This window comes from Octopus sinensis, linkage group LG1 (genome assembly GCF_006345805.1).
Source record: "Octopus sinensis linkage group LG1, ASM634580v1, whole genome shotgun sequence".
Classification (NCBI taxonomy): Eukaryota; Metazoa; Mollusca; class Cephalopoda; order Octopoda; family Octopodidae; genus Octopus; species Octopus sinensis.
In genome coordinates this window covers 41,183,019-41,327,197 of record NC_042997.1, presented here as the reverse complement: position 1 = coordinate 41,327,197, position 144,179 = coordinate 41,183,019, and the positions used below count along the sequence as shown (strand labels likewise).

The 144,179-nt window shown below is 39.3% G+C and overlaps 1 protein-coding gene across 1 annotated transcript; it reads left to right on the top strand.

Annotated features, from left to right (window-relative positions):
• Positions 1–22,829: 22,829 nt before the first annotated feature.
• LOC115208759 (protein mono-ADP-ribosyltransferase PARP14-like) lies at positions 22,830–142,519 on the top strand. The gene is given in 22 exon segments (XM_036500243.1): positions 22,830–22,951; positions 31,385–31,419; positions 49,013–49,210; positions 50,769–51,005; positions 55,743–55,976; positions 64,812–66,347; positions 70,897–71,145; positions 77,421–77,600; positions 83,219–83,355; positions 83,636–83,863; positions 84,473–84,700; positions 100,587–100,614; positions 105,430–105,566; positions 105,848–106,075; positions 107,503–107,724; positions 111,881–111,935; positions 117,207–117,397; positions 132,063–132,076; positions 132,078–132,433; positions 137,595–137,728; positions 138,512–138,689; positions 142,244–142,519. Coding segments are annotated over 21 exon segments (5,052 nt in total). The 5' UTR covers positions 22,830–22,951; positions 31,385–31,406; the 3' UTR covers positions 142,513–142,519.
• The last annotated feature ends 1,660 nt before the right edge of the window (positions 142,520–144,179 follow it).

The window sequence follows — 144,179 nt, the reverse complement described above, 5'->3', positions numbered from 1 at the left end:
TGGTCCTCTGGAAGACACTTGTCCTAAGCCACTTTGACTATTGCTCTCAGCTATGGTCACCATCCAGTGTCAAGTTGATCACAGAACTTGAGGCGATCCAACGAAGCTACACAAAGAAGATAGCCTCTATGCAGAATGTAAGCTACTGGGAAAGACTCAAGAGATTAAAATTATATTCCCTGGAGCGTAGGCGGGAAAGATATGCCATAATATACATCTGGAAGATCCTGGAGGGAAGTGTCCTGAACTTTGGCATCGAGAGTTACGCAAATGCCAGAACTGGGCACCACTGTGTGGTGCCTAGGACTCCAAACTTGCCATCAAGATGTAGGACAAGATTCTGTGCTAGCCTGAGCTTCCGAGGCCCACAGCTCTTCAATATCCTCCCGAAGAACCTGAGAGACCTGCATGGGGTGGATACAGATGTCTTTAAAATGGAGCTGGATCTCTTCCTGTCGGGTGTCCCAGATGAACCAACTTCACGGCAGGAGGGGCAGATGAGGGCAGCTGCATCGAACTCTCTCATGCACCAAATAGCAGTTGCTAGAAAGCCTCCATAAAGTGAAACCAAGTAGCAACACCAAATGGCGGTGCCCCAGCATGGCCACAGCTCATAAGCTGAAACTAGAATCAATCAATCAATCATATATATACATGTATATATATATATATACATGTATATATATATATATATACATGTATATATATATATATATACATGTATATATATATATATATACATGTATATATATATATATATATATACATGTATATATATATATATACATGTATATATATATATATATATATATATATACATGTATATATATATACATGTATATATATATATATATATATACATGTATATATATATATATATATATACATGTATTTATATATGTATATATATATACATGTATATATATATATACATGTATATATATATATATATATATACATGTATATATATATATACATGTATATATATATATATATATACATGTATATATATATATACATGATATATATATATACATGTAATATATATATACATGTATATATATATATACATGTATATATATATATATATATATATATATATATATATATACATGTATATATATATATACATGTATATATATATACATGTATATATATATATATACATGTATATATATATATACATGTGTGTATATATATATATACATGTGTTTATATATATATATACATGTATATATATATATATACATGTATATATATATACATGTATATATAGCAATTAAGGACAACTACTTAATAAGGAAAACTTAACAAGAAATTGTCAGGTAGATAGCGTAAAAACCTCATAAGAGAAAAAATTTCGAAAATAATTATTTCTTATTGAACATATTAATTTATATATAGAGGGCATTATACATACATGCCAGGAGGCATTCTACATACACGCCATACGCTAAGAGGGACAATCAGTCATTTCTACCAAAAATATTACTAATCCCACCGAATGCAATTTTTCAAAGAAAGACATTAAAAATATATAGACCTGTATCACAGTGATTTCATACTTACGTAATCATCAGCAGGCCTGAATATACCATAAATAAACAACGACCCCGCTTCGCTTAAGCCGATCAGCTAACTGATCAACATCAACGAAGCACATGGTTGAATTTATATATACTATATCCGGATGAATGGCAAACTTTTACGAATTGCATTTCGGGAGAGGAAAAGTTTTTTCGGAATAAAAATTTAGCAATTAAGGACAACTACTTAATAAGGAAAACTTAACAAGAAATTGTCAGGTAGATAGCGTAAAAACCTCATAAGAGAAAAAATTTCGAAAATAATTATTTCTTATTGAACATATTAATTTATATATAGAGGGCATTATACATACATGCCAGGAGGCATTCTACATACACGCCATACGCTAAGAGGGACAATCAGTCATTTCTACCAAAAATATTACTAATCCCACCGAATGCAATTTTTCAAAGAAAGACATTTAAAAATATATAGACCTGTATCACAGTGATTTCATACTTACGTAATCATCAGCAGGCCTGAATATACCATAAATAAACAACGACCCCGCTTCGCTTAAGCCGATCAGCTAACTGATCAACATCAACGAAGCACATGGTTGAATTTATATATACTATATCCGGATGAATGGCAAACTTTTACGAATTGCATTTCGGGAGAGGAAAAGTTTTTTCGGAATAAAAATTTAGCAATTAAGGACAACTACTTAATAAGGAAAACTTAACAAGAAATTGTCAGGTAGATAGCGTAAAAACCTCATAAGAGAAAAAATTTCGAAAATAATTATTTCTTATTGAACATATTAATTTATATATAGAGGGCATTATACATACATGCCAGGAGGCATTCTACATACACGCCATACGCTAAGAGGGACAATCAGTCATTTCTACCAAAAATATTACTAATCCCACCGAATGCAATTTTTCAAAGAAAGACATTTAAAAATATATAGACCTGTATCACAGTGATTTCATACTTACGTAATCATCAGCAGGCCTGAATATACCATAAATAAACAACGACCCCGCTTCGCTTAAGCCGATCAGCTAACTGATCAACATCAACGAAGCACATGGTTGAATTTATATATACTATATCCGGATGAATGGCAAACTTTTACGAATTGCATTTCGGGAGAGGAAAAGTTTTTTCGGAATAAAAATTTAGCAATTAAGGACAACTACTTAATAAGGAAAACTTAACAAGAAATTGTCATTTATGGTATATTCAGGCCTGCTGATGATTACGTAAGTATGAAATCACTGTGATACAGGTCTATATATTTTTAAATGTCTTTCTTTGAAAAATTGCATTCGGTGGGATTAGTAATATTTTTGGTAGAAATGACTGATTGTCCCTCTTAGCGTATGGCGTGTATGTAGAATGCCTCCTGGCATGTATGTATAATGCCCTCTATATATAAATTAATATGTTCAATAAGAAATAATTATTTTCGAAATTTTTTCTCTTATGAGGTTTTTACGCTATCTACCTGACAATTTCTTGTTAAGTTTTCCTTATTAAGTAGTTGTCCTTAATTGCTAAATTTTTATTCCGAAAAAACTTTTCCTCTCCCGAAATGCAATTCGTAAAAGTTTGCCATTCATCCGGATATAGTATATATAAATTCAACCATGTGCTTCGTTGATGTTGATCAGTTAGCTGATCGGCTTAAGCGAAGCGGGGTCGTTGTTTATTTATGGTATATTCAGGCCTGCTGATGATTACGTAAGTATGAAATCACTGTGATACAGGTCTATATATTTTTAAATGTCTTCTTTGAAAAATTGCATTCGGTGGGATTAGTAATATTTTGGTAGAAATGACTGATTGTCCCTCTTAGCGTATGGCGTGTATGTAGAATGCCTCCTGGCATGTATGTATAATGCCCTCTATATATAAATTTACATGTATATATATATATATATACATTATATATATATATACATGTATATATATATATATACATGTATATATATATATATATATATATATATATATATATACATATACATGTATATATATATATATATATATATATATATATATATATATACATATATATATATATATATATATATATATATATATATATATACATGTTCCCAGGGGCATCCTGGAAGAATTTAAGACAGGACGCCCCTGGGAGCTCCTCTATGCTGATGACCTTGCTCTAATTGCTGAGTCACTATCAGAACTGGAGGAGAAGTTTCATGTGTGGAAACAAGGATTAGAATCGAAGGGCCTTAGAATCAACCTAGCCAAAACCAAAGTCCTAATATGTAGGAAGGTGGACCAACCACAAACGACTTCAGGTAGATGGCCCTGCTCGATCTGTAAAAAAGGTGTAGGTAGAAACTCTATAAGGTGCACCAAGTGTAAGCTATGGACACATAAGAGGTGCAGCAATGTCAAAGGTAGGCTAACTGGGAAGATAGTTTTCGTATGTGGCAGATACTCAGGAGAAATAAACACTGGAAATGTGCAGAGACCAACTTCTACCACGTTCCAGGGAGACAAACTAGAAGTAGTTGATAGCTTCCGCTACCTAGGAGATCAAGTCAGTAGCGGGGGTGGGTGTACTGAAAGTGTAACTGCTAGAGTAAGAATAGCCTGGGCAAAGTTTAGAGAGCTCTTACCCCTGCTGGTGACAAAAGGCCTCTCGCTCAGAGTAAAAGGCAGACTTTATGATGCATGTGTACGTACAGCCATGCTACATGGTAGTGAAACATGGGCCATGACTGCTGAGGATATGCGTAAGCTCACAAGAAATGAAGCCAATATGCTCCGGTGGATGTGTAATGTCAGTGTTCACAATCGTCAGAGTGTAAGTACCTTGAGAGAAAAGTTGAACCTGAGAAGCGTCAGTTGTGGTGTGCAAGAGAGACGGCTGTGCTGGTATGGTCATATGACGAGATTGGCTGAAGATAGTTGTGTGCAAAAGTGCTACACCCTAGCAGTTGAGGTAACCTGTGGAAGAGGTAGACCCAGGAAAACCTGGGACGAAGTGGTGAAGCACGACCTACGAACTTTAGGTCTCACCAAGGAAATGACTAGAGACCGAGACCTATGGAAGTATGCTGTGCGTGAGAAGACCCGGCAAGACAGTCAGGCCATAACCCGTGGCCCCTACCTGGGACGTAGTCAGTTCACCTGTGCATACCTTCCTTCTTGTGACACTTGTGAAGACCTGTTGAGGCAAGTGAAAATCAAACAAAATCAAAATAGATGAACATCAATGGAATTTGTATCTTTGTGGTACCAGTGCCGGTGGCACACAAGAAAACCATCCGAACATGGCCGTAGCCAGTACCGCACCGACTGGCCTCCATGCTGCGGGCATGTAACAATCACCATCCACTCGTGGCCGATCGCCAGCCTAATCTGGCTCCTGTGTCGGTGGCACATAAAAACACCATCCGAGCGTGGTCGTCTGCTAGTCTTGTCTGGCACCTGTGTCGGTGGCACATAAAAACACCATCCGAGCGTGGCCGTTCGCCAGCCTCGTCTGGCACCTGTGTCGGTGGCACATAAAAACACCATCCGAGCGTGGTCGTCTGCTAGCCTTGTCTGGCACCTGTGTCGGTGGCACATAAAATTACCCACTACACTCTCGGAGTGGTTGGCGTTAGGAAGGGCATCCAGCTGTAGAAACACTGCCAGATCTGACTGGCCTGGTGCAGCCTTCGGGCTCCCCAGACCCCAGTTGAACCGTCCAACCCATGCTAGCATGGAAAGCGGACGTTAAATGATGATGATGATGATGATGATATATATATATATACATGTATATATATATATATATATACATGTATATATATATATATATACATGTATATGTATATATATATATATACATGTATATATATATATATATACATGTATATATATATATATACATGTATATATATATATATATATATACATGTATATATATATATATATATATACATGTATATATATATATACATGTATATATATATATACATGTATATATATATATATATATATATATATATATATATATATATATCTAATGTAGGATAAAATAATTTTTTTCTAAAAAAAATTTTATCAATGGCCAGCATATTAAGAAATACCTTTAAAGGTTAAAATTATAAACAATTCATAAATAAGGGCAAACGAAAAAATTTCAAATGTGAAATATGCCGAAAAATTGGACATATTGTCCATTAACCATGTAATTTTTTCACAATACGCACGCCACTCGAAAAAAGGTCAACAGAAATTTCTAAAAAATTCCATTATTACCATATCGGACCGATTTCAGAGTTAGCTACTAAGAGCCCTCTCTTCGTCAGTGATACATGTGGCAAAAGAAATAAATGAGATACTTACTCATACCCATGGAAGAAGCAAACACTAAGTCATGAGCACAACTAAGTACCCCAAATACATCCAAAATAGAAATACTCCAGCCCATTCGAGACACGTGCGATTTGAACTGAGGCTCTCACAGAGTGAGATAGTTCGGAAGTGAACGCTTAAATTTATATCTAATGTGAGGATAAAATTTTTTTTCGAAAAAATGGCCAGCATATTAAAAAATACCTTTAATGGTTAAATTTATAAACAATTCATAAATGAGGGAAAACGAAAAAATTTCTAATGCCAAATATGCTGAAAAATTGGACATATTGTCCATTAGCCATATAATTTTTTCACAATACGCACGCTACTCGAAAAAAGGTCGACAGAAATTTCTAAAAATTCCGTTATTATATATATACAATAATAATATTAGGGAGTAAATCCACACTTACAGGGAAAAAATTATATTTAGGATTAAATAAAATTTCACAGTATAAATATATATTAAATTAGAGATAAAACCACTATTAGGCAAATCAAACAGTGAAAAACATAAACCAAAACTTAAAAATAAATATAATTAATATAATTAGTAAGTAGCTTGTTTACCAACCACATGGTTCCGGGTTCAGTCCCACTGCGTGACACCTTGGGCAAATGTCTTCTACCATAGCCTTGGGCCAACAAAAGCCTTGTGAGTGGATTTGGTAGACGGAAACTGAAAGAAGTCTGTCATATATATGTATATATATGCGTGTGTGTGTTTGTTCCCCGAGCATTGCTTGACAACCGATGCTGGTGTGTTTATGTCTCCGTTACTTAGCGGTTCGGCAAAAGAAACCAATAGAATGAGTACTGTGCTTACAAAATAATAAGTCCCGGGGTCGAGTTGCTTGATTAAAGGTGGTGCTCCAGCATGGCCGCAGTCAAATGACTGAAACATGTAAAAGAGTAATATACAAAATATATAAAACTTTAAATATTTAAATTAAAAATTTTTAATTTATATTTATAAACTGTTTGATTTGCCTAATAGTGGTTTTATCTCTAATTTAATTTATCATCATAAAGGACTTCAACCAGTTATAGAGTTCGTCTCTTACGCCCAACACAGAGAGCTTGTGTAGCACAGAGTCAAAAGCCTTAGCAAAGTCCAGGTAAACCATTCACCCTGGATCTGCGATCAGTGATTTGGGTAACGTCCTCAAGAAACTTGATGAGTTGATTACAGCAGCTGGAGTTAGGAATAAATCCAAATTGTGATGGCTGGATGAGGTTGTGAGACTTCCAGAAGTTCCAGAGGGTTTCCCTGATACAGGATTCCATCAGTTTGGCGATGCAGCTAGTAAGACTAATGGGGCGATAGTTGACAGGTGATGTGCGGTCACCTTTTTTGAACAGAGGGATAACACTGGCAGTTTTCCACTGCTCTGGAGTAATACCATTGTCAAGACAGAATTGGAAGAATAGAGAAAGTTGGCTTAGAAGAAAGTACCCACTGCGTTTGAGAAGTAGGTATGTAACACCATTGAGACCAGGAGAAGCATAGTTACGTTTATTTTTAAGGTGGTGTTGTAGCATTGCTGGTGTAAATTGCATAGTAGATATAGAGTCCGATGTCAGTGGTGATGAAGATGGAACATTTTGGACTTCGACAGTAAAGATGCTGGTATAAGAAATAGGATCATATGCGGTCGTATCATATAGGAGATACGATCGCTCGTGGTTCTACTCTTAACGAATTATTACAAACCATAAATACATACAGTAACAATAGAACATAAGTGGATTGACAACAAGTCTTGCTGTTGGGAGATAAATATTATTTATTTTACATATTTCACAATTGTGTCAACGTCAAGAGCTGGTAAGCGTTAACATGGTTTTGTGTCTGTGTGTCCAACAGAACAATCAAAGTGGATGCGTGAAGCATACCAAAGGTACTGAACATAGAATTAACAATGGAATTTAGTTTACTGTTCATATGGCAAGGTGTTGGAATCTACTCGAGGTAGATACATGATGGTAGCGGTGGACGGCGAATATAGCAGGCTTTCAGTGATTGTATACATTAGCGTAGCAACAGGTAGTAGCAGAGACAATCGCATATCTCTAAGTTGAGCAGCAGGTGGCCTAAGTTAGCTCTTAGAAGAACTAGAACTAAAGATGAAAAGTGTCTGTGAACCCTCCTTTATATACTGTTTGGTTGGCTCACCGAACTTCAGAAATGGAATTTTAATCGAAGGTCGTGATTGGTTGTTTCGAGACTGTGGTGCAAAATAAGTCGAGACAATTCGCGTCACGTGTCAACCAGTGGCGCGGACTACGTAGAGACCCTCGTGTCACATGTCAACCAGTGGCGCAAACTACATAGAGACCACTCCTGTCACCTGTCAACCAATCAAGTTAGTGTTTACAACAAGAACAAGTTGGCCAAAGATGGCTGTAACCTGAAACGAGATCATTTCTGCCTTGCCTTTCAAACAGTGAAGATATTAGAAATCGCTATAGTCATATTTCACAATGGCTGAAACTGCCACGCTACACTGGCATAGCATCCAGCAATGATTTCTGCACATTCTTTGGGATTGCCAGTAATCTGTCCTGTGTGGGGATTGCGAAGAGGACCAACTGGTGAGTGAGGTCTCTGCTTTGAGTGCACATACTTCCAGAACACTTTACTGTCAGGGTTGGTTGCGATGCATTGTTCAAATTCAAGCACTGCCTTTTTTGTCACCTGCTTGAGGTGGTTGGCTGACCTATTGCGCTTTTTCCTGTTGATCTCTGATTTGTGCAATTTGTATTCCTGTTCAGCAGTACAGCGTTCTTTCCTGGCAAGTTGGACTGCTGCAGTCTCCCAAATTGCAATATTGGGTGTTTTTTTTGTGCTTGCGTGGTACTGATGCTGCACATGCCGTCCATATTGAATTCAGAATGTTCTGAAGTATAGTGTTCACATCTCCAGAGGCATAAAATTCGAGCCAGTTTGGGCATCACTGCTCTGTACAATAAGTGTTCCAGTCTGCTTTATTCCAGTCAAAGCGGGCAGTTTGAAGATGGTTGTGGTTTTTGTTACAACCAATCAGAGACAAGTCGGCCATGATCATGGAATGATCAGAGTCACCTAAAGGTTCTTCAGTAGTGACACTAATGATTGTTTCAGGAGAAGCGGTAAGTAGCAGATCCAAAGTGTTGTTACCCCTTGTGGGGGAGGTAACGACTTGGGACCAGTTTGAATTCAGCACCAGTTCAAGGAAATCGTCTGCACTTTGTGGCCAACGGAAGGCCTCCCAGTCAATCTCAGGGAAATTGAAGTCGCCCACAATATAAACATATGCAGCTGTTTTCATGGCAGCAGCTCTGAGGATATCAAAAAGCTGTGCGTCTTGACGATAATTTGGTGGGCGGTAAACAACTCCAAGCAGAAGTGTTGACATGGTCATCTGTATATTGCAGAAAAATACTTCCCACTGAGATTGGTTCAAATCATCATAGGGGATTGCCGATAGATTTGATCGAACATAAATCATCACACCCCCTCCACGGCGATTAATGCGGTCTTTGCGGAACAGTTTGTAGCCGGCTATGCTGAAAACTCCATCACAGAGTGCAGAATGTGCCCATGTTTCCATGACTGTTATGAAATCTGGGTTGATACTTTTGACGTAAGAGTCATATGGCCTTCATTGATCTGACAAAGGCCTTTGACTTGGTAAGTAGAAAAGGCCTCTTCATCCTGCTCCAAAAAATTGGATGTCCACCTAAGCTGCTGAAGATCATCAAGTCTTTCCATTATGATATGCAAGGCACCATATAGCACAATGGTTCAACATCAGCCACCTTCCAAGTAAAAAACGGGGTGAAGCAAGGTTGTGTCCTCGCTCCTACATTATTTGGTATCTTCTTCTCGCTCTTGCTCTCACATGCCTTTCAGACATCAGATGATGGAGTGTTTCTGCACAGTAGAAGTGACGGGAAACTGTTCAATCTCTCGCGCCTGCATGCCAAGACCAAAATCAGAAGCGTCCTGATCAAGGAGATGCTATTTGCTGATGATGCCGCTCTGGTATCACACAGAAGAAGCCCTCCAAAGGCTCATCAACTGTTTTGGGCAAGCATGTAATGACTTTGGCTTAGTTATCACCCTCAAGAAGACCTACATCATGGGTCAGGCTTCATCGGACATCCCAAACATACATATTGGAGACCACAGATTACAGGAGGTGGAGAAGTTTACCTATCTTGGCTCTACCGTCACCTACAACCTATCCCTTGATGCTGAGCTCAATATATGCATTGGCAAGGCAGCTGCTGTGATGGCCCAACTCTTCAAGCGAGCATGGGATAACAGTAAGCTGACCAGGACCACAAAGATGAAGATTTACCAGGCTTGGGTACTTGGCACTCTACTGTATGGAAGTGAGACTTTGATGCCATATACACGCCAAGAGCGTTGCCTAAACATCTTTCACCTGCACTGCCGCCGGAAAATCCTTCGCATCAAATGGCAGAATCATGTTCCCAAGCAAGCAGGAATACCAAGCATGTTTGCACTCCTCACACAAAGACGTATGAGATGGCTTGGGCATGTTAGCCGAATGAAAGATGGCAGAATCCCCAAGGACATACTCTATGGAGAGCTTGCTAGGGGCACTAGGTCTGTCGGAAGACCGTTCTTACGATACAAGGATGTTTGGAAAAGGGACATGAATGCCTGCAACATCAATATTACCAACTGGGAAGCAGTTGCCAGTAACCGTGGAGATTGGTGACGTACCGTAAAAGGGGGAACACAAAGGAGTGACAGAGAGAGAGAGAGAGAGGAGAAATGGAAAGACAAGAAAAGGCATCAACAAGAAAATATGACATCACATCCAGCCAGGCAAAGTCTTCGCTACATTTGTGGCACCTGCCAGAGGGAGTGTTTGTCCAGGATAGGACTACAGAGCCACAGCAGGAGATGTATTAGGACATGAAATGTAAGAGCCGGACTAGATTATTTTATGTGCAACTCCATTGTCTCCCGAGGCAAAAAGAATGCCAACTATATACACAGGGTAAGTAGGTAGACAGAGAACAAGTTTCATCAACAATATCATAGTAGTAACTGGTATTTCTTTCCATGAAGACCCTGCTATGATATTGTTGATGAAACTGGTTTCTCTGTCTACCTACATACCCTCTTTGTGATTTTGGTTAATGGAATAACTATACAAATGAATCTTTTCAATTTAACTAAATTCTATATTTATATGCAGCTGAAGCTTGCTCTACATTTTAAAACTGATGTAATACTTGCATTGTTTAATTAAATGGAGTCGCATAATGATCGTACTGCATTACCTCTGGATATCCCTGTGGCTTATTTTGATTATAATCACCCCATTTTGAATTATATGGATAATACCGTACTAAATTCTGGTGCCTTTCACTTAAGTACCATATTCAACTGAATCTAAATTTTTACTGAACTTATATATATCTATATATATGTACTGTAAATCTTCGAGTATAATCCTCATTTTTCGCCCAAAATTTAAAGGTCAAAATTCCTAGTGCATACTCTATATGAGGTTAAATATGAAAAATATTTTCTAAGCAATGTTCGAGTCTCTATTTGCTATCCGGCAATGTTTATTCAGATGCATTTTGTGATGTTGGGCGCAAAAATACCTTAAGCTAAGCCTGAAAGCAATGAAGTCATAAAAGAATCATCCATAACTTGTAGTAAGCAACATTTACTAAAATAAAAGTATTCAGAACACGGACTAACATGTAATGAAAACAATTTGCAAACATATTTACATTCCCATATAACAGTTAAGAACATCAACATTATTGTATTACGCATGCATGGAAGTGTTTGTTCGACTAGGTGCTGCTGGCTTAATTACGGATGAATTGTGCTTAATAGTTGAGCGCTAAACAGTTCCTTCTGCTGTTTGTATTGGCAGTTTGTATCATTACCGTGGCAAACAATAGATACTTAATTAAATACCAGTATTAGATATTTGAACTGCTGTTGGTCTGTACTAGGGTTTTTTATAAGCGGGACTTAAACCTGTACATTAATCTCCAATAAAACATTTTCAGGGAGAAACCACATTCCAGGGAGAAAAACTAGAAATAGTTGATAGCTTTCGTTACCTAGGTGACCAAGTCAGTAGCGGGAGCGGGTGTACTGAAAGTGTAACTGCTAGAGTAAGAATACCTGGGCAAAGTTCAGAGAGCTCTTACCTCTGCTCGTGACAAAAGGCCTCTCGCTCAGAGTAAAAGGCAGACTGTATGACGCATGTGTACGAACAGCCATGCTACATGGCAGTGAAACATGGGCCGCGATTTCTGAGGATATGTGTAAGCTCGCAAGAAATGAGGCCAGTATGCTCTGATGGATGTGTAATGTCAGTGTTCATACTTGACAGAGTGTAAGTACCTTGAGAGAAAAGTTGGACCTAAGAAGCATCAGTTGTGGTGTGCAAGGGAGACATTTGCGCTAGTATGGTCATGTGGCAAGAATGAATGAAGATAGTTGTGTGAAAAAGTGCCACACCCTAGCAGTTGAGGGATCCTGTGGAAGAGGTAGACCCAGGAAAACCTGGGACGAGGTGGTGAACCACGACCTTCGAACTTTATGTCTCACCGAGAAAATGACTAGTGACCAAGACCTACGGAAGTATGCTGTGCGTGAGAAGACCCAGCAGGACTAGTGAGACCATAACCCATGGCCTCTACCTGGGATGTAGTCAGTCCACTTATGCATACCTTTCCTTCTTGGGATACAAAACTCTACTTGTGAAGACCTTTTGAGGCAAGTGAGAATCAGAATCAAAAGCAAAATTAAAATTGATCAACATCAATGGAAATTGTAGCTGTGATACCAGTGCTGGGGGCTCGTAAGCAAACCATCCGAACGTGGCCGTTGCCAGTGCTGTCCTGACTGGCATCCTCTATGATGGTACATACCTTTGCCCCTCTGTCCCAAACTACAATGTCTGGCCTGTTACGTTTACATTTGACAGAAGTTTTGATGAGAATATTTCATAACAGAGGAATTTTCTAAGTTTATTTCAAGACAGTTATTTTTTTTTGCAGATGGCATTGAAAATTGTTTTAGTGACAACATTGTGCTGCATAGGGAGGTAGTACCATGAAGACATTTTAAGACAGCTGCTAATCACATGCATGATGTCTTCCACTGAAACATGACATAGCCTACACATGCAGTTGAACCTTGGGATGACAAGAGCATCACTGTCACTCTTGTTCACCAGGTACTTTGTGGCAATCTCCTCTTCCTGGATTGCAAACACGTAGCCTTCAAAGCATGATGTGATGTAGTGGTCTTCACTCAAAGGCCATCTGCACTGATTTCAGGCCTCCACCACCTTCATTTCTTCTTAGGTAGAGTCTGTCCACATCACTGTTTCTTTGGAAGTTCCCAGTTGGTGTCAGGATTTTGCAGGTTTTAATATGTATGGAGTGGATTTCCTCTGCAGACCAATCAAGTATCCCAAATGTTGGGGGTCAGCACTGGTATTGCAAATGCATTATGGGATATTGTTTTGTTGCTAGAGGAGAGTTCCGACTGCCATATTGTCCTAAGTCTGGTGTAACATTCACAGGTCACTCTATTTTTATTCTCAGTGCTTTCATATATGTGCCCTAGGTATTTGTAACATTCTTTCCATCAGCCTGTTCATCAGTCACAATGTTGTTCAACTCACAATGGTCCCGGAGGAATTGGTTGTGGCAACTTGCGTGGGCCTGTAGATTCCTGCCATCTCGGTGATTTCATGTTTGGCAACAAGGTTTTGTCCTTGCTGTAGCAAGCCAATTTGGCATATCAGCCTGACCTTCCATACTCCTTTTGAACATACATATCAATTGGTTTCTTTACAAATATCAGCTTCTTGTACCAATATCCTCCTGCTAGGTCCCTTCCAGTTCTGCGGTTTACCTACTGCTATAGAGAAAGGTTTCTGCATCACTTTTGTATGTTTCATTGTTTGTGTTGGTACAGTATTCTCTCTCAGTTGTATTTAATCATGATGTATGTATGTATGCATGCATACATGTATGTATGTATTAGTAAGGCAGGTGTTTATTGGACACCCTGTGGGATGAAAAACAAGACCCGTCAAACGGTGGAGGAACTCTTAAGAGTTAACGGCCATCCAATATGTATGTAATTATATCATCATCATCATCGTTTAACGTCCGCTTCCCATGCTAGCATGGGTTGGACGATTGACTGAAGTCTGGCGAACCAGATGGCTGCACCAGACTCCAATCTGATCTGGCAGAGTTTCTACAGCTGAATGCCCTTCCTGATGCCAACCATTCCGAGAGTGTAGTGGGTGCTTTTTATGTGCCACCGGCATGAGGGCTAGTTAAGTGGTACTGGCAACAGCTATGCTCAAATGGTGCTTTTTATGTTCCACCTTCACAGGAGCCAGTCCAGCGTCACTGGCAATGACCTCGCTTGAATGTTTTTTTTCCTGTGCTCCCAGCACAAATGCTAGTAAGGCGACGCAGGTAACAATCATGCACGAATGGTGTTTTTAACGTGCCATCGGCACGGAGGCCAGCTTGTTGCTGTGACAATAATCTCACTTGTATGGTACTCTTAGCACTCCACTAGCACGGATGCCAGTCATCGAATTTGATTTCGATTTCATTTACCTCAACTGGTCTTCAAAAGCTGAGTTTAGTGTCCAATGAAGGAAAGGCATGCATAAGTGGACTGGTTACACCCCTAGCATACGCCACAAGGTTATGGTCTCACTTGCACTTGCCAAGAAGGTTATGGTCTCACTTGCGATTGCCAGGTCTTCTTAAGCACAGCATATTTCTAGAGGTCCCAGTCACTAGTCATTGCCTTGGTTACGCCCAATATTCAAAGGTCATGCTTCACAACCTCATCCTGGGTCTACCTCTTCCACAGGTTCCCTCAACCGCTTGGGTGTGGCACTTTTTCACACAGCTATCCACATCCATTCTCGCCACATGACCATACCAGCGAAGTCATCTCTCTCTTGCACACTACATCTGATGCTTCTTAGCTCCAACCTTTCTCTCAAGGCGCTAACACTCTGTTTGAGTATGCACACTGACATTACACATCCATTGGAGCATGCTGGCTTCATTCCTTGCGAGCTTATGCATGTCCTCAGCAGTCAGGACCCATGTTTCACTGCCATGTAGCATGGCTGTTTGTACACACGCGTCATACAGTCTAACTTTTACTCTGAGCAAGAGGCCCTTTGTCACCAGCAGAGGTAAGAGCTCTCTGAACTTAGCCCAGGCTATTCTTATTCTAGCAGCTACACTTTCAGCGCACCCTCCGCCGCTACAGACTTGGTCACCTAGGTAAAGGAAGCTATCAACTACTTCTAGTTTTTCTCCCTGGAATGTGGGAGAAGTTGGTCTCTGCGCATTTTCAATGTTTATCACACCCGAGCATCTGCCACATACAAAAACTATCTTCCCAATTAGCCTTCCTTTGATATTACTGCACCTCTTATGTATACATAGCTTACACTAGGTACATCTTATAGAGTTTCTACCTATGCCTCTACTACAGATCGAACAGGGCCATCTACCTGAAGGGATTTGTGGCTTTCCTGCCCTCCTACTTATTAGGACTTTTGTTGTAGCTAGGTTGACTCTAAGGCCCTTCGATTCTAATCCTTGTTTCCACACTTGAAACTTCTCCTCTAGTTCTGATAGTGACTCAGCAATTAGAGCAAGGTCATCAGCATAGAGGAGCTCCCATGGGCATCCTGTCTTAAATTCCCCCATTATTGATTGGAGGACTATGATAAATAGGAGCAGGCTGAGGACTGAACCTTGGTGGACCCCTACCTCTACCCAGAATTCTTCACTGTACTTGTTGCCAACCTTCACTTTACTGACACTGTCCCTGTACGTGGCTTGCATGGCTCTCACTAACCATTCACCTATCCCTAGTTTCCTCATTGACCACCAGATATGGGATCAGGGAACCCTGTCAAAGGCTTTCTCTATGTCAATGAAAGCCAGGTACAGAGTTTTATCTTTGGCTATGTATTTCACTTGAAACTGTCTCACCAGAAATATGGCATTGGTGGTGCTTTTCCCTGGCCCGAAACCAAACTGCATCTCATCCAAACTGACTCTTTCCCCAATTAGTTGGGCTATGACCCTCTCCGTGATATTCATTACCTGATCCAACAGCTTGATACCTCTGTAATTATTTGTAGCCTAAAGCATCACCTTTACTTTGTAGCAGTTGACTATTATGCAGCTACATCACACCAGTCATTGGGTATGAACTCCTTCGTTCAGCAACCTTTGATAGTGGCATCTACAAATCTCTCTCTTTGCAGCCTCATTTAGTGCAAGAGAACCATCATCCATGCGAACACATTTCTCTCCTACCACATCATGATTCTCTCTCATACTCTCCTACCCACATCATGATTCTCTCTCATACACTTGTCTGCAACATGATAATACCTCAAGTCTTTGGTACTCACGGCGGAGAGAAACATTGGTAATTTTTTTTCTTATCTACTTCCCTCTGGCTAAATAAACCTGTCTCCTAGCTTTCCTTTTGGCAGTCTGATACAGTTCCCTGCTTCCACCGTTCTTCCAGTCCTTCCAAGCCTGTCTCTTTTCTCTTTTAGCCCTGTCAACAACATTGTTCCACCACCACGTTATTTTGAGTCGAGAGGGGACTTTGCACCATCCACAGATCTGGTCAGTGGCTCTCAGCATGTTGTCCCGTAGAAACCTCCAGTTATCTTCTACACCACGTGAAGCTATATCTTCTATTTCATCAAAGGCTTCGAGTAATATGTCTCTAAATCTCTGTCCATTCACAGGATCTTATATCTTCCAGACCCTTCTTCTCCATGCTAGTTGTCTTCTAGGCATCCACTTAGTCTTGATCCTAAATTCACTAAGTACCAGTCTATGTTGTGGGGTACATTCTTCACCTGGGAAGGTTTTGGCATTTATAAGCAGCCATCTTTCCCTTTTTCTGGCAAGGATGTAGTCAATTTGGCTAGTATGTCTGCCCGATCGGTAGTTGACTGGTAGGTTTCCTGAAGTTAATGTTGCAAACCATAAGATCATTTGCATTGCAGAACTCCAGCAGCTTGGTTCCCTCCTCGTTTGTGGGAACCATAACCGTAGCCTCCATGTACGCCATGGAAGCCCCCTGTATGTTGTCCAACATGTCCATTGAAGTCACCAGAGAGAAAAGAGAAGGTCCCTGTCATTCGTCAACAAGGTAGTCTCCAGTAGGGTGTCATAGAATCTGTATTTCTGTCCATTGGGTAGCCCCGGCTGAAGGGCATAGCCCAATATAATGGTTGCTAACCCATGGTGAAGCACTAATCTAATCTTAAGTATTCTGTCGCATACTCTGATTACCTCAATTACCTTATCTACTCATTTTTCAGTGAGAAGTATACCCACGCCCCTGACCCTGTCAGTGTTGCCAGTGTACCTGTGTTCTTTGCCTGTGAGGAACCTAGCAGAACCTCCTCTCCACTTCATGAATGCAGCACATATCGACACATCTCCGTTCAACCATCTCAACAATCTCACTAGACCTACCTTTCAGTGTGCCAACGTTGAGAGTGCGAACCCTGAGGGTGTGGAAGGTGTGGGCCCATGAGACCCTGGGGCAGGGGACAGTAGCTTCATGTACCTGAAAAGAAAACTCGCATTTCGCAGTATTCATGAGCAAGCAATACAGTAGCCTTCAGTTCAACCTGCATAACACTACCCTTTCATATTTTGCACTATATGAACATTACCTTACATAGGAGATAGACCGAGACTGGGGGTGGGGATGGCGAAATGCCTTTTGCAGTGTTCATGGGAAGCAACCCAGGGATGAGAAAGGATAGGAACGATAGGAACTTCTGGTACAGGTGGAGGGGGTGGGAGAGTGGGCACACCTCGGACTAGGAAGAGGGTCTGCTAATCATAGTTTAACGAGACAGCAAATGGTAATAATAGTAAAATAGACTTGAAAAATCGGAGAGTTCTCCGTCAGACAATCTAAGACAAAATTTAGAGAATAAATAAGTAATTGTGTGATAAGACTTTAATAGATGAATGAATCAATGAATATGTTGGGTTAAAGAAATGCATAAACTAAGGTTATCTTAAGGGAACAACAAGGAAGACGAGACTATTGAAAACTATATTTACATGATGGCATGTTACTGAACTAGACAGAATATTGAAAAGAACTAATAGTGGAAAGGATAATGATCTGCACAGAAATAGTAAAGTAGACGAAACGAAGTTTGATAAATTCTTATTTGTACATCAGCGATCCGTTATTCTTTGGCAGGTGATTGAAAGCGAGTGGGTGTCCATGTGCATGCGCTAGTTTATATAGGGCGATGGCGGTGGAGGAAGTCTTGGTGAAGCGAGTGGTAATCAATAGAGAGAGACAGACAGAGTAAAATAGAGAGATGAGGGAAGTGGTCAAGAACATGCGAGAGGAAATATTTTGGGGGGATCTGCCTAGCATAGTTTAAGGAGACAGCAATGTTAATAATAGTAAGATAGACTTGAAAAATCTGAGAGTTCTCCATCAGACAATCTAAGACAAAATTTAGAGAATAAATAAGTAATTGTGTGATAAGACTTTAATAGCTGAATATGCCCCTTTTTCTCACTAATTTTATATATTGCATATTTTTATAGTTTGCTCATTAAATATAGTTTTTTTTTATATATTCCATATCGTATATTTATGTATATTTTGTATGTGTTTTTTTCCCCCTCATATCTATTTTATCCAGTTTATGGCTGTATCTTGCACGGGGACATAGAAATAATCAGACCGAATACTGATCACGCGGTTAAACCATTGGGAGTGAAGGACCCCTAGCCCTTGTTAGGGCATACTTCTAGGAGAAAGCAACTTGGATAACTGGGATAGCTCCAACATAAAACCTGCGGCTGAGTGGTTACTGATGATGTTGACTTGTTCTTTTTTCGGGTCATGGCTGCTGTTGCTTAGTGAGTGAGATTGACTCAGTGCACAGCCTTTCTTCACTTTAAAAAAAATCTTCTTGCACAGGCATTGCATGATAACAACATTGATGATTGTTGAAAGTGCTGTGAGTCTCAACTGAATGGCTGGCTGTAGCCTTAAAAAGTAAACAATCAATGATGTACCAAAACAATATAAAAATAAATGGCAGTAAGGACTCTGGAACCACATCAGATGAAAGAGCCTGGCACAGCTGGGGCTCCAGAGCATCACAGTCTGAACCCAGCCATCATCGTGCTACTATGATAGAACCAAAGAAAATATTGAATATTGGCTGTTGGAATGTACGGACACTGCTTGACCACAAGTCCTCAGAATGTCCTGAATGAAGGACTGCTCTTGTTGCGAAGGAGCTTCAATGCTATGATCTTGACATCGTTGCTTTATCTGAGATGAGATTAGCTGGAGATGGTCATCTTACAGAATCTTGTGGAAAATATACATTCTTTTGGTAAGGGAGGAATGAAGAGTTTAGAGAAGCTGGAGTGGCATTTGCTGTTAAGGCTACTCATGTGGACAAGTTGAAAGAATTCCCAGTCGGGATTAACGAGTGTCTTAAGTCCATAGCTTACACCTAGTATGGACCTAAGACACTTGTTAATCCCAACTGGAAATTCTTCCAACTTGTCCACAAGAGTAGCCTTAACAGCAAATGCCACTTCTTTGGTTAAAGGAAATTATCTGACCTTGGTGAGTGTGTATGCGCCAACTATATGCTATACTGATGACGAAAATGTTTCTTTCTACCATGCTTTGAAGGGCATTATAAGAAATATCCCTCGGGCAGACGAAGTCATTGTACTGGGTGACTTTAATGCTAGAGTGGGTAGGGATTTTAACACATGGACTGTAACTGGAAAGCATGGGGTGGGGAAGTGTAATAGTAATGGCATGCTTTTGCTGCAGATGTGCGAGGAGCTGCGTCTGTGTGTTACCAATACCATGTTTCAACAAAAGAATAAGTTTAAGATGCATCCTGCATCTAAAGAATGGCATATTCTGGATTACATCCTTGTTAGGGTGCATGACAGACCGGATGTGCAGTGTGTTCGTGTTCTTCGTGGAGCTGAGTGTTGGACTGACCACTGCCTAGTACGTGCAAAAGTGAAATTAGTCACAAAACATAAAATCCGAGCTGCAGGGATGACCCTGCCTAAAAGACTGAATGTTGATTGTCTTAGGTGTAATAGTGTGAAGAGAACTTTACGAGAGGAAATGAATGCTGCAGATATTGGGAAGGATTGATCGACAGCTTAAAAAGTCAGTTTATGATATAGGCACGAAAGTTCTGGGATTGATACAAAGAAAGCATCAAGATTGGTTTAAAGAAAAGGATGAACATATAGATGATTTATTGGTTGACAAAAGACGTACTTTGTCACGCTATTTGTCAGCAAAGCCACAGGAAAGGGAAGTGTTGCATAGGGAACTCAAGGATGTGAAATCACGTGTGAGGCAGAGGTTCTCTCAGGTGAGGGATACGTGGTGGAGTAAGAAGGCTGATGAGATACAGGCATCTTCGGATTCCAATAACACAAAGCTGTTGTATGGTCTTTTGCAAGAAGTTTATGGACCAACTTCTCTAATGACACCACTTCGAAGCAGGAATGGTAAAGAACTTCTTTGTGATTCACAAGGAATTCTGTGAAAGTGGCAAGAACACTTTGATGAACTTTTGAATCAGCAGTCCATAGTTAATGACAATGTTCTCAATCTCATCCATGGATTACCTGTGAAGGCGGCTCTCGCAGAACCACCAAAGTTGGAAGAAGTTGTGGAAGCTGTCTCAAGGATGAATAATGGGAGATCTCCAGGTATGGATGGAATACACGCGGAGTTGATACAGCATGTTGGTGAGAAAATTCTGCAGCAACTTCACTCTTTGTTTGGCAGGATATGGGCTAATGAATCTGTACCTGAGGACTGGAGAGATACAGTAATGATGGTCTTCTATAAGGGAAAGAGCAACAGGAATGATTGTGGTAACTATAGGGGAATATCATTGCTTTCTGTCATAGGAAAGGTTTTATGCAGGGCACTTCTGGATCATCTGCTGAAACACATTGCACATTGTGTTCTTCCAGAAAGTCAATCTGGCTTTCGTGTGGGACGTGGCAGTGCTGATATGATCTTTTCAGCTGGACAGCTTCAGGAGAAGTGTGTGGATTTGTATCAGGTTTTTGTCGATCTGACAAAAGCCTTTGATACTGTCAATAGAAAAGGATTGTGGAGAGTTCTCCAGAAACTTGGGTGTCCTGAAAAGTTCCTTGCTTTGGTTAGGTCTTTTCATGAAGACATGAATGGTAGGGTGAATGTTAGAGGGAAAATGTCGGAGCCCATTTCAATACAAAATGGAGTGAAACAGGGAAATATTCTGGAAATATGTATTTGCCATATATTTTGCAATGGTTTTTCTGTATTGCATTCAGAAACTGCAGATATGGTGTTTACATCCATTATCAAACCTCTGGCAGCATATTTAATATCAGGCGCTTTGCTGCAAAAACAAAGGATTTACCTCTATCATAAGAGACCCTTTGTATGCAGATGATTGTGATCTAGTAGTGCACACAGAGATTGATATGCAATACATTTTGAATGCATTCTCTGATGCTTGTAGTGCCTTAGGATTGACAGTCAATCTCAAGAAAACAGTTGTCCTGTACCAACCTGCCCCTGGTAAGCAGTATAGTGTACCAAATATCTATGTGTATGGTAAACGACTTGATGTACTTGATCAGTTTGTCTACGTGGGAAGCACTATTAATAGATATAGCAATTTGGATGATGAAATTCCATATAGGTTTAGGAAAGCAAGTGTTGCTTTCGAAAGGCTAGAAAAGCGCCTCTGGAGTCGGCAAGACATATGCAGAAAGACAAAGATAAAGGTGTACAAGGCATGTGTGCTCCCTTCTCTTCTCTATGCCGGTGAGACATGGGTCACATATCGATACCACCTTAAACAACTGGAACGTTTCCATCAGATGTGTCTCAGACGGATCTATTTTTTGTTGCCACATGTATCACTGAAGAAGAGAGGGCTCTTAGTAGCTAACTCTGAAATCGGTCCGATATGGTAATAATGGAATTTTTTAGAAATTTCTGTCGGCCTTTTTTCGAGTAGCGTGCGTATTGTGAAAAAATTACATGGTTAATGGACAATATGTCCAATTTTTCGGCATATTTGGCATTAGAAATCTTTTCCTTTGCCCTCATTTATGAATTGTTTATAAATTTAACCGTTAAAGGTATTTTTTAATATGCTGGCCATTGATAAAATTTTTTTCGAGAAATATATTTTTTTCGAAAAGAATTTTATCCTTACATTTGATATATATATATATATATATATACACATATTATATGCGTGTGTGTGTGCGTGTAGGTATATATATGTGTGTGTGTGTGTTAATCAAGATATAAATTTGTGGTTATGCAACAATCTAAGGGATAGCCGTTTCCATTGGCACTCCTGGTGTATTACCTTACTATGTATAATCCTAGCTATAAGGTATACGGTAGCAGAAAACCTTGGTTTAATATATATGTGTGCGTGTACTTGGACACACCAATTGAAGGTTTGTAGACGAACGCACCAACTTATGGCTAACATTGGAAAAAACCAGATAAATTCTGTGGTGACTGACAAAAATGAAAGTGAAGTCTCTCGAGGTGTCAAAAATGAAAGTGAAGTCTCTCCAGGCGTCAAAAATGAAAGAGAAATCTTCTCTAACCTACATTCGACTTCATTTCCTATAATAAAAACTATTTAAGGTTTTTTCTTCTTTTGAAAAGTTTTCTTTATGTCGTGTGTTGAAAATAATAACAATAAACTTTTGTCACAAAGTTTTCTTGCAAAATAAATCGTATAGAAGAGGGCAGAGGGGAAGCGGTTTTTTCTGGGAAAAACACTGATGTCATACAAAGTTATTGTTAAACCAATCAACAGCTTACAAACGATCAAATAAAGATTCAAGTTTCAGTTTTACTCAGAGTTGTTACGAGGTAAGTTTTCGTTTTACATCTTCCTAATTTAATTTCTTTAATCCTGTCTCTCCATTGCTTTACAAGTACTTTACAAAATCACTTTCAATTCTTTTCACTACATTATAACTATATGGATTTGTTTCCTCTCAATTTTAAGAATGTGTGTGTGCGCGTGTGTACGTATTTCCAAGTTTTGTGGTTATATGTGATGTGTGTCATTATGTATGTCTGCAAAGCCATCGATATTTTCCCCCATCATTGGAACCTCTTGAAGCTATTTCTAGTAAATTTCATTCAAGAACATCAACTTTTCTGAAAGTTACGAACAAACAAAATCGATGGATGGGGCACCTGTGTAAGGTATGCCATGTTTTCCTGGTCATTTAAAGGAAGACCTGTAATAAAGTCACAAATAATTTATGTCCCCCTAGGACAAAATTCCCTCGGACAATCCCCCTCCTCTGGACAAAACTCCCATAGTTTTCCTGTTAATTTTTGTTGTTACCTGGATTCCATAAAATTATGTTGAAAGTTTTAACGTACGTGAAGCTAGAAATGGCAGCCAAATCTCCTCATATAGGCCACACCCTAGAAGAAGACAATTGTTTCACTATCAGGGATACTAACACGTCAGTTTCATGTTGATATTTAAGACGACGGGGGCATTTCTGGCAAATGACCGCCGTCCCAGTAGAATGAAAATATAGCAAATGCGGGCTAGGACTGAAACAGGGGTTGTAGTGAGAAGCAACCGAAGAGGTATGTGGAAACTTGTTTGGATTTGGTTTGAGAGAATCTCTGAATAAACAGATTTTCTTTTTTTTTCGGTTCTTTATTAATTGATATAATACACCATACATACATACAGATATAGTATACATTTCATACATATACACACACATATACAATACCTGTATACATTGATAAATGCAGGGTGGGAGGGACAGATTCAGAGTTTGAAATGCCGTGTGGTTTTTAGCGAAATCAGAATAATTTGTTATCATCGAAAACATGGGAATTATTTATCCAAGATTTCCCAACAGGTTTCCTATTAAATGAAGCCGCTTTAGTAAAAGGTTACTCTGTAATGTTTGTTGATCACGGAAATATATTTACACGTTACTTCACCCTTTTTACTGCGATTCATTTTCAGTCTTAATTTTATTGCTTTTATTTTGATTTTTTGGGTGCGGCGTTAAAAGGCCGTAACATGACACATGGGTTTTTGTTTCGATGTTTTCTTTCTCTCTTTCTCTCTTTCCTTCTTTCTTTCTCTCTTTTTCCTTTCTTTCCTTCCTCCTCCTTCTCTCTCTCTCTCTCTATCTCATCGGTCGTGTTATTCTTTGCTCCGCAGTGAAAGATTGTTTTTGTGCCGAAAATTGTGAAAATTTACTGTTTTGGTCGTCGAGACCACTTCTTTTCTGCTGTTGCAGCAAAGTTTTACTGTTGTTTCCCCCTTGTTTCAAGGGGGAAACGGCAAAAAACATGAATTTGCCACCAATTTCTTCCAAGTCCGAGGAAAACTTTGAAAATTTGTTTGAAGGCAGAGAGAAGAAAATGTGGGAGGAGGAAGGTAAAAGTATAGAGGCGTCTCACGCGCGCGTTACAAAAGCAGACAAGATGTCGAGCGAGGCTAAACAAGAGGAAAAGTCGAAAATAAATTTTGCGAGTGCAGCAACTCGCCCCTGCGAAAATATAGTTATTAACAAAAGAATTAAAGAAATTTCAAGGACTTCTCAAAAAAGAAGGTGAAAATGTGAAGTTGCTCCGTCCCAGTGAATTAATTAACGCGACGGAGAGAAAAACTTTGATATATAAGACGTACCATGTGAAAAATAGGAAAATTGACTTCGTGCCGAGGGAAGCGATAGAAAAATGCTTGAGGCCAATATGGCAACAAACAAGTTATATAACGAGAGGTAGTCGCTTCGGCACTGTAGAGGTGCGTTTCCCTAGCAAAGAAAAAGCCAGGGAACATTCAACAATGACATTGAAGTCGGAAGAAGTAGTTTTCCCGCCGATTTACTTAAGAAGAACCTAAAAAATCAGGGTCAGTGATACACCATCCGAAATAGATGTGGCCTGGGTGGTAGCCGCTATTCTCATGGGCAAAGAGGAAGAAATTACAATTCTTCAAAGAGATATCACCACATGAACTAGTTTGGACAAGATTTAGAGCTTGTCATTCAAGCAAACCCCTTAGATTTAGAAAAAATGCCCAGTTCACTTATAATTGGGGAAAATACCAGCCTGATGGTGGTAGTTGTGGGGAGAAAGCCCAGGTGTTACAAATGTGGCGAGAAAGGCCACATAAGGTTGAACTGTAAGAAGAAGACAGCCAAAGAAAACGCAGCAGAAGAGGCAAGCACGACACCAAAGACAACGACCACACCGCTAGAAATAGCAGCCACGTCGCGCACACATATTGCTGAAGTACAGCCGACAGCAGGAGAAAACAACAACAACCAGGAGTGGGTCACCGTGGAACCTTCAAAAAGAAGATGGAAACGAAAATACCCACCCTCTTTGGATACACAGGACTATGCTCCGAGACAGACAAGCACACCCTCACCCACAAATACAGTCGCAAACACACACGTAGCCAAAAAAACACACAGACACCTACCACAAGCACACACACACCTACAAACACTGACGCGTCTACAAGCACACACACACCCCTCCACAATCGCCTAATATAAAAAAGAGAAACACCTTCACGGCGATAAACGAAAATAATAAACTCTTAAGAGACGAAATTGGTTTAATGAAATCGGCGAAAAAATATATCGCAACAGATTTAGATAGTATAATTCTTGAAAATGTCGAGTTTTATACCATAGACAACACAGACTATTTCGAACTAAAAAAATCGTTTGCAGAGGACATCGGCCTGTTACAGTTGAACTTTTCAAGCCATCTGTACAGGCAATTCGCGAAAAAAATGATGTCGCAAACCACAACACTCACAGACAAAAAAGAGGAGGAGGAAACTACACCCTCTCTCCCGTTAAAACAGTAAGTTTTAAACTCAGTTGTTTAAATGTTTGCGACCTCCTTAACGCTATCTCCTTAACGACCTTGGGTCACATCGTTTGGACATAATTGTAACTACCAAATCCAGACTGAGTGGGCTGCAGGCTTTTTTGCCCCTTCTAAATGGCTATGGGAAATACATTTCTCCCTGTCGACCAGGAGGGGGCGGAGGAGCAGCAGTGCTGGTCAGGAAAAACCTGTATTTAGAGATTAGAACTGTCTTTATAGATCCGGAAGGCAGGTTGATCATTTTTGATGGGATGCACAGCAGTGGTAAAGTGTTCAGGCTGGTCGCTGTCTATGCTCCCTGCGAAGGAAAAGCTGAGCAGAAAGATTACTTCAAAAGCCTAGAGAATTTTCTCAGCACGTCGAACATGTTAGTATTGCTAGGTGACTTCAACACAATTTGCGATGCACGCGTAGATTATGTTGGCTCGAGAAAGAATAGGAAGGAATTACCTCACCTCAATGATCTGCTAAGTCATTTCGAGTTGGCAGATCGATTCAGACTGGACCACCCACATGTTCCAGCATGGACCTGGGCAAGAAATGAGGAGTCGTCCAGATCTTACATAGATAGAATCATTACTAGAAGGAAAGATTAGAAAATATTTAGCTGTCCACAACACCATATCGTCAGCTACAGTGATCACAAATTAGTGACCTGTACGTTTGACCTAGATAGTATGTGTAGACAAGGTATCAGTTACTGGAAGCTAAACAAGTCACTATTGGACTGTGAAGCCTACAGGAAGCAGATTAGACAGTTAGTAATGAGGGCATTAACCGGCCCTATTATCAACAACAAACGGTGGTACGCCCTGAAAAGAGCCATCAAATTTGAGTCAATTAGGTTTAGCAAAGAATTAGCTAGTTCTAGAAACAAATTAGAAAAGGAACTAGTTAAGGCAGTAGATGAGGCAATGAGGTCAGGCAATGCATCGAAAGTGTTAGCGGCGAGGTTGACACTCGACCAGTATCTCCAAGCTAAACATGAAAGGTGCATTGTCAGGGCTAAGATCTGTACAATGAGACAAGAAGGGATCAATGCAGCCGGATAGGCCCGGGCGGTAGAGGGTCAGCATGGCAACAACTCAACCATTCGATCTTTGACAGACCCAAATGGTCGATCAGTAAACGAACCTGTGGAGATATGCAAGGTGTTTCACGATCTTTTCGCCCAGCTATCTGGGAGAAGTGGTGGACTGGAGCACGGGGAGAAGCTCGCAGACTTCCTGGCCAGTTCACTGCATCTATCGAGGCCAGATGTGGAATCTTGTGAAGCGCTGATCACAGCCTAAGAAGTCGAGGATGTGTTGGCAGACTGCGGCGGGGACAAATTGCCAGGACTCGATGGTCTGCCTTATGAACTCTATAGTAGCATGCCAGACTTGTTTGGGCACCTACTTGCATGCGTGTACACCAACTGGCAGCAGAACAGGAGAATTCCTAAGTCTGTGAGCCGAGGGGTGGTAGCGCTGTTAAGAAAGGACCCAAACAAAGGGAATTTAATTGATAATTTTCAGCCCATCACTCTGCTTAACGCAGAGTTGAAGATTTTGGCCAAGGTCTTAGCAATAAGGCGCAGGTCGTGGGTGAACTTGTTGGCAAGGCACAACCTTGCGCCATCCCTGGAAGGACCATCCACGACAATCTCCACTTTCTATGCTATGCCTTAGGGTAAATAGGATTCCTGGCAAGGGTGGGGCTATGGTCCATTTGGACCAATCAAAAGCATTCGATAGGGTAGATCATCAGTATCTGGCGGTGGCTGGCTTTGGCCCGAACTTCGACAGATGGATCAATGCTTTATACAGCAACAGCAAATCGGTAGTTTGGGTGAACAGTTTCTTTTCGGAGCCGTTTCGTTTTGAACGTTCAGTACGTCAAGGGTGCCCTCTCTCCCCGCTTCTCTACGTTTTGGCCCTCGAGCCATTGCTGAGGAGGTTGGAAACTATGAGGGGTGCTCCACAAGATCTAGGGTGCGGAAAGTCAGCTTCAGCGTATGCGGACGACATCACCGTCATCAGATCCCGGGTTGAGCACCTACAGTGGGCGGGTGAGGCCTTAAGAGATTACGAAGCGGTGGCAGGAGCGAAAGTCAACCGGGATAAATCGGTCAGCTTGCAACTTGTAGGACGTTGGACGGAAGGGCCCATGAAAATGCTTGGTATCTGGTTAGGTCCAGATCTCCAGATAGAGAAGAATTGGAGCGAGATGGCAAGAAAGGCGGCTCTCCTAACTCAGACCTGGTCTGAGTGGAAGCTATCCTTGAAAGGGGGAGACGGAGGTTGCAGAGGTGTTTATCGCCTGACTGCCATGCTTTGCCCCGATTTGTGGCTGAACAAGCAGGAACGCATGCTCTTTCGCTTTTTGTGGAGGGGCAGCAGACCTCTTGTAAGGCACTCTATCTGCTGTCAAAAGCTGCTGAGGGGTGGGTTAGGGATGCTGTGGAAAAAAATGCACAGACATGTGCTCAGGCTTAGGCCCCTCTGGCTTTACCTGGACGGTGAGCTGGTGTGGTCTCCGTTTGTCAAGCTGTTATTTCCACAGTTCACATCGTTTACCAAACTGAACCCATGGATCAATTGTAGACCGAGGTTGGGCATGTGGCATGCAGAGTGCGATCAGGCACTCGTGCTTCTCTCCCAGTCAGGCAACGCCGGTGGCGGGGGTACTACCTTGTTCTTCTATAGAGGGTTAGTAGAGTTTAAGCGTGACGACGTCCTGGGAGAAACCCTAGGCTTCAACAGAGATCAACTGGCCAGCCTGTTCCAAAGAACATTCGGACCGGGGCCTATGGATAATTACCAAAAGTCCCTGGCCTGGCAATGTTACAGAGGAGCTTTACCCATTCGAGATAAGCTCTTTAGACATGGGTGTGCACCTTCACCGGCTTGTGCAAGATACGAGCGGGACAGTGAAACTGTCCTGCACGCGATTGTGCAATGCTCCAGGGTGACTGAGCTCTGAGCTTATGTTGAACACCTGCTGTTGCATTCGAGAAGAGTACAACTGCTGAGCGAATCTGTAATTAAGATTGTTCCGCTGACCTCCCTGAACAGGGAGGAGCGAGCCTGTTTTCTCTCGGTAGTTGCTGTTGTGAAGGAGGTAGAATGGAAGACGAGAGTGAAAGGAATTGCAACAGGCAATGTTGAAAGGGAGAAAAAAGCAGTTCAACTCCAATTGAAATCAATTTTTTTCTTGTAACATTGCGTCTGCTTAATGTTTGTCATAGAAAGGGCTCCGCTCATTTTCACTTAGACATGCGACTCTTGAAAAAGGAGCAGACAGTCTTTCGGAATAGCTACAAATAAAGGTCAAGTCTTTTTTTTTTTTGATAGGTTTTTTTTTCTTTAATTATCTGCTAATGAATTTGGAAATAATGTTTTGGAAAAATTTATCTATTGAACTGCTCAAATAAATAAATTTTTGTAGATTTAATAAATGGAATTTTGTAAAATTTCAGTATGACTTATAAAATTACAGCTCAACTTCAATTGAAATTTTCTATTTTTTTTTTATGTTGCAATTTGTATTTGTGATATGAGTGTATTTAGAAACTTTATCTTCCCCTCATTATTTTTTACCAGAATTTCTTCGGGTTCCTGTCTTCCATAGAGGAGATTAGGATTCTCTTTCTCTCTCTCCCTTCCCTTCTTCTCTCTTTTTGAAAATGATGATTACCACTCTGACCTGCCATTGCTTTGGTGTCTTTCCAGAGTTCCAAGCCATTTGGAATACATGAGACAACCAAAGAATACCTTCTCTACTTAAGTCCTTTAACATCTTGGGCTCAGTTTCATCCTCCCCTTGTGCCACTTGTCCACATTTTAGCAATTTAGTCACATCTGTGTTTTTAGCCTCCGTAAGATTAGTCTTCATCCCTAGATGCACCTCCTGTCCACCGGAAGATTTTATTGTAACTAGATTTAAGAGTTGAGCAAACAATTTTCTTTCATTTTCCAAATGAAATACAATTGGTGAAATTGAAACCAGAACTTTTGGCATTGTACAACAGAAAGAACACCTATTTTTCAGTAAGTTGTAAGATAGTTGTTTTTACAAAATATGTAAAACATCTGAATGAGGTTTATCAAGTGTATGCACAGGAAAATAAGTTGTCTAAATGTAATTTCAATGTAAATGTTTGTCTTTAATAATATGTTGCCTTTTAGAGTTTCATTAAGAGAGAGAGGGGGGTGGAGAGAGACACTGTGTGTGTGTGTGTGTGTGTGTGTGTGTGTTCTAAGTTGGTCAATCAAAGCAGTAAGAGAGAATGTCTATCCATGTTATATGCACAAAGATTGGTAAAACAACCTCAAGCACAGTCAACTTACTCCTAATTATATTCAACTTTGAAGATTCTTTATGTAATGCATTGGTAAGGCATCCAAGTATGGCTTGTTGAGAATTTGCTGAGCCTTATTGATTGGCCAGTTGTAACCCAAAAGTTGCACATTAATCTGTTAAAAAACGAAACGAAAAAAGCAGCAGATTTTGGTTTCTTTGCTTTCCACATTTTAGCTGGAGTCACGGTGACTGGCATTGTGACAGGAGTACCACAACCCCAACGAAGCAATTGACCAATCACAATTGCCGTATTATGTGGTTAAAGACCAATGTGTTGTTTGCAGAAAACACACTGGGAAAATACTGTCCAACTGTTGCACGTCTTTCTCTGAACCTACTGCACACATATGCAGACTTCACTTGCTGATGGTACACACACTGCAGATTCACTTGCATTTTGAGCAAAATCATACAGAGCCCCTTGTTTGCACCTTCCATGACAATACCTCTTACCAGCTTAAAAACTGGACAGTGTTTTTGCTTGCTGTCAACCATTGTCAACTGATAAACATTTTGATTTTATAAACACAGGCATTTGTGCATTCATTTTCTATCACACGTTTGGCTAACAAGTTATTCAGCTGACTTTGTTAAATGTGAAAATATCTTTTGTACATTCTCACAAACACATGTAAACCTTATTACCTTGCACAATGTTGTCAATTAACCTTTTAGCGTTTAAACTGGCCATATCTGGCCCAAACATATAACATGTTTTATATTTAAACTGGCAAGATCCATCCTCTGTAACACCGGCCCTACAATGTCATGCTAAAAAAATAATCACATTATCACAATGTTTAAGCTATGAGATAATGGCATCGATTCAAAACAATGTGAATAGATAAGCATTGCATTTGGCTGAGGAATCTGAATGGTAAAGGGTGGAGATGGATTCCTGTCTGAGTCCTGCCCAGTTGTTCTGATCTCTCTCTTAACTGTAATTATATGGGAGAAAGAGAAGTGATAGGAGAGAGAGAGAGAGAGAATTTACTTTGACAACAAATGATGTATTTAATAACTTAACAATGTTTTTCCTAATTATTTTCTTTTCATTTGCAGAGCAAAATTACATGTTGAAATCATGGCGGAGAAAGGTATTTATTTATTTTTTAATCATAGTTTTGTAAAATTTTCTCTTTTTGACTTAAATTTTCAAAAATGATACTTGTGAAAATTTACAGAAATAAATCAATAAAACCTTTACCCATCATCATCAGCAGCAGCATCATCATTATCATCAGCTTCATAATTATAAACTTACCATCAACATCACCGTCATCACTATGATAATCACCATCATCATCACCATCTTCATCATCATCATCATCATCATCATCATGAGCATCATCATCATCATAAACATCATGGTCATGATGTCCATTATGATGATGCATAGACAGCAACTAGCCTGAAAGTATGTCCTTCACAGTCTTTCACGTCCAAAACCACCAACCTACCTTCCGGATCCAGGAAGATCATCTGTATTGCAAGATCCAGATTTTTCTGAACCATCACGGTAACTCCACCTCCCACTCCCAGATGACTTCCCAAGATGCATACACCTACTTAATACAAAGAAATTTCAAATTCCAAAATATTAACTTAAATTGAAAATAACTGAATTTGTGATGAATCCTAGAAATGCTGACTGCCATGGGTGAATGATATATTTTGAGAGACAAACTTTGAAGTACCAAGTGAGGTGATATATTTGCAGAAAATAAAACAAACCTGAATATAGAATTGTTGTGAAAACAGCTTAGCAGATGAGGTAAATACCTTTGAAAGACACATAAAAAGAAGAGTGGCCTCACAAGCCACTACAGAGAATCAAAGCGTGTACCTCTTTAATTTCAGTTAAGCTGTACCATTAAGTAAGCCCTGACATCACCTACCATCTTCTATAATGCTAAATATCTTAAAATTACAGAAATATTTTAATTTGTTAAAAATAATCACCTTTTGTTTTTGTCACTTGTTTTATAGCTAATATTTATTGACAAGGCTTTCACTGTAACATTCCTATCATAGAGCACTTTCATTCTGACACAACTTTTGTATAATTTCCTTTTAAAATAATTCACATATTTTGATTTAAAATCAATTGGGGTGGGGTGGGGGGGTAGGTTACTTAACATATTTTTGGGTCATTTAAAGCCACACCACTGTTTTGTGGCTAATATCTTTTAATGAGTTTCTCACAAAAAATTCATCTCATTGAGCACATTCTTTTAAAGTCAATTTCTTTCAAAATTATTGAAATATTTTCATTCAAAATCAGTTTTTCACTTGACTTTCTCATTTTCACCTCAAATATTTTGACCTAACTTTTTTTCTAATGAACGATGATGACGATGAAATTTCAATTATTTATATCCAAATGTAGCTTTGGATGGACCATTATTGCTGAAAAAAACTGAATTGAATTTGGTTTGGAACTGACTTAGCGATGGAGGCGAGAAGTACTTATGAGTGATTCAAATTTGACCTTAAGAATATATTAACCACTATTATAGATTAATCATATGTATATCTATCTATCTATCTGTTTGTCTGTCTGTCTGTCTGTCTGTCTCTCTCTCTCTCTCTCTCTCTCATATATATATATATATATATATCATCATTATCGTTTAACGTCCATTTTCTATGCTAGCATGGGTTGGACAATTTAACTGGGGACTGGCAAGCCAAGAGGCTGCACTAGGCTCCAATCTGACCTGACAAGGTTTCTATAGCTAGATGCCCTTCCTAACACCAACCACTCTGAGAGTATAGTGGGTGATTTTTGCATGCCACTGGCACAGGGAGCTAGTCAGGTGGCACTGACATCGATCCACACTTGAATGGTGCTTATTACGTGCCACCAGCACAAGTGCCAGTCAGGTGGCACTGGCATTGCTCACAACTACAATTTCCATTTCCATTTTGATTTCAATCTTGATTTGCTTTTGGTTTCTGATTTTTGATTTTGATTTTACTCGATTTAATATGTCCTCTCAAGCATTGCACATCACATGGGGATTCAAAGGTACTTTTAAAGGGCTGGTTATGCGACATTGGTGTAGTCTATGGCTGTGGTCTCACTTTGCTTGCTGGGTCTTCTCAGTCACAGCATATCTCTAAAAGTCTCGGTCTCTTGTCATTGCTTCTGTGAAGCCCAATGTTCAAAGGTCGTGCTTCACCACCTCATCCCATGTCTTCCTGGGTCTCCCTCTTCCATGGGTTCCTTCCACTGTTAGGGTATGACACTTCTTCACTCAGCTCTCTTCATCCATATACAGCAAGGTCATCTCTCTTGTACACCACATCTGATGCTTCTAATGTCCAATATTTCTTTCCAGATGCTTACACTCTGCCATACATGCACACTGACATTAGACATCCAGCAGATCATACTAGCTTCATTTCTTTTAACCCTACGTATATCCTCAACAGTCATGGCCCGTGTTTCACAGCTGAGTAGCATGGCTGTTCACACATGTGCATCATACAATCTACCTTTCACTCTGAGTGAGCGGCACTTCGTTACCAGCAGAGGTAGGAGCTCTCTGAACTTTGCCCAACCTATTCTTATTCTAGTGGCAACGTTTTCAGAGCAATCACCCACACTACAGACTCGGTTGCCTAGGGAGCAGAACCTATCAACTACTTCTAGTTTCATCCCTTGGCATGTGATAGAATCTGTTTTCTGAACATCTTCAGTGTTTATTGCACCTGTGCATCAGCTGCACACAAACACTATCATCCTGGTTAACTTTCCTTTGATATTGCTGCACCTCTTATGTGTCCATAGCTTACTCTGGGTACATCTTATGGAGTTTCTACCAATGCTTTTTCTACAGATCGGGCAGGGCCATCTACCTGAAAGGGATTTGTGATTTATTTGCTTTCCTACTTACTAGGACTTTGGTTTTTACGACATTGACTCTAAGGCCCTTCAATTCTAGAACTTGCTTCCACACCTGGAACTTCATTTCTAGTTCTGGCAGTGGCTCAACAATTAGAGCAAGATCATCAGCATAGAGAAGCTCCCAGGAGAAGCCTGTCTTGAATTCCTCTGTTATTGCCTGGATGACTATAATGAATAAGAGGGGGCTGAGCACTGGTCCTTGGTGAACCCCTACTTCTACCTGGAATTCTTCACTATACTCGTTGTTGCCAACCTTCACCTTATTGACAGCATCCCTATACAAGGTCTGTACAGCTCTTACTAACCACTTGTCGATCCTTAGTTTTTGCATTGCCCAACAGATAAGGAATCAGGGGACCCTGTCAAAGGCTTTCTCCAAGTCAACAAAAGCCAAGTACAGATGTTTTTCTTTGGCTATGTATTTCTCCTGCAGTTGCCTTACCAGAAATATAGCATCAGGGGTGTTTTTCCCTGGCACAAAACCGAACTGCGTCTCATATACAAAATAATCATCATCATCATCATCATCATTTAGCGTCCGTTCTCCGTGCTAGCATGGGTTGGACGGTTCAACTGGGGTCTGTGAAGCTGGAAGGCTTCATCAGGCCCAGTCAGATCTGGCAGTGTTTCTACGGCTGGATGCCCTTCCTAACGCCAACCACTCCGTGAGTGTAGTGGGTGCTTTTTACGTGCCACCCGCACAGGTGCCAGACAGAGCTGGCAAACGGCCACGAACGGATGGTGCTTTTACGTGTCACCGGCACGGGGCCAGGCGAGGCTGGCAATGGACACGAACGGATGGTGCTTTTACGTGCCACCAACACGGGACATAATATATATACAAAATAATTGGACAAAATAATGGAAACACCTTACAGTTTCAAACAAATTTATTTTAATATGGGGCAGGACAGCCTTTGCCAGTAATTACAGCTTGAATTCTATGAGGTATGGACTCATACAAAGTTTGAATTTTCTCCAAAGGTATTTTTGTCCATTCTTCAGCTAAAACAGTCTCCAGTTCCTGATGGTGGAGGATATCGACTCCTTACATGTTTTTCTAAAATGCATCAAAAATGTTCAATAATATTGAGATCTGAGGACTAAAGTGGCCAGATAAGATGTTCAACTTCACTAGAATGTTCCTTGTGCCATTCAGTAACAACTTTAGCTGTGTGAATTGGTGCATTATCATCCTGAAGGATTTCTTTTCACTCCACAAACAGTTCTGCAACCATAGGATGAATTTGATCAGATGAAATGCTTAAATAGTCTTGACTATTAATTCTGCCATGAAGGGAAACCATTGAGCTGGTGCATCTCCAAAATATAGGCCCCTTCCCTCCGATCATCACAGATCCTCCTCCATGTTTAGAAGTTGGAAGAAGGCAGTCTTGGTTAAATGCTTCTTTTGGCTGTCTCCACACATACACTCGGCTGGTGGTCAGAAATAAGGTAAAGGATGACTTGTCTAAGAAAATAACATTCTTCCACTGCTCTAGTGACCAATTCTGTAGGTTTTTACTCCACTCTGAATGCTTTGCAATGTTTGTTTTTGAAAGTAGTGGTTTTCTGATTGCAGCCCTCCTGTAATATCCAGCTTTGTGTGGCTCCTGGTGAACAGCTTTTGTGGAAACTGGATTCTCGAGGTGCTTATTAAGCTCTCCAGTATTTTTGGGAGTTGTATTTTTGTGATTCTTTCTAACAATTCACATAAGAGTCTTACAGTCCCTATCTGAAAGTTTTGCTTTTCTTCCAGAGTTTTCTTTTGAGGAGGTTTTTCCCTCTTTTTCTAAGGGTATCATTACTTTTGAGGCAGTACTTCTTGATTTGCCAAGCATTTTGGCTGTTTCTGTTATGCTAGTGCCTGCGATAAGGGCACCAATAATTTGTCCTCTTTGAAAGTCCGATAGATCTGTCATTTTAATGAATTTTAATTCCGTTTTTCAGATGATATCTGAAAAGAAACAGCAATTTTGTCAAAACATATTAAGCAACACTAATAATAAATCAAAAAACATAAAAATAGACAAGCTGTAACAGGTTTTATAGATCACCATCATCATCATCGTTTAGATTCCACTTTCCATGCTAGCATGGGTTGGATGGTTCAACTGGGGTCTGGGAAGCCAGAAGGCTGCACCAGGCCCAGTCTGATCCAGCAATGTTTCTATGGCTGGATGCCCTTCCTAACTCCAACCACTCTGTGAGTGTAGTGGGTGCTTTTTACGTGCCACCGGCACAGGTGTCAGTCGGGCCTGCCAAACGGCCACGATTGGATGGGGCTTTTTATGTACCACTGGCACGGAGGCCAGTTGGGGCGTCACTGGTGTTCAAATGGTTCTCTTACGTGCCACTGGCATCACAGCTACAATTTCCATTGATGTTAATCGATTTCGATTTTGATTTTGATTTTCACTTGCCTCAGCAGGTCTCCACAAGTAGAGTTTTGTGTCCCAAGAAGGAAAGGTATGCATAAGTGGACTGGCTACATCCCAGATAGAGGCTACAGGTTATGGCCTCACTTGTCCTGCCGGGTCTTCTCACGCACAGCATACTTCCAAAGGTCTAGTTAGTCATTTCCTTGGTGAGACCTAAAGTTCGAAGGTCGTGGTTCACCACCTCGTCCCAGGTTTTCCTGAGTCTACCTCTTCCACAGGTTCCCTCAACTGCTAGGTTGTAGCATTTTTTCACACAGCTATCCACATCCATTCTCGCCTCATGACCATACCAGCGCAAACGTCTCTCTTGCACGCCACAACTGATACTTCTTAGGTCCAACTTTTCTCTCAAGGTACTTACACTCTGTCGAGTATGAACACTGACATTACAAATCCATCGGAGCATACTGGCTTCATTCCTTGTGAGCTTACGCATATCCTCAGCAGTCACAGCCCATGTTTCACTGCCATGTAGCATGGCTGTTCATACACATGCATCATACAGTCTATCTTTTACTCTGAGCGAGAGGCTTTTTGTCATGAGCAGAGGTAAGAGCTCTCTGAACTTTGCCCAGGCTATTCTTACTCTAGCAGTTACACTTTCAGCACACCCACCCCCGCTACTGACTTGGTCACCTAGGTAGCGGAAGCTATCAACTACTTCTAGTTTTTCTCCCTGGAATGTGGCGGAAGTTGGTCTCTGCGCATTCTCAGTGTTTATTGCTCCTGAGCATCTGCCACATACAAAAACTATCTTCCTAGTTAGCCTTCCTTTGACATTGCTGCACATCTTATGTGTCCATAGCTTACACTTGGTGCATCTTATAGAGTTTCTACCTACGCCTCTACTACAGTTCGAGCAGGGCCATCTACCTGAAGGCGTTTGTGGTTTGTCTACCTTCCTACTTATTAGGATTTGGTTTTAGCTAGGTTGACTCTAAGCCCCTTCGATTCTAATCCTTACTTCCACACCTGAAACTTCTCCTCCAGTTCTGATAGTAACTCAGCAATTAGAGCAAGGTCATCAGCATAGAGGAGCTACCAGGTTCATCCTGTCTTGAATTCTTCCGTTATTGCCTGGAGGACTATGATAAATAGGAGGGGGCTGATGACTGAACCTTGGTGGGCCCCTACCTCCACCTGGAATTCTTCACTGTACTCGTTGCCAACCTTCACCTTACTAGCAGTGCCCCTGTACATGGCTCACACAACTCTCACTAACCATTCATCTATCCCTAGTTTCCTCATTGACCACCAGACAAGGGATCGGGAGACCCTATCGAATGCTTTCTCCATGTCAACGAAAGCCAAGTACAGGGGCTTATCTTTGGCTAGGTATTTCTCCTGCAGCTGTCTTACCAGAAATATAGCATCATTGGTGCTTTTTCCTGGCACGAACCCAAACTGCATCTCATCTAAACTAACTCTCTCTCTAATTAGTTGGGCTATGACCCTCTCCATAACCTTCATTACCTGATCCAACAGCTTGATACTTCTGTAATTATTTGTATCTAGAGCATCACCTTTACCTTTGTAGCAGTTGACTATTATATGATGCTCGGTGTTTCCATTATTTTGTCCAACCCCTGTATGTATATATATATATATATATATATATATATATATATATATATATATATATTAGTAGAAAGAATAGCTATAACTCTTTGACTGCTATTTCTAAATTCGGTGTGTGGTGAGGCAATTCGTTGCTAAACCCTTAATTGCTTAGTATATATATATATATATATATATATATATATATATATATATATATATATATATATAGTTAAATGTATAGAAAAATGTAAAAGAAAATGTAGATGGGAATAGAAATAAAAATAAAAACCAAATTAATAACAATCATAATAATTATAATAGAGAAACACATTGGAATTTTATAGAATACAAGGAGCATATAAAAACATTAAAAAATATAAATAGAATGAAGAATAAAATTAAAAATAGAAATATAAGGAAATATATAAGATTAAATGATAGGCAAAAATTAGATCCAATTATAAATAATAAAGATAACAATAACAATAATAGCATAAATAAGGATACGAGAAATAATAATATAAACATAGATAAAAATAAAATAATTTGGTTGATAGTCCCTTATGGGATCCAGATTAAAGATAATATTATAAAAGAAATCACTAAAACAATAGAATCATTTATTATAGAAAATAAAATATACAGAAACATATTTTCAAAAAATAATATAGGAGTAGGATACTCTACTACTAATAATGTAAGGAATATTATTTCATCACTAAATAAATATTAGTTGAATGAATATTGCTATAATAAATTAAATAATTATCCCAATAATAATGGTAGAGAATAAAAAAAGTGCAATTGTAGGGACAAAAATTAATTTTAACTTAAAAACAAAAGTAACTTAATGGATGTAGTATATAAATGTATGGTTTCTTTAAATGAAGATAGGAATGACCAAAGCAAAATAAATAATAGAAATATTGAAGTAAGCTCAGACAGGACATACATAGGTTCAACATTGAATAAAATTAAACAAAGAATAGCGCAGCATTTGCTCTCATTTAAAAATAAGAAATTAATGAACTCGACAGGCTTACATTTGGAGCCTAAAATTTAAAGAAATTAAGTATGAACTAAAGTGGGAGATAATAAGGAAAACTAAATCATATAGAATAGGGAATAAGTTCTGTCTGTTGTGTACTCACGAATTTATGCAGATTTTATGGGCTAAAACAACATTGCTCAATGCCCAGGATGAAAGAAAAATTAAATGCAAACGTAAGCTGAAATGTTTAATTAATAAGTTCTGATTCTCAAATAAATAAACAAAAATTAATTGTAGGAAATTAAAACTTAGTTATATCCTTTGGATCAAAATTACTATTATATACCATTCATCTTCATCATCATCATCGTTTAAAGTCTATTTTCCGTGCTAGCACGGGTTGGACGGTTCGACTGGGGTCTGGGAAGCCAGGAGACTGCACCAGGCTCCAGTCTGATCTGGCAGTGTTTCTACAGCTGCTTGCCCTTCCTAACGTCAACCACTCCGTGAGTGTAGTGGGTGCTTTTTACGTGCCACCAGCACAGGTGTCAGAGGAGGCTGGCAGTGGCCATGATCAGTTGGTGCTTATTACGTGCCACCAGCACAAGCCAATCAAGGTGGCGCTGGCATCAGCCATGTTTAGATGGTGCTTTTTACGTGCCACCGGCACAGGTATCACAAATACAATTTCCATTTGATATTTATTTTGATGTTGATGTACTTGACTCAATAGGTCTCCTCAAGTACAGCAGGTCATGTGCCATCGGCACAGAAGCCAGACGAGGCGGCGCTGGCATTGGCCACGGTCAGATGGTGGTTTTTACGTGCCGTCGGCACAGGTATCATAACTACAATTTCCATTTGATATTAATTTTGTTGTTGATGTTGATGTACTTGACTCAATAGGTCTCCTCAAGCACACCAGGTCACCCTATGATCCAAGGTGAGCACAGCAGGTCGTTCTGCAATCCAAGGTACTTTGGATGGGCTGGGGCTATGCAAAACTGGTGCAGGAAGCATGGCAGTTCACACACATGCATTGTACAATCTACCTTTCACTCTGAGCAAGAGAGCCTTTGTCACTAGTAGGGGTAGGAGCTTTCTAAACTTTGCCCAGACTATTCATATTCTAGTGGTGACACTCTCTGAGCATCCACCTCAACTACTAACTTGGTCACCTAGGTAGTGGAAACTATCAACTACTTTTAGTTTCTGCCCCTGGTGTGTGATGAAATCTGTTTTCTGAGTATCTGTGGTGTCTATTGCTCCTGTGATCTGACACACATGAAAGCTATTTTCTCGGTTAATTTTCATTTGATGTTGTTGCACCTCTTATGCGTCCATAGCTTACACTGGGTACATCTTATGGAGTTTCTAACTACAATTTGTCTACAGATCGAGCAGGGCCACCTGCCTGAGGGTGTGTGTGATGAGTTCGCCTTTCTGCTTACTATAAATTTAGTCTTTGCTACATTTACTCTAAGGCCGTTTGATTCTAAACCTAGCTTCCACACCCAAAATTGCTTTTCTAGTTCTGGTAGTGATTCTGCTATGAGGGCCAGGTCATCAGCATAGAGGAGCTACCAGGGGCAACCCATCTTGAATTCCTCTGTTATTGCCTGGAGGACTATGATGAATAGAAAGGGACTAAGGGCTGAACCTTGGTGGACCCTACTTCTACCCGGAATTCTTCACTATACTTGTTGCTAATCCTGACCTTACTAATGGCCTCTCTGTATAGGGCCTGTACAGCCCTTATCAACCATTCGTCAATCTCCAGTTTCCGCATTGCCCATCCGATAAGGGATTGGGAGGACCCTGTCAAAGGCTTTCTCCAAGTCCACAAAAGCTAAGTAGAGGGGTTTATCTTTAGCTAGGTATTTCTCCTGCAGTTGTCAAACCAGGAATATGCCATCAGTGGTGCTTCTACCCAGAACAAAACCAAACTCTATCTCATCTAAGCAGACTCTCTCCCTAATGAGATGGACTATGACCCTCTCTGTGAACTTCATCACCTGATCCAGCAGTTTAATATCCCTGTAGTTATTCCTATCTAGAGCATCACCTTTACTCTTGTAGCAGTTGACTATATGGTGCTGCTACGCTAGTCATTGGGTATAACTCTGTTATGTACTACCTGGTTTACAATGCGGGTGACTAAGCCATAGCCCACACCACCAGATGCTTTAAGCATCTCAGCAGTGATTCCTGATGGCCCAGGGGCTTTTCCTAGCTTCATATCCTTAATTGCTTTAACTACTAGGGAGCTGTCTATTTGGATAGCTGGTCCCTCTACTGGGTCAACATTTGGCAGGCTCTCCTCCTCCCATTCATTCTCAACATTCAGCAGTCTTTCATAATGGCTTCTCCAAGCCTCTTTCTTTTCAGAATCACTAAAAGCAAGTGCACCATTATCCATTCGAACACATTTCTCTCCTGTGACATCACAATTTTCTGTCACACACTGTCTTGCAATCCGAAATATCTGTTCTTTGGTCCTCACGTCTCTGGACATTGGCAAACTTATTCTTTTCCGCTTCACTTTTGGCTGTGTATACCTGTCTTGGCTATAGCCACATTAAAATATAACATATTATTTGGATAATTTCAGTTATGATAAATTTAATTACATTTGTAGCTGTACGTCACACAAGATTAGTTTGGAAATTTATAAATTTTAATTCAGAAATGGAGTTTAAATTTTCAAGAATGATAGGAGAAATATAGTTATTAAACAATATTGAATTTATATAATTACATAAACACATAATAAATGAAATTTCTATGAATCATAAAATATCTGAATCATGAGTATAAAGAAAAAACTTATTACTTGAATATCAGGAAAGATAGATGTTCGATCGTGAGACTGGGAGGAGGAATAAAAAAATTTTTAAATGAGGGAAAAGATAGATTATTCCCATAATACATTTACTTCCGGTTCCCCTGACAGTATTATGCTAATTATTGGGTAGTTTTATTGTGTACCATTAATACATGGCAAGTATATATAAGAATAAATACTTTCTAAGAACCTTATAATATAAATTAAAATCAACTCAAATAACTTAGGAATTTTTAAGAATGGATTGAACGGTTTTGACAAGATGGAGACATATATTAATTTTGATGGGCGTAAATTGAAAAACATAAGTTAACACTCAATTTGTTCATAATTTTTACTTTTTACATTCTATTTTTAATTTTATTATATTAATTTATTAATTTTTATTCATATTCTTCTTGTAATTTTTATCCTGATTTATTCACATATTTTTTTTCATTCATATTTTTTCATTCGTATATTTTTTTAGTCGTATTTCATATCCATTTTTATTCCTTAAATTGCTTATGTCTTAAATTTATAAGGTTCATGAATTTATTTATTTATTTATTTTTACTTATATATATGTATATTTGTATTTTAACTGACGTAGTGATATATAAGGGGTAGATATACTTATTAATGTGGGGAAAGTAGACCTGACGATTGGGGTTGCGTAAACATAATGAGTTCTTGAAAGAGACTGTGTGTCTTGATAACACCAAACGCACACTCATGAAATACGTGTAGTCTCTAATATGGAAAATTTTCGAATTATGAATAGAAATATTAAGTATAATGTATAATATTCTATGGCATGGTTGAGTGAATAACTTTTGGAGTTGATGAAATTGTGGGTGTTTCTATCTGTAACGCTATTTTGATATATATATACGACTAAGGAAAGAAAACTCTGAATGACCCATCCTTGTTTTTCTTATCCCTTTTTTCTGTCATCTGTCTGAATGTTTTGTGTTCTTGTCCCATTTTTTGTATTCCTTTTTACATACATTTGGTGGTGTACGTTTACGTACACTTTAGCATCTTATATGTAAGAACTCGACTGAGGAAAGAAAACTTCAAATTACCCGTCCTTGTTCTTTCTTTCCTTTTTTTGTACCACCTAACATTTTTGTATTCCTTTTTTTATACACACACACACACACACACACACACAGAATTGCCCGGCAATGCTTGGGGCTGAATTGCTTGAAAGTACTGTTAATGATTGCACTGAATTATGATGATTATTCAGGCAAATATTGATATAAGTTTATGGTGAATGAATGTATTTGTAAGTGTATAGAAAGCCGTGTAAAGGTGTTCCTAACCCTTCGTAGAATTGAATGCGAGGTTGCCTTGAAAAGAGCCATGTTATTGTTCTCATAATTGTAAGAATTTGATAGTCGTGGAAGGCGATGTAAAATGTTCGCAGGTGAATAGGGTCTCTTCGTTTTCCATGAACGGCAGCGGATGTGCTGTTACAAAACTTCATGCTGTGTTAAAAGAGAATGAATGCCCTATGTAGGCAAGAAGGGAATGAAGCATGGGTAAGTAAATATGGGTAATTTATAAAATATAGAACAATAACATCTACTCACCATATGTCAAACCGGCAAGACTGTAGTGGTGCTGAATAGATGAATCACAACACAGTGGAGATGTTTTCATTGATGGGCGTTATGATTAAATTTGTTGTTGTATAAAATGATCTATTGCTTAGTTTCCAAAGTGTATGTTGCGATCGTGTTGTCGCTTATGTAAACTTTAACAGTGAGAGTGTAGATGTAGGGGGTAGATGTGTCATGTACGTTGGATATAGAAGATGAGGCTGGTGGTTTGATGATGAATGGATAGAAATAGAGGTGAGCGAAGGACAGGTGTTGGTTAAGTGTGAATTAATGTCATGAAATGCCTAAAAATGTAAATGCCATCATAAAAGAGAGTCGTATGTAAGTGAAATACTAACGTGTTCAAAAATGATGAAACGTAGTAATCCTATAAAGCCTTCTTGTACACAATGCTTTTTGTTTTTCGTTGTGGAACGAATGCGAGCAGGCAACATAAAGCTGACCATGAGAGAAACATGGCTCTCCCAAATGTATTCCTGCTACAGACAGTGTTTGACCCTGCGCTTTGTTAATTGACAAAGCACAGGGAAATTTGATATTAATTTCCATTGTGAAACATGGCCTTACTGGGAACTGGGACCTCTGAAATATGAAAGGTAGGTCTGCTCCTGATGGGAAAAGATGCATCCTAGGTATGAGCACAACGTTGCCTTGACCGCACCCTGTGATAATGGTGGCCTCAATCAGATTGGGAGATAAGGACTTAACGATGAAACGTGTGCCATTGCATTGTTTTGGGGGAACCAAATTTCTAATGAGCATTATAGGAGCACCAACTTTAAGTTTGAGAATGTGTGGTTGTAGTCCAGGGGGCTCAAAGGAATTGAGTACCTCTATTGGATAGTTGATGACATCCTCTGGGTCAGGAGTTGTATCGATAGACTTATATACATAGACATCCCCAGGAATGAGTTTTAGCATTTCATCATTAATATGGTGAACAGTTTTATTCCTCGGGGCCAGAATAGCCCTTTGGCCAATCCAATCCATATTCTGATAATTAGCTTGTAGATCTGGGAATGCTGCATCTCTGAGATCAGAAGGCGTTTTAACAATAGTACAAATAGAATCGATGGCAATATTACCATTTTCATCCCCTGGTATTTTGCCTTCACCAAGTGCAAGGAGGGTGTGAGAAAATGCTGCTGATGTGATATCACGTTGCATATGAGCACGCATATTGGTGTGAAGTTTGAGAGTCTTCACCAGTGGCCACAATGTGGATGACTTAAGACACGCACTTACTGCATCAGCTGTAGTCCCTTTGGGAAGTGTTTGTCGGAAGTCCCCTGAAAGAAGAAGTGTTATGCCTCCCATGGGAGCTGAAGAGTGTTTGATGTCTCTGAGAGATCTATGTAGTGCCTCAAGAGCATGTCTGTGGGCCATCGTGCATTCATCCCAAACGATAAGCTTGCATCATCTGAAGACTTCTGCCTGATCGGAGCTGTTACTGACGTTGCAAGTTGGTGTCTCAGTCTTCGCTAAATCAAGCGGGAGCTTGAAAGTGGAGTGAGCTGTCCTGCTGCCTGGCAACAAAGTAGCTGCAATTCCAGATGATGCCACAGCTAGGGCAATGCCTTGTGTTCGCCTAATCTCAGCCAATATTAATTTGTCGACAAAAGTTTTCTTAGTGCCCCCAGGAGCATCCAGGAAAAAAATCCCCCCAGCTTTGGCCCAGACTGAATTAACAACAGAGTTGTAAGCGAACTTGTGTTCTGGAAGGAGCTTTGGCTCATTGTCGGCTATGTACTCGGCAAGCTCGTCAACATTAAAACATGTCTCACGCAGCAAATGTGAAGACAGAGTGTTTGTGCCTACACATGCCAAGTCACCACACAGTGGGACTGAACCCAGGACCATGTGTTTGGAACGTAGTTTGTTACCACACAGCCACGCCTGCCCCTATGTATGTGTGTGTGTGTGTGTGTGCGTATGTGTGTATGGGTAGATATATTATGCATGTATATATGTGTATATATACATGTGTACATATTACATGTACATCTATATATATACATCTACACATAAAATACAAAATACTAAGTTATATCTTGATATCGGTAGTGATAACAGTACTCAAAATATATAACAGACTGGAATTGTAGGCCCGTCTCTTGCAATTTCGATCAATTGGATCTTGTCCTCCCTCTTGTATAGAAGTGTACGGCTGCAGCAAAATTCATTTTTGGACTTTCTTCTATCGAAAGCATTTTAACAAAAATGCTTCCGTAAAGACGGTGAAAATATTGTCAATTTCCCCAAACAGGGACACAATTCAATTTTTAAACAATAACCAAAGCCCCTTCTCTGAAAGGGGGAGGGTTACGGTTTACAATTATTTAACAAATGCAACACAACAGCGTTTCCCTGACGAGGAACTAACAAACGTGATTACAATAGTCAAACAGTGATAATAATAACAACAAACCTTTTTAATTTATCCCCTTTTATGTGAAACCACTTATTCAAGTTCAAGTCATTGATGCAATTTTATACAATGCTAATACACACACACACGCATAATAAGGGTGAAAAATTGAATATTAATTTGATTAATATGAATTGAAAACCAGTGGTGTAGCATATAAGACCATAGCGGATCTTCTTCTAGCAAAAAGGATGACCAGTATTAATGGCTCATCCCTGTTATATAAATACTTTCACTTTAATTGTTGCACACTTGCAAAGAGAAAGTAGGAGAAAGTGTGGTGGTAATGGAAGGAGTGAAGCACTTGAAATGAGAGAGGCAAATCGTAAAATATTGAGTTTTCTCGAATTTTTACTTAATTGGGGGTCAAATTGAAAAAACTTTACATGCCATGACCCAATTGAATCTACTTGGAAAAATCATAGGTAAATTCCAATAGAAGAAATTCTATATTGTAGAATTGTATTAAAAAGAAACATGGGAACAGGCAGAGAAAATCTGCCTTTTATCATAAGAGATATATATATATATCATCATCATCATCGTTTTACGTCCATTTTCTGTGCTGGCATGGTTTGGATGGTTCGACTGGGGTCTGGGAAGTCAGGAACCTGCACCAGGCTCCAATCTGATTTGGCAGAATTCTACAGCTGGATGCCCTTCCTATCGCCAACCACTCCGAGAGTGTAGTGGGTGCTTTTTATGTGCCACTGGCACAGGTATCACAACTACAATTTCCATTTGATATTTTATACATATATATATATATATATATATATATAAAATTGAATATGGATCAACAAGAAGGGTTACAGTTTGACAGTTATTTTCTAATCACTAAACATGTTTCCATACAACATAACTCTTCACATATACAAGTATGCATCAGTTTACCTATATAATAGAATCCAGTTGTATTTTCTCAGGTGATATTCAATTGCTGTCTCTGTTAAAAAACCTTCCACTTCAATGCTAACACATCCAACTCCCTTGTTTGAATTTAGTTGATACTGGCAGTCTCCTTCTGCTTGCTGTTAACATGCTTCTGTATGCCTGCTATGAGTAATATCGGATGTATTGGGTGTCTATGTTGCTACTGTCTGATTTTCAATCTCTTCCTCTTGTTAGGGGCTGTACATGTGGAATTTTATTATCTGCCCTTCAGTATTCAGTGGTCCAGAAATATACAAAGCCTCCCCCACATATATTCATATATAGATACCCATATATACACACATATACACTCACAGATACCTTCATGCATACACAATCACTTACGTATATATTCATACATATACATCTCTAGGCAGTCCATACACACACACACACATACATTCATTTACATATATGTATGTACATAGATATATTTTTAGCCACTCCAATATATATATATATATACACATGAGAAGATAAAGCTGGTAGGGATGGGGTTGGATCAGGTAATGAAAGTCACAGCCCAACTAATTAGGGAGAGAGTTGTTTAGAGAAGATGCAGTTTGGGTTTGTGCCAGGGAGAAGCACCACTGATGCTATATTTCTGGTAAGACAGCTGCAGGAGAAATACCTAGCCAAAGCTAAACCTCTGTGGCGTTTGCTGACATGTAGAAAGCCTTTGACAGGGTCCCCCAATCCCTTATCTGGTGGTCAATGAGGAAACTAGGGATAGATGAGGAGTTGTTGAGAGCCATACAAGCCCTGTACAGGGATGCTGTCAGTAAAGTGAGGGTTAGCAACAAGCGAAGAATTCAGGATAGAAGCAAGGATTCACCAAGTCCTCAGCTCTCTCTTATTCATCATAGTCTTCTGGGCAATGACAGGCTGCACCCAGGAGCTCCTCCTATGCTGATGACCTTGTTCTAATAGCTGAGTCAATATCTGAACTAGAGAAAAAGTTTCAGATGTGAAAGCAAGGTCTTAAAATGAAAGGCCTTAGAGTCAACCTAGCAAAAACCAAAGTAAGTAGGAAGGTAGACATATCACAAATCCCTTCAGGTAGATGACCCTGCTCAATCTGTAGAAAAGGCATAGGTAGAAACTCCATAAGATGTACCGAGTGTAAGCTATGGACATATAAGAGGTGCAGCAATATCAAGGGAAGATAGTTTTTGTGTGTGGAAGATGCACAAGTGCAATAAACACTGAAGATGTACAGAAAACAAATTCTGTCACATGCCAGGATGAAAAACTAGAAGTAGTTATAGCTTCCATTACAAATCAGTGGTTGGGGTGAATGCTCTAAGAGTGTAGCGGTTAAAATAAGAATAGCCTGGCTAACAAAGGTCCTCTCACTCAGGGTGAAAGGTAGACTGAATAATGCCTGTGTTTGAACAGCCATGTGACATGGCAGTGAAACATGGCTCGTGACTGCTGAAGACATGCATAACCTTGCAAGAAAGGAAGCTAGTATGATCCGCAGGATGTGTAATGTCAGTGTGCATAGAAGAAAGAATTGTTTGGAAAATGTGTATTTAGGTGAAGTTTGTCATAGTAAATGGCATCATTTGGTGGCATTTGTGTGGCTGTTTTATTGAAAAACATCTTTTTAAAGATTTTAAAGCTGAGAGGTATGACTTTCAGATTTCATGGACATATGTTAGAACTCTGGTTTCTGTGAGTGAAATTAGCATTGTTCAATCAGGAATGCCATAACTTCTTTGCAGATATTCTCAAGACAAAACGATTTTGGCAAGTGTATTTGTCTATTTTAAAAATAACTGGGTGAACTTTTGAAAAACTTTGACTGTTACTTCTCGCATACCTGGACTGTTTGAAGGCTATATGTATTTCAGGTTTACATCAGGCATGTAAAGTGGATGTTTATGATGTGGATAGCATTAAATTGTTACATGGATGGTGAGTAACTTGTATTTGTCTAGCATTAAATCTTGGTTTTATTTTGCAGGAATATCTGCCTCGAGTATGGAAGGAGAAGATGAGGGCAGAACGATATTGGTGTCAGGAATCCCAACTGATTTCCGTTTGGAAGCCATTCAGTCTTATTTTGAGAACAAGAGTAGATCAAGTGGAGGACCTATTAAAGGAAAGCCAGAACGGATCCAAGATTCTGAGGAAGTTATTATCACTTTTGAATCGGAAAAAGGTTAGAAGAAATATTCTTTATTTCATGAAATCATTTACAGACATCATCATTGTCATCATTTAATATCTGTTGTCCATGCTTGCATAGGTTGGACAATTTGCACGTAATTACTGTGAACACATTAGATTAATATAAAGCAATGTTAAAAATCATCATCATCGTCATTTAACATTCATTTTCCATATTTGCTTGCATTGAATAGTTTGACAGGATCTGGTGAGCAGCATTGACCTCTAGGGTCAGCTTTGAGATGGTTTCTATTGCTCGGTGCCCTTCCTAATGCCAACCACTTTACAGAGTGGACTGGGGGCAATTTTCCTGCCATCATTACGAGTGAGGTTGCCAAGTAATGTCCAAGACAGGAAAAAAAAAAAGGAAAAACACTCCTTCTACTAAATGGAGTGAGGAACCGAAAGGGTTATGTAGGGGTTATGCTAGGTATTGAAAGGCTAAAGTGCGATCAAGGAGGTACAATAGAGAAACTGTAGAGCAGTGTTCTATTCCAAGTTGTCACACCATTCTGTATCCGCTCATTAAAATTCTTTAGTCATCAACAATCTGGCAGTCATGGGTAGGCTTTTATAATGAAGAGGTCTCAAAACTGAAACATGCTTGGAGTTGTCTCTCTGCTGCTAAATTCATTCCTTCACCTTAACCTGAAGGAATATCAAATGGCATATATATATATATATATTATATATATATATATATATATATATATATATCACCTGATCACGTGACCGACCAGGCTATCAGATGCTGCTACAAATCGCTGGTTACAATGTGCTTCGCATTGTTTTAGCCTTCAAATGACGCCACCCCGCTGGCTAAGTGAGCAGGCCAATATATATAAATATATATATATATAAATATTTTTTTTTATTTATAAAAATTTAAATTTCAAGGTTATGTTCCTCTCGTCTCTTGACATGAGTCTGTCACGAAGATAATGAGTCTCTCTTTTCATTAAGGGACTAATTTTAATTGAAATTTTGCAGTGCACTTCATTAAGTGTTTTAACATATTCTGATATTCAAATATTCTACTCTTTATTTGGAAAATAGGTTTACATATTGGTCTGCTCAGGATAAAGCTTTTTATTGGCAATTGTCTTTGTGAATGACTACTGTTTCCTCTAAGTACTGTATGTGCGTATACACATAAGTGTGTATATGTTTATCTGATCACACACACACACATCCTATGATGGCCACAGTTTCTCTCTTCCAAATATCAGTCACAAGGCTCTGGTCATCTTGAGGCTGTGGTAGAAGATACTTGCTCAAGGTGCTGTTGAACTAGAGCCAGTTAATTGTACAGGGAACCTCATAATCCTCTCAGCTATCGAACAAAGGGGCCTCTAAGTGATGACTTGATCTGCTAGAAAAGGCAGTTAAATCTTCTTCATGTACCACCTAACATCATAAACAAGGAAGGACACTTGGACATGTTTATGGCCAGAAAGTGTCTGACCTGGTTCTACACCAACACAACCATGCCCTCCACTCATTAATAATGACATTATATTCTCAATTTCTTCTGCTATTTTGATTTTCAGATGCAGAAAATGTTGTCCAAAGGAAGGTCCATAATGTAAGCAAACATAAACTTCATGTGGACTGGTATAAAAATCTAGTCTGGCAAGAAGATGCAATGGTTGTGTCAAATGGCCCCAAAGACATGTCGGAAAAAATGTTAATTGATTTTTTGGAAAAGACAGGAAAATTAGATATTGTATATGTTTCCCCTGGAAGAAAAGCTGGAACTTTTCTTGTGTATTGCCAAAATGAAATTGGTAAGTTTCTTCAAGTTTAATTTGTTTTCAAAAAGATTTCTTGAATTTTGTTTTGTTAATAGGATTGGTATATCTTTTGTGTTTTAATTGTTTTAGTCTAATGACTCAGGCCATGCTGGGGCACCACCTTGAAGATCTTTTTTAGGTAAATGAATCAACCCTAGTGGTTCTTACTTTTTAAAACCTAGATACTTATTTTATCACTCCATTTTGCAGATCTGTTAAGTTACAGGAACATAAACACATTGACACCAGTCATCAAGCAGTGGCGGGTAACAAATAGACACAAAGACACACACACACACACATACTGGGCTTCTTTCAGTTTCCATCTACCAAATTCACTCACAATGCCTTGGTTGAACTGAGGCTACAGTAGAAGATTCTCACCCAAGGTGCCACGCAGTGGGACTGAACCCAGAACCATGTGGTTGGGAAGCAAACTTCTTAGCACACAGCCCTGTCTGCACCTATTTATATCTTTTATTTCTTCCCAGATTTTTGCCTTTTGGTTTCTCACATTTATCAGGAAAGGAAGAAATTTGTCAGGAATGATGGTTATCAGGCAGGAAATCAGAAATATTAGAGATGATGTTTTATCAGTGAAACTGATTCCAGTATTTGACCGTTCCTTCAGTTTCTAAACATTGGAAAGAGGGAAAGTAAATGGAATATTTTACCATCTTTGTTTGATTGATAGAGGGAACTTGTTACAAATGTAATTTCTATCTAAAACGAAATGGAAAGAAAACTGAGTCTTTACCTTGTAAATGCATATTGCAGAATAATAAAACAAATATATAGTTTAATTACAAAACAAAATATATTTTGTAAGTCTTGGGAGGGTCATTGTGCCAATGATAAACACATGCACAGGTCTGCCTGTCTTTTACTTTTGATTATAGTTTCAATATAAAACGAATATGTTGAGTAATGATACTCTCATAATATTGAACACATCAAACTAAAATTTTCAAATCAATAAAATTCTTCAAAGGACTTTCCACACAGGATTATATATTCGGTTGATGTGATTTTTTCTTTTGTCTGTTGTTTCACCTCTCCATTTTATTTACCTTTTCTCATTACAGACTCTGAAACATTTCTTCTTTCTTCTAGCACTTTCATCTTTATAATTCAGAGCATTCCTTAACTCTTTAGCATTCAGATTAATCTGTCAAGCTTTCTGCTTATTTATTCACATCATTTCGTATTAATCATGCATTATCTCATAGCTTTGGAATGTTGACGAGGTAATTGTTAATTTTTAGAATGATATTGTATGGTTGGTGTAAGAGGCCAGATATCATCATCATCATCATTGTTTAAAGTCCGCTTTCCATGCTGGTATGGGTTGGACGATTTTGACTGAAGGCTGGCAAACCAGATGGCTGCACCAGGCTCCAATCTTGATCTGGCAGAGTTTCTACAGCTGGATGCCCTTCCTAATGCCAGCCACTCCGATAGTGTAGTGGGTGCTTTTATGTGCCACCGGCACAGGTGCCAGTTAGGCAGTACTGGCAACCTCGCACAAATTTTTTTATACATGCCACCGGCACAGGTGCCAGTAAGGTGATGTTGGTAACGATCACGCTCGAATGGTGCCCTTTTACGTGCCACTGGCACAGAAGCCAGTTGGCTGCTCTGGCAACAATCACACTTGGATGGTGCTCTTGGCACCCTACTAGCACGGGCGCAAGTGCCAGTAAGGTGATGCTGGTAATGATCTGGTAACGATCACACTCGAATGGTGCCTTTTATGTGCCACTGGCACGGATGCCGGTTAGCCGCTCTGTCAATGATCACACTCGTATGGTGCTCTTTGCACCCTGCTAGTAGATATGGCCTGTTTAAATGTTCAGGGGTTAAACATTCTGCATTCTCATTTCTTTGCATTTCTTAACATCTTCTGGAGTCTTTATATTCTTCATCCTTACCCTGACTCATCTCAGTTCTCTGCACACCTTCTTTCTACCTGTGTTTCTATGCTGCTGTGTGTGCATGTGTGTGTTGTCCATTGCCTTACACCCTGTTGATGCTGTTAAAGTATTGTTTTGAACTGATGAACAGGGAGATGAGGCAAGGATTGCAGAGGACCAGTGTTCAAAGGAGAAAGAATCTGGTATAATTGAGGGGATGGAGTTGGATACAAGAAGGGTGACATGAGATGGAACAATGAGTGGATCAAAGAGCCTGAATGGCAATGGTATAAAATCAACCAGAGAGACGAAACAGGGGCCCTCATAGCAGTGATAGAAAAGACAGTAGAATAGATCCTGGAGTTTATTTAGAGAGACAAGAGTTTAGTTACTTTATTTGCCATTTGCTTTCGAAGCTCCCTTTGCTAGTTTTGGCTTGATGCTGCTGCTGCTGCTGATGATGGTGGTGGCGGTGGTGGTGGTGGTTGGTGTTGGTGATGATGATGATGATGATGATGATGGCGATGATGATGACGATGATAACAATGATGATGATGATGATGATGATGATCATCATCATCATGGTGATGATGATATTGTTAAAATAGACATTTTGTTGTGATGATGTAGAAGAATGACAAACAGGTAAAACATCAAAATTTGTTGTTGTTTTTTTTAAATGGCTCAGTGAAGAAGAAGAGAGGGCAACTGGTCGATATATTGTGAGGTAAAAGGGTCAACAGCCTTGACCTTTTGAGGGTCAAACTCCTTCATTGATGAGATTGATCTGGTTGTATTGGTCTAGGGTCTGCAGGAAAAAAAGCAAGTTTCGGAGAGTTGCTAATCGTTGATGTTTGGATACAGTGGTCATTAGAAAGAGGGGTCAGTATGGGGTGGTGGTGGTGGTGGTGGTGGTGGTGGTGGTGGTGAGGAGATACTTTGTAAGGTTTATGAGAAGAGAGGAGACAGCTGTGTTTGTGTTGAGTATACCTGGTGCTAATATAAGTCATTAATTAAGAACTATAGTGATTGTTGTTGTGATGATGGGATGAGCGGGGAGAACATCTACAAATGAACCATTGCATCATGAAGTTGTCTTCTACATGGTGATGGAATCTTCTCTTTAGTTTACAAGAAGATATTCCATGGTAGAAAATGAGAGCAGCAAGTATATTTAACACACTGCTTCTTGCTTTGATAACTGTCGATAAATATCGAAATCGAAGAAGGTGGCCAGCTGGACAAAATGCTTAGCTGCATTTCATCTGTCTTCATGCTTTGTGTTCAAATTCTGCTGAGAATAACTTTGCCTTTCATCCTTTCAGGGTTCAAGAAATAAGTACCAGCTGAATACTGGGGTCAATGCAATCAACTAACCCTTCCCTCCAAATTGCTGGCCTTGTGTCACAATTTGAAATCAAGAGACATTTGGGGATGTGCTGTGCTTGAGAGGATCCGTCAAGCCAAGTACACCACAGCTGGTGGCACATAAAGAGCATCTTTTGAATGTTGGGCCTCACCAAGGCAAAGTGGCTGAGTTCTTTTCGAGTGTTGGGTCTCACAGAGGCAATGACCAAGATTTTTGGTATTATGTCATGTTTTGGAAGATCCATCAAGGCATGTAAAGGGACCAATTACACTCTCAGAGTGGTTGGCATTAGGAAGGGCATTCAGCCAAAGAAAACCATGTCAAATCAGACTGGAGTCTGATGCAGCCTTCCAGCATGCCAGCCCAGTCAAACCGTCCAACCCATGCCAGCATGGACAACAGAACTTAATGATGATATATCTTTAGAAATGGTTGGGTAGTTATATGTATTTTTAGTGAAATAGTTTATTTTTTGTTTATTTTTGTCTAAATAACTTCATCACTAACTTGTCTCTGATATTGTCATGTCTTTAACCAAAGTACAATATTCTAGAATACAAGAATGAGCCCAGACAAGAAATGTTGAAATTCCCATCTCTACCTTAAAATACACACTTTTAATGATCTGAAGACCTTTACACAGTTGCTCAGGCTGATAGAAATAGCAGGAAAGTATCCCTCCCATTACATTCTGCCTTCTTCAAAACAGAAGCTACCATTTTAGATATTGGAATGGTCGTGGTTGGATTGTCTTTCATCATAAATCTGCTCAATCAAATTTTGTTTCTTATGTTTTACACTTTACTTATCCCTAAATAGAAATACCTTTTACATTTAAGGATGAGTAAACATTAACTAAAGGACCCATGATCATCATCACTGTTTAAACGTCCGCTTTTCCATGCTTGCATGGGTTGGACAAAATTTGATGATGAGTTGGATTTTTTCTGCAGCTGGATGCCCTTCTTGTTGCCAACCTTCACCTATTTCCAAGTAAGGTAATGTTTCCCAGTGACCAGACATGGTTTAAGGAAGATTGGAAATGAAGGACACTGCTTGTATGACAGGGACACTCGTTTGCAACAAGCAAGGAGACAGTAACATACAGACGGACAGACAGACAGATGGCTTCTTTCAGTCTTCGTCTACCAAATCCACTCATAAGGCTTTGGTCAACCCAAGGCTATAGCAGAATACATTTTTTCCAAGTGCCACACAGTGGGACTGAACCCAAAACCATATGGCTGGGAAGCAACCATCTTACCACACAGCCACACCTGTGCCTATATGGAGTTGTTAAATAATTGGAACTGCATTTTAATGCTAAAATCTCCAAATTTGAAGAATTCTCAAAATCATTTCAATCTAAAATGTGTTAAAACATCAGTAAATTGACTTCAATTTGATTCTTTTACCAAAATGTATTTCCATTCATTGTATTTATTGCAGATTTTGAGTGTGTTCAGAGGATGTGCAAAAAAAAACCCTTAAAAGGAAATCAACTGAAAGTGAATAGAATTAAGGAAATAAACAGTGTTCAAGTGAAAAACGTTTCTTCAAATGTCAGCTCTGACAGTCTTCAAAGCTATTTTGGAAATAGAAAAGAAAGTTCTGGTGGAGATATTTCTTCAGTTCAACAACAAACCTCTGATACTTACATTGTAAGTTTTAAAGAGGCGTATGGTAAGTAATTTTTTTCTGCTCTCTTTGTCTAGTCTACCTATCAGAGTCAGTTATTAGCATTCTTTTCATTCAGGTTTTGTTGGAACTCCTGGAGGCTTGCTATCCGCAGCCTACGGTACCATGCTATCTGTTCTGTTCAGCCATGTAATATTTTCTTGATGATAATGGCTGTGACAAGGAGGCAGACTTTTGGTAACAGCTCTACTCGGCGCTCTGTCCTCATTTCCTCTTAATATCTTCTGATACTGTCCCCAGGGCCCCAATAATAATTAATATTATCTCCATCTTTCACAGTCAAGCACATTTAAGAGGATTGTCTACTTGTTCACCTAACTAATTGTGGGTCAAAGGCGTATGCAACATCAGTTATAGAGCACTTGTGGTTCACCTTGTCCACAACGACTAGACCTGACTTGTTGTACTCAAGCACTTGGCCCTTTCTGCATTGAAAAAATCCCACAAGATTTTACAGGTCTCTGACTGTGATTCTCTGTGGTTTCTGTTTGTACCATGTTTTGCTTCTCTCTAACCCCAACTTTCCTTATACTTTCCAATGCAGCACTTTTGCACCCTCATCATGTCACCACAACTCATATTGGTTTGGGGCAAGTTGAGAGCATTCATTCACAGTAAGGGCAATGGCTTCATCAAATTATTATTATTATTATTGAGTGAGAGAGTAGTGCATGCCATCAAAGTGATACTGGGGTAAAATATATGAAGCCCTGTATACCCATCATGACTACCCATCTGATAAGGGCACACCAGGCTCATGCATCACAACCATATGGGCGCGACATGGTGATCTCATATCAAGATAAACAGTGCATAACCTTGCATGTGGAGACTAGTTAGAATTTTCTTCTGGTCGAGTAACCCATCCTGCTCAAAAGGTCCCCAAATAAGGGTTGTTTAAGGATGTTGAACGAAACACCCATGTTTCCAGAGGTGAATTATTCAAACCCCAAAGAATCCCTCACAACACATGGTTATGATGCTCCCCCACTACTTCTGCTCATGATCAGAGATGCACATATCATCAGCCACTAAGGGACATGGTCAACTGGTTAAGGTCAAACAACTGACAAGCAAATCCGTGGTATTGAGCAGAATATTTGCTGTAACCCATTTTTTATAGCAAGAAAAAATAAGGTACATGATATCACTTCCAATCAGTTAAGATCAGAAGCCATGAGAGCCACTGCCTGGTACTGCATCAGGGCATATTATTATAATTGTTGTTGTTGTTATTGAGAGAACAGTGCATGCCATCAAAGTGACACTGATGTAAAATATACAAAGGTACACCAGGCACATGCATCACAACTATATATGCACAACATGGTGATCTCATATCAAGATAAACAGGGCATGATCTTGCAGGTGAGGCCTAGTTAGAATTTTCTTCAGGTTGAGTAGCTCATCCCACTCAAAAGGTCACTGAACAAGGTTTTTATATGATGATGAATAAAACACCCATGTTTCCATGTTTCAGAGGTGAATTATCCAAACCCCAAAGAATTTTTCTCAACACATGGTTATAATGCCCCTCCAATACTTCTGTTCATGAGAGATGCACATATTGGCAGCCATCAAGGGACATGCTCAACTGGTTAAGGACAAGCAAATCTGTGGTATGAGCAGAATATTTGCTGTAGCCCATCTTTTCATACCAAGACAAAACAATGTGGATGATAACACTTCCCAATCATTTAAGATCAGATGCCAAGAGAGCAACTGTCTGGTACGGCATCACATTATTATCAGTATCAATAACATTAATATGCTTAGTTTTGTTTGTTTTTGTACATACATAGTGTGTCACACTTACTGCAAAGAAGTGAGTGGTAAGTACAGAGAGGATGAAAGAGAGAGAATGAGAGAAAGAGAGAGAGTGAGAGAGAAAGAGAGAGAGAAAGTGAGAGGCAGTGATTGGTGTTGGTGTTTGTATTGTGTTTTGAATGTTGATACATACATACATACACACATTGTTAAATCAAAAGCAGGAGAGGGGAGGGACACAGAGGAAGTGAGAGAGAAAGAGAGAAAGTGATAGAAACAGTAGATACATAGATCCAAAGAAAAGTTGATACATAGACACGTAGTTAAATCAAAGCAAATAACTGCAGTAAATATTGGATGTCACTTTCGCTTTTCATTACCACACGAGGATAAAATTAACTCGCAAGTGGCTGAGTACTCCACGGACATGCATATCATTATCTCAACCTCACACAGAAATTGACAAGGCTTGCCCCTTTGAATTACAGCTAGAATTCATTTTGGCCAGCTGAGTGAAATGGAGCAAGACAGACCTTCAAGTGATTGAAAGAAAATAAAGATCTTATATAGGGGCAGGAAAATCATTTTAATCTTTAGGATCAATATGGATGTTAATCCAATCATAACAATGGCATTTGTGGGCCTCACAGATCAGGAGGCAAAGCCCCCAGATCACAGGCTGTTGTTATCAAACTGAGTGTGAGTCGAGGGTGAATACACGACGGAATAGCAATAATTTCGTCTTAGCTTTCATTGATAATGCTAAACACACGACATTTTTGACTTACAATTTGGAGCATTTCCTTTTCTTTCACTCTTTTTAAAAAATGGCCCTCCATTAGTTATGATGATGAGGTTCCTGTTTATCTGATCAACGAAACAGTCTGCTCATAAAATTAACGTGCAAGTGGCTGAATACTCCACAGACATGCATACTATAAGTTAGTTCTCAGGGAGATTCAGCCTCACACAGAATGTCACAGGGATGGCCCCTTTGATTTACAGCTACGACTCACTTTTGCAAGCTGAGTACACTGCAGCAAAGTGAAGTAGAGTACCTTGCTCAAAAACACAGTGTGCTCCAGGGAATCATTCTCGTGACTTTACGATCATGGGCCGAATACACCTAAGCACCTTCACTCCCTTAACCGTAGAGGAAAGGAATGAAGTGAGAAAGACAGAGAAAGGAAAGCCTCAGTCATTTAAAATGACAATTAGACTGGAATACGATCGATCTTTCCTTGCTTCTTTACTCTTAACAATGAAGAAGAGGGAAAGTCTTTCATTCTGGCAGTTCTAGAACAATCCACTGTTACTTCTCTCTTCTTTCCTCCCACCTCCAGTACTTATTCACCTCCTTTCATAGTTCTTCATGTCTTTTAGTTGGGGGGAAAGACCATGTTTTTATTTTCAGGCATGTTTAATGTTTTCTCCACAAACTACAATCAAGCCCCCACTCTGTTCCTTTTCTTTTCATACGAAAACTAATCCAAATTTCGAACAGGGTACAGCTGTGAAAAGAGCCCAGAAAATGAGTAATACCCCCTACAAAATGGGTGGGGGAGAAAAGTTGCCGACAGGTGGCTACATGAAGTTCAACTCTATACTTTAAAGAGTGTCTTCTACTAAAGAGTGTCTTCTACTAAAGAGTGTCTTCTACTAAAGAGTGTCTACTGACCAAAGCCTCATGAGTGAATTTGGTAGATGGAAACTGAAAGAAGCCCATCATATATATATTAATGGGGAAAGCTTGGTCTGCAATGTTTGCAGTCGTATATGCTTGTCAAGAGCAGGCCTCGTCACTCACCAACAGAGCCACAAATGCAAAATATAAGTTAGTTCCAGAGTGCACAATGTTCCTGAAGGTCAGCGATGGTCTTCCTTGGTCACGAGTGGACGACCATCATATATGTATGTGTGTGTATATATATATATATATATATATATATTGGAAGGTTTGGAGATGATGTACAGGTATTATATATTAGAAGAAATGAGGTACTCAGAAAATCGGATGGTTTACATTTACAGATATTTATTTGTATATTACATTTTTTATATATATATATCATATCAGTTAGATCATTAGCGCTTTCTCCCATTCTAGTGGGGTTTCCAAATCAAACTAAGTTCCTGTGTGAGGAGTTTTGACCATTTTATAGTGGTATTGAGTTTGTAGTGGTGGGGAGGAATATAAGACAGTACAAGAGGGTAATGGATGAGGAGAAAGTGAGAGAGAGAACATGTGTGTATGTGTGTGTGCGTGTGTGTGTGTGTGTGTTTTTGTATCTGGGATGGGTGCTAAAGAAAAAGAGGGGAAGGGAGAGGGAAGAAGAAGAAAATAATTTTTTTGGTCTGCTGGACAGAATATTGACTCCAAGGGGGTTCTAAGACCCTGGGAAAAAAGAATTTCAGTTTTGACCATTTCACAGTGTCACTGAGTGTGTGGTGGCGGGGAGGTAGACCATAAATTATATTTCTTTTTATCATTGTGAGAGAGAGTGTGTGTGTTTAATTAGGTATGGTCAAATGTTTATTTGGGTTTAGAGAATAATTCTTTTTATGATTGTTTTGTGGAGGTGTGTGTGTGTGTGTGGGTGGGTGTCTGTGAGTTTGGAGAAGGGAAGAGAGAAAAAAAGGGAGGAAGGAGAAAAAATTGTGTTGATATTTATACCACTATCATCATCATCATCATCATCATCATCGTTTAACGTCCGTTTTCCGCGCTAGCACAGGTTGGACGGTTCGACCAGGGTCTGGGAAGCCAGGGGCTGCACCAGGCTCCAGTCTGATCTGGCAGAGTTTCTACAGCTGGATGCCCTTCCTAACGCCAACCACTCCGCGAGTGTAGTGGGTGCTTTTTATGTGCCACCTGCACAGGTGCCAGGGGGGTCCGGCATCGGTCATAATCGGTTGGAGCTTTCAACGTGCCACCGGCACGGAAGCCAGCCAAGGTGGCGCTGGCAACGGCCACGTTCGGATAGTGCTTTTTATGTGCCACCGGCACAAGAGCCAGTCGGGGCGGTGCTGGCATCGGCCACGTTTGGATGGTACTTTTTATGTGCCACCGGCACAGAAGCCAGTCGAGTCGGTGCTGGCTACGGCCACGTTCGGATGGTGCTTTTTATGTGTCACCGGCACAGGTATCACAACTACTATTTCCATTGATATTTATTTCGATGTTCATCTTGATGTACTTGACTCAACAGGTCTCCTCAAGCACAGTGGGACGTTCTGGGATCCAGGGTACTTTGAATGGGCAGGGGCTATGCGAAACTGGTGCATGAAGCAGAACGGGTCTTTGCAGTCACAGCATATCTCCAGAGATCTCTGTCCTTCGCCATTGCCTCAGTGAGGCCCAACGCTCTGAGGTCATGCTTGACTACCTCATCTCATGTCTTCCTGGGTCTACCTCTCCCCCTGATACCGTCAACTGTTTTGGAGTGGCACTTCTTCACACATCTCTCCTCATCCATCCGCAGTACATGACCATACCATCGCAAGCGTCGCTCTTGCACACCACATCTGATGCTTCTTATGTCCAGCATTTCTCTCAAGGTGCTTACACTCTGTCGTGCGTGCACACTGACATTACACATCCAGCGGATCATGCTAGCTTCATTTCTTTCAAGTATACGCATGTCCTCTGCAGTCACAGCCCATGTTTCACTACCGTGAAGCATGGCAGTTCGCCCACATGCATCATACAATCTACCTTTGGGCCATCCCTGTGACATTCTGTGTAGAGGCCCTTTGTCGCCAGTAGGGGTAGGAGCTTTCTGAACTTTGCCCAGGCTATTTGTATTCTAGTGGTGATACTCTCTGAGCATCCACCTCCACTACTAACTTGGTCACCCAGGTAGCGGAAACTGTCAACTACTTCTAGTTTCTTCCCCTGGAGTGAGATGGAATCTGTTTTCTGAGTGTCTGTGGTGTCTATTGTCCCTGTGCATCTGCTGCATATGAAAGCTATCTTATCAGTTAATTTCCCTTTAATGTTGCTGCACCTCTTATGCATCCATAGCTTACATTGGGTGCATCTTATGGAGTTTCTACCTACACCTTTCCTACAGATCGAGCAGGGTCACCTGCCTGAGGGTGTGTGTGCTGAGTTCGCCTTTCTGCTTACTATAACTTTGGTCTAATATATATATATACATGCTTATACATAAAATATTAGGAAAAATACACCTTTTATCGATTCAAAATGAACAATTAAGTTACACCATCTAGAAAATTGCATACCATAGAAAAGTTAAAATTAAAATGACAATTAAAAAGTAAAAATTAAGTAAATTACAAAAATAATATAATGTATATAACAGGTAATATATATACACACACACACACACACACACACATATATATATCATCATCATCATCATCATCATCATCATCATCGTTTAACGTCCGCTATCCATGCTAGCATGGGTTGGACGGTTCAACTGGGGTCTGGCAAGCCCGAAGGCTGCACCAGGCCAGTCAGATCTGGCAGTGTTTCTACAGCTGGATGCCCTTCCTAACGCCAACCACTCCGAGAGTGTAGTGGGTGATTTTATGTGCCACCGACACAGGTGCCAGACGAGGCTGGCAGACGGCCACGCTCGGATGGTGTTTTTTATGTGCCACCGACACAGGTGCCAGACGAGGCTGGCTGACGGCCACGCTCGGATGGTGTTTTCTTATGTGTCACCGACACAGGTGCCAGACGGGGCTGGCGGACGGCCACGCTCGGATGGTGTTTGTTACGTGCCCTCAGCACGGAGGCCAGTCGTTGCGGTACTGGCTACGATCACGTTCGGATGGTTTTATATATATATATATATATATATATACACACAATATTAAATGTTCTACTATATTAAATTGTAAATTGAAAGATTTGTCCTTCAATGTATGATGAGTAAAATTTCATAAAGTCCATATTTGAAAAAGAGAGACTCTCCTGTGTTGAGGTTATAAATGACAGAATACAAACGGACAACTACTGAGTCTGTTGTCTGATCTTCAACTGATTAAGTCTAATATCTCACTGATTAAATAGATATTAAGTTTTATCATACAGGAGCAATTGGTTCCACAAATCAAAGTGAAATGGTTTCATTCAAATGTTGGAATATCCTTTGTTCAATGTTGTATTTTCCAAAAATCAAAGCATGTGTCAAACTCTGTGTGTGTGTGTGTGTGTGTGTGTGTGTGTGTGTGTGTGTGTGTGTGTGTGTGTGTGTGTTTTTAATACAGTCCATACTTGAAAAAGAGACTTTCTTGTGTTGAATTTATAAATGATAGAATACAAATTGACAACTGCTGAGTCTGTTGCCTGATCTTCAATTGATTTAGTCTAATATCTCACTGATTGACAGTTAAATAAATATCAAGTTTTATCATACAGGAGCAACTGGTCCCACAAATTCAAGTGAAATTACTGGCCTTGTGCCAAAATTTTAAACCAAAATTCCAGTGATGTTTATGGTCAATAAAATAAGTACCAGTTAAGCACTGGGGTGGATATAATTGACTTAGCCACTCTCCTGAAATTGCTGGCCTTGTGCCAAAATTTGAAACCAAATTTCCAGCAACGTTTATGGTCAATAAAATAAGTACCAGTTGAGCACTGGGGTTGATGTAGTTGACTTAGCCACTCTCCTGAAATTGCTGGCCTTGTGCCAAAATTTGAAACCAAAATTCCAATGATGTTTATGGTCAATAAAATAAGTACCAGTTGAGCACTGGGGTTGATGTAATTGACTTAGCCACTCTCCTGAAATTGCTGGCCTTGTGCCAAAATTTGAACCAAAATTCCAGTGATGTTTATGGTCAATAAAATAGTACCATTTGAGCACTGGGCTTGATGTAATTGACTTAGCCACTCTCCTGAAATTGCTGGCCTTGTGCCAAAATTTGAAACCAAAATTCCAATGATGTTTATGGTCAATAAAATAAGTACCAGTTGAGCACTGGGGTTGATGTAATTGACTTAGCCACTCTCCTGAAATTGCTGGCCTTGTGCCAAAATTTGAAACCAAAATTCCAGTGATGTTTATGGTCAATAAAATAAGTACCAGTTGAGCACTGGGGTTGATGTAATTGACTTAGCCACTCTCCTGAAATTGCTGGCCTTGTGCCAAAATTTGAAACCAAAATTCCAATGATGTTTATGGTCAATAAAATAAGTACCAGTTGAGCACTGGGGTTGATGTAATTGACTTAGCCACTCTCCTGAAATTGCTGGCCTTGTGCCAAAATTTGAAACCAAAATTCCAATGATGTTTATGGTCAATAAAATAAGTACCAGTTGAGCACTGGGGTTGATGTAATTGACTTAGCCACTCTCCTGAAATTGCTGGCCTTGTGCCAAAATTTGAAACCAAAATTCCAATGATGTTTATGGTCAATAAAATAAGTACCAGTTGAGCACTGGGGTTGATGTAATTGACTTAGCCACTCTCCTGAAATTGCTGGCCTTGTGCCAAAATTTGGAACCAAAATTCCAGTGATGTTTATGGTCAATAAAATAGGTACCATTTGAGCACTGTGGCTGATGTAATTGACTTAGCCACTCTCCTGAAATTGCTGGCCTTGTGCCAAAATTTGAAACCAAAATTCCAGTGATGTTTATGGTCAATAAAATAAGTACCAGTTGAGCACTGGGGTTGATGTAATTGACTTAGCCACTCTCCTGAAATTGCTGGCCTTGTGCCAAAATTTGGAACCAAAATTCCAGTGATGTTTATGGTCAATAAAATAACTACCAGTTGAGCACTGGGGTTGATGTAATTGACTTAGCCACTCTCCTGAAATTGCTGGCCTTGTGCCATAATTTGAAACCAAAATTCCAGTGATGTTTCTTGTATTTATTATAATTAATAGAGATAGTGTTTATTTAGTATGTGTTAAATGTTGGTTATATTTTTCTGTTTGCTAATGTATTATACTAATAACATATTACTTTGTCTTCAAATACTTTTCTGTCATTACCCACTGAACTCCCCAGTTCACCCCTAATCCCTCAGCAACGAAATGATTTTATCTTTTTACTTTTTCATAATTTAGTTGTGCTGGACGTTTGTAGCAGAGATCATATACTGCTAAATGTGGAGTTAGATGTTCAACCATTCTGGGTACCATGTGAAGAAAATACCATTTCAAGACAGCAAGTCCATGGCTATTTACTACCTTCCAAGTTCCATCTGACTTTCTTAAAGAAACATAAAATCATAGTTAATGACCAATTAAAGAAAGGGGCTGAAGTAATATGGAAAGATTCCAAGTTTAATAAACTGAAATTAAGTTATTCTGAAGGAAATTTGAAGCAAATTGAACAATGTTTGAAAGATTTATTAAATTCCATTACTGTTGAAACTATTGATGTTCCAACCGATATTTTTGAAGACGTTGTTAGAACATTTAAGAGTCAAGCTGACCAGAGGCACTTTTATTTTGATAACCGAAATTTCCAAGCTAATATTTTGGGATTTAATAAAAGTGATGTGATTAAAATGAAAAACAGACTTTTGGATACTTTTAGAAGGAAATGTGAGTTTAATTTAAATATTCATGAAAGACGTATTCTATCTGGTCACAGATTTTTTGAGCAGACACAAAGACACTCCAATGATCTACAAGTCAGGATTCATGGTAACAAAGTTATTTTTGAAGGCCACACTTCCAAAATAGCTAATTGTCACAAGAATATGCATAAAATCCTTCAGTCAATTGTTAAATCCAAACTGTGTTTTCCTTTAAATACTGGAATGATCATAAATAAAAAACCAGTGAAAGAATATCTTGATGACAAACTGAGAGACAAGAATTGTATTGGTTCATGGGAAACATATGGCAGTGATTCAGTATTGGTTTATGCAAGTGATAAAACACATCTTTCACTTTTGGAAATAATTCTGAAAGAAACTTTTGTTGCCAATACACTGGATTTTGTAGACAAAATTAGGGATACTCAACATTATGGAAAGTGGCTGACATTTGTTGAAAAACTAAAAGAAGAGTTTCCAGATTCCCATTTTATTGGAGAAAATTCTATTGTTGCTGTTGATGCTGTAGGTAATGCTATAAAAAACAAAATTGATAACTTTATGCAATCTTTAACTTATGAATCTTATATATCGATGCCTCTTGAACATTTCCTCTTTCTTAAAGAGTTCAAAGAACAAGAAATCAATGACTTTGGTGCGAAAAATAAAATTAAGAATGTGTGTCTCAAAGATAATAAGTTACACCTGGAAGGAACACAAGAGCAAATAAAAAAAATGGAAACATTTATAGAAAATTTAAGAAAGGATACCAGCTCACAAGAAGTGAAATTAGAAATGTTTAGATTTCGAGATTTTCTGCAAAGTGAAGAAGGAAAGAATTTCATGTGCGAAATGCAGAAGAAATCTGAGAGTATAATATCATTAAATTCAGATTTAGGAAGTGAAACAGACAGAATACTTAATTTTGTGTATAAAAACTGTGAAATAGTGTTGAAGGAAGATGACATCACGACTCTGGACACAGATGCTATTGTTAATGCTGCAAATGGTAAATTGGATCACAAGGGAGGAATTGCGGCAGCCATTGTGCGGAAAGGTGAGTAATACCATTTTTTATAGTTAATGTTTCTTTTTAGATCCAAGTGTGGTTGAGAGGCTTGCTTCCTGACCATGTGGTTTCAAGTTCAATCCTACTGAGCATTTTGGACAAGTGTCTTCTGTTATAGGTCAATGGTTGGCCAAAGCCTTGGGAGTGGGTTTCGTTGATAGAAACTGAAAGAAGCTCATTGTATTTACATACATACATATATATATATATATATATATGGGGAGGGGGGTAACCAGGTGTAAATGAACATCTCCATCACACATTTTTTACTTATTATATTTTGATCATTTATTTTTATACTTTTTGAGATCTAGTTATACGTTTTATAAAAATATATTTGTTATTTATGTTTTGGTTTATGTCTATCACTGTTTGAATTGCATGATATTGTGCCATTTCCAGTCTTCCATGAAAAACATGTCTGACCATGGAAAAATGTTCCCTCATTTGGAAACATGTGGCAATTGGCTACAAGAAGGACATCCAACCATGGACATTAAATTACGGTGGTGGTGAATTGTTTATAGATTTGAGATACTTGATCGCTGACCAGTCCCCAAAATCTGGATAATTATAAATGATGTCATCAATGTTACATTCCATTTAAAGAAACTTATGTCTGATGCAATGCTGATCTCTTCTTCTGTTACACTCCATTCCATATCACTCGTGTCTCTCATGCTTCTATGTAGTTGCTCATCCTACTTTCCCCTCTGTTATCTCCTCTCTATCACTCACGTTCATCATTCCTTGCCATGTTACTCTTCCTCTTATCTTTATGTCCTTTTTTCCCCTTCATTCTTAAACTCTCCTACCATTATCAACTGCAAATATTTGCCAAGTCCTGAACTGCCCTTAACTACAATTAAAAAAATATTGTCGTTCAGGTTTGGAAAACATCCCCTCCCTTCAAATGTCCCCACAACCTACATGACCTACAAGCCTGTAGCTCTTTCCCTTCTTGTGTCACTCAACCTGAATTCGCCCTTTGCTCTTCCCTACACTGCCATACATTTCCCTTCCTCTCTAGCACCACCATCTTCACTGGTGCTCACGACTGCTCCTTCCATATCATTGATTCCTTCTCTTGCACCTTCCGTAATCTGATTTACTCCATCCCCTTCACTCTTTGCCATTCCCCATACATTGGACCGACTGGTTGCTGCCTGGCTGACTGTTTGATGAACACCTTCACATCATCAAGCTCTGTAATGAGCCCCTGGTCTTGTGCCATTACTGCACATTCTCTGCAACATCTGTTCATGTTCAGACTGGCTTTGTAACAAATGCCACCCAGACTCCTGTCTCCATATGGAACGGGAAATAATTCTCCTTCTCTATAGTCAAGTCTCTTACAGTCTAAATTCTCCATCCCTTTTCATTTCAACCCCTCCTTCACCTACAAACCACCCACCACTTACATTCCCAGTGTCCCCTCAACATCTACCCATCCACACACACACCTACTCTACACTGTTGAACTCATTACCCAACACCACATTCAAACAGCATGTACACACATCCACATGCACTCATTCCTTCTCCTCCTCCTTTGCCCACACTGGCACCCACCCACCCCTCATGCTACCCATCCTCACGCTTATAACAGCAACTATATCATAACACACCTACACTTCCCAACACCTACCACTTTCCTCACCCATCTTCCACCAAACACCTCTATCCAGTTTCACACTTAACACATTGAATCGGATGTCTGATAGTTTCATAAATATACACACAAAAATAGAAAGCAGGGGCGCACACACATACACACACTCACACAAGATATGCACTCAATAGCTTCATATATACACACACACATCTACACATACACGCATAAACACACACTTCTACACATAAACTCACAAACACACACACAGTGTACATGCACACAATAGCTATATATATACATCCTCTTGCTTGCACACACAGTTGCATTGCATAAGCCTTATACACACACACATAAACCAAAAGGATGGACTTACATACACACATGCATAGATACTTATACACAGTACTCACACACATGTGTGCTCACATACACGTGTCAAGTTCATAGTTGTCTCCCTTGTCACTAGCACTTCAAGTCAGCTCTCATAGATGTCTCCCTAGGTTGCCAGAACCACTCACATCTTCAGCAACCTCTTCCTCCTCTCATCATTTCAGCTTGTAGTGACACTCTGACACAAGTTTCTCCTCTTCTCTCTCTATTTTTCTCTCTCTCTTCTTCTATTCCTTTTGTCAAAGAGTAGGCTCAGAATGTTAGACACTTCCTAATTTCTCTAAGCATAAAGTTGATACGCTTCTGCTGTGGAGGACAGGTCTTCTTGAGCACAGCAAGCCACCAGGTATCTTGGTCCTTTGTCATCTCGTCCAAAAGGTTCACCGTTCTCAGGTTGTTCTTCAGTACTTCGCCCTGTTTTCCTGGGCCTCCCTCTTCCACAAGCCCCATCCACTTTGAATGTACAGCACTTCTTCGTGGAGCTGTCAGCATCCATCCACATCACATGTCTAAGCCAGCACTCTCTTCTCTCACACACTGCATCTAATTCTTCTTATGCCAAACTTCTCAATACACTAACATTCTGTTGCATATATATACATATACACACTTGTGTGTGTATATATAGAAGTAACGTATTATAGAATTAAAATATAATACATATATTGATATAATATATCACAATATCATTATCATAATTGCTTAATGTCCGTTTTCCATGTTGGCATAGGTTGGTCAGTTTGACTGAAAAAGGCGGCAGGCTGGCAGAAACGTTAGCACGCGAAATGCGTGATGGTATTTCGTCTGCCGTTACGTTCTGAGTTCAAATTCCGCCAAGGTCGACTTGGCCTTTCATCCTTTCGGGGTCGATTAAATAAGTACCAGTTATGCACAGGGGTCGATATAATTGAATTAATCCGTGTGTCTGTCCTCTCTGTGTCTAGCCCCTTGTGAGCAGTAAAGAAATAAGTATTTCGTCTGCCGTTACGTTCTGAGTTCAAATTCTGCCAAGGTCAACTTTGCCTTTCATCCTTTCGGGGTCGATTAAATAAGTACCAGTTATGCACTGGGATTGATATAATTGACTTAATCCGTGTGTCTGTCCTTGTTTGTCCTCTCTGTGTCTAGCCCCTTGTAGGCAGTAAAGAAATAGGTTTGACTGAAAACTGGTAAGCCAGGGGATTGCATCAGCATCCAATCTGATTTGGCAAAGATTCTACGGCTTGATGCCCTTCCTAATGCCACCCACTCTGAAAGTGTAGTGGATGTTTTTTACATGCCACTGGCACGGGTGCCATTGGCCTGACACTAGCATTGGCCATGACTACAGTCTCACTTGTTTTGACAGGTCTGTACAAGCATGGTATCTTACCAAAGGTCTCGGTCACCTGTGACTGCTTCCATGTGACCCAATGCTCAAACGGTGCTTTTTGTGTGCCACTGGCATGGGTGCCAATCAGACAGCACTGACATCAGCCATGGCTATGGTTTTACAGGTCCTCACAAGCTCAGCATATCACCCAACATCTGAGGTGTGCTTTATATGGGCCAGTTATGCTACAATGGCATTGGCCATTACTCCAATCTCACTTGGCTTGACAGGTCATCTCAAACATCACATATTGCCAAAGATCTTGGTCACTAGTCATTGCCTCTGTCAGGTTCAAAGTTTGAAGGTCATGCTTCACCACCTCATCCCATTTCTTCCTGGATCTACCTCTTCCACATGTTCCCTCCACTGTTAAGGTGTGACACTTCTTCATACAACTGTCCTCATCTACACGCATCACATGACCATACCAGTGCAGTCATCTCTCTTGCATACAACATCTGATTCCTCTTATCCCTAACTTTTCTCTCAAGACACACTCTGTCAAACATGCACACTGACATTGCACATCCAGTGAAGCATACTGGATTCATTTCTTTCAACCCTACATATGTCCTTGGCTCTCACAGCCCATGTTTCACTGCTATGTAGCGTAGCTGTTCACACACAGGCATCATACAATCTTCCTTTCACTTTTGGTTGCCAGCAGGGTCAGGAGCTCTCTGAATTTTGCCCTGCCATTTTTATTCTCACTGCTACACTCTCAGAGTATCCACCTCCACTGATGATTTTGTCACAAAGATAACAGAAGCTATCTACTACCTCTAGCTTAGACCTCTGGCATTTGATGGAGTCTCTTTTCTGTACATTTCTAGTGTTTATCGTACATGTGCCTACTCCACACACAGAAACTTTTTTCCCTGTTAATCTTCCTTTGATATTGCTGCACCTTTTATGTGTTCATAGCTTACACCAGGTACATCTTATGGAGTTGCTACCTATGCCTTTTCTTCAGATTGAGCTGGGATATTTGGAGGGATTTGTGATTTGTCTGCCTTACTGCTTTCAGTTTTGCCTGGTTAACTCTAAAGCCCTTCAATTCTAGACCTTCTTTCTATACTTAAATATATTAATTTATGATATATATTAACATATATTAGCATGTATTAAACAGAAACTTAAGAAAGCAAATATCTTTGCAGGTGGGTTTGAAATTCAGGCGGAATCTAACAAAATTATGAATCAAAGAAGGAGTGAACTGAAAACTGGAGAAGTAGTGTCAACTAAAGCTGGTAAACTCAAATGCAAGACTATCATTCATGCTGTTGGACCCGTTTGGAATAATGGACGAACCAATGAAATTTTTCACCTTTCAAGAGCTGTTCAAAATTGTTTGGCATTCCTTGAAGAAAAGTCTTATACATCAATTGCAATTCCTGCCATCAGTACAGGTAAGAATTTACCATTTTTATTCTGTTCAAATTATTTGGTATAGAAATAGTAATTACACTATTTAGTGTATAGCAAGGCAACTATCCTGTCCCTCTATTCTAACCTCTCCCCTGGCACCCATCCACTTCCCTTGGTTTCACTCCCCCTCTCAACTAAAAGCCTTTGTCTTGCAAGTAACTTGGCCATCCCACAGGTGCTTTTTACGTGACACCAGCTCCTGTGACGGTGTCACATAAAAAGCACCCAGTGCATTCTCTAAAGTGGTTGGCATTCTGTAAAGGAAGGGCATCCAGCCATAGAACCTATACCAAAAGAGAAAATTGGTGCCTGGGCAGCTCTCTGGCCTTGAAAACAGATGTGAAATGATTATGATGATGATAATGACTGGTGTCCGTGTCGGTGAATGCCGCTTGACTGGCGTCCGTGTCCGTGACATGTAAAAGCACAAACTGATCGTGGCCGTTTGCCAGCCTCCTGTAGCTCCTGTGCTGGTGGCACCTAATAAACACCCACTACACTCACAGAGTGGTTGGCGTTAGGAAGGGCATCCAGCTGTAGAAACACTGCCAAACCAGACTGGAGCATGGTGCAGCCTCCATGGCTTACCAGACCCCGGTCGAACCGTCCAACCCATGCCAGTATGGAAAACGGACGTTAAATGATGATGGGGATGATGATGATATATTATTGTAGGAGATGTGGCAGCATGGTTAAAAAGCTGATGTTCCACATGATTTCTGATTCAGTTCCCTGGCAAGTCTTTTATTATAGACATGGGATGGCCAAAACCTTCTCAGTGGATTTGGTAGCCAGGAATTGAAAAGAGGCCTGTTGTGGCACAACTGACATTCTACAAGTACACTATTTGTTGTTGTTGTGTGAGTGTGTGACAGTCCCGGCACCCAAGCAGACAATTCTTGTCTGCCAACACTAACAATATGAGTGCCTTTATGAACCATATGAGAGGTTCTCTCACAGTAAATAACATAGCATTTGGTGCTCAAACACAACATCCACATTTAGTTGGATATAAAAATTGCCTGTTGGTATTACTATTGCTTCTGTTGCTGTTAATTACCTTTTTCATAGGCTTGCTAGCTATTTGCAAAATCAGTGCCTTAACAGATACTGAAATTCTATACATGGTCAATAGATTTGGCTGTTATGTCACTACTAGATGTCTCCTACTGAAGAATCCAGGCAGGATGAAATCATGTCATCTGGCAGTAATAGTGATTGTAGCAGATGGTTCTCGTCTGTTAAAAATATAAATATGAGTAATTTTATGCACTCAAGGCCATGTGGGAGGTCCTCTTGAGGTAAATAATGGAGTACTCTCTGTTCTAACACGACCTTTATGTTAAGGCCTCTCCGAGGCAATAACAAGTGACTGAGACCTTTGGAGATATGCTGTGCTTGAGAAGACTCAGGAAGCCAAGTGAGACCAAAACTGTGGCCTATGCCAGTGCTGCATAACCAGCCGATTTAAGAGTACCCTTCAATCTTTGGGCAATAATCTCCACTTGCAAAGACCTGTTGAGGCAAGTGAAATCATTGTTGTGGCTGATGACAGAACCACCTAATTGGTACATGTGCCAGTGGAACGTTAAAAGCACCATTCGAGTGTGATCGTTGCCAGTGCTGCCTAACTGCTTCCTGTGCTGCTGGCACGTAAAAAGCACCATTCGAGCATGGTCATTGCCAGCGTCCCCTGACTGGCTCCTGTGCAGTTGGCATGTAAAAAGCACAACTTGAACATGGTCAATGCCAGTACCTCGTGACTGGCCCTTGTGCCGGTGGCATGTTAATGCATGCACTGCACTCTCGGAGTGGCTGGTGTTAGGAAGAGCATCCAGCTGTAGAAACTTTGCCAGATCAGATTGGAGCTTGGTGACAGCCCACAGTCATACCATCCAACCCATGCCAGCATGGAAAGTGGACATTAAACAACGATGACGATGTTGGTAATGATATATATATATATATATATATGTTATTCCTAAATAAGTATACTATTTACAGTGACTTCAAAGTTTTGGCCAGTTAAACCTTCATTGCACTGTCCTAACTGGCCCAAACTTCGAAGTCACTGTCAGTAATATTCCTGCCCAAATGTAATAAATTTGTTCTCTACAAAAGGAGAGAGTAACCTATCAGATAAATACGAAATGGTTCCTATTATAACTGAACATAGAAGCAAACATTAACTACATATAAATATATGTCATCATCATCATCATCATCATTTAATGTTCGTTGTCCATGCTGGCATGGGTTGGATGATTCGACTGGGTTGGCATGCTGGAAGGCTGCACAAGGCTCCAGTCTGATTTGGCATATTTCTCTACAGCTAGATGCCTTTCTTAATGCCAACCACTCTGAGAGCGTAATAGGTGCTTTTACGTGCCACAGGCACAGGTGCCATTTGTATGACACTGGTATTTGCCATGACTGCAATTCATAATGCCCAAGGTCTTGGTCATTGCCTCCATGAGGCCCAAGACTCGGAAGGAGCTTGGCCACTTTGCCTCCATGAGGTCCAGCACTCGAAAGGAACTCAAACATCTCACCTCCGTGAGGCCCAACATTCAAATGGAACTCAGCTTCTTTGCCTCCATCAGGTCCAATGCTTGAAAGGTACTCACGTATTTTTGCCACTGAAAGGTCTAATGCTCGAAAGGTACTCAGCCACTTTGCCTCCATGAGGCCCAACATTCAAAGGTTGATTTTTTTATGTGCCACCAGCATAGTTTCACTTGGCTTGATAGGTCCTATTAAACAGAACACATCGCCAAAGGTCTCTGTCACTTGTCTGCCTCTGTGATGTTCAAAGTTCAAAGGTCATGCTTCACCAATTCATCCCATTTCTTCCTGGGTCTACTGCTATCATAGGTGCCATCCACAGTTAGAGATCAGCACATCTTTACATAGCTGTCCTCATCCATATGCATCACATGACCATACCAGCATAGGCGTCTCTCTTGAACACCACTTCTAACACTTTATACATGATAGTTATAAACAAGGATCACCATCATACGAGCATTTCTGATCTTCAATGAAAACATGTGTGGCCATGGGGCAATATTAGCTTCCTTGGCAAGGGCTGGTGATAGGAATGTCAGCTACACATAGAAAATTTGCCTCAACCAATTCCACCTGAAGCATGAAAAAAGAGACATTAAAGTTATTATTATTATCATTATTATTATTGTTATTTCTATTATTATTATTATTATTATTATTATTATTTAACTGTACAAACAACGAAGAAAAGAAACGTGTTCAAGAAGAGAGAGAGACAAACTTAGATCTTATTAAATACTGTCGTATATTAATGAGTGTAAAGACCCCCCACCCCCGGTCATGAATGGCCATGATATTGCACCTAGAAAGTTCTCCTCTGTCTATTAAAGAATCTTCTTGTAAATGATGGAATTGTGTTGTTTCTTGGTATTGCAGCTGATAAATTACTGAAATTATATCATATGTTAATCTATATGTATAAAACAAAGTATGTCTGTGTTTGTAATATGTATGTATTTCTACAGTTTTCAACTGATTTTCACCAAACTTTACACACACATTACTTATGTGCCATGGATGTTTATGCACTATAACATTTTGTCCAGAGCTCCCACGCAATGTGACAAACTGACCATAAAAAAGTTCTTTACATGGCTTTTTCTCTAAAAACTGCAGTTTTTAACTGATTCTCTCTCTCTATTAATCTCTTTTCCTTTTTCCCACTTTCACATATACAAATATTCATTTCTTTCTTTCTCTCTCTCTATTTCTCACTCTCACTCTATTTCTCACGCTCTCTCTAACTCACTCTCTCTCTATTTCTCACTCCCTCTCTCTCTATTTCTCACTCACTTTCTCTCTCTTTCTCACTCTCTCTCTCTTTATTTCTCACTCTCTCTTTATTTCTTACTCTCTCTCTCTATTTTTCACTATATCTCTCTATTTCTCACTCTCTATTTCTCCCTCTCTCTATATTTCTCACTCTCTCACTCTCTATTTCTCCCTCTGTCTCTCTCTCTCTATTTCTCACTCTCTCCCTCTCTATTTCTCTCTCTATGAAAATTGGCTTCAGTGTGTTTCAGTTTTGTCGTGCGTATATATATATATATATATATCGTTGTCTTCATGCTATCTGAATGTTCTCCCCACAACATTACTTTGCTTATTTTAAGTTTCCTGCACTCTCTCTATTTAAATGCACCATTTACATTTCTCCCTCTATCGGAAACCATTGTGTAATATTGTTTCCCTTTCATTCTTTCACTTTTGTGTGTGTGTTTGTGCATTCAATAAGGATGAAAATAGTACAGGACATTTCAAACCTTGACAATGATGATGTCACTTATACAAGTGTGTATGTATCTCTGAGTGTATGTGTGTGTGGGTGTACGAGTGTGTGTGTGTCTCTCTGACTGTGTGTGGGTTTTCACACTAGGTACATTATTAAACACATGCACATCTACACATATGCATACACATGTGATGACTGATATGCGTGAATGTATGTCTGCATGTGTCTCTCTTATTATATGTATATGTCTGTTTGTGAGAGTGTATGTGTGCGTATCGTCGCATGTGTATGTGTCTGTGAGTGCGTGTGTGTTTGCGTGCCCACTACCTACATCAGTGCTTTTCAAACTTTTTGCTGGAGCAGAACCCCAAGGAAACATTCCACTGGCTCGAGGAACCCCTGTGCAATAATTTAATAGTCTTATGCACACATATCTGCACAAGAGACTTAAAAATTACTGCCAATTTTAGCAGTTTTGTAACTTTTTGCGGAACCCCTGGACTGTACTGGTGGAACCCTAAGGATCCGTGGAACCCTGGCTGAAAACCACTGACCTACATTATTAAACAAGCTATCATCTACACAACCTCTTGACAAAAAACAATTACGTGGAAGGTCCAAATTATATGAAAATACATATCTACCGTTCCATTAACAGTTCATAATTATTGCAGCAGTTACAAGGGTGCAGGGTATTTGCAAATTGCTTATATTTGGTTAATTTATACAGTATACAAAAATATAGACATACTACATACATACGACTGCTTTCAAAAATAGAGATTAATGTATATTTTTTCTTTGTTCATAATTTTTTGTTTAGAACATTGAAAAAAATTATGCCACCAAAGGAAAAAAATAATCTTTCCAGAAACATCTATAAAGCAAGGAGGAGTGCAGAAAACTGAAGGCGAGAGTCTCAAGAGATAATGGACATGAGACTTTGTCAACATCAGTAAAAGCATACTGTTGTTGTTAAGCAACAAGATGGGTAAAGGTGATTAGGTGATGGTCACGGGCTTAGGGGCGGGAGACCCCAGACCTTGGGGAAAAAAAACAAACTTTGGTCGTCTTGTTATAGTCGCGAGCTCTTCGTTGACACCCAACACCACTGGGAGGTGGCCCTCGAAGTCGCTGGAAATGGAGATCTCCAGGTCCAAATTCTTGAACGGCGTAAAAGCATGCTGCAGCATGTCAGATGTAGTCTCAATACAGAAGGGGCATGACCCTTTGAAAGATCACCAAACGCATGCTGCAACACATCAAATGGAGTCTGAAGACAGAAGATGAGACTTTCTCAACATCAGCAAAGACATGCTGCAGTACATCAGATGGAGTCTCAAGAGAGAAGAAGGGACATGACACTTTCCAAAGATCTCCATACACATACAGCAACACATCAGATGGATTCTCAAGAGAGAAGGGAGATGAGACTTTCTGAAGATCAGCAAAGGCATTCTGCTTGGCATCAGATGGATTCTCAAGAGAGAATGGGATATGAGACTTTCTCAACATCACCAAACGCATGCTGCAGTACATCAGATGGAGTCTCAAGACAGAAATGAGATGAGACTTTCCCAAGATCATTAAAGCAACATTTAGCTCACCAGATTACACAGAGGTTCAATAGAATAGCTCTCAGAATCATGTCACATACAAATTCGTTCTTTACAACACCTGGAGCTTCTTTTAGATATGATCCATCGCATTCTTATAAAAATGATAATTCTGTCCAAATCGGTGTGCTAAACTCAAATTGTCATTTGTGCAAAGCTTTTACATTTACTCCACAAATGTTTTGTCATCAATGCAGCACTTTCATGTATCACCTGTTTCATATATATACAAACTATGCCCTTTTGATCCCGAGCAACACCAGGTATCTCTGCTAGTTATATATATTTTGAGTAAGAACATTTGTTGGATTAATTGTGTTGCATACTTTATTTATTACAGGTATTTATGGTATACCCATAGAAGAAGGAACCAAATGTACAGTAAGGACGATAAAGAATTATCTTGATACTCACTCGAATTCTAAAATAAAACATATTTGTTTGATTGATGTACGGAAGGAAGTAATCAGAGCTTTTAAGCTTCATCTAGAAACGGTGTTTGGAATCAGTAAAAGCAGAGGTAGGACTTGTTATTTGCTTGATATTTTAGAGAAAATTTAAATGATTTATTTCAGGATTAAGATTTTTCCTCGTTCAGTCAACTTTTATCTAATTCCTATTATTGGTTTATGGGCACAGCCATGGATTTGTGGTTAAAAAGCTTCATTTCTAACCATGTTGATTCCCAATGTAAGGCAACTCAAGCAAATATCTTCTAATATGGCCCTGAGCTGACCAAAGTCTTGTCAACTGATTTAGAAGATAGAAACTGATACAAGAGCCCCTCATATACGTATTGTGTGTGTGTGTGTGTGAGTGTGTTTGTACTCTTGTCTTCACATCATGTGATGGCTGTAAACGAGCATCCCCAGCATACAAGTGAGGTTGTTTGTTTCCCGTCTTCTGTGGAAACCACGTCTGGCCAGGGGGAAATATTACCTTGCTTGGAAACAGGTGAGGGTCAGCATCAGGAAGAGCATCCAACTATAGAAAGTCTGCCTCAATAAACTAATCTGACCCATGCAAGCAGGGAACAATGGATGTGAAAACAAGGATGATGATGATGTTTAATTTATTGCTGTTGATAAAATATTCTTTTCTCACTCTGTGATTCCCTAACAAAGGATAATTATAATTATTTATCTGATACATTGTAAACATGACTATTGCTCGTAATTACTATGAAGTTATAGATTCCCCCCCCCCACCACCACCACCACCTCAAAAGAAAAGGGCTTTTTCAATAAGTGAATGACTTCTCAGTTTCTCTGACTAAAAATTAAAATTTAGTGCAATTTTTTTAATGACTTCTTTCTTTTTTGATTTGTTGTTATCATCTGCAGCAGTGGTGGGGGTGGGGGTCTTTTAGCAGGCATGCAGTCAGTAAGGTGAGGGTGGGCAATGAGTATAGCGATTAATCTAAGGTACAGGTAGAGGTTCACTAAGGATTGGTCCTCAGTCCCGTCTTGTTTATCATAGTCCACTAGGCAATAACAGGGCAATTTAAGATATGCTGCCCCTGGGAGCTCCTCTATGCTGATGAACTTGTTCTCATAGTTGAATCACTTCCAGAGCTAAAAAAGAAATTTCAGGTGTGGAAGCAAGGTTTAGAATCAAAGGGCCTTAGAGTTAACCTGGCAAAGACCAAAGTTTTAGTAAGTAGGAAGGCAGACAAATCACAAACCCCTTCGGGTAGATGGCCCTGCTTGTTCTGTTGAAAAAGCATTGGCAGAAGCTCCATGTGATGTATCCAGTGCAAGTTATGGATACATAAGAGGTACAGCAATATCAGAGGAAGGTTAACTGGGAAAATAGTTTTGTGTTTGGAAGGGGCACAGGTACAATAAATACTAAAAATGTACAGAAAATAGATTCCATTAATTGCTAGTGGGGTAAGCTAGATAGCTTCTGTTATGTAGGTGACCAAGTCAGTAGCAAATTGGATGCTCTGAGAGTGTTGCTGTGAGAATAAGATTAGGTTAGGTGAAAGTGCAGAGAGCTCCTAACTCTGCTGGCAACAAAAGGCCTCTCCTTCAGAGTGAAAGGCAGATTGTAGGATGCCTGTGGGCAAACAGCCATGTTCCATGACAGGGAAATGTGGGCTGTGATCACAGAGGACATGTGAAGGCTTGAAAGATATGAAGCTAGAAGATAGAAATAATTACAGAGGTAACAAATTGTCGGTTCAGGTGATGAAGGTTACAGAGAGAGTCATAACCCAACTAATTAGGGAGAGACTTAGTCTAGATGAGATGCAGTTTGGGTTTGTGCCAGGGAGAAGCACCACTGGTGCTATATTTCTGGTAAGGTAACTGTAGGAGAAATTCCAAGCCAAAGATAAACATCTAATCTTGGCTTTTGTTAACTTTTGACAGCGTCCACTCATCCCATATCTGGTGGTCAATGTGGAAACTAGGGATAGACGAGTGGTTGGTGAGATCTGTACAACCCTTGTATAGGAACGCTACCAGTAAGGTGAGGGTGGGCAACAGGTATAGTGAAGAATTTGGGGTACAAGTAGGGATTCAGCAAGGAATGGGTGCTCAACCCCCTTTTGTTCATCATAGTTCTCCAGGCAATAACAGAGGAATTCAAGACAAGCTGCCCCTGGGAACTCCTCTACCCTGATGACCTTGTTCTTATAGCTGAATCACTACCTGAGCTAGAGAAGAAGTTCAATATATGGAAACAAGATCTAGAATCAAAAGGCCTTAGAGTTAACCTAGCAAAAACCAAAGTCATAGTAAGTAGGAAGGCAGACAGATCACAAATCCTCTCAGGTAGATGGCCCTGCTCAGTCTGTAGAAAAGGTGTAGGTAGAAACTCCATAAGCTGCACCCATTGTAATCTTTGGACACAAAGGAAGGTTAACAGAGAAATTAACTTTTGGTATGTGGAAGGTGCACAGGTACAATAAACACTGAAAATGCACAGAAAATAGACTCTATCAACTGCAGGTTAGAGGTAGTAGATAGATTCGGTTACCTAGGTGACCAAGTTAGTAGTGGAGGTGGATGTTCTGAGAGTATAGCTGTGAGAATAAGATTAGGCTGGGCAAAGTTCAGAGAGCCCCTGCTTCTGTTGGTAACAAAGGACTTCTCCCTCAGAGTGAAAGCCAGATTGTATGAAGCCTGTGAGTGAACAGCTATGCTACATGGCAGTGAAACATGGGCTATGACAGCCAAGGACATGTGTAGGCTTGAGAAAAATGAAGCCAGTATGCTTCACTGGATGTGCAATGTCAGTATGCATGTTCGACAGAGTGTAAGCATCTTGAGAGAAAAGTTAGGCATAAGAGGAATCAGATGAGGTGTGCTGGTATGGTCATGTGATGCATATGGACAGGTGTGTAAAGAGGTGCCAATCTCTAACTGTGGAGGGAACTTATGATAGAAGTAGACCCAGGAAGACATGGGACAAGGTGGTGAAGCACGATCTTCAAACTTTGAGCCTCACAGAGGCAATGATTGGTGACCGAGACCTTTAGTGATGTGCTGTGCTTGAGAGGACCCCTTCAAGCTATGTGCACCCATGCCAGTGGAACATAAAGAACGTCTTTTGAACTTTGGGCCTCACAGAGGCAAATTAGCTGAGTTCCTTTCAAACATTGAGCTTCACAGAAACAAAGTGGCTGAGTTCCTTTCAAGTGTTGGGCCCACAGAGGCAATGACTGAGACCTTTGGCATTATGTTGTGTTTGAGAATATGACCCATCATGCCGAGCAAAATTGCAGTCGTGGAAGATACTGGTGTTGCACAAAATGACACCCATGCCGGTGGCATGTAGAAGCACCCATTACACTCTCAGTGTGATTGACATTTGGAAAGACATCAGCTGTAAGAACCATGCCAAATCTGACTGGAACCTGGTACAGCTTTCCAGCCTATCAGCTTCAGTCAAACCATCCAACCCATGTCAGCATGGAAAGTGGATGTTAAATGACGATGATTATGATGATGATTTACATTTTAAACAAATCAAAATAGATGAACATCAATGGAATTTGTATCTTTGTGGTACCAGTGCTGGTGGCACACAAGAAAACCATCCGAACGTGGCTGTAGCCAGTACCGTATCGACTGGCCTCTGTGCTGTGGGCACGTAAAAAACACCATCCGATTGTGGCCGTTCGCCAGCCTCATCTGGCACCTGTGTCAGTGGCACATAAAAACACCATCCGAAGACCCGGCAAGACTAGTCAGGCCATAACCCGTGGCCCCTACCTGGGACGTAGTCAGTCTAGCTGTGCATACCTTCCTTCTTGTGACACTTGTGAAGACCTGTTGAGGCAAGTGAAAATCAAATCAAAAAATCAAAACAAATCAAAATAGATGAACATCAATGGAATTTGTATCTTTGTGGTACTAGTGCCGGTGGCACACAAGAAAACCATCCGAACGTGGCCGTAGCCAGTACCGCATCGACTGGCCTCCATGCTGTGGGCACGTAACAAACACCATCCGATCGTGGCCGTTCACCAGCCTAATCTGGCACCTGTGTCGGTGGAACATAAAAAACACCACCCGAGCGTGGCCGTTCGCCAGCCTCGTCTGGCACCTGTGTCGGTGGCACATAAAAACACCACCCGAGCGTGGCCGTTCGCCAGCCTCATCTGGCACCTGTGTCGGTGGCACATAAAATCACCCACTACACTCTCGGAGTGGTTGGCGTTAGGAAGGGCATCCAGCTGTAGAAACACTGCCAGATCTGACTGGCCTGGTGCAGCCTTCGGGCTCCCCAGACCCCAGTTGAACCGTCCAACTCATGCTAGCATGGAAAGCGGACGTTAAATGATGATGATGATGATTCTTTAAGAGAGAAATTTCTTGAAATAAGTGTTTTATCTTCTTACGTCCAATAATGTTGAACCAAGAGTTATAGCGTTGTCTGACTCTGAAGTATTTACGAGAGGCCATTTAGCTCTGGAAGCCTTCTTCAACTGAATAACCAAGTTTCTTTCCTTGAACAGCTTAACCTGTTAGAAATTACTTATCACATGACCATCAGCCTGAGTCATGTGATGTGGTAAGCAGGTAAATTGTGTGAAGCAGACAACACTGCCATATGAGTGAGATATACATCATCATCGTTTAACGTCCGTTTTCCGTGCTAGCACGGGTTGGACAGTTCGACCGGGGTCTGGGAAGCCAGGGGCTGCACCAGGCTCCAGTCTGATCTGGTGAAAGAAAAATTACAAGAAAGGTTTTAAAATGTACCATATATACATACATATATATATATATATATATATACATATATATATGTATATATGTGTGTGTATATATATATATATATCCTTGATTAAAGTTTAAAGATTATATGTTTATTTGGACTTCTGGTCACACATATGCAATAATATACAGCAACTGGTCTGAGTATTACCTGTACCATACCCATACATGTATGTCCCAACAGATTTCTTTCCCTATAGTTTCAAGAAAAACATAATTTTTTAATGAAATTTTCTATAAATAAGCTTCAGATGGTATAAATTCCAATTCTATTGGAACATGTTGTAAAAAACAACAAAAAAAACCCCACTCAAAACAAATATCTGATGTGTATCAATATTTATGTATGCTATCCCAGCAATTTATATTTTTGCATCAAATTCCATTATTATCCTAATATACACACCTTGAAAGATATTTGTGGAAATTTTCCTTTAAAAATAGCCATTTTCCCAAAAGTTATGAGGAAACGAATTTGAGTTTATGTGAATTTTCTGAAAAACCTCTCTCCACTCCCTCAAAAACATTTTTTCACACCAAATTCCCAACTTAGTGGAATCTACACCATCTGAAGCCTGTTTTAATAAATGTTTTAAGCAAAAACGTTTCATAAGAGGTGGAAGATCACATTTTACTAACCAGTTTCACTGTTTTCAGACTTTGAAAGTTTCAAGTATGTTCTTCAATGTATTTTTAGTCCATTTGGTAGAAGAAATACATGGAAATAACGTTTATAGCCTTGTTGCTATATAAAAGGTGTGTGTGTGTGGGGGGGGGAGAATGACTACAAGTTAGCATGTATTCTCTTGCTAAATCATATTTTCAGAAAGGAATACCATTACTATTTATATGGAATAAAGTAGTTCTTTTAAGAGAGAGAGAAGATGTTCAATTGTTTTATTTTCAGGAACCACATCATTCAACGCATCCCTTCTTGGTCCACAACAGAAAGCAGCCCCTATGACACCCAGAACTAATGTGGCATCCGGAGAAAATGCTGGCATCAAAATACAACTAATGATTGGTTCAATTTCTAATGCATCTGTGAGTAAATAGATTCACTTAACATATTTATATTTAATTGTTATTTCATTTGCAAATGAGGAATCATTTCCAGTTAATTAAAACATTTTCTCAATCAAACTCAAACATTTTATTTCCTTCACATCTGATATCTTGAGTATATCTTTTGCTAACTTTAACAACCGCAGACTTACTACAGCCATTCTGTAGAGCCTTACTTAACAACAATATCAACTGCAACAATGTATCTCTCTTCTCCACGGAATGTTCCTTAGCTGTTTACCATTAATTACTTTTGTAGGTTGATGTCATCGTTAACAGCACCAATAAAAACCTCCTGCTTAATAATGGTTCTATCTCCAAATTTATTCTCAATGCTGCTGGTCCCCAGATACAAAGCGAATGTAGCCAGAAATATCCTCAAGGTATTTCTACTTCTGAAGTAGCCATAACTAAAGGATATAACCTCAAATGTAAGAATGTTTTTCATCTGGCATTACCGCCCTGGGGTGTAAACTCCTCACATTCAGTAAGTATTATTCATATGTATTTGATTTATTGAAACAGTTAATGTTTGAAGAGAACCTTATGCATGTTGTGTGAGAATCATAAAGCAAATGTCAGCATCCTGTTTAATATTTGTTCTTCCAGTTATCATTGGAAGGAAGCAGAAGATATCGATGAACAGGACACTTTTATATATAAATAGAAGGAAAAAAGCCTCATGGCCTAACAACAGTTATGTGACTGATAAATAAGACTATATTCAAACATATTTCTGTGTTTTACTGTCTGTATTGGTGAGTTTTTCTCTGTCATGGCACGAGCACTAGAGAGGTAGTCATGTCCTCAACAACACCAAAGACTCCTCTTGGGTCTGCATTGTCTCTCTTCATTCACCTATCATTTTACACGGTGGATTGGGTCTGTTTTATTGTAGCAGCATCATGAGTGAGGTTGCCTTGTCCCTTGCAGGACTAAAGAGTGATAGGAATGACAGTTGTGTTTAGCAGTGGCAGGAGTGAGAGGAGTTGTGAGAGGAGGATATATTTATTACAACTTAATGGTTTCTTCCTGTAATAAGAAAATAATTTAATAAAATGTTCATTATCAATTACTAAACAATTATTTTTTTTAGACTCTGGCAAACTTGACTCAAATAATAACCATTTGTCTGGGGAAAGCTGAGAGAAGAGGAGCAAAAAGCCTTGCATTTCCTATATTAGGGGCTGGAAAATTGAGGTACCCCATTGAAAACCTACCCAGAACTATGTATGAAGCAGTGAAAAACTACTCAAAGCAAAATTCAAGCCAGATCAAAGTTGTAAACTTTGTGGTTTATCCTCAAGACACAGAAATAGTAAAGGTTGGTTGATGTATTTGTTGTTTGTTGTTTTATGTTGATATTCTTGGAATTCACCAAAACAAAGAAAATATTCTGCAATAAACAAAGGAAATCGAAATGAAAATAAAACTTAGAATCATGCTCGTTATTTATCACCTGTTTTCCATGCTGGCATGGGTTGGACAGTTTGACAGGAACTGGCTAGGCAAAGAGCCAAACCTGGTTCCATTCTTTGTTTTGGTATGGATTCTGCAGTTGAGATACCCTTCCTAACATCAACCAATTTACAGAGTGTACTGGGTGCTTTTACGTGGCACCAGCACCGACAGAATTACCAATTATCTTGCAAGACAAGAACCCCTCAACTGGACGGGAGTGGGGGGAATGGTACTGGTCGGCTGTGGCTTTGCGCCAGTTGAAAGACTTAGGGTATACTGGGGACAGAGAGAGGTATCTTGCTGTAGAGTAGTTACATGAATGCCCCAGTTGGAAGGAAAAGGAAAGAAGGGGTCAGATAGTAAGATAAAAAGAGTGATAGTGAGAGATATGATGGTGGAGATGTGATGGGACATGCCCTCGAGGGAGATGGGGTGGTGAGGATAGGTAAGGGGATATAGAGGCTTCAGCTGGGTGAGGGGGGCAGGATGAGATGATTGTAACAAATGATGCAGTGAAATATAGAAATGGCTTGTGGGGTTGCAGTAGATATATGTGGGTATTGGGGCATAGTAGATAAGCAAGGAGTTGATGATGGAGAGCAGCAGAGGGAGAAGAGAGAAGGTGCAGAAAGGAGGTGGGGTTAGTATGTGCCTATTCTGCTCTCAGGTAATGAGGAAATGGTGGATGTTAGGAAATGAAATGTGTGTGTATGGAATGGGAGAGAAGGTTGACATGGCAGCGCCCTCATGGACAAACATTATCGTTATTTGGATATCAATTCTGTTCTGGTGGGCATGTCTTCTTAAGTACAGCCATGTACCATATATCTCATCCCTTTGTCATCTCCTTCATAAGGCTCACTGTTTTGAGATTGGCCTTCAATTCTTCATCCCATGTCTTCCTGGGGTCTCCCCCTTCCATAGCTTCCAACAACATCAAATTCCAACTTGATATTTTTCGAATTAACCCAAAACATATTCTGTAATTAATGAAGGAAATGATTATGAAGATAAAATATGGAATCAGTTTTGTAAATTTATTTATTGGTGTCTTAGAATTCTTCAGTTGGAATCTTTGATGTGTCTCATGGTCCTGTCTTCCATACTTTTAGGTTAGCTTGGTTTTCTTCAAATCTTTCATTCCATGATTTAATTCTTTGTAACTTGATATGGATTCAGTGTAGCTACCTCCTCCTCCACAACCACCACCACTACCACTACCTACCCACAACATCCTTCAACAATTCTATTTTGGTTACTGACCAACCAAAAATGTGTTAATGGCACCACCAGAACACTGATGGTTTTCTTTCATTTCTGTTCTTCAAAGTGGAACGCTTTGGAAACTCTTTCCACAATTCTTTCCATATTTCTTCTCAAAGTTGGATGAATCAATTAAGGGGCTTCTATGCTGAGGCTTGACTTGCTAGTAATGGCAACCAAGTGTCCCTTGCTCTCATTCAAATTGGATGAGTTTTAAGGGTGTTCAACAGGATACTTTCTGCTATTTGTTTCAGCCCTTGGCATTCTGAGTTCAAACCCTATTAATGCTGTATTAACCTTTTATTGCTTCACAATTGATAAAAATCTCCCAATCTTGATGGCTGGATTGGTGGAACTGGAAGAATGACATATCTTCTGTGGTATTTGTTTCTGTACTTGGCATTCTGAGTTCAAATCCTGCCATGGCCTTGCCGGAGTGTAAACTGAAACTATCCTTTGGTTCACACCAACCCTCGGCACTTGGCTATGTTTACTGGAATTCCTTTTTACAAGCATTTCAGCGATGTGTCTGGTTTGAGGAAATTTAAGATTTAAGCAAAGAAGGAAGGAGAATGTTTTAACTTAGTCTGAATCTAACAAAAGACTAGCTTGCTGTTTGAATTGGTCCGTGACTTGAGTGATTTCAGCTGAAGATTCTTATGATGTCAAAATTGCTTCACAATTGATAAAAATCTCCCAATCTTGATGGCTGGATTGGTGGAACTGGAAGAATGACATATCTTCTGTGGTATTTGTTTCTGTACTTGGCATTCTGAGTTCAAATCCTGCCATGGCCTTGCCGGAGTGTAAACTGAAACTATCCTTTGGTTTCACACCAACCCTCGGCACCTTGGCTATGTTTACTGGAATTCCCTTTGTTACAAGCATTTCAGCGATGTGTCTGGTTTGAGGAAATTTAAGATTTAAGCAAAGAAGGAAGGAGAAATGTTTTAACTTAGTCTGAATCTAACAAAAGACTTGCTTGCTGTTTGAATTGGTCCGTGACTTGAGTGATTTCAGCTGAAGATTCTTATGATGTCAACAAGTAATGTTCACAAGTATTGAAGAGAGTGATAGAGGGAGAGAGAGAGAGAGAGGAAATACATGTGCTTTTAACAATAAGTTCAGCATGGGTATCAGTCTGGGTGTTTTAAAGAACTGATTTCCTTATGACTTTATTTATTATTATCGAGTGAGAGAGCAGTGCAAGCCATCAAAGTGACACTGGGATAAAATATACGAAGCCCAGTATACCCATCATGACTACTCGTCTGATAAGGATGCTCAAAAGGTCCCTGAATAACGATTGTTTAAGGATATTGAATGAATACCCATGTTTCCAGAGGTGAATTATCCAAACCCCAAATAATCCTTCCACATGGCTATGATGCTCCCTCACTACTTCTGCTCAAACAACAGTGGTACTGAATTGTGGTATTGAGCAGAATATTTGCTGTAGCCCATCTTTTATTCCAAGACAAAACAATGTACATGATAGCACTTCCAATCAGTTAAGAACAGAAGCTATGAGAGTCACTGCCTGGTCCTGCATCAGGGCATTTATTATTATCATTATTATTATTATTATTATTATGAAAGCTTCTCAGATGGTTCTTAATTACCAGTTATTCTTTACTTGAAAACAGTCAACAACAAATCACCAAAGGTTTTCCAAGTAGTGCCTTCTCCTATGACTCAAAGAAAACAATACTCTCCTTAAATGCAAGCTGTACCCAACAATGCTGACTTCTGAATTACCTCGAGCTGACAGCAGCTCCAATATTCTTAATATGTTTTACAAAGCCCTTGGAAACTGCTCCTAATGCTCCAGTTACCACTGGTGTCACCATTATTTTCCCCATGTCCCATAACTTTTCTATCTCGTCCAGACTGATACCATGCTGAACTTATTGTTAAAAGCACATGTATTTTCTCTCTCTCTCTCTCTCTTGACCCTCTGCCTTTTTACCCCTGCTCTCTCTCTTCTGTTTCCTTATCTTTCACCTCAAATTGCCTGGTATTGCAACATCTACTATCTTTGCTTCTTTTTCATCTTATGGATGATCATGATATCTGGTTGTCTCGCCTCTATGACTTGGTTGCACTGTATGTTAAAATCCCAGAGTATTTTGTAATGATCATTTTCCATTTCTCCCTGTGGCTTGTGTTCATACCTATTTCCTTTACTACCCACAAGGGGCCAAACACAAGGACAGACAAACGAATTAAGTCGATTACACTGACCCCAGTGCGTAACTGGTACTTATTTAATCGACCCCGAAAGGATGAAAGGCAAAGTCGACCTCAGCGGAATATGAACTCAGAACATAGTGGCAGGCGAAATACCGCTAAGCATTTCGTCTGGCATGCTAACGTTTCTGCCAGATTGCCACCTTAATACCATTGTTTCTACTCTTTCAAGGTTTGCTTTACTACAGCCAGTAGACGTATCTGGCTACATTGTCATATCTCTTTTATATTCATGTTGTGCAAGCTTACAGCACTCACCAACAATATGGCATATACTTTCTCTCTTCTCAGAGCACATCCTACACTGTGGCAAGTCAGTGCTTTTATCAATGTGATATTTAGAGGAGTTTGTTCTGAGCTTGTTCTTGAGCGTTGCACACTAATGCCTCCAGTAGGCCCTTTTAAGTCTCCTTTCTGCAGCCATTGCCAGGTTCTATTCCAATTAATCTCATCTTTATTTCTTCAAGAACTGACTGTGCATGTTCTTGTCCTAATAAATTTCCTTCATCTGATTTCTCTAGCCTTCCTTAAATCGTGTTGGATCTACAGCTGCGTTCACTTTTAAGGTTCCCTGCATTTTCACTGCTTCAATCCTTTCTTCTTTATTCCCCTGACATACCAAGCCAGGCTATTCTCCTCTTCCTTGACAACACACCATTCACAACATACCAATCCCTGTCGTCCTTCCCTCCTCCTTTACATACAACCTGACACATCACTCTTGTGGTTCCAATTTCTTGTTCATTGTCATTAATTTACGTGTTCTCTGGTGTAATTCATGCTTCTATCAAGATACTATTCCTGCCCCATATCTCATCAAAGCAACAGCCCATGTGTTAATTGCTCTAATCTTATGCAGCCATTTAGCTTCATTGGAGCACAAGCCAAATTTCCTTCAAATACTCTTTCCTTAACTTTTCTTTGATCTCGTGTTTATTCATCTTATCTCTTTCAATGATACCCAGGTACCTATATCCTTCCTCTCTGAATTCCCTTATAGTTTCATCACTTTCCAGGTTGATCCTATGGCTTTTACTGATTTCCCCCCCTTTTGAGAATCATTACACCACATTTCTTGATCTCAACTTCCATGCCAATATCTTTGCTAATCATCTGCACAGTTGCCATCAAGCTCTCAATTTCTTTCTCAGTCTTAGTGAATAGCTTTAGGTTACTAACCCCAAGATTCCGAGTTTGATTCCAAGCAGTGACCTGAACAACAATAACAACAACAACTACCTTAGGTATGAGAACCCAAGTTCAAAATTTCCTCAAAATGCCTGATGAAAAGCTAGAGGGTATATCAGTCGAAACGTTTTAACAACAAACAAGATGAGGACAAAAATCCATCAAATATAAATAATGTAAATAATGTACTTAATTCCTCATCTCTTAAATATAGAACTGTAATACCAGAACTTTGTTTCCTGTAGTATTTCTCTCAAGGGGATCATTCCCAGCATGAATATCAGTGGGAACACGCTGTCCCCCCTGGAAGATTCCTCTCTTGATTTTCACCTCTCCTAATACTTGATGCACAAGCTGTCAACTGCATTCTCCAACATTTCATGCTGTTCCATATAAGGTTGGTGGTGGCAGTGGTGGTGGTGGTCTGCTGCTGCTGCTTTTGTTTGTTTGTTTGTTGAGTGAAGCAGTCTTCGTCCCAGAGCTCGCAAGATCGCGCCTCTATAGTAGGAGAAGGCGGAAACGTGGTCCTTTGCTATTTGTAAGACCCGCAGAAGAGAAAGCAGGTCAACCCCCAATACCGAGAGCTTCAACGGATGGATGAATGCGCATCCAGGCTCAGTGGTTGCGTAGCAAGTCGGGGACAAGAAACAGGAAGAAAGAATGAGAGAAAGTTGGGGGTGAAAGAGTACAACAGGGGTCGCCACCACCCCCTGCCGGAGCCTCGTGGAACTTTAGGTGTTTTCACTCAATAAACACACACAACGCCCGGCCTAGGAATCAAAACCGCGATCCTCCGACCACGAGTCCACTACCCTAACCACTGGGCCATTGCACCTCCACTTGCTGCTGCTGCAGCATTGACATAATTGGTGTATATTCAAGGAAGAAGAATTGAGTAAAATAATGTAAACCAATATTGAAATAGAAGAAACATCTGAGACATGAAAATGCATATTAGTTTTTGAACAGCGTCTTTCACAGAAGGACATTTCCATCTTGTGATGTCTTTACAGAGGGACTTTAGTTCATGAAACTGGTGAAGAATATAATAAAACTAGCACTATGACCCGGCGTTGCCGGGTTATAATGCTAGTGCATGCGTGCGCGCATACACACGAGTACTGTCCAAATCTCTGACCAATCACATACAGCTAGCTGGCATTCAATTTGCGTATCAAGTTTCGGGCATTTTGATTGGGTTTTGGATAGAAAATTCACAAAAAAGTCACTTCTATTGATGTTTTAATGGCTTTGCGGGGTGACTGGGGAAATGTAAAGATGTGCACGACCACCCTTGGATGGTTTTGAATGACCATAGAAAGTGCGAGCCCTCTAACTGAAAAATTATGAATTTGTATAAAGGACACACACACAGACAGACATTTTGCCGTTTATATATAGAGAGATGACTGAGAGAGAAATAATCATTCAACTAGTTTTCTGAAATGATTGAATGAAGGAAACCAAGGTAGACTGTGAGTTGTCTAGGTTGATTGTGTATAGGGACGAGCTAGAGGTATAAACAGTGACAGACAAACAGAGAGAGAAGGGGAGAGAGAGAGAAATCTTTTTGGAAGAAGGAATGTAAATCTTTATTCTTTCTATTTCTCTCTCTCTCTCTCTCTCTTTATCTTTCTCTATATAACACACACATACATGTACACACAGATGCATTCTTATGTACGTATTATCATGATGATGATGATGATGGTGATGATTATGATGATCTCAGAAACAGATTTAAGAAAACACAACAAAAGTAGTAAAACAGATCTGTAGTATCATCATCTTCACCCTCCCCCTCACCACCACAACCACCACCACCACCGCTGCCACCATAATAATAATTATCATGATCATCATAACATCCACTTTTCTGTGCTTGAATGGGTTGGATGGAATTTGTTGAGGTGGATTTTCTATGGCTTGGTGCCTCTCCTGTCACCAACCCTCACCACCTTCCAAGGGAAGTAACTGTTTCCCCATTTTACAGAATATCACAAAATATTAGAAACAAAGGACACCACTTGCATAACAGGGACACTCGCTTACAACTATCACACAATGTCAAGGCAAGGAGAAATGCACTCACACACACACACACGTATGACAGGCTTCTTTCAGTTTCTGCTTACCAGACCTATTCACTAGGCTTTGTTTGGCCTAAGGCTGTAGCTGAAGAGACTTGTCCAAGGTGCCATTCATTGAGACTGAACCTTAATTAAGTCAATTAAAAACAATAGCAACAAATGCAGTATTAATATAAAAAGGTAAATTTTACATCCAACTAAATGTGGATGTTATGTTAGAACACCAAATACTGTGTTACTTACCTTGAGAAGAACTCTCATATTGACGCATGCTGCATAAAAGCACTCATATTTATACTGCTAGCAGATGACAATCATCTATCTACTGGCACCAAAACTACCACATCACCTATTTTCGCTCTGCCTGGATCCATCAGTGACAGACATCCAAAAGCAACATAATAGCCGAATCTCACTGTCAGTCATATGTACACTTTTATGTCTTTTTGGACATTCATGTTGCAAATAGCCAGAAAGCTCATTAAAGGTAATTAATAGCCGGAAGGCTTATTAGAAATAATGAATAGCCACAAGGTTTATTAAACATAATTAATAGTTAGAAGGTTTATTATAGATAATTAATAGTTAGAAGGTTTATTAGAAAAAATTAATAACCAGGAGGTTTATTAAAGATAATTATTAACCAGAAGGTTTATTAAAGATAATTATTAACCAGAAGGTTTATTAAAGATAATTATTAACCAGAAGGTTTATTAAAGGTAATTAAGAGCCACAAAGCTGATTTTTATTTTGATGTTGATGTACTTGACTCAGTAGGTCTCCTCAAGCACAGCATATCACCTTACGATCCAAGGTACTTTTAAGTGGGCTGGTTATGCGAAACTGGTGTGGGTTACAGCTGTGAACTCACTTTAATTGCCGGGTCTTCTCAGTCACAGCATATCTCCAGAGGTCTCGGTCTTTCGCCATTGCCTCTGTGAGGCCCAATGTTCAAAGGTCATGCTTCACCACCTCATCCCATGGCTTCCTGGGTCTCCCTCTACCCAAGATTTCTTCCACTGTTTGAGAGTGGCACTCCTTCACACAGCTCTCCTCATCCATCCGTAGTACATGACCTTACCAATGCAAACGTCTTTCTTGCTTGCCACATCCAATGCTTCTTATGCCCAACATTTCTCTCGGGGTGCTTACACTCTGTCGTGTGTGCACACTGACATTACACATCCAGCAGATCATGCTAGCTTCATTTCTTTCAAGCCTACACATGTCCTCTGCAGTCACGGCCTATGTTTTACTGCCGTGAAGCATGGCAGTTTGCTCACATGCATCCTACAATCTATCTTTTACTCTGAGCAAGAGGCCCTTTCTCACCTATAGGAGTAGAAGCTTTCTGAACTTTGCCCAGGCAATTCTTATTCTAGTGGTAACGCTCTCTGAGCATCCACCCCCACTACAGACTTGTTCACCCAGATAGCAGAAGCTATCAACTACATCTAGTTTCTCCCCTTGTCATGTGATGGAATCTATTTTCTGAGCATCTGTGGTGTTTATTGCCCCTGTGCATCTGCTGCACATGAAAGCTATCTTCCCGGTTAATCTTCCTTTGATGTTGCTGCACTTCTTATGTGTCCATAGCTTACACTGGGTACATCTTATGGAGTTTCTACCTACACCTTTTCTACAGGACCACCTGCCTGAAATGGTGCGTGATTTGTTTGCCTTCTTACTTTTTTTAGCATAACATGTTATCATCATCATCATTATTATCATCGTCTAATGTCCATTTTCCATGCTGGCATGGGTTGGGTGCTTCGACTAGAACTTTGGTCTTTACAACATTGACTATAAGGCGCTTCAATTCTAAACCTTGCTTCTACACCTGAAATTTCTTCTCTAGTTCTGGTAGTGATTCTGCTATGAGGGCCAGGTCATCAACATAGAGGAGTTCCCAGGGCAACCTGTCTTGAATTCCTGTTATTTCCTGGAGGACTATGATGAATAAGAGGGGGCTGAGGGCTGATACTTGGTGAACCCCTACTTCTACCAGGAATTCTTCACTATACTCATTGCCAACACTAACCTTACTAACGGCCTCTCTGTATAGGGCTTGTACAGCCCTTATTAACCACTCATCAATCCCCATTTTCTGCATCGCCCACCAGATAAGGGATTGGGGGACCCTGTAAAAGTCCACAAAAGCTAAGTATAGGAGTTTATCTTTGGCTAGTTATTTCTCCTGCAGTTGCTGCACCAGGAATATGGCATCAGTGGTGCTTCTACCTGGCACAAAACCGAACTGCATCTCATCTAAGCAGACACTCTCCCTAATTAGTTGGGCCATGACCCTCTCCCTGACCTTCATCACCTGATCCAGCAATTTGATACCCCTGTAGTTATTTCTATCTAAAGCATCACTTTAACCTTTGTAGCAGTTGACTATGGTGCTGCTACACCAGTCATTGAGTATGACTCCATCATGAACTACCTGGTTTACAATGCGGGTGACTAGGCCATAGCCCACACCACCAGATGTTTTAAGCATCTCAGCAGTGATTCCTGATGGACCAGGGGCTTTTCCTGGCTTCATAACCTTAATTGCTTTATCTACAAGGGTGCTGTCTATTCGGATAGCTGGTCCCTCTACTGTGGCAACATTTGGCTGGCTCTCCTCCTCCAGTTCATTTTCCACGTTCAGCAGTCTTTCATAATGGCTTCTCCAAACCTCTTTCATTTCGGAATCATTAAAAGCAAGTGCACCATCATCCATGCGGACACATTTCTCTCCTGTGACATCACAATTTTCTCTCACACACTGCAATCCGAAATACTTCATTTCTTTGGTCTTTATGTTGCTGGACATTGGCAAACTTCTTTTCTGCTTCGCCCTTGGCTATGTATGCCTGTCTCCTAGCCTCCTTTCTGGCTATCTGGTATGGTTCCCTGCTACCCCAACCCCTCCAGGCCTGTTTCATTGCTCTGATGGCTCTGTCTACTATATTATTCCACCACCACATAACTCTAGGTCTGGAAGGGACTTTGCACCATCTGTGGACTTGGTCTGTGGCACTCAGTAAGCTGTCCCGTAGGAATTTCCAGCTACCTTCTATGTCCGAGGACTGTAGCTCCTCCTCCCTCTCATCATATTTCTTGATGAGGATATCCCTAAATCTCAGATCATGTGAAGGGTTCTTTAGCTTCCAAATCCTTCTTTTCTGGATTGGTCTGCTTCTTGGAATCCTTCTGGCCTCGAGTCTAAAGTCACTAATGACTAGTCTATGCTGGGGGTACATTCCATACCTGAGAGGGTCTTTGTATTTAAGAGCAACCCTGCGTCCCGCTGTCTGGTGAGGATGAAATCAATCTGGCTAGCAGAGTCACCTGATTGATAGGTTATCAGGTGGCTGCTTGGCTTCCTGAACTTAGTGTTGCAGACTAAAAGGCTACATGCATCACAAAACTCCAGTAGCCTGGTTCCATCTTCTTTTCAGGAACCAATACCATTATGCCCATGTACACCAGTGAAGATACCGGATTGCTGTCCAACATGCTCATTAAAATCTCCAGCTGCAAAGATGAGGTCATTGCCACTCATCTTTGAGGCAGCCTGTAGAAGGGTATCATAAAAATGGTCCTTCAGAGCATTTGGTAGGGCCACTTGCAGGGTCATAGGCAGAGATAATTGTAGCTATACTATTCTGCAAGACTAGCCTGAGCTTAAGCACTCTATCACATACCCTGACAACCTCTATGACCTTATCCACCCATTTCTCCACAAGGAATATACCTACACCCCCTACTCCATCGATGTTACCTTCCCAGAAGATTTTTATACCTATGTGCCTTGCCTGTGAGGACACTAGCTGAAGCTTCTCTCCATCTTACCTCTTATGGCAATTTTCTGTCATGTAAATTGTAGCAGTATGGGCAGCGAAATGTGATGTTGATGGTTCAATGTATGTTGTCGGGTGTCGCCGATGGAGATAGGACGACATCAAAGTAAAACAATGAGGATTGTAGTTTAAATAATTTATTTGATCCACACTTGCATCTACGTGTTGGATACTCAAAGTTTAATTTACAATATCAATGAAGGCTGCTACATGAAGTTACCAACAGCTTTGAGGTGGCAAAGTAAAAATAACAACAGGAGAAGTAGAATGTTGATTTGATGAAAGAGTGCATGGCATATTTTGTGTCTGTGTGTGCATTGAACATTTGGTTGAGTTGTGTTGTTTTTCTGTCCTATCTTTTTGTGTCCTGCTACTGTGTTGTGTCATTGGCTATCATAATTCGCTCATGCTGACTATGTGGCTCTCTGTTGGCTGCTTACCTGTTGCAAGCTGCCTGCTTATCTGTCCTGTATCTAAGGTCACTATTTATAATGGTCATCCTAGCAAGAAGAACAGACATACCATTGGAGTCCTTACTACTTATCTAGGTCACCTGCTGTCCAGTTGAACCTTCAGTGACACAGCTCAGGTTAGAAATCCATCCATCACATTTTGACAGGATAAAGAAATTTCTGTCACACCTGTTCGGCCAGTGGTGGATCAGGTCAGCGAGAATCCTTAGATTCAGTTTCGAATCTCAGCTCAGAAAATGAAATGTTAGTTTTTACATAAATAAAAGTTTATGTTAGTTTAAAAGATTTATCCAAAAAATCTTATTTAACTGTAATTTTTAGAACAACATGTGGGTGAAGGTAAATAATATGCACACCCAGTGTTTAGGGCTAGGTTTAGGGTTTAGGGTTAGGATTACATGGAAGACGGATGGTGTGTGTATTCTTTAACTCTGCCCAATTCATGTTATGTTACCAATAGTTTTCTTTCATATAAATAAATTTTGACTTAAAAATTTGCCAGTAAAGTCTTATAAAATGTTCCAAAAGATGTAGATGTTTATATGATATACATGAAAATAAGAGTGAACAAAATATACTTAAAAAACAACTATATTTTGTAGTCATTATCCGTAATCTACTCCCAAAACACTTCAGTAGCTCTATTTTGCATCACTTGCAAACTCATATGTTCTATGATCATTAAAGTGCAACGACCTCCACAATAACCAGCCTTCAATTTGATTTTCTGTTCCTAGATTAATCGGAAACATAGATTGCTGTGCTACTCATAAACCTTCTCGGTAGTTCAAGTAACTGGGGAAAAAATAACACCAAAGCAACTTAAACTGTCCAAAGGATGGGTGCGTTTCCTAGTTTAAAAATAATTAATAGCCATAAGGCGTATTAAAGATAATTAATTGTCAGAAGGTTTATTAAAGGTAATTAATAAACAGAAGGTTTCATCATCATCATCGTCGTTTAACATCCGGTTTCCACGCTGTCATGGGTTGGACAGGCTCCAATCTAATCTGGCAAAATTTCTACAGCTGGATGCCCTTCCTAATGCCAACCACTTTGAGAGTGTAGTGGGTACTTTTTACATGTCACCAGCACATAAGCCAGTCAGGTGGTACTGGCATCAACCACGCTTGAATGGTGCTCTTTTACATGCTACCAGCACGAGTGCCAGTCAGGCGGCAGTGGCAATGATCACGCTCAAATGGTGCCAATCAGGTGGTCCTGTTATCAGCCATGACAAGGATTTCACTTGCCTCAACAGGTCTTCGTAAGTGCAGTTTATTGCCCAATGATTGAAAGTTACTCTTAAATGGGCTGGTAATACTGCACTGGCATAGATCATGTTTATGGTCTCACTTGCATTGCCGGGTCTTCTTAAGCACAGCATATCTCCAAATGTCTCAGTCACATTTGAAAGTCGTGCTTCACCACTTCATCCCAGGTCTTCCTGGGTCTACTTCTTTCACAGGTTCCCTCTCTTGCTAGGGTGTGACTCTTTTTCACATAGCTGTCCACATCCAAACGCAACATATGACCATACCAGCGCAGTCGTCTCTCTTGCACACATCTGATGCTTCTTAAATCCAACTTTTCTCTCAAGGCAGTAACACTCTGTCGTGCATGCACACTGACATTACACATCCAGCGGATCATACCAGCTTCATTCTTTGCAAGCTTGTGCATGTCCTCAGTAGTCACAAAGATAATTAATAGCCAGAAGATTTTATCATTATCATCATCATCATCATCATCGTTTTTCCATGCTAGCATGGGTTGGATGGTTCGACCGAGGTCTGGGAAGCCAGGAGGCTGCACCAGGCCCAACCACAAGGCTTATTAAAGGTAATTAATAGCCAGAAAGTTTATCAAAAATAATTAATAACCACAAGGCTTATTAAAGGTAATAGCCAGAAGGTTTATTTAAAATAATTAATACCCAGCAAATTTATTAAAAATAATTAATAGTCAGCAAGTTTATTAAAAATAATTAATAGCCAGGTCTTTTAAGAATAATTACTAACCAGCAGGTTTATTAAAAATAGTTAACAGCCACAAGGTTTATTAAAAATAATTAATAGCCAGAAGGCTTAGTAAAGATAATTAATAGCCAGAAGGCTTATTAAAGATAATTAATAGCCAGAAGGTTTATCAAAGATAATTAATTGCCAGAAGGCTTATAAAAAATAATTAATAGCCAGAAGACTTATTAAAGATAATTAATAGCCAGAAGGTTTATTAAAAATATTTAATAACAAGGAGGCTTAATAAAGATAATTAATAGCCAGCAAATTTATTAAGAAAAAATCTACTACATATGTGGAAATCTGTGGGTGTGTTTGTTTGTGGAGTTGTTATCTAACTCCTCCTACATCGTTTTATCGATTTTGATGAAACTTGACACATGAGTAGAATTTATGTCTAGAAAACTAGTGACATACTTAGATTGTTGGAAAAATCGATAATAGGGCCCTTGGAAGGGATTCTTATAAGTACTACATATAACTAATATATTATTTTTAAACATCCAAGGGAAATAACCCATTCGCTCCTGAAAGGGATCCTTATATATAAATATAGCCAAGGGAAATAACCCATTCATGTTCATAAGTTATTTGGTATAAATCAAATTGAGTATGCTTATTTCTTAGTATTTGAACTATTTGAGTTATTTTCACAATTTATCCAGTACAATGCTTAAACAAGTAAATAGTATTTACCTAAACAATAGATCCACCTATTTCGGTTAGTGACTTATTCATGAATTTAACAACACTAGCGCCACTGAGGGTAATATTCTCTGTGAATGCACAAAAGCTTTTTTCAGAGTTATTCACTTTGAAGTGTTATTATCTCATATCTGATTAGCCTGTTATTACATAACATGCTTCACAATTTTAGTATACATAACTTATTAGTATTTCCTAATAAGTTCTATAAACTCTGGGAACATATTAACCCCTTACCCAACAATTATTTTGAAAATGAATGTATTTTTTCAGACATATTTTTTAATTGTTTTATTTTACTATGTTTTGAATGGTGATTTCGAGGTATATTTCAAACCTTATTTATTATGAATTTTAATTCAATAATATTGATTTTAAATTACCGCTTTGGGCAGAAACGAGTTAACCTGTTTTTTTCATAAATCATATTACTTTTACAAAAAATCATGTTATTTTATTTGGTTATCTTATTTTCCAAATTTAGAATGAATGATCAAAACATGATTGTTTACTTCTGTTGATTTTATTACTTCAAAACTTAGTAATGACAAAAAAGAGAGACAAAATAATGAATTATCATCATCAGAGCTCGACATGGTGGGGTTATAATATAAAGGTATAAAAAAAAACAACGTAAAAACAAAGTGAATACTTCTATTCATAAAATGTGCCTTCCAACCCTTCAACTGTCTCCAGGTGACTAAATCATACTCGGTCTTCAATGCCTTACTCAAGCGAAAGGTGGCAGAAATCGTCACTGCCAGAGGTATAAAGTGAGTGAATATACTCGTATTTGTCAAAAAAGAGTTTATAATAGACAAAGGAACTCGTTTGCTGTCGATTTTGGCGAGTCTATCTTTTGACGAGTTAACTTGCCAGAGATAGAAAAAAACGATTTCGGTCAAAACGCATATATTCGTTTCTGCCGGGTAAGGGGTTAAAGCCCTTTTCGGGCTACTTTATTTGAATTCTTACTATTGGGTAATTAATTTCATGTTATTATATAACTGACTTCACAATTTGGGTATTCATAACTTATTAGGAATTCTTAAAAACAAGATCCTGTGTAAATACACAAAAACCGTTTTAAGGGCCACATACTTTGTATTGTTGTTACTGGATTAGTGAAACAATTATGAGAATGAAACCAAGGAATAAGCCCTGCTTTCCTGGGAATTACTGGGTACATCAGATAGTAATTAATTGCCAGAAGGTCTATTAAAAATAATAACGATAGAAGCAGTATTAATACCAAAATATAATATTTATGCCTTTCCACTGTAACAAAAAAATGAAGGAAATTTCTGTCCACTGTAGAATTGTTTGAGAACCTTTTTCTCTTTGAATCTTTTCTCTTTTCTTTGTTATGAAGGACCACGGTCTGAATTGTCAGGTTTCCTCTCATTCTTCCTTACAATGTAAAAATAATTACCTTGTACTCCTGTTTGTTCCTGAAATAGCTTTGGACAAACAGGATGTAACAAAAACGCCTCAAATTCAACATTCTTGATAGACATTTTGACTGCAAACACAAGGTTCAACGGTTCTAACCATGATGGTAACTGGATAGAAAAAAAAACAGTAGAACTTCAGCTACATGAAGACACCATTACCACATGTTTAACTTCACTAACACCATGTTGGTGGCCATGTAAAGCATGGGAGGTTTTTCTGCTCTATTCACTGTATTACCATATTGACACAGGTCTCATGTCTCCCAAAAGGCAGGAAGGCCATGGATAGAATATCTTTGATCTGAGTGACAAAGTAATTTTCCTCATTTCCTTATTACAGAGTAGAAATAAATCATTAAATATTTCAAATATTTTGTTTTTATTAAATTAAATCTCTTCTCTTTGCAAAAATGGGAAAATAAAAATATAAATTGATTCTTTTTTGTTTTAACAGGAATTTGATGAATATCTCCGAAACAGAGGTAAAACATTTGTTTGTTAATATTGAATATTACGGTGTCTTGTCATGTCATTCTATGTTAAACATTACTGATAATTACTATTTTGGTTTTATTTCTGCAAGGAATTATGTTGATAGCAAGTTACTACCTGCAGCCTCAGGTAGCCACAAGTTTTTAGCAGTCTTTCAAGTGCTTACAACCCTCCTGATAATCCTTGCTGTACCTAAAAGACAAACTTTCTGTAGAAGCTCTTCCGGGTATTCTATTTCAATATCCTTCAGCCATTTGTCTATATTTTGGCTCCTGTTCCCAACACACCAATTATTATAGGCACCACCTTTACTGTTTGCATGCTCCAAATTCTTCCTATTTCAAATTTTAAGGGATTGTATTTACTTTGTTTTTCTTCTTCTTTACGATCCTGGAATCAAACAGACATGATGGGTCGATAAGTAAGCAGCTTCTCTTTTCCTTATCTATGACTGTAATATCTAGTCTATTGTTTTCTAACTTTTTCTCCATTTGAATAGGAAAGTCCCATAAAATCTTACATTTCTCCAACTCCAATTCTCTTTTGACTCAATGATTGTGCTTTGTGTTTCCAGCTTCAAATCCCCATTTCTGGCACAGTTTCCAGTGTAAAACTTTTACAACCTGGTCGTGCCTCCGTTTCTTATATTCTTCCTGTGCCAACTTGGGGCATTCTTCCACGATGTGTGCCATTGACTCATTCTAAGTTCCACAGGCTCTACATTTTTCTGACACATTCTCTCCATATATATTTTTACTCAAGTTGTTTGTTTTTATCGCTTGATCTTGGACTGTTACAATTAGGCTCTCTGTTTCTTTTTTTAATTGGCCCCTTTTTAACCAAGCCCAGGATTTTGTTCCACAATATGTCTTTAGTGACTCTCCAGAATTGGCCATGCAGACGTTCCTCTTCAATCTGTCTGACATGATATCTTTGCATTTCATCCTTGTCCTTCTATCCTATTACATGCTTGATCCTCTTTTTTTTTATTCATTTCACAGAAAGTTCTTTCAGAAATAAGACTAAACTTTGTTTCTTGCACAGAAGATTGCTTGCTTCCAGTTTTGCACTCCCAAGCAACAGCATTCTGGGAACTACAGTACCATTTGGATTAGGATTTGCTAATAGGTTCAGATATCTATAATACAAGACATTAAGAGGGTTAAAGTATGTAAACTGAATAAAAATATTAGATTTAGAATTGAACCAAGCCTCATAAAATCTAACCAAAAAATATAAACTTGATATTGATTCTAATTGGTTGTAATTCTTATTAAAAGACTATCTTGAACATTATAATTTCTAATTGAAGAGAAGAGCTTTGGACTTTGTGATGAAGAAATTATTCTAAAATACCATCTTGCAATAAACTAAAATAACGTCTTTTGAGAGGGGAGTTAACTCTTCAATGTCTTATGAGAGGGGAGTTAACTCTTCAATGTCTTATGAGAGGGGAGTTAACTCATCAATGTAGTCTTCCATGACCATCTCATGTGTGATGATACAACATAAGTTACATCCAATTATTACTTTAGGAAAAAGAACCATAAATGTAATCTGATTGTAAATATTAAATTAATTAATAGTTATTATCATACTTAATGAGCTGATTCATTACCTCATTAATTGAAAGTTTATAGCTAGGCTCCTACTGAGTTTTGAACCATCACACTCAGGTACTTCAGCATGGAACCATATTGTCAGCAAAGGAAAACCAGTTATGGAAAATAAATCATGCCACTATGAAAGCGCTAACACCTCTGTGAACATGGCTTGGCCAATCAGATCAGCTGATGTGCAACCAAGGGCAATGGAATTTTCCCACCAAATAGTCTGGTCAAACGTTTTTTGGAAAACCCTGCTGGGCATTATAAAAATTCTTATTTTGCATTTCTAGACAGAATGAGCCCTGATACTTCACAGATGTTCTCACTTTTCTTTTTCTGCTTAGAACAACCTACGGTGCTTCTCAAAGCTGTGTCAGTCAGTTTTGTGAGAAGACATTTTCATTGTTTCTATTAATTTTTTTCTCAGTAATTATGAACTGTCTTTGTATTACTATTCAGCATATTATACAGTGAAAACTTGTACTTATTTCCATTCAGTATCACTTGACTATTACTTTAGCAAGCAGAAGAATATGTGGAAATATGTGGGTATGACAAAAGGTCCTTTCAGAACCATATTTAACAATCCTAAAAATTTCCATTAATGTCCAGGAGAGACATAATGCCACAACCCTGGCTAGACACATATGGTTATTGAAGAAAAATGCCATGGATTATAACATCAAGTAGAGAGTGATAGGGAGGTGCAACCGTTACTTCAATAGTAGCAGACGGGAAGGTTAAACCTTGCTTAGAAAAGAACAATATTCAAGAACTCTCTTCATTCAGACACTTAACTAAAGCCTAAACTGCAAGGGTGAGTTTTACTTCCCTGGGCATGGATACATTGTAACTCCAACGTCTGGCAGCTGACCTGGCAGACACCCATAAAATTATTAACCATATTACAAACAATAACTCTGAGCACCTTTTCAAACTTCATCTGTCTAACACCCGTGGACATGTTTACAAAGTCAGAAAACAGCACAATTCCCATGACTTTCGGAAACATTTTTTCACGCTAAGAGTTGCTGAAGCATGGAACAAACTGCCGGTATCAGTTGTTAGTTGTCGGAGCACTGTATCCTTCAAAACTTCCATGCTTCCTGAGATTCGCCAATACTACACCTGATTTTCTCCCCTCCATACACACGCAAGCATGTATCTGATTCATACACTGTTCGCTTCCCAGACATTTGTACATTACTGCATATACTTTATATGCACTTTTGACAAGTTGTGGTGCACCTGAGCACTGTATACAATAATTTCATTATTATTATTATTATATGCCTGCATGAAAAATAGTATGTGATCAGTTATCTACAAACTCTACCATAACATTACGATTTCCACCAGCAGTCTTTCCAACACCACAACCTAAGAGTCCAATACTGACTACACCGAACCATATGCACATAAACACATAGATATGCATCCGCATGAGTTTAAAGGTTTGGGTGCCTTCCCATGTCCTCTTTCAAAGTCCCTGCTTCCTGCACCAACTCCATACTGCCCACACTCAAACTCCACTTTACTGGCAGTTATTTCTCACTCAGGGATTTGGGGCCAGGGACATAACCTTTGATGGAGTCCCTTCACTAGCTGTCTCCTACAGCAACCACAACCAGATGTGTTACTTAAGATATTGTAAACTTTATGATTAACGTAACTTCTCTGTTGACAAATGTACAAGTGCCTGGTATTTCTCTTATGGAGTCTTAGACAATTTATATGCCTTGCTCATCATTTAATGTCCATCTTCCATTTTGGCTTGGGTTAAGCAGTTTGACAGGATCTGGTGAGATGCATTAGGCATGATTTCCATGGCTGGCTGCCCTTCTTAATACCAAGCACTTCACAGTGTGGACCGGAAGCTGCTTTTTCCATGACCCCAGTGCTAGTAAGGTCACCAAGTAACTTGTAATAGAAAGTGAAAAATGGAAAGAGCCCTGTAAAAGTGGGTGGGAGTGAATTTGGGAGACGGGTAGGTGGCTTTATATCCGGGGTAGGAGAGGTTTGATAGAGGGTCAAGTAGGGGTGTCTTGATATGGGGGAAATTCACGACTTGCTTATATTTTTTACAAAAGTGAATGAAAGTAGCTGGAAGGGAGAAAGATGGTGGTCATAGGGTGCAAGTGCATACTCTCAGTTTGCAAGGATGTGTGTATGGGGAGAGAATATAGAATGTGGATGAGGAAGGTAAGAAAGAGAGGGTAATTTCATAAGAATATGGGATGAGAGGCGTGGCAGATGGTTAGTGATGGGGCTAGAGGTGGATGTAGTGAGTGAGGAACAATGGTTTGGGGTGGAGTTGATGGCAAATATCTGTATGGAGTGGGGCAAGTGAGAGTTAGATGAGGTTTGGGTAGGAGGGAGTGACAAGTAGCAACGTAGGAGTAGCAGAGGAGAGCAGCAGAATCATAAATTCATAGACAAGGAAGTGCAGAGATGATGCACAGGATGTGACAGTGGAAGGGATGGGTTGATGATGATGATCAACTGGGACAGAGATGGGAGTTAGAGATACATGAGGATGGCTATAGTGAGTGGGGAGACAAAATTGGAGGGAGTATTGATAACGGATGTGAGAGGGCGTTGGGAATAAATGCATATAGAAGTGTTAAACATCAAGAATGGCAAACTAAGATGTAGCTAAGAGTGGGAAGGGAAAGATTAGGGAAGGGGCAAAAAGGGATGATCGATGGAAGGTTGTACGAACGGAGATGATGATGATGATGAAAGAGAGGCAACTGGTATTAATGAAAAGGGGTGAGAAGTGTTGTGCAGATTCTGCTCTCAAATGCTTACAGCAACAAAGTAGGGCCATAGTTAGAAGTGTAATGGAGGGATGGGTGTTAGGAAAATGAGATGTGGTGAAGGGTATGGTTGACATGGGCAAATGTCAGTGTAGGGCCCAACATGGACAGGAATAAGCACAATGCATTTAGGACCTCACTTTTGCTATGATGGATGTGTCTTTATATGTCATTTTGTTCAACTTGCATCAGTAGGTGTGTGGCCAGGTGGAAAACTGCACCAGACTTCTGTACATGCCAAAACAGACATAGAGGTCTGGTGCCATCTTCTACCTGGCAAGTTCCTGTCAAATGATCCAACCCATGCCAGCATGGAAGGTAGATGTTGAACGATGATGATGGTCATAATGATGACACACTGATATTTGTTTATTTCCAGAAACTAAATTATCAAGCCCATCCTTTCCTGGTCCACAACTGAAAACAGTCTCTATCATACCCAGACCTTATATGACATCCGGAGAAAATGCTGGCATTAAAATAAACTTAATGATTGGTTCAATTTCTAATGTATCTGTGAGTAAATAGATTCACTTAACATATTTATATTTAATTGTTATTTCATTTCCAAATGAGGAATCATTACAGTTAATTAAAACGTTTTCTCAATCTAACTCAAACATTTCATTTCCTTCACATCTGATATCTTGAGTAAATCTTTTGCTAACTTTAACAACCTCAAACTTACTACAGCCATTCTGTAGAGCCTTTCTTAACAACAATATCAACTGCAACAATGTATCTCTCTTCTCTCCACAGAATGTTCCTTAGTTGTTTACCATTAATTACTTTTGTAGGTTGATGTCATCGTTAACAGCACCAATGAACACCTCCAGCTTGACAGTGGTTCTATCTCCAAATCTATTCTCAATGCTGCTGGTCCACAGATACAAGCTGAATGTAACCGGAAATATCCTCAAGGTATTTCTACATCTAAAATAGCCATCACTGAAGGATATAACCTCAACTGTGAGAATGTAATTCATCTGGCATTACCTCCCTGGGATGAAAATTCATCTGATTCAGTAAGTATCAATCATATTATATTGATTTATTGAAAGAGTTGTTGTACAACCCTAGGTTATCATTGATCCAGCATCTCTGTGGCATGAACGGAATTGTCCATAAAACTATGCACAATCCACAGATGTGTTTTTCCAGTCATACAACACTTCCGTCTGCTTCAAGACAGAAGCATGTACTTTGATGTCCAGTGACGTACAGTATGGGCTACAGTGTGACAGTCTGGTGTTGTGGTATTCTGTACAATTTCCAAAGCATGAATTCTGGTTGTTTGAAATTGATGTAGACTCTATTGTAGATATTCCCTGAACATTTCGACTCAACCATAGTCTCTTGTGTGCAGTGTAGAGTCTTTTGTGCCTGTGGCACCCTGCCTTGTGGGTGGTTTTGTTGCTTCTTGCAGTATGTTCTCACCCAGATTTCCCTCTTGTAAATAATAATTAATCTCTCCTCTTCCCTATTATTTTTTTGTTAATTACAAAATTCCACCTGAATTACACTGTGCAACCACCAAATCTTGGAACATTTCTCTTTCCATTCACGGCATCCATATCTTCACTCAGACCAGACTTCCTGCTATCACATGATCTGTGTTGATCCTTCTGTCACATGATCCATGTTAATCCAATGACCACATGATCTGTTAATCCAATAATCACTAGAAGTTGTTTAATGTTATTTGAATCTGTAAAACATTTCTGTTTGAAACAACAAATTCCATGTGCAATGTGTTGATCAAAGAATATATTCATCACTTACATTATTTACATTTGATGGATATTTGTCCTCATCTTGTTTGTTGTTAACACAACGTTTCGGCTGATATACCCTCCGGCCTTCATCAGGTGTCTTGGGGAAATTTTGAACCTGCGTTCTTATTCCTAAGGTATTTTTCAATGTTAATATTATTATTATTATTATTATTATTATTATTATTATTATTATTATTATTGTTCAGGTCACTGCTTGGAATCAAACTCGGAATCTTAGGGTTAGTAGTCCATGGGCATATGGCATAGTGGTTAAGAGTGCAGGCTATTAACACCAAAATTCTCAGTTCGATTCCAAGCAGTGACCTGAACAACAACAACAACGATGACAACACCACTACCACCACCAACAACAACAATAATAATTATAATAGTAATAATAACAACAACATCGAAAAATACTTTAGGAATGAGAACCCAGGTTTGAAATTTCCCCAAGAAACCTAATGAAAGCTGGAGGGTATATCAGCCGAAACATTGTTAACAACAAACAAGATGAGGACAAATATCTGTCAAATGTTAATAATGTACATAATTCCTCATCTCTTAAATATAGAACTGAAAGAATATTTTCATTACAACTTAATGATTTCTTCCTGTAATAAGAAAATAATTTAATAAAATGTTAATTATCAATTACTAAACAATTATTTTTTCAGATATTGCGAAACTTGACTAGCATGGTAGACACTTGTCTAGGAACTGCTTCATGTCTTAGTGCAAAAAGCCTTGCATTTCCTATATTAGGAGCTGGAGTATTGAAATATCCCATTGAAAAACTACCTGGAACTATGTATGAAGCAGTCAAAGAGTCACCTCGAAAATACGATATCAAAGATGTTTACTTTGTTGTTTTCCCTAAAGACACAGAAATAGTAAAGGTTGGTTGACGTATTTGTTGTGCATTGTATCATGTTCCTCCTCCTCCTCATCATCATCATCATCACCATCATCATCATCATTATCACCATCACCACCACCACCACCACCATCGTCATCATCATTTACTGGGGAGCTGCACCAGATTCCAATCTGATTTGGCATGGTTTCTATGGCTGGATTCCCTTCCTAACACCAACCACTCCAAGTGTGTAGTAGTGCTTTTTACGTGCCATTGGCATGGGTGCTAGCTACACAATACTGGCATCAACCACATCTATGAGCCCACTTGGTTTGACAGGTCTTCTTAAGCATGCTATATTACCAAAGCTCTCAGTCACTTGTCACTGTCTCTGTGAGGCCTAACTATGATTTCACTTGGCTTGATGAGGCATTTCAAACACAGCATATCGCCAAAGGTCTTGGTTACCTCTGTGAGGCTCAATGTTCTATGGTCATACTTCACCACCTCATCCCATGTCTTCCTGGGTCTGTCTCTTTCACAGGTTCCCTCCACTATTAGAGTGTGTGGCACTTCTTCACACAGCTGTCCTTGTCCATGTGTATCCCATGACCATACCAGCACAGTCGTATCTCTTGCACACCACATCTGATGCTTCTTATGGTTAAGTTTTTTTCTCAAGATGTTTACACTCTGCCATGTATGCACACTGACATTGCACATCTAGCAAAGCATACTGGCTTCATTTCTCTCAAGCCTACACATGTCCTTGGCTGTTATAGCCCATGTTTCACAGTCATGTAGCATGGCTGTTCACACACAGGCTTCATAAATCTGCCTTTCACTGAGAGAGGCCCTTTGTTGCTTGCAGGGGTAGGGGCTCTTTGAACTTAGCCCAGCCTATTCGTATTCTCACAGCTATGCTCTCAGAGCTTCCACTCCCACTACCGACCTGGTCACCTAAGTAATGGATGTTATCAGCTACTTCTAGTCTACCCCGCTGGAATTTGATGGAGTCTATTTTCTGTACAATTTTAGTATTAACTCTACCTGTGATTCTGCCAGACACAAAAACTGATTTTCCTGTTAAACTTCCTCTGATATTGCTGCACCTCTTATGTGCCCCACAACGTGCATTGGGTACATTTTATGGAGTTTTTACCTACACCGTTTCTATAGATTGAGCAGAACCTGAAGGGGTTTGTGATTTGTCTGCTCTTCTACATGCTAAGACTTTGGTTCTTGCTAAAATCCTCTAAGGCCTTTGATTCAAGACTTTGCTCCCACACTTGAAATTTCTTCTCTAGTTCAGGTAGTGATTCAGCTATATGAAGAATGTCATCGGTATAGAGAAACTCCCAGGGGCAGCCCATTTTAAATTCCTCTGTTATTGCCTAGAGGACTATGATAAACAAGAGGGAGCTGAGGACTGATCATTAGTGAACCCCTACTTTTACCCTGAATTCTTGGCTAAACTTATTTCTAACCTTCACGTTACCTATAGCATCCATGTACATGTCTTGTACAGCACTCACCAACCACTCATCTATCTTTAGCTTCTGCATTGACCACCAGATAAGGGAGTGGGGGACCCTGTCAAAGGCTTTCTCCATGTCAACAAAAGCCAGATACAGGGGTTTATCTTTGGCTTGCTATTTCTCCTAAATTGCCTAACTATGAATATAGCATCAGTTGTGCTCTTGCCTGACACAAATCCAAACTGTATCTCATCAGATTGTATTGTATAGCCAGCTGGAGACAATATCTCCTGGCACTAAATTACAGTAACATTAGTCCTAAACCAGGACTGCCATATTATGTTGGCAAACAATCTTTACTACGAAATCCATACTTGTTGCAAAGTGTCCAATGGACAAGCCTGGCTATATTGTCATGGTGTCTCATATATTTCTTCTGGGCTAGTGGTGTACATTGGCTGGTAATATGCCATACGGTTTCACCGTTTTGTCCACAGATTCTGCACTTATCACTTTTTGCTGTGTTGTGTATTCTGTATTTTATGTAGTTTGTTCTTTGTGCTTGCTCTTGGGCAGCACAGATTAGTGTCTCCGTTTTTGGTTTTAAATCACTTTTAGTCATCCACAGCCATCATTTTTCTCTGTCTGTCTTATCTTCAACATCCCTATGAAATTGACCATGCATTTTATTTTTTAACCCACTTATTTTCAATTTCATTCATTTTCAATTTCTTGTATAGTGCTTTATCTTTGCAATCTTTCATCCTACACAAGCCTGACCTTCTTACTTCTAATAATAGCAGTTCCATAGCATTGTTTACATACCATGCTATGTTGTTTACTTCTGCTCTAATGCTATGCTCGCATCCAATAAGTCCTCTTCCCCCTCTTTTTCTTGCTACATACAGTCTGTCTGTGTCACTTTTTTGCATGGAGTGCCCCATATCTAGTTAGCAACTTCCTTGTCTCTCTGTCTAAGCTGTTTAGTTCGTCTACTGTCCATGCGATTACTCCTGCTCCATGTCTAAGGAGTGAAACTGCCCAGGTGTTGATAGCTGCAATCTTATTCTGTCCATTTAATTTCGACTTAAGGATCAGACTCAGACTGTGCAAGTACTCCTCCCTAAATTTTTCTGTCATTTCTTTTTCCATCAATTTATCCATTTCCAAAATACCCAAGAACTTATAGCCTGTCTCTTCTATCTGCTTCATAACATCCCCTGATGGTATCGATAGCTCGTCCATACATTTGATTTTGCCTCACCTCAAGACTAACACACCACACTTTCTCAATCTGAACTCCATTCTGATATCAGCACTGAAATTATACACCCTATCAAGGGAACTGACTTTGGCTTCATCTTTACCATAAAATTTGAGGTCATCCATGAATAACAAATGGCGGCTTTTGAATACATACCTAGCCTTTGCTGTCCTCAGAATCAGTGTTAGTGGTATCAAGCACAGTACAAATATCAGTGGGGACAAGCAGTCCCCTTGGAAGATGCCACTCCTAATTTCTACTGACCCTAAACTTCTTCTGTATGCTGTCAGGTCCATCCTCCAATTCGCCATACTTTCTCCAAACAATCGCTCAACATTCGATGCAATACCAAATAGGTTCATACACTCCATAATCCAAGAATGTGGGATCATATCGTATGCCTTATGACATGGCTAAGTTACTTTTCCTCCTCTTGCAGTCTCTGAGCACAGTTTTATCTATCAGGAGTTGATCCTTGGTACCTCTGCACTTACGCTTGCAACCCTTCTGCTCATGTGGCAGGACTCCATTTTTTGCCAGATGTTCATACATTGACTCTGCGAGTATTCCAGTCAATAATTCCCACATAAGTGGCAAACAGGATATCAGCCTGTAATTGTCTACTGTATTGCCTTTTTCAATGTTTTTCAGGCACAGCACTGTCCTACCAAATGTCAACCACTCTGGTATTACTTTGTCAGCATTTGACCAAGTGTTGAGTTGCGCAACTATTCGGGCATGACATTCACCAAAACTTTTGTTCCAGTAGATTTAAACCCCATCTGGTCCCGGTGCTTTCCAGTTGCTAATTTTTTTGCTGATTTCTTTCATTTACCTAACTGAAATGACTAGTTCTGCCTATTTTGGACAGACTACTGTTTGTTTCAGTTCTTGCAGCCATTCAGCATCCTTCTTGCGCTCCTTGTCTTTGCTCCAGATGTCACTCCAAAACCTTTCACTTTAAATGTTATTTGGTCACGCTACAAGAAAAAGAAGATAATTTTGAACAACTGCTTCAAAATCTCCAGCTTCTATTTCAGGATTACAAATTTACATCAATCCAAAGTATTTCAACACAAATATTCTTCTTTTGTTTTAATTAGTTTTGAAAATAACGAAGAATAAAGTAAATTAGCTTTGTCATTATTAAGCTGGTGTTTGGGCATAACATGGAATCTTGATACCAAATTGAATTCCGTGAATAATTTTTTACAGTCACTTAAACAAGCAAATTTCATTTCCTTTTATTCTGTAAGTAAAAATTCCTCCCCAAACTACAGAATATTCAAAAGCCTCTTCCTCATAGGAAGTTATTCTATGATACAATAAATGGAAATATTAATTTAAAACAATATTTTTGATAGAAGCAATGAATTAAAACATTGCATTGTAATTAACAGAAATTAATTATTTTTTCATTAAGTTGTAATGAATTATTTGCTTACTTTTGACAGAAATTTAAAGAATATTTCCAACAAATGTCAGCAGATGGCTCAGCTGTAACATCAGGTAAATTGTTTTTTTTTCTTATATTAAATATCATTTAGGAAGAAACTAGGGAGAGTTTTTCTCATCACCATCAGCATCATCATCATCATTATTATTGAGTTAGAGAGGAGCACATGCCATCAAATTGACATTGTGGTACAAATATATGAAGCCCAATAAATGGTATTAGTTTTTGATTCACCCTCGTATGTTTTTAAACATTTTGAATTTGACATGTTTTGTACTCAACAATAACAACAAATCCAAAGAACAACACCTCTAAAATTATATTTAAAAAATAGGCAAATAAAGTTTAAAAAAAAGATTTTTGAGAAGAAATCAAAGAAATCATCAGCATCGTTTAACATCTGGCATAGGTTGTGTCAGGACACAGAAAGGGTCTCAATTAAAATGCTAATAGTGAGAATAACAACAACTTCTAAATACGGACAAGTTTTGGTCTGAGAATGGGAAAAATTGTGTCACAAGTGATTTTGTTTCCTTATGAGAAAAACTTATTCAGGAGTGGTGGGCAAGGTAGAAGCTAGTGTACCTCTACCTTACAAAAAGGAAAGGGCTTTCTGCATGCCCTTAAAACAATGACTAAAAGAGGCATTAGCCAATGTATGAAACAACATTTTATTCATTGACCAGAAGAAAGCTTATGCTGCCATTTGCCTGACCTTCAAGACCAATGGTGAGACATGAGAGCAGGTAGAAAGAGGGCAAAAAACATTCACTCATGGGCCCTTAATGCATTGCATTGTCAAATGGGACACAAAAGCGACAGCAATGACAGCATCAACAGTGACCTTGATCCCTCGTCTGTTGTCACCTTTATAGGGTTAGTAGAGAGTGCAAAGGTAACCTTACTCAGGAAGGGTCAGTATAAATTTATAAATCCTAATGGGCCATGAAAACCTCAAGTCCATTCTAAGGCCATGACCCATGATGAGTTCAGAACACAAAGCAATAATTCTACTGCTGGAAGGCTGAGCCTCATGTCACGCTTAACCGTAAAGACTACAATAATTAACTGTGACAACTTAAAACTAATTACCCAAATGATGTGGGGTACGACATGTCACATACAACCTTAGAAATACTTGTGGGTGCCTTTGGATGCACCAAGTTTCCAGAAGAGATGTGACAAGGAGACACAGTACAGACAAGAGAAACATATAAGGAGAATCCACCACCACCACCACCACCCTCACACCCCAGATTCACTCAATTGAAGTTCACAGTTCTTTGTGAAACAAAAGAAGTACTGATGTAACCATCATGTGCACCAAAAGAAGACAAAATTAAGCATCCGCAAGTTGAATGAAGAGGAGATGGACTCTGCTCTGATTTTGTGCAACACCCATACAAGAGAACACTAGCAAAAGAATCACATGAGCTATCCATGAACCACTAATGTGCAATTTTGTAGAGGATGTGGAATATTTCATCCTTGGGATAATAGTAAAGTTGTCCAGTTGCACCTTTGAATATATGTTTCTTTACTACCCACAAGGGGCTAAACACAGAGAGGACAAACAAGGACAGACAAATGGTTTAAGTCGATTACATCGACCCCAGTGCGTAACTGGTACTTAATTTATCAACTCCGAAAGGATGACAGGCAAAGTTGACCTCGGCTGAATTTGAACTCAGAATGTAACGGCAGACGAAATATGGCTACGCATTTCACCCAGCATGCTAACAGTTCTGCCAGAACACCACCTTATCTTTTTGTCCTGCACCTTTGAATATAGCAGTTTGAATGAGTGGCAGAAAGTCAATATTGTTGGGATATTCTGGTTCGACTTAGCTAAGTTGATTTCTCCCTCCACATGGGTTGCTTTCCTTAAATGCTTTCCAGGTCTTTGAATTAAATTATATTTTGCTTAAATTATTGTGTTTCATATATGTTTATATATTATTCCTTGTTTATGTTGAATTGTTATTGTGTTTGTTGCATAATGTGAAAGGGCCTCTGAGTCAACTTAGCAAAGACCAAAGTAAGCAAACAGACAGGACTGTAGTCGCTTCAATATATAGAAAAGGTGTATGTAGAAATTCCATACAGTGTACCTAGAGGTAGCAGATTGCTTCTGCTCTTTAGGTAGATTAATTAGCAGTGGAGGTGGATGTACTGAAAGTATAGTTGCTAGAAAAAGAACCAGCATGAGAATGTTCAGAGACCTTCTACTTCTGTTGGTAACAAAAGTCTGCACATATTTTATACCTGCTTAGTGCTACCAGTTATCCTTCTCTTGAAACCACTTCATTTGACATCCATTCATCATTCTCAACAGCATCACTTCTGACATTATTTTCCACTGCATCAATATTTCTTGCACTTTCCATTGTGTTGTTGCCTTTATTGAACTCATAAAGCAAAATATGGTGAATATGCTCCTTTGCCTCTGTCATTATAGCTTTGAAAAAATAACTGTTAAAATCGAACTGCACTCTTCAAAACTTGCACTAAGAATAAGTAAAAGGTAAAATTACTACCTGCTTTGATAGCAAGTTGATGCAGGTAGTTTATCCCATACCCCTCTAACTTTTGGTTCATGCGAATGAAAGAAATCACATTATTTATGGGATGATCCAACATATATATATATATATATATATCATCATCGTTTAACGTCCGTTTTCCATGCTAGCATGGGTTGGACGGTTCAACTGGGTTCTGGCAAGCCAGGAGGCAGCACCAGGCCTCAATCTGATCTGGCAGTGTTTCTTCAGCTCGATGCCCTTCCTAACACCAACCACTCCGAGAGTGTAGTAAGTGCTTTTTACATGCTACCACCACAGGGGCCTGAGGAGCTGGCATTGACCACGATCAGATGGTGCTTTTTATGTGTCACCGGCATGGGAGCCAGTCAAGGTGGCACTAGCATCGGCCACGTTTAGATGGTGCTTTTTACATGCCACCATGGGGATACATACATACATATATATATATATATATCGCTTTTGGATTTCGCTTTCGGATTATAAGGCACATACCCAGACACAACAGTATATATATATATACATATATATATATAAAAACCATAAAAAATCAGAAGGCATGAGAAGTGAATATATATTTAATTACTTGTCAACCTTTTGGGGTGTATTTATAATTTCAGTGCATAATGAATTATTTGTACATGCCTGAACTAAAATGCATGTTAGGTATTATACAATACAATTGTACGAGTTCTGATCAATAAGTATCCGGACTGGGGCTATAAAAACAAAACTGCAATACATACCAATTTGGCATTTAATCTTCTTCGAAATAATCCCCTTCAGAAGTCACACACTTAATCCAGCACTGTTTCCAGTGATGGATGCATTCCTGGAACTCGTTTTCTGGGATAATCAGTAGCAGCCTTCTCGCATTCACTTTGATTTCTTTGACATCCTGAAACCTTCCTTTCAAATGATTTTTGGTAAGAGGAAAAAGTCAGAAGGGGCGAGATCTGGGGAATACCGTGGCTGCCAGACCTGGAGAATCCTGTGCCTAGCCAAAAACTGTTGCACAAACTGCACTGAATGGGCAAGTGCATTGTCATGGTGCAATTACCACTCACCAGATGCATCCAACTGTGGCCTTTTCCAATGAATAGCATCTGGCAAATGCTACAAAATGTCACAGTCGTACTCCTTGTTTACTGTCTGACCAGATGGAGCATACTCATGATGAACAAATCGCCTTGTAGTCAAAGGAAACAGCCAACAGTGTCTTCACATAGCTTCAAGTCATGCTTTCTTTGGTCTCAGAGAGGTTGGGGGTCTTCTTCTGCAAAGACAGAGCCTTTGTTTCAAGGTCATAGCCATAAACTCACGAGTTATCACTTGTTATGACTGTTTTCAAAAAGTTTTCATCGTTCTCAACACAATCAAGGAGAACTTGTGCAACTGAAACCCAATGATGCATTTTACATGCCACCAGAACGGGAGCCAGTTAAGGGGCACTGGCCACAGCTATGATTTTGGTTTTACTTGACTCAACAGGTTTTCTTGAGCATATCATATCGCCCGACACATCAAAGGTACTCTTAAATGGGCCAGGCATGCAACATTGGCATTGGCCATGGCTGTGATCTCACTTTAGTTGTCAGGTCTTCTCAATCACAGCATATCTCCAAAGGTCTCGGTTTCCTGTCATTGCCTCTGTGAGGCCCAATGTTTGAAGGTCATGCTTCACCACCTCATCTCATACCCTCCTGGGTCTACCTCTTCTACAGGTTCCTTACACAGTTAGGGTGTGGCACTTCCTCATGCAGTTGTCCTCATCCATACGTAACACATGACTGTGCCAACATAGACACCTCTCTTGCACACTACATTTGATGCTTCTTTTCTCTCAGGGTGCTCACACTCTGTTGTGTATGGACACTGACATTATACATCCAGCGGATCATACTAACCCCATCTCTTTCAAGCCTACACATGTTTTCAGCAATCATGGCTCCTGTGGTAGAGGTAGACCCAAGAAGACAGGAGACAAGGGCATGACCTTTACTGTCAGCATGTAAAATACACGTTCTGAGTGTTGGGCCTCAATGCAGCAATGACAAATGACTGAGGCCCTTGACCATATGCCATACTTGAGAAGAAGACATGTCATGCTGAGTGAAATCATAGTCATGGCAGATACTGGGGTCACGCAAATGGCACCCATGCTAGTGGTATGTAAAAGCACCCATTACACTCCCAGAGTGGTTGGCGTTAGGAAGGGCAGCCAGCTATAGAAAAATCAGAATGGACTCTGGTACAGCCCCTCAGCTTATCTGCCCTGGTCAAGCTATCCAATCTATACAAGCATGGACAATGGACTTTAAATGACAATGATGATGATAAGGATGACGATGGTAATGACGATGATGATGACGATGACGATGATGATGACGATGATGATGATGATGATGATGAATTAGAGAGATTTGAAATTTGAATACAAACAAAGAAGAAATAATTTTAACAACACTCGATATCATTCACTATGCAGAGTCCCAGGATGGTAGCAGTGGTCTGAATTAGTCATATTGTAAATATGTACATATGTACTAGATGGTGATGTATAGCAATAATTAAAGAGCAGTTGATATCACTCCCCACAGGGATAAGATGATAGTCTTTTTCAGGTTAACTTCATTATCTCAGGAATTGACACCTCTTCACTAAACAGAAAAGCAAAGAACACTAGAATTAATATTGAATCTTGAAGTGTCAACACAAGAAGTCTTCTGCTGATTGCTTGGTTATTTTTCTTTGACAAAATGAATATTTCTTTTATTTCAGATGATGAAGATGACGAAGATGAAGAAATAGAAGATAATGTCTCTACTGGTCAACACGATGATGGTGTCACCTTGAAATTCTTTGCTAAATACCAAAATCTTGACAATGCTATAGAAACTGTTAAAAAAGAATACCTTTCTCTGTTGACCACTGAGGAAATACCATTTGATACAAATTTAACAGAATCTCGAGTAAGTTATCCACAATATTACAGAGTTTTTATTTATTCGCTTGTTTATTTATTATTGTCATCATTTTCTGATTGAATTGCATTTTATTTTCAATTTCCAACCAGGTTTCAACTAGAGACCTAAGTTACATAATGGAGGGAAAAAACTGAGAATGTGGGCAGTTGATGCCAACACAGTGTTTTGGGTCCCATAGATTGTTGGTTTCCCAGCATGGACAGAAACCACATGTTGAGCAAAAGAGTAAAAGCTTGCTTGATCTCGTTTTTCAGTATGAATGTATTATTATTATTATTACTATTATTAAGTGAAAGAGCAGTGCATGCCATCAAAGTGATACTGGGGTAAAATATATGAAGCCCAGTATACCCATCATGACTGCCCATCTGATAAGGGTACAACAGGCACATGCATCACAACTGTATGTGCATAACATGGTGACCTTATATCAAGATAAACAGCACATGACCTTGCAGGTTGGGCCCAGTTAGAATTTTCTTCAGATCGAGTAGCCCATCCTGCTCAAAAGGTCCCTGAATAAGGGTTGTTTAAGGGTGTTGAATGAAACACCCATGTTTCCAAAAGTGAATTATTCAAACCCCAAAGAATTCCCCTCAACACATGGCCATGATGCTGCCCCACTACTTCTGCTCGTGATCAGAGATGTACATATCGTCAGCCACTAAGGACATGCTCAACTGGTTAAGGTCAAACAACTGACAACAAATCTGTGATATTGAGCAGAATATTTGCTGTTGCCCATCTTTTATATCAAGACAAAACATGCACAGGATAACACTTCATTCAGTTAAGACCACAAGCCATGAATGTCACTGCCTATTATTTATTATTATTTTTTGTTTTTCTTTCAAGTTTGTTTCTACTTCTTGTTGGGTGTCTTCATGACACCTAGGGCAAAAAAACTCACTGCGTACATAGATAAGCAAGAGGACATGAGTAAGCTTGCAAGGAATGAAACCAGTATGTTCCACTGGATGTGTAATGTCAGTGTGCATACACAACAGAGTGTAAGCACCCTGGGAGAAAAGATGGATTTAAGAAGCACCAGATTTGGTGAGCAAGAGAGATGACTGTGCTGGTATGGTCATGTGTTTCAAATGAATGAGGACAGCTGTGTGAAAAAGTGTTACACCCTAGCAGCTGAGGGAACCTGTGGAAGAAGTAGACTCAGGAAATCCTGGGATGAGCTGGTGAGGCACAACCTTCGAACATTGGGCCTTACTGAGGCAATGACTAGTGACCGTGACCTTTGGAGACATACTGTTCTTGAGAAGATCTGGCAAGCCAAGTGAGACCATACCATACCCCATGGCCTATGCCAGTGGGTGTAACCAGCCCATTTATGAATACCCCTCATTCATTGGACAATAAACCTTGCTTGTGAAGACCTATTGAGGTGAGTGAAATCAAAATCAAAATTGCTGACATGTCCAACGACAGTACCACCTAATTGGCACTCATGCCAGTGGAATGTTAAAAGCACATCCGAATGTGGGATGTAACTGGGCCACTCATGAGTACCCCTCATTCCTTGGACAATGAACTTTGCTTGTGAAGACCTATTGAGGCAAGTGTAAACAAACCAAAATCACTGACGTGGCTGAGGACAGTACCAACTGATTGGCACTTGTGCCAGTGGAACATTGAAAGCACATCTGAGCGTGATCGTTGCCAGGGCCACAGATTGGCTCCCATGCCAGTGAAAAGCACCATTCAAGCATGATCATTGCCAGTATCGCCTTAACGGCACATGTGCTGGTAGCACATGAAAACCAACATTTGAGCGTGGCCATTCTCAGTGCTGCTGGACTGGTTCCCATGCAGGTAGCACATAAAAACACCTTTTGAGCATGAGCATGGTTGTTGCCAGAACCACCTAACTGACCTTCGTGCCGGTGGCACATAAAAAACCACCAACTATACTCTCGGAGTGGTTGGCATTAGGAAGGGCATCCAGCTATAGAAACTTTGCCAGACCAGATTGAGCCTGGTGCAGCCTCTAGCTCACCAGTCCTCATTCAAACCATCCAACCCATGCCATCATGGAAAGCAGATGTTAAATGACAATGATGATGATGATGATGATGACACCAGCTTGTTCATTTACAAAATCAAATGAATTTTTGTAGAAAGCAAAATTTGTAATTCAAACTTCAGGAAACCTGCCAGTCCCCTGTTCACCTATCAGACTGGTGGGCACACTAGTCAGATTGACAACATTCTCTCTAGGAAACAGGAAAGATGGCTGCTCATAAATGCCAAAATTTTCCCAGGTGAAGAAAATCACCCCACAAAATAGGTTAGTGGTTAGTGTGTTCAGGATCAGGGCTAAATGGCTGGCCAGAAGATGGCAAGGAATGGTCTGGAGCTTAAGGATTCTGTAAGTAGACAGATGAAATAGAGGAGATTATAGCATCACATAACGTGGAAGACAACTGGAGGTTCCTACAGGATAACCTGTTGAGGGTTACTGACCAGATCTGTGGTTGGTACAAAGTCCCAAGTTGACCTAAGGTAACATAGTAATGGAACAATGTAATTTACAGGTCTGGAAGGATTGGAATTGTAGTGGTAGCAGGGAATTGTATCAGATTGCCAGAAGGGAAGCTTGGAGACAAGTTTACATAGCCAGAGGGGAAGTAGAAAAGAATAGATTTACAAACATTCTGCATTTGGAGGATCAGAGACTTGAAGTGTTTTGAATTGCAAGATAGTGTGTGAGAGAGAATCATGATGTCATAGGAGAGAAATGTGTCTGCATGGGTGATGGTGCACATGCTTTTAATGATTCTGCAAAGAAAAAGATACCACTATGAAAGGTTGCTAAAAGAAGAGAATGAATGGGAGAAAGAGAGTCTGCCAAATGTCGACCAGACTGAAGGATCAGCTATCCAAATTGACAGTACCTTGGTAGATAAAGCAATTAAGGATCTGAAGACAGGGAAAGCCCCCTGCCCATCAGGAATAATTCTTGAGATACTTAAAATATCTGGCTGTGTAGGCTATGGTCTAGACACCCCTATAGTCAATGAGGTGGTACATGAAGAAGTCATACTCAATGACTGACGTAGCAGTACCAAGTCAACTGCCACAAAGGTAAAGGTGATGCATTAGATACGAATAATTACAGAGGTATCAAATTGTTGGATCAGGTGATGAAAGCCACGGAGAGGGTCATAGCCCAACTAATTAGGGAGGGAATTAGTTTAGATGAAGTGCAGTTTGGGTTTGTGCCAGGGAGGAAGCACCACTGATGCTATATTTCTGGTAAGATAACTGCAGGAGAATCTCCCAGCCAAAGATAAACCTCTGTACTCGGCTTTTGTTGGCATGGAGAAAGCTTTTGACAGGGTCCTCCAATTCCTTATCTGGGGTTAATGCAGAAACTAGGGATAGGCGAGTTGTTAGTGAAAGTTGTACAAGCCATGTACAAAGATGTTGTCAGTAAGGTGAGGGTCGGCAACAAGTATAGCAAAGAATTCAGGGTACAAGTAGGGATTCACCAAGAATCAGTCCTCAGCCTCTTCTTGTTCATTATAGACTTCCAGGCAATAACAGAGGAATTCAAGACAGGCTGCTCCTGGGAGCTCCTCTATGCTGATGACCTTGCTCTTATAGCTGAGTCACTACCAGAACTAGAGAAGACGTTCCAGGTATGGAAGCACGGTCTAGAATTGAAGGGCCTTAGAGTTAACCTGGAAAAAACCAAAATCTTAGTAACTAGGAAGGTAGATAAATCACAAATCTCTTCAGGTAGATGACCCTGCTCAATCTATAGAAAAGGTGTAGGTAGTAACTCTGTAAAATGCACTTGGTGTAAGTTTTGGAAACATAAATGGTTCAGCAGAGGAAGGTTAACTGGGAAGATAGGTTTTGTGTGTGGAAAGTGGACAGGTACAATTAGCACCAAACATGAACAGGAAATAGATTCCATCACATGCCAGTGGAGAAAACTGGAAGTAGTCAATAGCTTCCATTACCTAGGTGACCAAGTCAGTTGCAGAGCTGGATGCTCTGAGACGATAGCTGCAAGAGTACGAATAGGCTGGGCAAAGTTCAGAGTGCTCCTTCCTTTACTGGTAACAAAGGTCCTCTCACTCAGAGTGAAAGGCAGACTGTATGATGCCTGTATACAAACAGCTATAGTACACGGCAGTGAAACATGGACTGTGAGTGCTGAGGACTTGCATAGGCTTGAAAGAAATGAAGCTAGTATGCTTCACTGGATGTGTAATGTTAGTGTGCATGTATGACAAAGTGTCAGCATCCTGAGAGAAAAGTTGGATATAAGAAGCATCAGATGTGGTGCGCAAGAGACACGACTGTGCTTGTATGGCCGTGTGATGCGTATGGATGAGGACAGATGTGTGAACAAGTGTTGCAATCTAGTGGTGGAAGGTTAGACCTAGGAAGACATAGAATGAGGTGGTGAAGTACGCTCTTTGAATGTTGGGCCCCACAGAGGCAATGACAAGCGACCAAGACAGTGCTTAAGAAACCTCTAAAGAAAAAAAAAGCCAAGTGAGATCATACTTGTGGCTGATGCCTGTGTCGCATAAGTGGCCCATTAAAAGCACCCTTCAATCTTTGGATGATATGCTGTACTCATGAAGACCTGTTGAAACGAGTAATGTCATGGCCGATGCTAGTGCTGTCTGACTGGCACCCATCCTGACGGCATGTCAAAAGTACTGTTCGAGTGTTTGGCCTCGTGGAGGCAGTGACAGGTAACCAAGACCCTTGGCGATGTACCATACTTGTGTTGATTTGTCAAGCCAAGTGAGACGGTAGTCATGGCTGATGCTGGTGTGAGGTCAATGGCATCCATGCCAGTGGCACGTAAAAAGCACTCGCAACACTCTTGAAGTGGTTAATGTTAGGAAGGGCATTCAGCTGTAGGAACCAAGCCAGATCAGACTGGAGCCTGGTGTGCCTCCCCCACCATCTCACCCAGCTTACCAAGTTTTCAGTCAAAGCATTCAACTCATGCCAGCATAGAAAGCAGATGTTAAATGATGATGATGATGATGGTGGTGGTGATGGTGGTTATCGTTCTCACATCAACAATTTTCTACTCAGTACGTAACATAATTTTCAGTTTCTTTTTTGATCAGTCCAAATCTTCTTACAATCGCTGGCTTCATAATCACATTGATATACCACATTTTCCAATTTCAATGAGCATCTCTTTATATTATTATTATTATTATAATAATAATAATAATAATTGTGTACAGTGCTCAGGTGCACTACAACTCATCTAAAGTGTATGTATAATCAGGTGTAGTTTCGGCGGATTTCGGAAAGCATGAGGGCCTTAAAGGATGCAGTGTCATGGCAGTCAACAACTGACGCAGGCAGTTTATTCCATGCTTCAGCAACTCTGAGCGTGAAAACATGTTTCCAAAAGTCATGGGAGCTGTGTTGTTTTCTGACTTTGTAGGCATGTCCACGTGTGTTAGACACATGGAGATCAAAAAGGTGTTCAGTGTTGTTGTTGGTGAGGTGGTTGATAACTTTGAGGGTGTTTACCAAGTCCGTCGCCAGACGCTGGAGCGTCAGTGAATCCATGCCCAGGGAAACAAGGCGCTCAGAATATGGTAGGTGTCTGATGGAGGGTATGCGTTTATCATTCAGTAGTTTTATTTTTATAACGTGCTTTCACTTCACTACCGAGCGCAGCTCTGTGTGCCTTGGGTATGTGCTGTGGTTTGTTGTGATGCTCTGATGGTTACTGTATTGAAAGTGTTTTGCGTAGGATGTGTGCAGTGCCTAGTAGTGCAATTTTCTGTATGTTATATGTGTTCGTAAGTCCTGGTGTTTTAGTTATGCATTTGTCTGAATATTTTTTTATCATGCCTAATGCATCTACTATGATAGGAATTGTTTCTGTTTTTAGATTCCACATTCTAGTTACCTCTGTTTCCAGGTCTTTGTATTTCGAAAGTTTCTCCATTTCTTTTAGAGACACGTTGTCATCTGCTGGTATTGATACATCAATTAGAAAGCATTTTTTTCTTCATGATCTCTGACAACTATATCTGGTCTATTGGCCTTAATTTCTTGATCTGTGTGTATTGGCATATCCCAGAGTATGGTTGCTTTCTCGTTTTCTGTGACCTTTTCTAGTGTGTGCCTATACCATCTTTTTTCTGTTGTTATTCCATAATGTTGGCATAGCTTCCAGTGTATGTAGGTTCCAACTCTGTCATGTCTGTGAATATATTCCTTCTTAGCCAGGACTGGGCAGCCAGAGATAATATGATTTATTGTTTCTTGTCCATCTCCACATATTCTGCAGTTACTTGTTATATTTCTTTTCATTACATGTTTTTGGTAATTTCTAGTGGGGAGGCTTTGGTCTTGTGCTGCTATTAAAAATCCCTCTGTCTCTGCTTTCAATCCTGAGCTTCTCATCCACTGCTGGGATTTTTCTTTGTCTATTTCTTTTGCATTTAGTTTAATCCAGTACTTGCCATGAAGGGGCTTTTCTTGCCATCGTTTTATCATGGTCCGTTGCTGTTCTAGTTTTAGTTTTGATTTCATTTGCTTTATAGCTTTTGTTATGTTTTCTTCTTCTTCTTCATATTTGTTAGGTAGTATGATTTCTTGTTTGCATTTGTCAGCTTCTTTAATTACTGAGAACAATTTTTTATTTTTCTTATGATTTGCCGCTATTTGTATCAGTTTTCCTTCCTTCTGAGGTAGATATTTTTGCAGTCCTATGGTGGTTATTTTATAATAGTTTTCCAGCTTTATAAGGCCTCTACCACCTTCTATACGTTGTATATATAGCCTTTCTATGTCAGATTTTGGGTGATGCATCCTAGATCCTGTCATTATTTTTCTTGTTTTCCTATTATTTTGGTTAGTTCATTTAGCATCCAGTTAAGGATATTGTAGCTGTAACTTATAACTGGGACGGTTAAAGTGTTAATACCTATTATCTTGTTTTTAGCATTGAGCTCTGTTTTTAGTATTGATCTAACTCGTCTATAGTATTCTTTCTTTATTTTCTTTTTCATTTGTGTGTATTGTGTCTTATCTAGTTCATGGATTCCTAAGTATTTGTAAGTTTGGCTTTGGTCTAATTCTTTTATTTCATTGGTTTTATCTAGTGTGATGTTGCTACTCTTAACTAGTTTTCCTCTTTTCAGGGTTACTTTGGCGCATATTTCTAATCCAAATTTCATATCTATTTCTTTGGTGAATCCATGAACTGTCTTTAGTAGTGTTTCCAGCTGTTTGTCATTTGTAGCATAATAGTTTTAGGTCATCCATATATAAAAGGTGGCTGATTATTATTATTATTATTGTTGTTGTTATTATTATTATTTTCATATGCACACAACAGATTACACCATTGGAAATGAAAATAATCCTAACATCGTGCTACAACAAGTAACCTTAGATGCCTAGAACCCTCTTGAGTATCCTGGCAGTCCCTAATAACACCATTTGCTGGAGCTGTACTAAACTAGGTTTTATGCCTATTTCCTCTACCTACTCAAATATTTAGGGACAGTTCCTAATGCCCCTATAACTACAGGGATACATTTTACCTACCCTTTCCATAATCTATGTAATTCAATGGCTAGGTCCTGATACTTTACAATTTTTTGTATACCTTTCATATTGATTTTTTTCATCATTTGGGACTGTAAAGTCAATTATCTGGCACAATTTCTATTGTCTTTATCTACTACTACTACTACTACTACCACCACCACCAAATCAGGCCTTCTAGCTTCTATTATTCTGTCAGTCTGAATGTTAAAGTCCCACAACATCTTATATTTCTTACTTTTTAATAATTTACTAGGTTCATGCTAATATCATTTATCAGTATGGTCAAATCCTAGCTTTCTACAGACCGTCCAGTGGATTGCTCTCTCTAGGTTATCTTTTCTTGTATTCTTTCTGTGCCATCATGCTACATTCACTTTCTATAATAACACTTTCCCTTTTTCATTTGCATAACTCACATTGGGAATCTACTTGGTTTTTGTCTATCTTGGCTTTTATCCAATTAGTCATTAGCACTTGATCTTGTGCTGCTACTACCTAGCTTTCTGTTTCCCTTTCAGCTTTCCTTTCTTCAACCACAACCATATTTTATGACTATTATTTGCTGCAAATATCTTTGAGAATCTACCATGCAAAGCCTTCTCCTGCCAATCAGATAACTTTTGTTCTTTTTCTGGTTTTTTCACTTACTTTCTTTTTGGGGTTTCCCTATGTATTGCTGTGACTTTAACATCTCTTAATGAACTGGCTTCACTATTACCTACATAGGAGTCTATATTGACTCTAGCTCCATGCAGTCTTTTACCAATATTAGTTCCCTTATTATTATCAGTCTTCTTATTATTATTAGTATTGCTTCCACCTTAGTGAAGGCGGAGGTATTGTTTTCAGTCTTGTTTGTTTGTTTGTCTATGGACAAGATATCTCAAGAACCGCTAGCATGAATGGATTAAATTTTGGGATCTATCCGATACCGGACAAGGAGTCTGGATTATTTGTTATCTTTACTTTACATGATTATGATCTTACGTTCACTTTCAAGTCTTTCTCAATTATCTCCCTTTAGGTTGTTTCCAAAGTTTTATTTTCATTTCTCTATCATTAATTTTACTTGCACCTTATCTTAATAGAAACTGATGGATAAACAAATCAAACTACATTAACAAACAGCAGTAAAACCATTCAGAAATTAAATAACATTAACATATTTTTATAATGTATATATCATATATTAAAAGTATAAGGTGTGTTATGAGAATTTATAGAACAAATATCCTACAGAAACTGAACAAACTGTTAAAGATGGAAAAAAGAGGATGTTAAAAGTTTGAAAAGAATTTAATCCATGCATACAATCGTTTCAAACAGCAATATTAACATGAAAATAACATGGTAGAAAAATTAGAAATCAATTTAAAATAATTTAATTATAATTAAATTAATTACATATTACTCTTCTCCTCTGTGCAAAAAAAAGAATACATCAAAAAAAATAATTTTATATTGTCACAGAAGACTTGATGGAGTGAATAGCACATAACATATTCGGATATACTTATTATATATATGCTAAGATAGTGTTATTGAGTCATAGTTGTGTATGAACTAAAACTGATGCAGCTAATGGTTACTTTAAAATACAAGTGTAAGATGTTTAAGAAACATTTTCTCTATATAATAATAAGTAATTAAGTGATATACACTCGATATAAATATAAGGCATTTATCATAAGAAGTAATATATATATATTAGCATCAAATGGGACAGCATAGCTATATTTAAATTAATATCTGATTTGACAGTTATAAGTGGTAAGAAATATTAAGTATGGTGTATATTTAAAGAAATTATTTTAAAAAAATCTTGTTTGAGAATAAGAAATAGGAAATAGTTAATACAGTTTTATTTAAGCTACTTGAATTATAAACAAAAAATATATATGGAGTTGCGATGGAGTAATTAATAGCTAATAAAATACATGTGCCCTTTTTAAAGCCTAACCAGGTCATGGGCCTGGGTTTCCTGGTTTCTATGGCATATGTGTTCCCCAGCTGGATGGGACGCCAGTCCATCATAGCGTTACTCATTTTGCCAGCTGAGTGGACTGGAACAACGTGAAATGAAGTGTTTTGCTCAAGAACACAATGCGTCGCCCGGTCCAGGAATCGAAACCACAATCTTACAATCATGATGCTGACCACCCTAATCACTAAGCCACGTGCCTCCACAATCAATAGCTAATACAATAGGGAAAGTTTTTTAGTGAAAAAACTAATATTTGTTGTGTGAAATAATATAAGATAAAGAATAAAGATAGAAGAATAGTTGTTAATATTACAGAATAAAGAAAGAAATTACTTGCTGTGGTTAAGAATAAAAAAACCGTTCGATGATAATCAAGTGTTTTTGAGAGGTTGAGAAAAAATAACAATGTATGGAAATACGGCTGAGACCAAGTCGTAAAAGTGTTATTTTAAAAAATTGTATGTTTCTATTTTTGTAGGTTGACTATGTCTTTGTATAAATATTAAAAATTTCAATATGAGTCGAGAATCTAGTTTGGCATAAAGGAGGTGAAAAATCTATAGTAATATTTTATAAATAATTTCCTAACTAATATAAGGTAATGTGAAAGTGAATATAAGAAAATTATAATTACATTGATTTCTAATTTTCCTATTATGTTATTGACATGTTTATGTTCTGTTTGAAACAATCACATGCATGGATTAAATTCTTTTCAAACTTTTAACATCTTCTTTTCTCCATCTTTAACAGTATAGGATATTGTTCTATAAACTCTTTTTTTTTCTTTTTTAGTTTCAGCTCAGAGCTGCGGCCATGCTGATGCACCGCCGTTTTGTGCTACACTGTTATTACTAAGAGCCTCCTCTAATATGTGGCACTTGGTGAAGAATGGAGTTTGATAAGCTACTCTCATTTGCACCTCTTGCTGTGAGGGGTTAATATAGGGCGTTACGTCTATCAGAAAATCAAAAAAAAAAATGTGTGTAAAGGTGTAAAACAACGTCCTTGAACGAATTTGAAAAAAAAATTCGCGCACGCGAAAGGGGGGTGGGGGAGAGGCCTCGGAAAATTCACATCAGGAAAGTCCGAAAGCGTCTGCGGGGCTGACACGGACCAAACAAAAAAAAAAATAGTGGAATATGTGTAAATCCAACTAGCTCTAAAACGAATATGAAAAAAAAAAATGCGCCTCTCGCGAAAGAGGGGTTGGGAGAGGCCTCGGAAAATTTATACGGGAATTTCCGAAAGCGTCTGAACGGGCACAAAAACAAAAACAAAAACAGCGTAATAGGTGTAAAACAACTGCTCTAAACGACTATCATGAAAAAAAATGCGCGCTCGCGAAAGGGGGTGGGGGAGAGGCGTCGGAAAATTTCACTCTTCAGTCTTATACTGCCTTTAAACTAAGAAAAAACAAAAGTGTAATTGGTTTGTAAATACTTGTTCTAAACGAGTTATCAAGAAACACCACACTCACACCATGAATCATAACTCCGTTTGTTGTCCATATTTCGCAAAAAAAAAAAATTTAATAAAGAGAAGAAATTCTGGAAAAAGTGAAGAAATGTTGGTATCTCATTCCTGGTCAAGCTATTTTAAACATTAAATTTATGGTTTCTTTGAAATAGTTCAGATTATATGCAATTCTTCTCACTTATGTCTAAGATGCATTTATCAGAAAAAAGATTATTTGTGTCAATCCTTCCCTAATTATCCTTATTAATTAGTTTGGCAGTATTTTTCCCAAATTTATTTTGTAAACCTTTACAACACTGTTTAGTTAAAGCATTAATTATCTTTATAATTTGCCATAGTGGAATATTAATCAAAATTCTCTCTAGATGTAATATATACTAAGAATGCATCCTTCAATTTATGTGTTTTCCGTTCTGTATTTTGCATGCGTGACTGTTTGTATGAGTGTGTTTAACTGGAACATGAATGTAATATTAAAGAAACATATTGATTTATATACTATGATTGTTATTGTCAGAACAAATAAATCTTTGGAACTGTTATGTTATTGATGTTATTATTATTGCTAGTTAAAGGGTGGTTACTGCTTAATATTTTGAGTCTTGTAGTATGTAGTTGGTTAGTCAATATTGAGTTCAAATCCAACTCATCTTTATCATCATGATCGAGGACCACTCAAAGAGGTATGTTTATACATTATCATTTTCGTAACATAATTCTGTATTTTTTTCAGATGTTTCTGACACGTATTTGATTCACATGGCGGAGATCCAACATTTCTTCAACTTTTCCAGGAATTTATTCTCTTTATTTTATTTTTTTTTTGCGAAATATGTACAAAAAGAGGAGTTTATGATCTGTGTGTGGTCTGATAATCTTTAGAACAGTAGTTTTACACCAATTACACTATTTTTCATAGTTAAAGGCAGGGACTGAAGATGTGAAATTTCCGTAAGCCTCTCCCCCACTCCTTTCGCGAGCGCGCATTTTTTTTTTCATGATTAGTCGTTTTAGAGCAATGTTGTTTTACAACATATACGATGTTTTGTTTTTGTGCCCGGTTCAGACGCTTCGGAAATTCATGATATAAATTTACCGAGGCCTCTCCCCCCACCCTCTTCGCGAGAGCGCCCCTTTTATATTTCATATTCTGTTTAGAGCAAGTTACTTGACACATATTACACTATTTTTTTTTGGTTATCTAAATCCAAAGTATGAATGAGAGCAACAGTGTCCAAACGTTGATGGAAATGACATCATCGGTCTTTAAGTTTCAATTTTAACAGAAAAAAGAAAAAGACAGAAAAATAGAGGAAAGACAAAATTAAAAGGAAAGGAAAAAGATTCTATCTTAATCAACAGTTTTGTATGGAATTTGATGATACTTTCTTTATCATTTCATTATTCCTCCAGGGCTGATGTTAATAACCGCAAACATTTCTCCGCATGCATTTTGAGAAGTGACAGTGTAAGCCGCATTCAGAACTATTTTTGAGAATACTGCGTCGAACTACTCTAATATTATGTGCCTGACATCATATCTGTGCCCATTAAGTCTTTTGTTTAATTGTTCTGATGTACAACCACATAAACCAAGTTGTGTTTCATGCATCCCGCGCATACACCAAATGGGAATCTCTATATATCCCACCTTCTGTATAATCATAACATTTCTGTTATGATTCCTGATGGAATTCCCTGACTCATGTTGTTTGCACTATGAACAGGCTTACCTTTTTTTTGACGACTGTTTTTCAAGGCACAGCATGCAGATACTCCATGTTAGTTTCCTTGGAGTCAGAAATAAAGGTCAATAATTCTCTTATATTCTACACTATCTAACGTCTAGAATGGGTGCTGAGGAAATTTCTGTTTGAAACAAGGATATTTTTCTGCCACAATGCTGGTATCTTTCAGGCAACACTTTTGAAATGCCAGAGAAATTTCAGTGCTAGTTAATCACTAAAGAATTTCTCTCACATATTGTATTGTGTTGACTTTCTTGCTAATCTCTTATAAACATAAACGGCAAAATTTTCCGTTAGAGAGCTTGCACTTTCTATGGTCATTCAAAACCATCCAAAGGTGGTCGTGCACATCTTTACATTTCCCAGTCACCCTGCAAAGCCATTAAAAAATCAATGAAGTGACTTTTCTTTGTGAATTTTTATATCCAAAACCCAATCAAAATGCCCGAAACTTGATATGCCAATTGAATGATGCAGCTACTGTATGTGATTGGTCAGAGATTTGGACAGTACTACTCGCATGTATGTGCACACGCACGCAGCTGTATATGCATGCACTAGCACTATGACCGGCTTAGCTATGTCATTTGCTATTTCCTTTTATCATGATTCACTGTAACTGCATTTGACATAATGATGAACAGAAGCATTTGTATGTTTCCAGTTATCACCTCTGTCATACAAATCATTTTAAAGCCCCAATCCATGTCAAAAAAGTGTTTTTGATAACCATGGACGTTTCTTCCTTATATATCCGAATATTGACCATGATGAGGGGTATAAGCATGCATGAATGGCTTTGAAAAGCGGTCAAACAAAAGCATTCCATCATATTTTTTTGTAGGTTATTGGTGTTTGTGTTACGAAGTAACACAATGAAATTTGGACAAAATTTTACCACCAGACAGGGGCTGCACCATGGGGGCACCCATGGCAGTTAATTTCACAAATGTCTTCATGACAAATTCAGACATAGTTAATGAACACATTCAAATCCCTATATAGTCTGGTTACAGTTAATTGATGACAGCTTTTTTGTCTGAGAAGGATCACGGGATAGTTTAAGTGACTTCTTGCATTTGTGTCAATTATGCTAAAAGCTATGGCTTTAGGTCCAACAGAAACTTACATCTAGTTTTTCAAAAACAAGCGTTGAAGTTTTGGACACCAAAGTTAAGTTGTCTTTAGGGAGATAGTGACAGAGTTATTTTGCGAGTCCACATTACCTCCACCACCGATCTGATCATCCACATCATATTATCCAGTCAAATGCGAAATCTCAAGTGCTTTGTGTAGTTCCTTCCAGTTGTTATGGATGGTGTTCAATTTGTTAATAAGGAGGGATTCAATAACTGAGATTGCCCTTGTTTTGTTGGGTATCATTATTGTTATTTCTATGCACACAACAGATTAAACTATTGGAAAAAAGAAGAATTCCTTACATCTGGCTAGAACAAGTAACCTTAGATTCAAAAAACCCTCCCACAGACAGGAGTCCTCCATTCATATTGAATTCCTTCCTAGTTGTTCAGTTAGATTCATGTGCATAAATTGTGTATGATGTGGAGGGGGGGCACCGTAGCATTAGTAAATGTGAATACAAGTTAGTATATATGTATATATATTTATTTGCACATAGACTTACTCAGAGTTGAGTGTGTACGTTAAATTATTTGTTCACATTAAGTCTTCAAAAAACAAAAAAATAACAAATGAGAGCAACCCAGTGGAAAATGTATTTCTACATGGTGGTCATTTAGGATGTTAGGAACATTTATAGTGATTCTTGGTAACAGGTATTAGTGGCAGTGGTGATGTTTCTCTCTCTCTCTCTCTTCCTTGAAATATTTGTTGATTTTTTTTTCAGAAGCTGAGTTTTAAGGGATATTAGTAGAACACATGAAGTCCAGATTTCTATCAGTAACAAAATTACAATTTATGGCAGACATTCTCTTGTAAAAGATGCTAAACTCTCTCTCCAATCATTATTAATGGGATTCAAAGAAACTGACGAGGAAACTCTTCTTAAAACAATGGTACAATGGTCTTACTTTGATGAAAATTTTCCAGCAAACCTACAAATGTTTGAAGACAAAGTAAATGCCAAGCTTGAGAAAGCATACTCACAGAAGAAAAAAACCCTTGATTGGGAAAACATAAAATTTGATATTAAGAAAATGAGTTTTCAACTCAGAGGGAGGAAATATAAAATGAAGAGACAACAAAACCTAAAGGATGGTACGTGCATATTTTTACTATAAAGACATTCTCATTTATTTTTTGTTGATTTTTTTTTATCTATTATAATAAAAGTGAAATTCTGTCTGTCTGTATTTCAGTCTACAATTGCTCAAAAATATACCTTTTTGGAATTAGAATGATCTCAGGATTGAAAATCTCATTTATTTGGTTCTCGAACATCCAGCATTGGGATCTGATTTAAAAGCATTTAGGTTGTTATTTCTAGCAGGTAAAGCTTGGCTGATTCACACCATCCTGGATGGCATTTGTCAGTTGACGTCAGAAATCCAGAGGGGAGATAGATGACATTCACTTTGTTAATTTTACATTGAGATAAGAACTTTGGGAGAAATGAATTGGCCAACAGTTGGAATTCAGCTTGGGACTGGATCAATAGAATGATTCATAATGATGATGATCATCATCGTTTTAACGTCTGTTTCCATACTGGCATGGGTTGGACGGTTTAACAGGTTTGGAGAGCCAGCATGCTTCTACAGCTGGATGTCCTTCCTAATGCCAACCACTCCGAGAGTGCAGTGGGTGCCTTTTACATGCCACTGGCATGGGAGCCAGTTAGGTGAACCTGGCATCGACCACATTTGGATGATGCATTTTACAAACCACTGGAACAGGAGTGAGTGAGGGGGCACTGGCCACAGCTACGATTTTGGTTTTACTTCACTCAACAGGATTTCTCAAGCATATCATATTGCCCGACACATCAAAGGTACTCTTAAATGGGCCAGACATGCAACACTGGCATTGGCCATGGCTGTGATCCCACTTTAGTTGCAGGGTCTTCTCAATCACATCATATCTCCAAAGGTCTTGTTTTCCCGTCATTGCCACATCTCAGGTCTTCCTGGGTCTACCTCTTCCACAGGTTCCTTACACAGTTAGGGAGTGGCACTTCCTCACACAGCTGTCCTCATCCATACATAACATGACCATACCAGCACAGTCGTCTCTCTTGCCCACCACATTTGATGCTTCTTATGGTCCAACTTTTCTCTCAGGGTGTTTACACTCTGTTGTGTATGCACACTGACATTACACATCCAGTGGAGCATACGAGCTTCATTTCTTGTAAGCTTACACGTCCTCAGCAGTCATGGCCCATGTTTTACTGCCGTGTAGCATGACAGTTTGCACACACATGCATCATACTTACTAAGACTTTGGTTTTGCTAGGTATACCCAGAGGCCCTTCCATTCTAGACCTTGCTTCCACACCCGAAACTTTGTCTCTAGTTCTCGGCTATTAGAGCAAGGTCATGAGCATAGTGGAGCTTCCAGGGGTAGCCTGTCTTGAATTCCTCTGTTATTGTCTGGAGGACTATAATGAATGAGGAGACTAAAGACTGATCCTTGGTGAAACCCTACTTCTATCTTGAATTCTTCACTATACTCGTTGCCAACCCTCACCTTAGAATTAATTTTCATTCATCCTTAACTTCTGATCAAAAGCTACTAGGGCGTATACTCATTATAGATGTATCATAATCATGCTATTTAGCTCCCTTTAGTTTTGGACGACATGCCCAATGAGCCTCTTCATGAGTGAGCTGAAAAGTCTGCTAGGAGTTCAACTTTTAAAGCTAGTCCGCTGATCCCTTATCTGGTGGTCAATGTGGAAACTCAGGATAGATATGGTTAGTGAGAGCTGTACAAGCTATGTACATGGATACTATCATTAAGGTGAAGATTGGCAATGAGTGTAGTGAAGAATTCAGGGTAGAGGTAGGGGTCCACCAAGGTTCAGTCCTCAGCCCCCTCCTATTTATCATAGTCCTCCAGGAAATAATGGAGGAATTCAAGACAGGATGCCTCTGGGAGCTCCTCTATACTGATGGCCTTGCTCTAATTGCTGAGTCACTATCAGAACAACAGGAGGAGTTTCAGGTGTGGAAGCAAGGTCTAGAATCAAAGAGCCTTAGAGTCAACCTAGCTAAAACCAAAGTCCTAATAAGTAGGAAGGCAGACAAATCACAAATCCCTTCAGGTAGATGACCCTGCTTGGTCTGTAGAAAAAGTATAGGTTGAAAGTCCATAAGATGTACACGGTGCAAGCTTTAGACACATAAGAGGTGCAGCAATATCAAAGGAAGGCTAACTGAGAAGATAGTTTTTGTGTGTGGCAAACGCACAGAAAACAGATTCTGTCACATGCCAGGGAGAGAAACTAGAAGTAGCTGATAGCTTCTATTACCTAGGTGACCAAGTTAGTGGTGGGGTGGGGTGGATGCTCTGAGAGTGTAGCTGCTAAAATAAGAATAGCCTGGCAAAATTCAGAGAGCTCCTACCTCTGCTGGTGACAAAATGCCTCTCACTCAGAGTAAAAGGTAGACTGTATGATGCATGTATGTGAACAGCTATGCTACATGGCAGTGAAACATGGGCTGTGACTGCTGAAAACATGTGTAAGCTTGCAAGAAATGAAGCTAGTATGCTCCACTGGATGTGTAATGTCAGTGTGCATACATGTCAGAGTGTGAGCACCCCGAGAGAAAAGTTTAACATAAGAAGCATCAGATATGGTGTGCAAGAGAGATGATTGTGTTGGTATGGTCATGGGTTACATATAGATGAGGACAGCTGTGTGAAAAGGAGTCACACCCTAGCATTAGAGGGACCTTTGGAAAAGGTAGACCCAGTAAGACCTGAGATAAGGAGGTGAAGCATGACCTTTGAATGTTTGGCCTCACAGGGACGATAACAAGTGACCGAGATCTTTGGGGATATGCTGTGCTTTAGAAGACTTGGTAAGCCAGGTGAGACCATAACCGTGGCCAGTGTAGCATAACCAGCCCATTTAAGATTACCTGTCAATCATCGGTCAATAAACTGTGCTTGAGAAGACCTGTTGAGTTAAATGAAATCATTGTTGTGGCCAATGCCAGTACCGCCTGACTGCCACCCATGCTGGTGGCATGTAAAAAGCACCATTTGAGTATGGTCAATGCTAGTGCCGCTTGACTGGTTCCTCTGCTAGTGGCACATAAAAAGCACCATTCAAGCATGGTTAATGCAAGTACCGCCTAATTGGCACTTGTGCCACTGGAATGTAAAAAGCACCCACTACACTCGTGTAGTGGTTGGTGTTAGGAAGGGCATCCAGCTGCAGAAACTCTGTCAGATATGATTGGAGCCTGGTGCAGCCTTCTGACTTTCCACCCATCAGACAAATCGTCTGACCCATGCCAGCAATGAAAATGGACGTTAAAGGATGACGACAATGATGATATATATATATATTGGGTCATCCCATAAATAATATGGTTTTCTCAATTGCCTAAACTAAAATCAGATAGAGTCGGGATGAACTACCTGCATCAACTTGCTATAAAGGCAGGTAGTAATTTTATTATGCCCTTATTCTTAGTGCAAATTTTGAGGAGTGCAGTTCAATTTTAACAATTATTTTTTCGAAGCTGTAATGAAAGTGACAAATGAGCATATTCGGCTTATTTTGCTTTATGAGTTTGTAGTGAACGACCCTATGTAAAGGAGATGGTGACAGAAATGTCTCCTTTTAAAAGCCGCATGGTTGTCCCACAAAAGAATAAGTCAAAATAAATGGAATGAAGGAATGAAGAGTGCCAGTAAAGAATAAGGAGAAAAGCACAACCGTTCTACTGTTTGAGAAAAGAAAGACTTTTGTTTACAGAAGTGTACAATAAGAGTGTGTGTGAGTGCTAGCAGAGTGTTTGTCTCAGCGTGTGTGACAAGAGTGTCTGTGTGTCTGTTTTAACTACTAACAACAGTGCGTGCAACAAGTGTTTGTGTCTGTTATAAGAGTGAGACAACAATACAGAGCAAAGAAAGAATGTCCAGACACAAGATTTTCTGCCAATTCAGAACTTTTCCGGTCTCTTAATCATGACCTCCTTTATGCAGATGACTGTCACTTACTCACTCATACAGTGGATGACATGCAAATACTCATGAATCGTATTTCTGCTTCTTGCAAGGCATGTGGACTCAGCATTAGCCTGGACAAGACTTTTGTAATGTTCCAGTCTGCACCAGGAAACCCATATGTGGTATCAGCTATCTTGGTTGAAGGAACAATACTGAATGTGGTAGACAAGTTTGTCTACCTAGGCAGCATACCCAGCCGTTCTTGCTCCCTGGATGAGGAAATATCTTCCAGGCTGCAGAGAGCAACTGATTCCTTCCGGTCTCTTCAGCCTCGTGTCTGGTCCCAGCATGGCATCACAAGGTAAACAAAAATTGCTGTGTACCGTGCATGTGTACTGACATCACTCCTTTACTTATGTGAGACATGGACCCTTTACAAACGTCATGTAAAAGTCCTTGAATGCTTCCATCAGAGATGTCTAAAAGACATTCTGAATGTTGGCTGGACCTTAAAAACTCCAGACATACAGGTCCTAAGGACAGCTGATATCTTGAGTATTGAGGTGATGGTGCACAAGCACCGGTTACGTTGGACTGGACTCCTTATTAGAATGAAGGATAGCAGGATCCCTAAACAGATGCTATATGGGGGGGGGGAGAACTTGTGGATGGAAAGAAACCCTGGCAGAAACAAAAGCTGCAATTTAAGGACTGTGTCAAGCCCTCATTAAAGACCTGTGATATGCAGGAGACTGACTAGGAGAGCAATACCTGTCATTGCCACAGAAGGACGAAGCAGGTTAAGGATATGGGGTCAATACCTTTGAGAGAGCACGTGTTCTGCATGAAGAACTTGAGTGTGCTGCTCAAAAGCGCATAGCTGGTGTAGTGAATGGGTAAAGCTAGGTTTGCAATGTTTGCAGTCGTGTATGCTTGTCAAGAGCAGGGCTCATTAGCCACCACTGGGGCTGCAAATGCAAAATATACGTTAGTCCTAGAGCACACAATGTTACTGAAGGTCAGCAATGGTCTTCCTCGGTCACAAGTGGACAGCCATCATTTGCTGCTGCTGCTACTACTACTACCACCACTACTACTACTGCTGCTGCTGCTACAACAACTACTACTACTACTACTACTACTACTACTACTACTACAAAACTACAGTGCTGTGTTTCAGTATTTCTTGTCTATTAATCAAAATATTCTTGTTTTCTTTTCTAAACTTTCAACAGAAAAAGGGTTCATAATTTTATTTTAATTCTGAAATATTTGATTTCTGTTTGAACTCTAGAAGTGACCCCTGATACATGGTCACCAATGGGTGACAAGGAATTAATTAAAATCGTTCCAGTCACAAATGGACCAGAATATGATGACATCCAAGCCACTTTCCGTCGGAATTTGCCTTCCTGTCGTATAATCAAAGTTAGTATTTTTACTTTTATTTATAAACAATATTGGATGGCATGCTGTTAAGAAAATTTTAAGAGACATTTTGTTTGTATAAAAAATTTAAATTTCATTGTATGTCCTTTGCGACAGCACGGTTGTTTCTAGCCTCGTTCCTGATCTATCTATATCTGTCCCCGCATCAGCCAGGTAACCTTGTACCTCCTTACAACAAGACCCCTATTTCTTTCTCACTATGAAAGATTATATGAAAGGTTTCAACATCTGACACAAGATCCCCTCCTCCAATGCCTCCTCCCTTCTCAAAGGATCCTTGTCTTGCAAGTTACTTGGTGACCCTGTCTGTGCTGGTGCCATTTAAAAAGCATCCACTCCACACTGTAAAGTGGTTGGCATTTGGAAGGGCATCCAGCTGTATAAAGCCTGCCAAAACAGACACAGAAGTCTGGTGCAGGCCTCTGGCTGGCCAGATCCTGTCAAACCATCCCACCCATGCCAGCATAGAAGGTGGATATTAAACGATGATGATGAAGATGTATGAACTTATTTTGGGATTGTTCTAAGTGTTTTGGATATTCACAAGAAATCTTTGCTCAACAAAAATACCTCTGCTTTAACTTCTTGCATTGAATTGTACATGCAACACCATTTTGCAGCTAAACTATTGTGCCTTACCAAAATTTACAGTTGAATCAAAATTGGTATCAAATAAAAAAGAAAAAAAAAAGCAGATAGGGTCGGGGTTTTTCACCACAAACGTTATTTCCTTGTCAAAGAAGTGAATTTTCCTTTCTACAGATTGAGAGAATTCAAAATAAAACATTATACCATGGATACCAAGCATTGAAAAGAAAGTTTGAGGTAGAAAATCCAAACATTACAAATGAAGTTGATGACCTTTGGCATGGTACTGCTGAAGGATCTGTTGATGGAATAAATAAATCAGGATTCAACCGTAGCTATTGTGGTAAAAATGGTAAGTATATTATAATCAACATCATCATCATCATCTACCCGCCCTTCCTATTGTCTTGAGCTGGGCAGTCACTCTCCACATTGATTGCTGTTTAGAATCCTTTCTCACACAGAGAGGATGCCATGTTGCCCACACATTCCATGTTTGGCATCGTTTCTACTGCCAGGTCCCCTTCCTAACATCTTCTGCTCTAGAGTAAACCAGGTGTATTTTATTATTGTGGAACCAACACTTTTATTTGGATTGGGAGGAAGGGTCTGTCCCCATCCATTAATGTTCCTCTTGAACCTTTGTAAATGAAAATATTGCAGGAAAGATAAGAGAAGGGGCAGAATTCCAGAGGGGTAATGTTTTGGGGAAGAAGGACTAGGTGTAGTGGTAGGTCGGCAGGACTGGACAGAAATATCAACAAGTGAACACCAGGCCTAGCAATCACCATTCTGAGTGTGTCAATTATAGATATACTGAGATAATCAATACAGTGTTGTTAACTCTCATTGAAATATTCAATGTCTGCTACGGCCTAGAAATTGGTTAAGGGACATTTAATAACTGTACAGAAATCTGATAAACCAGCAGTGGTCACTCCATTTAGATATCTCAAATGATCTTCTCTCACTAACTATTTTATCATCATTTGGAATTAGATTTTGATGTGTATGATGAATATGGATATGGGGTGAGTAGAAGAGTGGGGTTCCACAAAATGCCACCCAAACAAGTTCAATGGTAAATATTGGCAAGGGTCAGGCTTTTGATAGATCTTTTCTAACAAAGTGTTTGGAACTATTAAATGCTTGCAGAGTTTCAATGACACACATCTGTCAACTGACATGGAACTCATTCTGGAGGTTTCTGTTGACATTGCTGGGTACATAAATGGGGAGAAATAACCCTGTTTGGACATCTAAAATCTCTATTGTTATTGTTATCGATTGCTGTACGTACGTACGTACATACATACATACATACATATATATATACATATCAACAACTTATAAATAAGGGCAAACGAAAAATTTCTAATGCCAAATATGCCGAAGTTGGATAAATCACTGACGTAGGGAGGGTTCTTATGAACTAACCCTGAAATCGGTCCAATATGGTAGTAATGGAATTTTTTAGAAATTTCTGTTGACCTTTTTTCGAGTAGCGTGTGTATTGTGAAAAAATTATACGGTTATGGACAATATGTCCAACTTCGGCATATTTGGCATTAGAAATTTTTTCGTTTACCCTTATTTATAAGTTGTTGATAAATTTAACCTTTAAAGGTATTTTTTAATATGCTGGCCACTGATGAGGTTTTTTTTTTTCGAAAAAATTTTCCCCTACATTAAATATATATATATATACAAAATAAGAAAATGGAGGAATACACCTTAATCAATAATCAACTACCAGATAATACCAATTCACATAATTTATTAACCTACTACATATGAACATCAAGGTCAAACATAATAGTACAGAACAAAACAGTGCACATCAATGAGTAATATGATACAATAAGTACAATATGTATAAATAAATATAAATAAGTATAAATATAAATATAAACTATATCTTACAGATGTTTCAGTCATGTAGATATGAGTATCTCATTATGCTCATATTAGCCAGGTGTGATAAGTTAATATGTGGTTATAAATGAGACACTTACAAATATATCCCAAGGCCTCTTCAGAGATTATAAAGTACAATCCAAATATGAATATAAGAGAAGGTACACCTATACAAGAATGAGTACATATACATAATATATAATATACACATACATATAAGTGTAAATATACATGCACCTATATATATATAAGTATATACATAATAATATATAATAACTTTGTTGGGTGCTTTACTGGCAGTATATTGGATATATGTTATCCCATGGTGGGTTGCACTCACAACCCCTATCTCAATTTCTATATATATATATATATATATATATTGTAAATTTTTAATTGTTATCATTCGTATCATTTGTAAATTTTTCATTTCCTCATTTGTACTATAGTTTTAATTTGAAAATATTTATTCATCATTGCTTCCCTTTTTATTCGAATATATATTTTTTTGCCATTCCTTTCATTTTATTTCATCACAAGTATATATTTTATTTTATTTTTTTATCCCTATATATTATAAATTTTATATTTATAGACATAAGTTACATAAGAACAATGTTTGTAAATTTTTATTTTCATTCATATTTTTTATTTTCATCTTTATTTTTTTATTTTATTTTTGTAATTTTTTATTTCAATTAAATTATGGCTTGTACAGTAGGGTCTGGCGAACCTATCTTATTTATTTAAAAGATTAGAATATAGTTTATAGTATCAAACTATGAGAAAGTGATACAGAGGTCTGATGTTTGGGGTTATATTTATCTCTAAATAAAAATATATATTTCCTCATTAAGAATAATTTGAACCCCTGTTATGCCAGAATTTTTAATTCCCTAAGAAATGAAATTAAATATATATACGTGGTGACACGTAAAAGCACCATCCGTTTCGTGGCCATTTGCCAGCTCTGTCTGGCCCCCGTGTCGGTGGCACGTAAAAGCACCATCCGTTTCATGGCCGTTGCCAGCCTCGCCTGGCCCCTGTACCAGTGACACGTAAAAGCACCATCCGTTCGTGGCTGTTTGTCAGCTCTGTCTGGCCCCCGTGTCGGTGGCACGTAAAAGCACCATCCGTTCGTGTTCGTTGCCAGCCTCGCCTGGCCCCTGTGCCGGTGACACGTAAAAGCACCATCCGTTTCGTGGCCATTTGCCAGCTCTGTCTGGCCCCCGTGTTGGTGGCACATAAAAGCACCATCCGTTTGTGTCCGTTGCCAGCCTCGCCTGGCCCCTGTACCAGTGACACGTAAAAGCACCATCCGTTCGTGGCTGTTTGCCAGCTCTGTCTGGCCCCCGTGTTGGTGGCACATAAAAGCACCATCCGTTTGTGTCCGTTGCCAGCCTCGCCTGGCCCCTGTACCAGTGACACGTAAAAGCACCATCCGTTCGTGGCCATTTGCCAGCTATGTCTGGCCCCCGTGTTGGTGGCACATAAAAGCACCATCCGTTTGTGTCCGTTGCCAGCCTCGCCTGGCCCCTGTACCAGTGACACGTAAAAGCACCATCCGTTCGTGGCCATTTGCCAGCTCTGTCTGGCCCCCGTGTTGGTGGCACATAAAAGCACCATCCGTTTGTGTCTGTTGCCAGCCTCGCATGGCCCCTGTACCAGTGACACGTAAAAGCACCATCCGTTCGTGGCCGTTTGCCAGCTCTGTCTGGCACCTGTGCGGGTGGCACGTAAAAAGCACCCACTACACTCACGGAGTGGTTGGTGTTAGGAAGGGCATCCAGCCGTAGAAACACTGCCAGATCTGACTGGGCCTGATGAAGCCTTCCAGCTTCACAGACCCCAGTTGAACCGTCCAACCCATGCTAGCATGGAAAACGGACGCTAAATGATGATGATGATGATGATATATATATATATATATATATCTCATCATCACACACACATATATATATACATATATATCTTTTTTTCTCTTCTTAGCCACAGCATATGGTGAAGGTGTTTATTTTGCCAGAGACATCCATTATTCTGCAAGTAATACCTATTCTACTCCTGACCATAACGGAATAAAGAGAATATACAAATGCAGTGTTCTTGTGGGAAGAGTGATGCGAGGACACCATGGACTAAAAGTTTTACAGGATTCTTACAATTCTGCTGTTGATAATATTCAAAGACCCAATATTTATGTTATTTTCCATGACTCTCAGGCATATCCTAATTATTTGATTACATTCTCTAATCATTGAATATAATTGCAATACATAAAACACATATAAAATGAACAGGAATATATTTAATAAAAGAAAGACAAAGAAAATACAGGAAATTCTCTAATTCTGTGCAATCCCAGGGTCTTTTGTAAGAATAAAACCATTCAATAGAATATTTTTCTATCATTCACACAGTGTTGTTGTCATTTTTTATCTTTTTTACTTTAGAAATAATTATTGCTCAAAATTAAAATACATGAAGGTGCATGGCTCAGTGGTTGAAGCATCGGGCTCACAATCATGAGGTAATGAGTTCAATTTCCAGAGCGGGTTGTGTGTTATGTTCTTGAGCAAGACACTTTCTTTCACAATGCTCCTTGTTCAGTGAGCTGTAGCAATGAGTTTCCACATCACTGGTGCCAAGCTGTATTGGTCTTTGCCTTTCCCTTGGATAACATTGGTGGTGGGGAGAGAGGAGGCTGGTATGGATGGGTGACTGCTGGTCTTCCATAAACAAACCTTGCCTGGACTTGTGCCTTGGAGGAGAACTTTCTAGGTGCAATCCCATGGCCATTCATGACTGAAAGGGGTCTTTATCCTTTTAATATAAAATGCAGGCTGAAGGCGGCAAGCTAGCAGAACCATTAGCATGCTGGGCAAAATGCTTAGCAGCATTCCCTCTGGCTTTACGTTCTGAGTTCAAATTCCATCAAGATTGACTTTGCCTTTCATCTTTTCCGGGTCTATAAAATAAGTACCAGTTGTACACCCGGGGAACAATATAATTAACTCACCCCCTCCCATGAAATTGCTGGCCTTCTTCTCTCTCTCAGGGTACTGGATTCTATGAAAAGAATCCGTTTTCTTTTTTTTTTTTCTTAGTGAAAATCTTGCGAGTGTTAATGTCAAAATTTACCTTTTGATTTCCTTTTTTGCCATTGCTATACAGGGGACTTAACTAATGTTAGCAAACTTAAGGATTTCATTGACGTGGAAATTGCTAAGAGTTATGGTTGAAAATCGATTTTTACCGCTATTTGCGGTTGCTTTTGGGAAAATAAGTTGACAAAAACACAGCCATGGTCATGACCAATGTCCTTAAATTTGCGAGCTAATTTGTGGACATGCATAAATTACATTCACATACACACACAGCCTGCCTTTTATAGATATGGATAAGGTTAATGTTGACTAGTACACCAGCACGAAAATCGCCCTTTTTTTGAATATGCAATGAACCATTTTCTCATAATATTAAGTCCCTCCCTCCTCATTTTTATATTTTAACTTTTTTCGAATTTTCTTTTTTTTTTTGTTTTTCAATCAGCGTGGAAAGTTTTAATTTTTTTACATATGGTGTTGGTGGGAAATGGGATCTTTTGAAGTCGGCGTGAAAGCAAAAGAGCACAGAGCGCAGACCAGGGTGTAAAATTAGCCTCGTTTTATGTATAACTCGATTCTCCATTTCAAAACCGAAGGCACTCATTTTGGGAAAACGAGAAAATCGTAAACTATGTTACTAAATATGAGAATCATCACCAAGAAAAAAGAAAAGAAAAAAAAAACAATAGAAAAGGAGGTGCCGTTGGACATTTGGAAAGGTAATAACTCTGCCTGAAATGAGCTGGGACTCACGAAGAAGAACAACCAAAACAAATATGGCGTATTATACAACAAGGTAGTGATGAGGCCCTTCACAAAAT